This window comes from Andrographis paniculata, unplaced genomic scaffold (genome assembly GCF_009805555.1).
Source record: "Andrographis paniculata isolate CXL003 unplaced genomic scaffold, ASM980555v1 Contig78END, whole genome shotgun sequence".
NCBI classification, from domain to species: Eukaryota; Viridiplantae; Streptophyta; class Magnoliopsida; order Lamiales; family Acanthaceae; genus Andrographis; species Andrographis paniculata.
This window is the reverse complement of record NW_026137615.1, coordinates 2,524,492-2,648,002: the sequence shown is the minus strand read 5'-3', so window position 1 is coordinate 2,648,002 and position 123,511 is coordinate 2,524,492. Positions and strand designations below refer to the sequence as shown.

Genomic DNA, 123,511 nt, shown 5'->3' with positions numbered 1-123,511 from the left:
TATTTATATCACATCATACATCTATTCAAATTTTTCATTATTATGATAGATAAAAATGAAAAATATGCCTATCAAGACGGGATAATTATATTTTTTTTATAAAATATCAAATTAAATATTATTTAAATATAAATCTCAAATCAAGGTTTTTTTTTTTAAAATCCACATCCAAAAAAAATATACCTTTTTTTTGTTAGGAGTGTATTTTCAATAGATTTGATTAGACATGTGAAAATTGGTTAGTAGGGCGGATTGACCTACAACCCACTATAATTCACAAATAAGCGGGTTGTTTGCGGGCCAACCCGCGGCGGGTGGATCAAAATTTTATCAACTCAACCCAACTCACCGGCGGGTGACGAGCTAAGAGAGCTAGCTCACGTGCTTTTTAAAAATATTAAAAGAATATTAATTTTATAAATATTTTCGTAATTAATATTTAAAAATAGCTAAAAATAGTTTTATTGTAGAATTTAAATAATAAATATTTTAAAATAAATATATAAAATTTCTCAATTCTAAATATTATTAATTGGTGTATTTAAAAAAATTAATAATAAGAAATATTTCATTTTAAAAATAAATCATAATTAATTTTATGAATTTGTAAAATTAATAATAAAATGAAAGACGAACAAAACAAATGATGAAAAATTGAAACAAATAACAATATTATGAATAACATAGTTAGAGAAGAAAAACAACAACACGCAGATAATATTGATAATTTATTTAAGCTAATGATAATATAAATTTTATTTTATTCGTTTTTAACTTATTTATAATGGTATGTGTTACGTACGAAATTTAGAATTAGGTTAAAAGCCCAAGGTAAAAAGAAGAATGGGCCTGGCAATAGGGTTGATTGAACTGGCTGAAGGACACCGTGAGGAAATCAAGGAAAATAAATTTATTTATTTATTTCTAAGGAAAATATAGGTCGGTAGGTCCTCAGGACGGAAAGACCTCAGGACGGAAGGTTCTTAGGTCGGTAGGACCTCAGGACGGAAGGTTCTTAGGTCGGTAGGTCCTCAGGACGGAAAGACCTCAGGTCGGAAGGTCTTCAGGTCGGGAGGCTCTCAAGATGGAAAGACCTCAAGTCGGAAGGTCTTCAGGTCGGAAGGTCCGCAAGACGGAAAGACCTCAAGTCGGAAGGTCTTCAGGTCGGGAGGTCCGCAAGACGGAAAGACCTCAAGTCGGAAGGTCTTCAGGTCGGGAGGTCCGCAAGACGGAAAAACCTCAAGTCGGAAGGTCTTCAGGTCGGGAGGTCCGCAAGACGGAAAGACGATGAGTCGGAAGGTTTTCAAGTCGGGAGGTCCTCGAGACGGAAAGTCGTCGAGATGGGATATCCGCAGGTCGGGTAAACTGTAGGTCGGATAGAAGGAGGAGTCGGACAAACGCGGAGGCCTTTGATCAAAGACAGGGGGCGGTTGATATGGAGGTCGGCCCAAGTGGGGTCGGGCGAAGAAGTAGGTCGGACGAAGGACGAAGTCGGGCCAAAAGAGCGGAAGGTCTGTGGTCGGCTCAATGAGTGAAATATAGGGAATTTTGGTCTGCTGGGGACACGTGTCAGCATGAGAAAGGTTGGAAGACGGTTGAGAAGGAGACGTTGTAACCGTTCGGGTGACGGTTTTCAGTACGGTTTCCCAGGGAATATTTAAGGATTTGGATCATCATTTAGCAAGGCATCTTCAATCAACTTCAACAAAGCAAAGTCAGATTTGGGGATCACCACTTTAAATTTCAGTCTTTTATTTTCCAGTTTATTTTTTGTACTTCAGTGTTTAGAGATTCCTAATCTCAGGCACTAATTAATCAAGTTTAAGGATATTTTTTATATCTTTGAATTTTACTTTATTTTTGTTGAAAAAATACATCAACAAATTGGCGACCACAGTGGGAGCAAGACAAAATTGCTCATTCCAATTCCGGCGATAATTTCATACGTCTTAGATCCGGCCGAATCATCGGAAGGGTTATGGCAGGTTCACAACCGCAATCATCTTCGACACCGGTGGGAGAATCCGTTCCACCACCCATTGTGCCAAATGCCGGGGAAATCCCACAACCACCAACTGATTGGTGGTCTTATGTTCAACAAATGAACAACCAGCATACCTTGGTTGTGCAGAATATGTTGCGTGAGCAACAAACGAACATGTTGCGTGAGCAACAGAGTCAGTTGCAGAACATGATAGATCAGGCACTGTCAAGGGTTAGTCTTCAACCCACTCAAACGCCACCAGGAGTGTCACCGTCCAGACCACAGGCAAATTTCGCAGGGCCATCATTCGTGGATAGTACATTCCCAAGTGCCACAAATCCCAACCGAATGGATAGGGGAAAATCTCCTTTGACTTTTCCCAACAATGTTCCACTGGGACCAAGGGTTACCAATCCGCAGCCGAGCAATACAAGGGAGGACAGGCCTGAAGGATATATACATGATCCTATTCATATTCCTGTGCAGGATCCGTTCCAAGTTCCTGATCATCAACGCTTTCATGTAGATCCTGACGAGATTGCACATATATTAAGGGATCAGTATGGATTAACTCCTCAGATGGCTAACCGCCCTGCATATCAGAGACCTTTCCCAGAAAGGATCATTAATGAACACCCTCTCCCAAGGAATTTTCGACCACCCGACTTTCATGCATTCTCAGGGGAGGACGGATCTTCCACCATAGAACATGTTGGTCGGTTCACAGCACAATTAGGAGAAGTTGGCAATAACCCTTTTTATAAGTTACAGCTGTTTGGTTTATCTCTTACTAGAACGGCGTTTTCGTGGTTTGTAAGTTTGCCTCCAAGACAAATTCAGACATGGGAAGGACTGGAGATGGCATTTCACGCTAGATTCTTTAATCCTTTACCAGTTGTTTCTTTAACTGATTTACTTGAATTGAGACAGTATCCAGAAGAAACTGCTTCACAGTTTATAGAAAGGGTGCGATTGATGAAGGGACGATGTCCTACGGTAATCAGTGAGAAAGAGATGACCAATTTAGTGGTCCGGAATATGCATAATCGTTTAAGAAAGGCACTCACTGCCCTGGATGTTGAGGATTTGGCAAGTCTTGCATCCAAGGCAGGACGTCTAGAGTCTTTGTTCAGAGAGGAAGATCAGCATAACAGGCGTAATAGAGGCCAACATATGGCGAGTATGGGAACAGAAACATGCGATTTTGATTTTAATCAGTCAGAAGAGATGGCAGCCGAAATCCTTTCTGGAAAACCGTATGTATGTCCTAAATCTTTGATATCCTACTGACTGATGGGCAGATCCGTATTCCAAAGGGCCAAAGACTTGCCACTAAAGAAGAAATCAAAGGGAGACCATATTGTAAGTGGCATAATTCTTTCACACACACTACAAGTCAGTGTACTCATTTTAGGAAGGAAATTCAAAAGGCCATCAAGACAGGTCGGCTCAAATACATCACTCTAGGTGTAGACCAGCAACCGTTTCCGAATGTAACAACGGCAATGGTTGACATCCAACCAAGTTCGGAAACAAGGAAAAGTTCGGCCAACGATGGACAAAAAGGGGAACGAAACCAGCCAAGCCCCGAAACAAAAAAAGGAAGTCGGCCAAACAGCAGCCGACCGGAAGAACGACTCAAAATTTGTGAGAAGCCAGTTGCTGAAAAGTGGGACCATCCAGATGGTTCTTTTAATGTGGAGGTGAAAGAAAAGGTTTTGATACGTGATCACCCGACCAGAAAAACAGGGTCGGTCGGGAGCAATTGGGCTCGAAATAAAAAGCCTTTACCAGTTGATATAGACCCTCGTTTCCCGGGTATGAATCGTACACAGATTCGCAATGCCAAACGCAGGTATGCTGCAAAGTATGGGAAAAGAGGTCCTTCAGCAAAACAACTAACCGACGAACAAAAAGCAGCCGACCACTTGGCAGGAGATCAGTCCATTCGGATCTTTACAGAACAAACGACCAACGAGCAGGGAATAACCATTCAGTCTCCAGTTGGTCGGTCCAGTCGGGTCTGGTCAGGAAAGCAACCGAATGACGGATTAGGCGCTTCCGACCATACCAAAAGAGGTTCGTCGGGACTGGGGAAAGGTAAAGGTGTGGAAGATGAAATAATTAAAGGTTTTAGATGCCAACATTGTGAACGAATCAACATCAATCCATCTCTTGAAGAATTCCGTATCGAATCTTTGACGGTTCAATCTCGATCTCGGGATAAGACAAAGGAAGAAGTGGTACCTACAGAGGAAAATTCAAGATCTGTTAAATCTCGTCTGGGACCACGAATCCCTTGTCGAATGACAGAGATTAACCAGATGAGTGATGAACCGACGTGGGCGAGTCTGGTAGATGATACTATGGACGAACCTTTATGGGCATTCTTGGCAGATGACGAATTAGAGGAAACAGAGTGGGCAAAGATTACAGATTCTGAGCCTCAGTCGGAAGCACCTTCAATTGTGTTTCCTCCTATTCCAGAGGGTGCGAACTCCCATTTGAAACCTCTGTATGTTAATGCTCACATTTGTGGGAAACCAATCACAAAGGTTTTCGTGGATAATGGAGCAGTCTTTAATGTTATGCCATTGAAGACTCTCAAGAAGCTAGGGAAAGGAATTCATGATCTGTCCCCTGTGGAGTTCGAAATGACAAGTTTTACAGGGCAGCCGACCAAGCCTGAAGGTATGATGGTTGCCACAATTGAGGTCGGACCAAAGAAAATTTCCACTGTTTTCTTTATTGTGGACGCAGATACTACATACTCTCTTTTGTTGGGACGAGATTGGATTCATGCCTCTCAATGTGTGCCATCAACCTTGCACCAACAGTTAATGTTCTGGGAAGGAAATCAGGTCTTTAAAATGGAAGCGAATGACAACCCATTCGACATAACAGAACAAGTGGAAGAGTCAGTGTTTTATTCTAGTCATTTGGCTCCGATGTCTCAGTTGTATATGGCCAAGGAATACCCAAACAAGGGTTATAAAGTCACTGGCCAGAACTCGATGTTCTATTAAAAGAACACCTTTATTGTATGGCTCATGATAAAGCCACACCCATTTCCGTATAAGTTGTTTGTTATGGAAGATACAACTTTAGAAGTATGTAGTTCTCTTATTAATAAGTTCTATTTAAAACAGTTATTACATAAAGTAGAAAATAATAAAGAGATTCTGGATGTTCACCTCCAAGAAGATGAACTATTTCGTTGGCCCGACTTATTAGAAAAAACAGAACCAACAGCTTCATCACAAGACCCGTTATTGGAGTTTAATTTAGGAACCGAATTGGTTCCAAAAGTGATCAGGTTAAGTGGTTATTTGTCTAAAGAGCAACAAAAAATGATGCTTGAAGTTATTAGAAACAACATTGATTGTTTAGCGTGGGATTATTCAGAGATGCCTGGTTTGACAAGAAGTCTAATAGAGCATCGATTGCCTATCAAAGAAGGTTGTAAACCTTACAAACAACCTCCAAGGCGAATGAGCCCGGACCTAATGCCTCAAATCAAGGAAGAAATCCAAAAACTTCTCAAAGTGGGGTTTATTCAGCCTTGCCGTTATGCGGAGTGGCTGGCTAATATTGTGCCAGTGGTCAAGAAAAATGGTAAGATTAGGATATGCATCGATTTCAGGGATTTGAATCTAGCTACCCCTAAGGATGAATATGTGATGCCTATGGCCGACATGTTGATAGATGCAGCAGCAGGGCATAAAATCCTTAGTCTGATGGATGGTTATGCAGGTTATAACCAAATATTCTTGGCAGAAGAAGACATTCCTAAGACAGCATTCAGATGCCCAGGAGCTTTGGGTATTTATGAATGGACAGTCATGCCATTCGGGTTAAAGAATGCAGGGGCAACTTACCAAAGAGCCATGAATTCAATCTTTCATGATTTAATTGGCAGATCTATGGAAGTGTATATTGATGATGTTATAGTTAAATCTGCCAGTTTTGACGAACATTTGAGAGATCTTGAAGAGGCATTTGAAAGAATAAAGAAGTACAAGTTGAAGATGAATCCAACCAAATGTGCTTTTGGAATATCAGCCGGGAGCTTTCTAGGATTCTTAGTTCATGAGAGAGGAATTGAAATTGATGCCAATAAGGCTAAAGCCATTCTTGATAGTCGGCCACCCAAGACGGTTAAAGAAATCCAAAGTTTGTTGGGTAAGGTGAATTATTTGAGGCGTTTCATTTCTAATGCTGCTGGCAAGGTCAGACCCATTACTAAATTGTTGAAAGCTGGAAAAATTGCCTTTGAATGGGGTCCCGACCAACAAACGGCTTTAGATGCTATCAAGCAGGCATTGGTTCACCCTCCAGTCTTGATGCCTCCTAAACAAGGTCGGCCACTCAAACTTTATTTGGCAAATACATATGAAGTGGTTAGTTGTTTATTGGCGCAGGATGGTGATGACGGGAAGGAAAGGGCAATTTACTATCTCAGTAAAACCCTTACAGGACCAGAACTGAATTACACTATGCCAGAAAAAATGTGTTATTCATTGGTCTTCGCTTGCACTAAACTCGAGCATTATTTGCTGCCCAGAAGAGTTGAGGTCATATCAAAGGTGGATCTCATCAAATTGATTTTACAGAGACCTACTATGAAGGGCAGACTCATGAAATGGGCCATCAAATTGGCCCCTTTCGATCTTCAACATTCCCCGCTGAGGGCAATTAAGGGACAAGCAGTAGCCGACTTCTTGGCAGAATTCTCACAAGTCGGGTATTCTCTTTGTGATAGTGTCCGACCACTTGGTCGTTCATCATATTTGGATAATCTTCAGGTCGGATGTATGCCATATATAAGTACCAGAACATGGTTGATGTTCTTTGATGGTTCTACCTCTGGAAACAAATCAGGGGCAGGGGTCTTTTTGCAAGGACCTGATGGTCAAAAGATCAACTTACAATTACGATTGGAAGCCATGACCCATAATTCGGCAGAATATGAGGCTTTAATTTTGGGTCTGGAGGCTTTAATAGCCAGGAAGGTCCAGTCTGTAATCATAAGGGGGGATTCTCAATTAGTAGTCAACCAGGTAAACAATCAATATGTTTGTAATTACCCTCATCTTCGCAGATACAGGGACATTGTGGGTCGGTTACTGACGAAAATCTCAGAAGTAATAATTGAGTTCATTCCGAGGAAAGAAAACCAACGTGCCGATGAGTTGGCTCAAAGGGCCTGTAAAGGAATTCTGGAGGATATGTGGTCGGAGGTCAAGTCGGGCATAGAAGAAAAGACAGACCCAATATGTGACCGAATGGTCGGGCAAGAGGATATTGGACAGGAGCCCGACTGCGAAGTTACGGTCGAGCAAGAGGATATTGGACAGGAGCCCGACTGCGAAGTTACGGTCGGGCAAGAGGATATTGGACAGGAGCCCGACTGCGAAGTTATGGTCGGGCAAGAGGATATCGGTCAGGAGTCCGACTGCGAAGTTACGGTCGGGCAAGAGGATATCGGTCAGGAGTCCGACTGCGAAGTTACGGTCGGGCAAGAGGATATCGGTCAGGAGTCCGACTGCGAAGTTACGGTCGGGCAAGAGGATATCGGTCAGGAGTCCGACTGCGAAGTTACGGTCGGGCAAGAGGATATTGGACAGGAGCCCGACTGCGAAGTTACGGTCGGGCAAGAGGATATTGGACAGGAGCCCGACTGCGAAGTTATGGTCGGGCAAGAGGATATTGGACAGGAGCCCGACTGCGAAGTTACGGTCGAGCAAGAGGCTGTCGGTCAGGAGCCCGATTGTGAAGTTATGTTCGGGCAGGAGACGGTCGGTCAGGAACCCGATTGCGAAGTTATTATCGGACAGAAGTCCGATGGCGAAACAGTGCCCGATTGGAGAACAGAGCTTATCCTGTATTTACAGAATCCTGGTGCGAGTGTTTCAATTGCGATACGATTGAAGGCTTTACGTTTTCAATTGATAAATGGAATTTTGTACAAGAGATCATTTGAAGGTTTACTTTTGAAATGCTTGGGATCTAAAGAAGCTCTAAAAGTGATGACAGAAGTACATGGTGGGATATGTGGAGCTCATCGAGCAGGTCTGAATATGAGATGGGCCATTCATCGTTTGGGGTTTTTCTGGCCAAAGATTTTTGAAGATTGCATACAATTTGCCAAGGGCTGTCAGGAATGTCAAAGACATGGAAACTTAAATCATTTGCCAGTAACCGAATTGCAATTTTTGGCAAAACCATGGCCTTTTAAATCATGGGCTATGGATATTATTGGTAAGATACATCCTGCTTCATCGAAACATCATTGTTTCATATTGGTCGCGACTGATTACTTTACCAAATGGGTAGAAGCAGTTGCTTTGAAAAATGTGGATCAGAAAGAAGTGATAGACTTCGTTTTGAACCAAATTATTTACAGATATGGTATTCCTCAGTCTATAACAACCGACCAAGGCTTGGTCTTTACAGGGGAAAAGTTTTCTAATTTCTTGGCAGAATTCGGTGTTCGGTTACATCATTCTTCACCTTATTATCCCCAAGCCAATGGACAGGCGGAAGCAGCAAATAAGATTATCATTGGGATTATAAAGAAGATGATTGAAGGGAACCCAAGAAAGTGGCATTTGTTATTGTCTCAGGCTTTATGGGCACATAGAAATACCAGAAATACGGCCACAGGGTTCTCACCTTACCAACTTACGTTTGGTCAAGATGCTGTTTTACCAGCCGAAATTCGAGTATCATCTGGCCGAACAGAATTTACTGATAGTGATCTTACAAAGGAATACCAACAACTTATGTTGCAGCAGTTAGAAGATTTGGATGTTAACCGTCTCCATGCAATAGATCGAAGTGTGAAACAGAGTGAAATCAGAGCAAGGAGTTACGGAAAGAAAGTTCTTCACAGGACATTCCAAAAAGGAGACCTAGTCTGGAAGACCATTCTTCCTACATATAAGAAAACTGATCAATTGGGAAAGTGGTCACCGAATTGGGAAGGACCATACATTGTTCAAAAAGATATTGGAAATGGCGCGTTCATTATTGTAAATCATGAAGGTAGGAGAGTACATGATTGTATTAATGCTAAATATCTGAAGAGGTATTATCCTGCCTTTTCAGATAATAAGACTGCCTGAAACAAAATATTATTCAGAACCCATTGGTGGGGTTCGAACCTACGGAAAGGTTCATTTCTGTTAGTCATCGTGTAGTTGTGAGAAATTTTCTGCCTCTGAATCAGACTTTTCATCCCAGTGAGTGGATATTAGCTCTGGTTCTTCTTCAATAAGATCTTCCAAATCTGGTCGATACCTTTCCCATTGGCTTTGCATTTCATCTAAATCTTGATGGGTACGTGCTTGCATGTCTGTTATGGCTTGATGTTCACGATCAACAATGGTCCGTAATCTTGAGAAGACTTTTCGTTGATTGGAAAATATGTTATCCCAACCAAGGTCTGGAAGTATGGTTGCTGCATGATTTTCAATCATTTCCATGTGATGATGGAGATCAGGAATGCGGCTGAGGATGTCACGAAGAGGTTCATATCCCTCAATGATTTTTTCCATTAGGCGGATGACGCGATGAATGGTTCTTCTTCCTCGTTGGGAGAATCGGAATTTGAAGTCTAGTTGCTTGAGTATATGTAACAAGTCTTCTGCATGGCCTCCAATAGGGTGATTACCCACAAAGAAGGGTTGAAGAACACCCTGCCAATTGTTTGATGGAACATAAGGTCGGTCATTCGCCATGTTCGTTAACACTTTAAGTGTTGTGATTTTCAAAATATGCCTTGGAATGTGTTTCTTAAAATGTGAGAAACAATGTTCTTTTAAAGAAGGAGTTTGTTTCTATTCCTACAAAGTTGGAAATTGAAAGGTGATCCTTGTTTTGTGAGATGAAAGAAAAAATGGATTACTAAGTCAATTGTTGTTACAAAGGGGGAAGTATTACAACAATGCCCCTAGGGCAGTTTTTATATGGGTCCATTTGATTTCATCCCTGGATAGCCTTCTGGTATTGGCAGCCGTCTGATATCTTATGATGAATTGGGATCGGGCTTGGGTTTTCAGCTCTTGATCCAATTCAGCTTCATTCTTGGTGTACTGCTCAATCAGGCGCTGCTCATTGATAATTTGCTTATCCAGGGTAGACTGTTCTTTCCTCAGCTCCCGCAATTCTGCCTCCTTTTTCTGAATAGCTTCATCAACTTGAGCTTTCGTGTTAAGGAGACCACCCAGCCTTCCAGTAGTCTGCTTGAGGGATTCTCGGGTCTTAGCCAAAGAATTCTCCAGCGCTGTTTGATCGAAGTCGGGCTGGGGGGTTTCAGCTGACAGGAGTCCAATGACTAATACTTCAGTCTTGAGCTCTGTAAGTCTTTCCATCAGCCGATGCAGAATGGGGACGGCTGGTGATTCCGTTGGAGTGTAATAAAGAAGGCCACCAACCGTCTGAATGAGCTTGTCCAATAAGTCGGACCTTAATTCGGACAGGGGACGGTTAATGGCCTCAGTGAACACAGTCTGGGCCTCCGCTGGAACCGGAACAGTCGATAGGACAGCTAAGTCCGAAGGCCCCTGCAAGTCCTACAATGTCAATAAATATTCCAAGGGAGTTGCAAATTTGTTCGGAGAAAATATGTGGTACCTCTGGGCGGACTGCTGTCAGTGAGGGGGGCAGCAATGAGGTCGGTCGAGTTGGGCAGACAGCTGGTATAACAGCAGCCGACTCGTCGGCTGCTGCGAATGGTCGCTGAGGTGCCGACCTGGGTCCCTATGGAAAGTAGTATTTGAAACAGTTAGTGTTTTTCGAAAGAAAAGTTATGGCATGGATTGGTCTAATCTTACCAAATTCACAGAAGTCTCCGAATCGGATGAAGACATTTCTTCCATTTCTGGAGGTTGGGCTGCCACAGGTGGTTCTTCTGCCTGCCATTCGATAGCTAGAGGGAGCGCCGCTGCTGGTAGGGCGGCTGCAGGTTGGACGGCTACCTCTAGAGCCACTGCAGCCAGGATCTCTGGGGCACCTTCGATTGCGGGATCAGCAGCATCAGGGATGTCGTTTTGAGGGTCAGCTTCGGCGAGGGCGGCTGGTTCTTCCTTTGACATAGATGAGTCTGATGCCATGTATGGCGGCCGACCCATCTGGGAAGTAGTCCCCTCGCTGTCAGAAGAGACCCCTGCTGCTGATGGGATGGGTGAAGGTGTCTGTGGAAAAATCATGAAGATGTTTGTTGTTCAATATATTAAGGTTGATCATCCGAATCCTAAGTCTTGCTGATAAAGGAACTTACTGGTTCTATAGGCACTGCTGGTAAAGATTGTCTCCTGGTCGGGGGCCTGGCCCGACCACTCCTCGGTGCGGGAGGAAGAGTTTGCCTCCGCGTCGGGTCCTCCGCCCGACTGCTCATTGGCAAATTGGTCTGGACCAAAGGCCCGATTGAATGGTCGGTTGGTGCTGGCGTCGGTTGCATGGTCGATGTCACCAAGGTCGGTTCTGGAGAATGAAATGAGTAAAATCAAAGTTACGATATAGTGAATCGGTTCACGGTGTTAAGAAACATTACCAATTCGGGGTCGGGTCCTTGCTGACGTCCTATTTATTCCAAGGTCTGCTAGTGTTTGCTGGTCGGTCTCCGAGGTCGGGGGTGTTTGCAGCTGGGAAGTTTTTCTTTTGCGCGTGGGACCACCAGATCCGATTCCCGGGGCGGTTGTTTGTTGTTGGGTGCTAGTATGTCTCGCCGCCCCTAGAACCAGTCCTTGGGGAGGAAGGAGTATGTTCAGCAACCGACCCTCATCAGGGGATATCAGGGACCATACAACCGACCACCATTCATTGAAAGTATCTACGATCTCAGGGTTGGAGCGGAAAGGAATATAAGAATTGGAAATTATATACGTGGTGAGCTGGGAGATATAAGAAGGGATTGAATTAGGAAGGACTCGTCGGTCGGGACTTTGAAAAATTATTTGGGGACACGCGACGGGTCCAGGGATACCTTGGCAACAGCCGAACTGGCGCGCCATGAATTGAGGTTCATAGTTAAAAGTGTAAAAAGTTTTCTGCCCTTTTTTATCAAGTTTCTTGCTACTAAAAAGAGACCTGGGTTTGAGAGCGACGTCCCAGGCGAAAGGATAGGTGGGATGAGGACAAGGCTCAGGAGTCGGAAGCGGGTTTGGTACTGGAAAGGGCCAAAAATGGTCGGGAGCATAACCCGCATACTTTTTATACATAGAAAATCGAGAGTTACTGCGGGTATCTGTTAAAATGGCGGTTATTATGAGATCGGAAGATTGGAGTTTATTGCGTCCTGAGCAGAGTCGGTTGAGGACTAATCCTAAATGTTTTTCAGATGTTGGCATAGTGGGCGGAGATCCTAAGTTAAACGCGTTGGGGAAGTAAAGACGGAACCAAAGTTCTAAAAACCAAAAAGGACCCGACGCGGCAGTGTCTAATTTCCTATTATCGTTATCTGTTAAACGAAGGCTAACCCTGGTGAGTCCTTCAAACAGATTGGCCAAAAATAGAGTACCAAGGGAGAAGAACCGACCTGACGCAATATGAATGGCCAGGTCGAGGTGAGAAGGAAGAACACTTTTGGAAGGGGAAACAATGACGTACCTACAAAGCCAGAACAGGATAAAGGCAGTATGCTCCCGGTCGGTTACAGGAGTCCCTGGAGCCCCTTGCTGGTCGGTTGCGAACTTTGTCCAACCCCATTCCTTCACACCTTGTAAAGACCATCCCGGATGGTCTTCTGATGGCTCCTGCCCATCTAGGGCTCCCATTACAGGGTCTTCACCCACGACTGGGAGATGTGCGATCATGGCCACGTCCATAAGAGTTGGGCCAAAGGGGGCCGATGGCAAAAGGAAAGTCCCATTTTCCGCATTCCAGAAGGCGGACATGGCCAACAGCACATTCTCATGCAGGTTGATAGGCATGGTGGACAGTAGTATTGCTTGGTCGATCTTTTGGGATCGCCATTGGGTCTGGAAGTGTTCTGCTACTCGTCGATACCAAGCACGATACAGATCTTTTGGGTCTGTGAGATGGGTCTTGATGCTGTCTCGGATGCGAACTGCTTGGTAGTTGGGATTGTTGATAGCCAAGGAGTTGCGAGATTCCAAAACTTCCCTCATCCGATTTGAATCTTCAGGAGTAGTGCAATATGGACGGATCGTCGAAGTTAGTACTTTCGAGGCTGAAAATGGACCTTCTGGAAGGGTTCCGTCGAAAGGAAGGGCAGGAATGAATTGATTCGCCATAGTTAGAATGTTTTGGGGTTGTGATTCACACAGGCTTGTATTGCGAAGAAGGAAGTTAACCAGGAGTGTTGCAGTAACTGGTGTAGTTTCTAAGGAGGTAGTGCTTTATGAACTTCCAAACATTGATTGTTAAATGGCGTTTGAAAGTCCCTTGGCGGCGGGCAAGTTGTTACGTACGAAATTTAGAATTAGGTTAAAAGCCCAAGGTAAAAAGAAGAATGGGCCTGGCAATAGGGTTGATTGAACTGGCTGAAGGACACCGTGAGGAAATCAAGGAAAATAAATTTATTTATTTATTTCTAAGGAAAATATAGGTCGGTAGGTCCTCAGGACGGAAAGACCTCAGGACGGAAGGTTCTTAGGTCGGTAGGACCTCAGGACGGAAGGTTCTTAGGTCGGTAGGTCCTCAGGACGGAAAGACCTCAGGTCGGAAGGTCTTCAGGTCGGGAGGCTCTCAAGATGGAAAGACCTCAAGTCGGAAGGTCTTCAGGTCGGAAGGTCCGCAAGACGGAAAGACCTCAAGTCGGAAGGTCTTCAGGTCGGGAGGTCCGCAAGACGGAAAGACCTCAAGTCGGAAGGTCTTCAGGTCGGGAGGTCCGCAAGACGGAAAAACCTCAAGTCGGAAGGTCTTCAGGTCGGGAGGTCCGCAAGACGGAAAGACGATGAGTCGGAAGGTTTTCAAGTCGGGAGGTCCTCGAGACGGAAAGTCGTCGAGATGGGATATCCGCAGGTCGGGTAAACTGTAGGTCGGATAGAAGGAGGAGTCGGACAAACGCGGAGGCCTTTGATCAAAGACAGGGGGCGGTTGATATGGAGGTCGGCCCAAGTGGGGTCGGGCGAAGAAGTAGGTTTGACGAAGGACGAAGTCGGGCCAAAAGAGCGGAAGGTCTGTGGTCGGCTCAAGGAGTGAAATATAGGGAATTTTGGTCTGCTGGGGACACGTGTCAGCATGAGAAAGGTTGGAAGACGGTTGAGAAGGAGACGTTGTAACCGTTCGGGTGACGGTTTTCAGTACGGTTTCCCAGGGAATATTTAAGGATTTGGATCATCATTTAGCAAGGCATCTTCAATCAACTTCAACAAAGCAAAGTCAGATTTGGGGATCACCACTTTAAATTTCAGTCTTTTATTTTCCAGTTTATTTTCTGTACTTCAGTGTTTAGAGATTCCTAATCTCAGGCACTAATTAATCAAGTTTAAGGATATTTTCTATATCTTTGAATTTTACTTTATTTTTGTTGAAAAAATACATCAACAGTATGTTTTGTAATTTATAAAAAATTAAAATATATTATTATATTAATATTTGATTAGTTTTATTATAATTTTTTAATATGACAGTAAAAGTGGTAAAAAAATACATTTAGTTAGACGAGTGAGTACTAATTATTATATTTACTTGACCCGCGGGCTAACCCGTCCCACTGCGAGCTAACCCACCCTCAACCCGCGGTCCATGCCGGTTGGCTCATTTAGGCCCGCATTTTAACGGGCTTAAAAAATCACAACCCAACCCTCCTTAAAAATAAGGCGGGGCGGGCTAACCCGACGGACTCAACCCATTTTGACGGCTGTAGATTTTATTGGGTTTTAAATTTTTTATAAATTTCCAATTATTTTAAAAAATCTATATAGTTCATGCATAATTTGTTGAATTTTATTAATTGCTTTAAACAGATTTTCATAAATTCAATTGAGTTATTATAAATTTGTATGAATTTCATGGAATTGTAAAATATTTTTTCATTAATTTATATTTTATTTGTCTCACATAATTTGTTTGCTTTAGCTAGACAGAGTTTTAATAGTGTGTAATTAGTAAATAATTAATAAATTTAAGTAAAAAAAATTATGATTTAATATAAATAATTATAAATTAAAATCAAGATAAGTAAATAGTTTAATGTAATAAAAATAAAATAAAAAAATATAAATTTTAAATTTTAAATATAATAAAAATGTATAATTATATTTTTAAAAACAAAGACAAAGTGGCACAGACTAAGTAGCAATAGTGAACAAGTGAAACAGAGTGGAGTAATATTTGTCATTCAAATTTATTTCTATTTTTATTGTCATCAAATATATTTTTGCTTTTTATTTTAGCATATTTTTTTAATATAAAAGAATAATTATTATTTTTATTAAAACTTGTATTCAACTATAAATAGATATGGTATTAAACATATGACTATAAGAGCATTTGTTAATGAAAGTGTGTTTGTTGGATTACCTTTTTATTTCCCTCATTCACATTATATTTACATTAAAATTCAAATTACTTGTTTTAACACCCATTACAGCATCATCACTTTTACCTATTACTTTTATATTTTTATAAAATTCATCATAATTATTTATTTTTATATATTTAATTATCTAATAATATTTATTATGTAATACTCTATATGTCCTTTATCTATATATCAATTTGTTTTTTGTACGGAATTTTAGAAATATTAATATTATATTGAGATAAAGTAAAAATGAAGATAAAAAGACTAAATTACCCCTATTAGTATTGTATGATATAAAGACAATGACATTTGTGTAATATATTGTAAATTGGAAGGGTATTTGTAACGTTAGGTAGATTGTACAATTAAAAAAAAATAATAAAAAATAGATACTTTGTTATGGGACGGATCAAAATAGAAAAATGGATATTTTTAAAATATTAATTTATATAAACTATAATAATATTATATAAATTTTTATATTATAAAATATTAAAATTATTCGAATTTATAAAATTAGTTGCATTTTAAAATCTGAATGATTGAAATAAACTCGAATTAATATATTATCGGAATAATTCTTCGTTTCCGATAATTTTTTTAAAGAACTAGTTGAAAATAGATTGAATATAAAATTTTAAATGTTAAAATTAGACATATAAAAAAAATAGAAAAACATATAGGCTAGTCATGATTTTAATTTTTATAAAGTTAATTTTTAAAAATCTTAAATTTTAAGTTAAAATTAATTAAATCATTATTTATTTATTATTTTTATAAAGGTAATGAATTTTTCATAAAAGTAATAAACGAGTATTAACTGTATTTCCATAAAAGTAACAGACGTGATGACGATAGAGACAATGAAGAAAGTAATTGCAATGGGTGCTTTAAGTAATTGCAATGAGTATTAATTGTATTTCCACAGAGGTCATCAGATTTTATTATTATTACCACTCCTTCCGTCTCAATACAATAATCTTATTTACTATTTTTGTCTGTCCCAAAACAATAGTTTTATTTTCATAAATAATCATATCACTGCATAATTATCATTACTTTTTCATTATTATTACACAATTATCACTACTTTTCACACTAATACACTCACAAAAGGCAAAAATATCTTTTACCTATACTATTTACCCACTATCAATATAATATAAATATTCCTTTAATCTCGTGTCCAACACAACCAAGACTATAGTTCCGGGACAGAGGGAGTATTATTTATGTGAAGTGGTCGGTTGCATCGAAATTTAAAGTTTTCATATAATAATATTTGATTGTATTTTTAATATTAAAAAAAAGAAGCAAACTGTTCTTTTTAATCCGTATCATTTATCATTTAAATATTTTTAATGGATGCGTGTGAAATATTCTGATAAGTAAATTTTTTTTACTAGAATTCGCTAAAATAGTCATATGATGTATGACATCTAGATGGTGACCGCATCAATAACTTGTGTGGGCAGCATGACAAGTTCAGCACCGAAGAACTAAACTATTTTTAATATAATTAATTTAAAGTTCTAAAATAATAAAAAAAATAAAATAATTTCGCATAGACATAAAAGTGAAACACAAAAAATAAAGATTAAACACTGAATTCAAACAACTCATATTTATAGGACTTCTACAAAAGATTAGTCATTAATACATAATATGATTATAAATTAGGATGACACCTACTCATGTAATAACATGAGTCATAACATTATAGATAAATTTTTATTAAATTTAAAATTTTGGATTTTGAGATTTCATTTCTAATAATTAATTAATTTGTTTTTTCTTGGGAGGTAATAACTAATATTCCCTCCGTTCCAAATAAGGTGCAATATTTGTTTTTGGCATGGATTTTTAGGTTGATAGTATTAAGTAGGATAATTTAGAAATTAGGTGATGTGATGGTGAGAGAAATATATATTTTATTTTTTTATTTGGATGATGTGAGAGGATAAAGAGTGGGGTTGAAGATTAAGTATAATTAATTATTTCATATTTTAAAAATATTGCAGGATGTTTGAGATATACCAAAAAAAAAATAAAAATAAAAAATGTCAGATTGTTTGGGACGGACGGAGTAAGTTTCTTAAAAAGGTAATGACTGTCTGTGTGTGATCTTGGCAACAAGTCCCGTTAATATAAATACAACAGTATTTACTTTACATATCAGTCCTCAATATTCTACATAATTTTATTTCGTGTTTATTCCATATATATGCCCAACAGTTCATAAAAATTTCACATTAGTCCATCTCTGTGTAGTTTTACTCTCTCCCGCTCTGCTAGGGTTTTACTTCCACCGAACCTTCTCGAAATCATGAAGCTTGCGCCGTTGAACACCGTACAGAACGCCCACGACGACTCCGTCTGGACGGCGGCGTGGGTTCCGGCGACGGAGGCTTCGGCGCCGCTGCTCCTTACAGGCTCACTTGACGAAACGGTGCGCCTGTGGAATCCGGAGGGTCCTCAGAAGGTCCAGACGAACACCGGCCACCAACTCGGCGTTGTGTCGATCGCTGCCCACCCATCCGGGAGAATCGCGGCGTCGTCTTCCATTGACAGCTACATACGCGTGTTTGACGTCGCCACCAACAACACCATTGCGACTCTGGAGGCGCCACCGTCTGAAGTGTGGCAAGTGCAGTTCAATCCTCAGGTGATGATCGGTATTAGAGATTTCAATTATTACTCGTGGGTTTTTCTGCTTTCTTTGTTGTGTCGATTTATGTAATCGCAAATATAAAACACTATGATCTAGTAATGTGGTGGCAGGAATTTCGTCTTGTAGTTTAGCTATGAAGGACTAACATTTCTTCTTAAAGGTCTGTTTTGTGGGAAAATTTGATGAATTTAGAGCTTCTAGGAGTGAGGAAATTCACCAGTGTATGGAATTAATTAGGAAAACTGTTCAAATGGCAGAAATTTTGAAGATGACAATGTTTATGGCTAATTGCTACCTCATATCTTCAGAAGTAGTAATCTCTTGTTCTTAATTCATTTGAGTTCAAAAGTGATCGAATGTGCCATAGTGTTAGGTAGAATGTAGCAGTAATGAAATGCATATCCTGTTTGATTATGGAAAAAAATATTAATTGATGTTGTCCAATTGGAAGATTCGATTGCCAGTTGTAGTATATGCTATAATGCTATGGGGTTATGTATGTCTTTTAACATCCTTTATCCTTGTCAGAAAATTCGGAATGTAATGTGTTGGCTTGCCTTAACTAATGAAAAGATATTCTGAGTAATGGTGCCGTGATACTTCTGCCCGCAGTAATCATTAATGTCAATCATTTTCTCGTAACTGTAAAACCATGGGATTTCAGTTCGATTGAGTTTGAAAGTTGTTTAAATTTTCAATGCTCCGCTATGATGCTTCCTTTGTATCTCCTTTAAGTGTTTTGTTTTTTCATCTCGAAAATAATTATATTACAATTTCCTCTGCCTTTTGTAATAAGAAAACGATTTAGCTTTATGTTGTTGAACAAATATATATATGTATATATATATATTTGCGTTGTGATTCAATGCAAATGCATGATCACTACCAATTGTAGAGTATGAAAGCTGCATTTTCTGGTGTCTAGAAGTCTTTTATGTGTCCACCCTTCTAACTGGAATTCTTTACTTTCCTTGTTCGGTTCCATTTCTATCAGAAGTTAATGCTTAAAGTTCCCGTGGAATTATTTATCTTGGTTGGCTGTGTTTTTTGGATCAATGACATCATAAATGCAAACCTTATCTTGTCATTATGAGAAGCATTTCTGCAAGATCATTCGAAAATGGTATTCTTAACGGTGCACGTCATAGATTTCGCACAATCTTCCTCCTTTCCATTGACGTTTTTGAAAACTCATACTTGTTCTGGTCAAATCTAATTTTAGTTTCTTGAGTATGTGAGAGCACACTTAGGTTATATGCATATTTGAATAAGAACAAATAGGGCAATTTTTCTGAACCTACATTTGATTTTAAATAAGTTGTTATAGAACGTCTAAGTGATTTCATTAGATATAAGATTGATTGGTCATTTAAGGGATATGCTATAGGGTTTTTTGTATATGATTTGTTTGAATCTGAATAGGGTAACAACACATAAATAATTATTTTGAATAGTTTATATTTATATTTATAAATTATAGGGTAAACTGATTTTTTAGTTCCGTATCTGGACCCTTTTATCGTTATAGTCTCGTAAATAGTGTCTGTCGCAAATTAGTCCCGTAAGTTGAAATTTTTTGCGCTTTTAGTCCTCCGACGCCGGAGATGCCTATGCGTCACCTGCGCGACTCGCCGGAGAATACATATTCGCCAAGTCAGCTACATCCGGAGGACATGTGGATTTTTATTTTTTTAAATTTATAAAACTTTTTGATTTATTTATTGTCTTCTGTGTAAAAATTAAAAATTTTCAAAAGAAAATTGAAATTAAAAAATAAAAATCCACGTGTTTGACACGTGTCTTCCGGCAAGCCACATGGGTGCCACATAGGCATCTATGGTGCCGGAGAACTAAAATCTCTAAATTTTTCTACTCTAAGAACTAGCTTGCAACAACTTCAGTTACGGGACTAAAATGATAAAAAGATTAGTTACATAACTAAAGGATCAGTTTATCCTAAATTATATTAAGAACTTTGTCTTAAAAGGAAGACATTTAAAAATAGTAACTAAATCATTTGCACTTTGGTAACACAGGGCACAACATTGGCTGCAGCCGGCGGCGGAAGTGCTTCAGTGAAGCTATGGGACACTGCCGAATGGAAACTAGTAGCTTCCTTAGAAGCTCCTCGGCTGGAAGGCTCGAGGCCATCGGATAAAAGTCGCAACAAGAAATTCGCCCTCTCGGTAGCATGGAGCCCCGACGGAAAACAAATAGCTTGCGGTGCAATGGACGGCACCATCTCGATCTTCGACGTGGTGCGCGCGAAATTCATGCACCACTTAGAAGGCCACTCCAAGCCCGTCCGGAGTCTCGTCTACTCGCCGACGTCACTCGATTCCCGAGTGCTCTTCTCCGCCTCGGATGACGGCCAAGTCCACATGTACGACGCCGAGAGGAAAACCTTGATTACTTCCCTTTCCGGGCACTCTAGCTGGGTGCTGAGCGTCGACATCACTCCCGACGGGTTGGCAATCGCGACGGGATCGAGCGACAAGACGGTTAGGCTGTGGGATCTTAAGATGAGGGCCGCGACCCAGATTTTGACGAGCCACGAGGACCAGGTTTGGACAGTGGCTTTCGGGCCTCCGTTGCAGACGGACGTGCGATCTTGTCTGCTCGCCAGCGTGTCTGACGACAAGAGCGTCGCGTTCTATCGATATTCTTGAACCTCTGGAGAAAAAAAAAGGTACACATGGCTGATCCCTGACCCCTATTTGGTTTTTGAATATATGGTTTCTTTGCTGCTATGATAAAAATTATGTGCAAAAATTTGGCTGTGGTTTTAGGGCTTGTGTTTGTGCTATTATAATTGTGTGCATTGTTGATGTTGGTTTAGAAAATTGAAATTCATGTTTGTGTTTCGTAGTTAATTTTATTTATTTATTTGTTTATTTATTACTTCTCCCGTTGCTTAATTATGTGCTCATTTCTTTGTCAGATATAAAAGAAATGAGTGACGGAGGGAGTATTACTTTTAGCGTAATAGAAAGTATCGAAAATCATTCTTGGTTTTTATTCTTTTTTATTTTTTTATTTTTTTTAAGATGGTGTGTAATATATATATTTTTGGAAATGTGTGTTGTCAAATTGCTTATTACTCCCTCTCCGTCCCAGGTATCGTTGTTTATAATACTTTTTCAAAAAAAAAAAAAGTGACAGAGGGAGAATTATTTTTGAGAATAAACTTCATCGGATAATTTAAAATTAATTAATTCACACCAATTAGCCCTAATCATGCATGATCCCAAATGTCCATAAATCCATATTTACACAATAATTTCGACCAAATATTGTCGAAAAAAATTCAATGTTACAAGAATAGTAGACTTCATGTTTTCTTGAACTTCCTATTTGATTTCAAATCCACAACAATTACTGAAATATTATCTTGGCTTCCCCTTTGGAAAGCAACTTGCGACAGAAAGTCTGCGGCATCTTGAGCCGCAGGGTCGGCGCCATTTCCTCGTTCTTTCGAGAGAGTGGCGCCGTACATTTTGTGCCACAATAAGATTCGTTTTCGCGCCATATCGCAAGCCTCTTTGTTGCTTAGTACGTCCCATAGGCCATCGCTCGCAAGTATAAGGCACTCATCTTCTTTTGTTCGGGGGACAAGCATTACTTCTGGATCGGATATAACATACGGCCTCAAGTATCTATCACCTATGCAAAAGAAAATCTCGCTTTTGTTAGATTTTTATTCGATTAACATAATTTATTTTCAAATATTACGAGTATGTTCTTTTTAAAGTTAGTTATATATATTTATTGTTATTATACTATCATTGTGATTTCTTTTATATATATATATATTATTTTTTCACACAATATTATATATTCAAATAAAAAACTAAACTAAAAAAAATACAATTGTATACATATTTCAAAATAAATGTTTGTTTATATCCTAAAATTTATATATTAATATAACACTAGGACGATGCTGAAGAAACTAAAGTTGTGTTTAGTTACCTGTCACATCCAAAGTTATTATCATAGTCTCAAATTTCATTTTTATTTTTTATGGCAACTATTTTTCTTTTCTATTTTCTAAGAAAAATAATAAAACCTACTTATAAATTTTAAATTTTATCTCTTACTAAATAAAAAAAAATATATCATAATAGTAAAATCAAACTTCCAACTAAACCTTCTACCTTTCAACCACCTTACGAAATCTTCAATTTTATGTAATTATAATTTTCTTAACTTTTTGGTATTTTCTTTCTAATATAGATATTCATATTCCGAAATAAAAATTCAAAAAACACAAGTAAAAGATGGATGTACATACCAATAGATCTCGACATCGCGAGAACACCCGATACCCGATATCCGTCCCAATTAATGACTTTGCCTCCGGAGGCTTCAATCCTCGCGCATTCATCCTCTCGACTCGGCTATAATAAAAACTCGATACCTTAGGCTATTATTCACAATAGTCATGAATAAAAATGCGACATTCAAAACCAAACCTTACTTTATGGTCTACGGACAACGGCACGGGCACTTTCCCCCGGCAAAGGATCGCTCTCGAGTCTCCACAATTTGCGACAATTATGTGTGTCGAACAAAGAATTGCCACCACCGCCGTCGATCCACAGGATTCGGGGGCAATAGGTTGATAGGAAAGATTCGAGACAATGCTCTTATCGACTAGACGAAATCCTCCAACTTCGTCGTCAATTCTACGGAAGCATTTTTTAAAGATCTTTAGCCATTGGTCTTTCAAGTTACCGTCTCCGGTCTCAACATGTAAGCGATCGTTGGCAACGTTGTTGATATCCTCGGGTAAAGATAAATGCAAGCGCTCCCGGCAATAGTTAGCGACCTGTACGATGAGAATTTAATCGTTATATAAAATTTCCAGTGTAAAAATATAATGGGTGTGTTTACTTGTAACATTATGATTTTTTGTTTTGGTTTTAAATAGTTAAATTTTGAATTGAAATAGTTATTTTATGTGATTAAATATATATTAATGTAATATTTTGAATATAAAATTAAATTTTAGTGTAATAAAATAAATAAAATAATAGGTATTTGATTTGATGTTTGATTAAATATATATGTTTTTTCTCGTAAAGATCACATCAAATATTATTTTAATAAAAAAAAAAAAAAACTCAAACTTTCAAATTTAATCCTAACCTAAAAGGAACTCAGTCTTATAGTTTGTAGGTACTTCATACTTAGTTAACATACTATTAGGCTAATTAAAATTATCGATTGATATTATTCCTTAAACTAAAACATGTCTAAACCATTCAATCGAAAGATATGCAAAAAAAAACTAAATCGAAGAAAAAAAATGACCGTTTTTACCTGGCAACCTCCGTGGCCGTCATAAACTCCGAACACATGCCCCGTTGAGTCGGGACATATTTGACTAGATTTCACGGTATTACGCAACATCCAAAAAGGAATATCGAGGAAATGTGGTAGAGCTACGGCGAAGTCTTCCATTTCCGACCTTCTTCCTCGAATAGATGTCGAGCCCCAAAGAGGTTGGAAATTTTTACGAAAAATTTCTTTATCGACCTTTGATTCTTTGGAGGCTTCAAGAAGGAGAGTTGAGGGTGTGTTTTTAGGTTCGTTTTCGGTAACAATCTTATCCGTTAACCTTGTCGAGGCAAGATCATCGACTATCTCAAGAGCTATCTTTTGCGCCCGTGAGCTGGATAACACTTGTTCGGGATTTCTCTCCAAAACTACATTCTCGACACAAAATCCATTTCTAGTATGTCTAGCGCTCTCGCAACGAGAAATTGTCGTTGGACCACAATCTCCCTCGACTTTTCCTTCGATAGTACCGGAAAACATCATGCGACTTTCGCATTTTCTACTCCTCATCGCTAAAACATCGTCTTCACGAACACTAGATTTGTCTCGACTATGTTCGACTTTGACAACACCACATTTTCGACTTGGACCCGAAGGCAATTTGGGCGTGGATTGTTCGCGAAACAACCTCCTTGTGTTCATTATAAGCTCCATTCCGGTGTCGACGCACGTCGAGAACCCCGACCCGACGTCGATCGAATTCGCAACCTTAAATTGAAGAGCTATCAATGGAGCAATCTCATCCATGTCAATGCTCATGTTGTAAATACTCTCTTCCTCTCAATCGAAACTTTGGATTTAGGCCTGAAATTTTAGGTTAACTTAAAAGATGAACATATTGATGCAAAGACAATCGAACTAAATTATTGAAGCTTGTAATATAATCATGAGAGGAATGTCAAGGTGTGTTTGGTTGGTAACTATTTTTAAAATTTCTGCTGTTCAATCATCACTATTTTTTTTTAAAAAAAAATATATTATTTTCTCTACCAAAATATCATATCTAAATCTATTCAAATAGAAATCCAAAATCAAGATCCAAACAGCTCAAAAGAACACACTGCAAAAATCAAATTTCTATTTTTATATTCTTGCTTAACTACAAGAGAATCAATATCAGCTCATAAGCAGTTACACACATTTTTATTTGATGTTAAATCGAATTAGCACAAAAAAATTAGAACTTAAAATTGTATCTTTTGTTTTGTAATAAAGGATCTTGTCACATCCATTGTGTAATTCTAACCAACAAACAACAAAATTATTTACATATTTTCAAATTATTTTGACACTATATGTAATTTTTTTATAATATTTATGGAGAATTGTTCAATTGAGAAATATTGACTAAACAGATTGATTGTTTCTTTGGAATATGTTTTTAACTATAAAATTTATAATATATATAAATATATTTTTAGTAAAATTATCAAATTTAATAATTCTTTTATTTAAATAGAGATACTATTTCTAATTTTTATTTAATATGCTATGAAATATAATAATCTACTTTCATTAATTTTTTATTTAAAACATTTAACAACAAGACAATTACCTTCGGAACCTCTTTTCCATTCCAAAATTTTCAAATTAGAAAATAAAAAAAATAAAAAAAAATCATAAAAAACCAACCCAAAACACAGATAAAAGAAACATGCAAAACTAACATAACCAAATTACATACAGCCTAAAATTAAAGCACACGAGCTGAGGTTCTTGATAGAAGATTTTTAACCAAATAAAATCTATCTTAGACATAAGCAGCAGCTAACAACAACAACAATAATAATTATAATAATAAGACGTGAATATTTTAAATTGACAAAAAATTAAAAATCCCAAAGAATTCAATTTGTTTTCTTTACGATCTTTTCTATTTTTTACTATTCATTTATGTGCTCCAAAAAGAAAAAATATACAATAGTGTTTTTCTTACAAAATATTATATGAAATCACTATTCAAACAAAAAAACACACACGACAAAAAATCACAACGAATATTTCTAATCGACAAAAACCCAAGAATCCCAAATGAATCCTTCCAATGAATCACAATTTCTTCTCTTTACAACTATTTTCTATTTTTCTTACTATTCATTCTCTTCGTTCATCAATAAACTATACTATTTTCTAACGAAATATTACATCAAATCATTATTTAAACAAAAACAAAAAATACAAATTAAACATAAAAGCTTTGTTTACATACTAAATTTTTTGAAAATTTTAAAGCTACTTATTAACAATATGTTTTCAAAAATTATCAAAACAAATACTTATTTTCTCTCGTAAACCATCATACCAAATACCAAAAATTTCCAGAACTCAAAAAACTTCAACATAAACGAAACTAAATTCTTTTAAAACTAGAAACTAAAAATAACCTGGGAATCAGAAACACAGAAAAATGATCCTTTTGATGTCATCCACAACACAGAAAGTTCTGCCTATGCTTTGAAGTTTGATGATAAAAGATTATCCCTCAGCCACAAAGAAACTGAGATCAGAACCGAAGAAATCAATAAATGGGGAGTCTCTGCTTGAAAGAATGAATATCAATCATGCAATGAAATTACACATATATATATATATATTTATATAAACAATGAATTGTGGAAAATTAAAAGAATGTTTAAATAAAAAATTCTCAAGTAAAGTCTAGGTTGCTTAGCGTCATGAAACACAACACAACACAACAGCAGAGCCCCAATTAGTGACAACAACTCATTCTACCAATTCAAAAATTCAAAAAGAATGTGGACTCTTCCTTTTCCTTTTCATTTTCAAAACCAACAAAGAAAACACATGTAGTACAAATTATGTGACATGTGTCCACTTATCAGGGGAGCCCCAACTCTCAATCCCTCCCTACAAATAATAATTAAATAATAATAATAATATAATTCTTCCGTCCCACTTTTCTATTCATATTGATATTTCTGTCCGTCTTATATTTCTAGTCTTACTTTTTAATTAGATTGATTAATTGTCTTAATTTATAAGTATTTATATAATTATCTTTACTAATATATTTCTTAATTATTTAATAATTATACTATTCTAAAATCTCATATCTACGGAATACATAACATAATATGTGGGTAGGGGAGTAATAACTAATGTGTGTTGTTTGGCTTCAGCTCATTATATATATATATATATATATATTACTATTCAGTAAGTTTTCAATAAAAATACTTTTTTCATCTGAAATCAATATATTCATTTTTGTTCAAAATTAATCTATTTGCTTTGCTTAGTAAATGTATTTTCACATGATTTAAAAAAATTCACATAATTAAAAAAAAAAAAAAAAAAAAAACCGTTACAACTTACATATTATTACAAAAGTATATTTAATTAATTTGTCTTTTTTTCAAAAGATGAATTTGACTATTTTTACCTCCTTTGTATTACATGCATCTACCAAATTAACATACTTTATTTTGATTTGTTTCTTCATTTTTGTACAATACAAAATACTATTTTCACAAAAATATTTTAAATTTTCATATAAAATATTATATCCAGCAATTATTTCACCTCATAATCAAAATGCAAAAACCATCGAAATGCAAAAACCAATGTACGTTTACTAAGAATTTGACTTTAATTATTTTCAATATGGAACCAATTATATATCAAATAAATTATTTCTTCATACTATACATTTAAATAAACACATAATATCAAACCCAAGGGTGGGCTTGCTTTTCATTTTAAATAAAAATCATCACCATTCATTTTAAATAAAATATAATATATCATTCAATTCTATTCTCATTCCCTTTTCTAAAGGATGTGTTTGTTTGAGGATTTGGATTTTGAATTGGGATTTGAATAGTAAAATATTTGAATTTGAATAGTTGTATGATATTTTGAATGTAAAATTAATTTTTAATCTAATATAAAAAATAAAGAAATAAATATTTGATTTGATATTTTTTGGTGGAAAAATCATGTGGGAATAGTAGAAATCCCATAAAATCCCTCCAACAAACACACCAATATATAATTTTATATCACATAACATCTTATACAAGTACTATTTAAATAAAAAAATTAACATATCATTTCAAATCAAAATCTCAACAAGACACATTCTCATATAAACCATATATATATATATATATATATATAACCTGCTAAATATGATAAAAACACAACCAAACAGCAATATTCCAAACAAAAATCACCACATCGGAAATCAATACAAATACATGTAAATATCTGCGCGCAATCAAATAAAATAGCGATGTGAGGTGTCGAGAAGTAATTACCTGCCGATGGGGCCGCGGCCGATGTGGTCGATCCACGCCGTCGATATTCCGCCGCCCAACGAATAAGTTGTCCGTAGCTTAAATACTCTATTGAGGTTAATGGAATAGAATTGAATAGTGCGTTTCGGATTTCTTCCATTGAAAGCTCGACACCTCTTCTCTCTCTCTCTCTCTCTCTCAAAAGCTCTGCCTGTAACTGTTTATCTAATAATAATAATGAATAAATAAATGGTGGGTTTGATTTGGGTGCGTGGGTCAAATCGGTAGGGCCGTTTTTGTAATTTCACTTTTGTTTTTCCAATACGTGTCTTTCAACGTGGAGCGTTGTCGAATAGATTTGAATTTTTTTCTGGATATTAAATAAATAATTTTTTATCGTGTATTTTTTTAATATAAATAAAAAATGTGGTAAAATACACCAATTGTTTTTCGAATATAATTTATGCCAAAATAGATATATTTTAGAAAAAGAAAAAGAGATAATTAAAATAGTGCTTAATACTGTTGAGAAATATTTTTGTTTTACTTTCCAATTTATCATATTTTATGTTGTAAATTAATTTAAAATAAATTGAAGTTTCTTAGGTAACTTTGGATTTGAAAATTGATTTAAAATAAATCAATTTGAAATTTACTGAAATTTTGTTTGGTTGGTTTGGGTTTAAATTGAAATTTTGATTTAAATTTTGGTTTAAATACTCCCTCCCTCCCTCCCTCCCAGCTATCTAGGGATGAAAATAATTATTATATAATATAAATAATTATAAATTAAAATTAAGATAACTAATAAATTTAATTAAAATTTAAAAAAATAAAATTTAAAAATTTAAAATGAGATTAAAGTGTGTAATCATTTTTTTTTAAAAAAAAGAAAGTGACATGGTACGTAGGACGGATAAAAACGGCAACGTGGATATAGTATTTGGAACGGAGGGAGTAATATTTTTGATATAATATTTTAATAATAGTAATTTTGGTTTGGAATATAAACCAAACACAATCAAATCCTTTATTTTGATACTATTAGATATTAAAATAGTTTAGAATTTTATTGGGCTTGTAGATGAATTCAAACACCTGGAGCATCAACAGATACGTTAAAATTTGTAAAGATATTTGAAATATATTTTCAAAATATTCCATTGTTTGTCTTCGTATTATATTGGTAGAAAATTAGTATCTAAAGAAGGGGTACAAATCTCAAGGTGCGGTCAAATTAGTATATTATACAGTTAATTAGTATTTTTTATATAATATATACTGCAACATATTTATCATAAATCTTTATTATATATTTATGAAAAATTACAGTTGGTAATATAAAAATATAATATTTTATGTTGAATTATTAGTTTTTTTCAAGTGAATGAAATATATAGTATATATATTGTATTTTTTAATAATAATATTATGAATTATCATTAAAAACTCTAAATTTCTAATAATATTCAACAGTTTGAAATTGATTTAAAATAAGATATTGATTTGAATTTTGGTTGAAATAGTATTTTTATATAAGATTTGTAAGATAAAATAATATGTATTTATTTGGACATGTGTAAATTTCAATTTAAATTTTTAACAAAACACATATTTTAACCAAGATCTTGTTAGATTTAATTATCATAGTTAAAGATATCATCATTTTGATAACATTAATATTAAGTATAATACACAAGTGTTGATAGCAGTGCAACTTTATTATGCTAGTTTTGTGTATATATTACTCCCACAGTCTCACATACCGTGTCTGCTATACTATAGACACGGTATTTTATGAGAGGTGTAACTAGTAGATAATTAAAAATGTATTAATGAAAATAATTATTCGATAATATAAATAATTATAAATTAAAATTAAGATAACTAATTAGTTAAATTAAAATTTAAAAAAAATAAAATTAAAAAGTTTAAAATGAGATTAAAGTGTGTAATCATTTTTCAAAAAAAGGAAAGTAACATAGTATGTCGGACGGATGAAACGGCAACGTGGACATGGTAGGTGGGACGGAGAGAGTAATAAAGATATTTACAATCATAAAATATAACTACTATTTTAGACTCAAATAACTAATAATTCAATAACTGTATCATTTTAGTCTCGTATTTGAAAATTATTTAAAAATAATTTCGTAAGTAATTTTTTTTTTCATATTTAATCATTCGACGGCGAAGATGTATGCATAATGTGTATTCTCAGTGCCACGTAACAGACATACGGATAGGTTTTAATTTTTTTTCATTTTATTTTTAAAAATAAAATTGCAAATTAATTATTTATACAATTTCTTTGGCTAAATTGCTGAACAAAATTGAATCTAAATCTCACCTTATTTTTTTTTCCGGTGTTTCAACACATTATGACTATTTTCTTTTTATTTTTTTAAAGTTCTTTTCGGTTATACATAATTTGATTGCTCTCAATAAAAAATATATCTAACAACTATTTTATCTAAAAACAACATAACAGAAACTGTGTATTTAAAAAAAATAAAATCTTTATAAATAATCTTTCATCTTTCCTATAATAACTCTATATATTTAAAAAATCGAGATTTCCGGTGTAGGTTGCCTACGAAAACACAAGCCTACCATCGAATATTTGACATTATTAGTAGCCAAAAACACGAGCTGGGGAAGGTATGTAATAGTTACCCTGCAGATTATGCCTTCAAACCATCTCAATGAGAGCATCAACCGAAGGCGTCCGGTGAAGGACTTCCTCGTTGTCAGAGGGAGTCGATTCTGAGTAATCTAAAACCGAGTCGCCTGGAGTAAAAAAAAATGTTAAGATAGTGAGATATCAATCGATCTAAAGTTGTATTGTAATGAAAAATGGTTGAATAGAAGCCTACTCTGGGTGGAATCTGTCGATAAGCGATCCCTGGATTTGTTCTTTTTCTTTTCTGCATGGGTTGAAGAAATATAGAAATTTTTGTTAGGTGAAAAGAATGGATTCGAGTAGCGAAAAAATTATTAACATGACCAATGGTGTGTAAAATAATGGTCAGAAAAAAATAGTAGCATCATACTTAGGCCTTTGACGCCCTCGAAGTTTCTGTAAGTGTAACCAACAAAACTCGCGTCTTTTGGAGTGCGCACCTGCCAGTGATGGAAATGAGGGGAAAATACTAATTACATACATGGAATACCAAAGATTTGGCTCTGTTTACATAGACACTTTTGAAACATTTTTGCACTATTCATCAACAGTAATGTGTTTTACGAAGAAAATATAATATTACATTCGTCAACTAACAAGTAACCAGTTCAAAAATATCTCACTTTTTTTACAAATACCCATAATTTACCATTATATCTTTACTTTTAGACAAAAAAACCAAGGGCAAAATTGTCATTACGCTACTTTTAACGGCCTATTACCATTAAAATATTACTATTTCTATTATTTCTTAAACTTTGAGCCAAAATTAAATATATATTTTTTAGCCGGAATAAATATCAAATATATATATTTTTCCTATCACAATATGTCACATCAAATACTCACTTTTCTACTATTCCAAAATTTCTCCAAAACTTCTATCTATGAGAGGAAAAAATCATGCTACAGAAGTTTATCTAGTTTACCTATTGTTTCTCTACGTTAGCTATAAGTTCTACACGTTTGTGCACATAAATTAATTTCTCAATAGATGTCGAATATTATTTTCCGAATCATGTGTATTCTATCCAAAACATCACATCAAATATTTGATTTTTTGTTGTTCCAAAAAATTTCCAAAACTTCTATCTATGAGAGGACATAATCATGCAACGGGAGTTTATCTAGCTTAGCCATTGTTCTCTACGTTACTATAAGTTCTACAAACTTGTGCGCATAAAATTGATTTCTCAATAGATGCCGAATATTATTACTCAATTGAGATCAGATAGCCATCTTCCTAATTATTTGCATTCTATAAAAAAAATAATTGTATTTCAGTTTAACCGCCGTTTTGAAATATAATAATTCCACCAATGAGTCCATTAGGAGACGGCAGGTTTAGGACAAACAAGCATCAAAAGAAAAATTCACAGTTCATTAAGTTAATCCGATGTCGAAACCCTTACTAAATCTCAAGTAAATCATAAATCTAATATTTGGCCGATAAATATGATATAGCATACCTTCCTCCAAACCCCAAAACTCGATTTTGATGGCGGGGGATCCACCTATCATTTAGATGCAAAAGACATGCAGAGGTTAAATTTAATAATATCAAAAATGATGTAGATAAACTTTTAGCAAGGATAACACAGTTCAAAACACGTCATAACATAGTTGTTAATCTTGGATAGCGTTACATAATGACCAACCTCTAAAATGCTATAGTGGATAGCGGGATGATTACTATTTTAAAATTTAAGAATATACATATTAAAATTATTATATATAAAAAATTACAATAAAAATGTACAAGAAAATTCTAAATTAATCTCATAATTATCATTCACATCTGTCAAATTACAAAAAATATATAATCAAAGTTCATATATAGTTATATAAGCGAAAACAATTAGATTACAACTACTTTGATAAATAATTTTCTTCTCCGTTTTCACCATCATCACTGCTACTCTTGCATAAATATTCTTCATCTTCTTCTTTATTTTCGTTCATTTTTTAATTCCATGTTCGTCACATTGTACAATATCTTTTTCTCCTTTTAGAACTACAAGTAGCTATAGTATACTATAACACAATAGTATTGAATCTAAATTTACTAAATAATAAATATATTTATATATATACATAATCTAAACCTACTTATAATCAAGATTATAAATTTTCAATTTTGAAGGTGCTATGCTATAACCCGCTAAACCGTTATTGTGTAAAAGCGGCATTGCAAAGCTGCAGTAGTGGCAATATGTAGTTCCGTTTCGCTACACCGCTATTAGCGCCCTATTGACAAATATGCATAATAAATAGCGAAAGTCACATTAATCGTCTCGATGCAACAAAGCCACTAATCTCTTAGATGGATATAATATAGGTTCACTTGCACAGCATGAAGTGTAACCAAGCGATTGTATTAAATCAAACAAGCAAAAATTCATCAAAATGTTTACATTGAATTTAGAAAAGATTTCGTCATGGTCATGTAATCTCTTTCTAAAGTAGTTGTTGACACTTGTGTAAGGTGGAAATCTGTACAATTCTCTATTAAACATTCATATCCAGTTTTTACCGGTATGATTCATTTCAACATTTAATTATCGAGGGAAGGTATTGCCAGTTTTATTCACTTATTTCAACTATTTTTAGAAGTAATCAAATAGATTCTAAAGGTAATAATAGATTATGGATTAGACATTACCTCGTCATACTTCATAAAATTCTGAGTATCAAGCTCATCGGTGACCAGTGGTTTATATGCAGCTTCCCTGTCATAAAGTGCGTCCCAATTGATACCCTTGAACCATGGATGAGCCTGATGGCAACAAAACGAATTTATCAATTGTTTATTGTGGTTTGAAATTGATTTCAAATGAAGCGTTAATTTGAAATTTTGTTTAAAAGTACTTTATGTGATATTTTCTGACAAAAATAGCATATTTTTATAAGGAATCACAATCAAACAGAACATTTTAGGGAAAAAAAACAAAGAAAGAGAAAAATCTACATTCTGGCAAGAAACACACCTTTATTTCATCTGCACCAAGAGAACCTAGCCTTGTGTTAGCATCTCGAAGCAAACGATGTATCAAGTCCTTTGCCTCAGGAGAGATCCTTGCTTGAGGTGGAAATCTCAGATATTTTCTCCATTGCACAATCTGTTGTACAATGAACGGCACATTATCCACATGACAGGGGATGAAGCACATAGTAACAGTGACCAAATGTAAAATCAATACAGCGCAACAGGAAAAATGAAATGAAATATTAAGGTCATTAGCAGCTTTCTCGACTATGAGTGATCGTGAAATATATCAGAAGGTTTCAGCATATTGTTACAGATTAGTATTTCCTAAGAATGTATCGTCTTATATTATTTTTACACATATCTTATTGTTGGATCATGAATTGAACTGAAAGCCTTTTTGCAATTGAATGAAAGATATTGAGTTATAGGAAGAAATTGATCGATGCATACCTTTTTGCAAGTTGTTATTGGTTCATCAGAATAGAATGGTGGATAACCGACAAGCATTTCGTACATAATAGCACCTAGTGACCACCTGAAAGCAGGATCTCAACAGGAATTCAAAATTCCGGCCAATGTTCATGCTCAAGATGCAGGTTCTAACTCACTTTATGGCAAAACTACAGCCAATAGTTTACCGCTTTAAGTAAAAAGTGAAGCTTCAGACTCAAGTTTACAGTCACTAGGTGAAAGGAGTTAATATTCAACTGCTAAAAAATGACGGTACTTTAATGATAAGACACTTACCAATCACACTCAACGCCATAGCCTTTCTTCAATAGTACTTCTGGCGCGATGTAATCTGGTGTGCCAACAGTCGAAAATGCCTGTGATTATAGAAGTAATACGACAAAAAAAATTCCATCTCAGTAAAGTGTCAATCAATGTTTCATCAGCTTCCTTCATCAACAACTGAATATGTTTCCTCCAATTTTGATCATCGTTTTTATACGTATGAGTAGGCTAGTTTTTACCAAAATACCAATTTCATTACCTGTGTTCTCCTGTTCATTTGCCAATGTTGCATCTGTTCAAGAGGACTCTTCCATTGGCTTCCATCCCCCTTGTCAGGGAGACATCCATTAGCAACAGCTGATCGATTTAAGTTCTCTTCTGTCATTTGTTCATTTCTCAGAGGAGAGAAATTCGAACAGTCAAGAGGCTTGCAGAGGCCAAAATCAGAGAGCTTCATGTGCCCGTGTTTATCAAGGAGAAGGTTGTCAGGTTTAATATCCCTGTCAACAAGTTGAACAGATCTGTCATAATTGCAACCTTCTAAAATGGCACAGCTACCTTTCTTAATCTATCAGAATGTACATAATTGAAATACTGACCTGTGAATGTAATTGTGCTTGTGGATCGATTCTATTGCTAGAACACTTTGTGCGATATAAAATCTAGCTACAGTTTCAGTTAGAGTCTCTTCTCTCATTAGTAAGGTCATTATATCGCCACCAGGTAGGTACTCCATTACTAGATACAAGTATTCTGCATCTTGAAATGAACAATAAAGTTTGACGATGTAGTTGCTGGCAACTTCTGCAAGCAGATTCCTCTCTGCTCTGACATGTTCAACCTATAAGAAAGATACAATCCCCCAATAACTGCATTTCTCCATGCTAGTAATTAAAGACAAAAATCACCAATCAGGGCTTCGAAAGAAGTTTTTACTAGGAAATATAGAATGTTACTTTTAAAGATATGATATGTTGCAATGTTCATTGTCAATATCTTTATCATCTAATTTATATATTTGTCACCTATCTTAAAACTTTATAATTTTCATAGAATCAAAACTGCTTTCAAGAATTAATTATATTTCCTAGTTTACTAAAGCAATGCCCTGTTTGGCACTATACTAGTAGATTCAACCAGAAATTTCAATTGTTCTTTCCAGGTGCATCGAAATGGCACATGATGTTTTTCTAGTTTTATAGCCCAATGCAGCCAATTGATTGCCAAACCACTGTTTTACTGTTGTATGTGTTTCTAATATGAACTGATCCATGGCACCAATGACATTAATGACTAAGAACTTCTCCATGGGGGTAATTGAGGGTAACAAATTATATGATGCACACGTGGAGTTTATTTAACCTTTCTTCGTCATACTAGAATCTTCAAGGACATTTGTCGATCCAATTCACACTTACAACAACTTTATAATCACAGTTTAGGAAATTATAAGGAAAAGAAAGGAATATGTACCACACAAGATGACAAGTTACAGAAACCAACTAAATTACTAGATTCTACAAAACCTTCAGCAACGACTGATGTATGGCAATGCAATTTTTTAGCAAAAAGTATGCAAGAGCATAATAGTTTAACCTGACCTGTCCTCTGCTAAGCATTTCTGACTTTTTCAACTTTTTCATCGCATAAATATCGCCAGTTATCTTCTCCCGGCATAGTCTAACCTGAGATGGTGTTTCTTTAACTATCAATGCATCAAGACAAATAAAAATGCAATCTGATCTTCACATCACCAAACTTAGTAAGCTTAGAAAACATAAATGTATTACTTGAATTACAAAAGACTGGTCTAAAAAGCAGAATATTAAGTATCTCAATTGTTATGGAGAAAGTTTATAAGAAATACAGATTAACAAGAGAATCTTGCAAATGCAAACCATCAATGAAAGAAATGTAAAGAGCTTAAACCTCTCCAAAGGCTCCTCTCCCAATAATGATTAAGAGCTCAAAATCATCCACAGAAATCTTGTGCCTCTTAAGCCGCATATACTCAGTTTCTTTTCTCTCCAACTCCTTCAAAAGATCTATCCGCTCTTCTTCTGGCACACCTGAATTAGCTAATTCCCTTTCAAGCTCTTCGCGTCTGCAATTTTCCCAAACACATATCTTAACGAGACGTCTCAATTACATCATGAACTAACACATAGACAAGACATATCTGATCAATAAAAAGCAAACACATACTAATCATCTTTGTATATAAATCACAAAAGTAAATAACCATTTAGGTTTTGTTCTTTTGTAATTTGAAATTAACTTCGGCTGTTTAATACCATTCACTCTTGACAGTTTTTAATAAAAATATCACATCAAAATACTATTTAAACAAAAACTCAAAACAACACTCATTTCAAATCAATTTAAAACCGCAACCAAACAAACTATACAAACTATAATGTCACAAATTGACAAATGTTTAAGAACCAAAAAATATAATTACTTCTCAAAGCATGAAACAAACTACATATAAACACATTCTCATGAAATATGATAAACATCTAACATCATACAATGTACCAATATGTTTCATACTTCTGTAATCACCCATATTCCTTCTAGCACATAGAGATAATGATCATGACAAGAAATTTTGTAGTCAAATAATTACTTTTAAGGTTTGAAGTAGGCAAACTAAGTGCCATAGGCACATACACAAACACAACCACAAACACAAATTTACATATAAATTGAGAAAACATACATACATACATTGAATAGTGGGTTTTGTCTCACTTCAATAAAAATGAAAACAAATCTCAAAAGTTCTTCTAGCTATTTCAAATATACGTTTACCGGAATTCATTCTGCAGAACAGTGCAAAAGGCCAATTCAAAACCACAAAGGCAATCCGTACAACTGAAATTTAACCACAATAGCATTGAATTAACAGAGAGGCTAATCAATCGCTCGAATCCACATTCAATTTGAAAATTATAGAAATACATACGCTCCTTCGCAGAGAATCACACACGAATAACAATCTAGGGCATTCAAACATGGAAGAACCAAAAAAAAAAGACAGCATATACATATATACATATATATATATATGTGTGTTTGTGTGTGGTCCGGTGCATGCATGTTGAATTGCACGCACCTAATTCTGCGCTGCTCCATGTCTTTCATATGGGTTTTGTAATGGTTCTCGATGAATTTCTTCGCAGCGGCGACTCGTTCGAGAGTCGAGCTCGATCCTGGCTGCTCTTCTTCCATTTCTTCTTCCGCTTCCGCCGCCTCCTCCTCCGCCGCCGCCCACAACCTTTCCTCCGCCATAATTATTAATTTCAAAAAAAATGTCAGGGGGAGAATTGGGAATAACGCAGAGAGGGAAGCGAACTGAATTGAATTGAATGGAAGAAGATGGCGGTGTGTGGGGTTGGGAGCGACCGGAGGGATCACGCACAATTTTTTTGTTCCGTCCTCTTCAACTTTTTTCCAACTCAAATCACGTAGATATATATATGTATACATACATATACACATACACGCTTAAAATTACGTAAGGACGTGTTTGTTTTGTTGTGTTTTTGTCTACTTATTTGGGGGATTTGGATTTTGAATATTAAAAATTTTAAATTTGAATAGTTGTACGATGTGATATAAATAGGTGTTCATGCGATGTTTTTAGTTTTTGTTATAACTAAATTTGTTACCTTAATTTATGATAACCTAAAATTGGGAATTTAAATTTTTAAAAATTTAAATTTATCAATAATTTATCTCTACAAATAAAAACACAAATGTATTTCAAAAGATCACCATTTACCTATAATATTTTTAAATAATTTTTTTATATATCTAATTTTAATATTTAATTTTTTTAATTTTTTTTATAAAATTATAGAAAATTAAAAATTATTTCGGTAATATATTAATTAAAATTTATTTTAATCATTTAAATTTTCAAATATTTTTCTCAAAAACACGTCAAATTCAAATAGTAAAAACTGTAATTTGGAGTTAAAAAAACAAATTCTCTCTTTTCAATTAATATAGGTTCATTTTCTATTTTCGTTCCTAAGAGTATCATTTCCTGTAGTAATTGTACTACATACCTAATACTCCCTCCGTCCACTTACAAGGTTTACATTTATTTTTGACCGCGGTGTTTAAGAATTAATAGTATTTTAATTATGGTGAATAGTTAAAAGTAGTATAATGACATTTTTGTCCTTATTTTTTTTTTTTTAAAGTAATGATGTGATGTAAATGAAAAATATTGGTAATAAAAAATATGATATTTAATGAAATGTTAACTTTGTAATTGGACGTCCCAAAATAAAAATATATAAATATTGTAAGTGGACGAAGGGAGTATAATTTTGGAATAGTAAAACATACCGTTGGTTTTTTTTGTTTTTTTTAATCTATAATAAAAAAAATAGTGACGAGTAATACTTCGTTTATTTATAACGTTGTATTTTATACTATATTATTTTTAACAAATATATATATATATATATAATTATTGTCATAAATATGAAAGTTTATGGCGTGTTTGACTATAAGTTCAAACTCAATTTAATACTATTCAATAAGTACGATTTTTGATAATATATCGTTTTTTTAATTAAATATTATATTAAAATATTATTTAAATTAAAATTTTAAATCAAACCTAAGAAGAAAAAATGTAAAATAAGTATAACAATCTATATATATAAAGTAGTGTCAAATTAACAAGTTTGTGTAATATTTTAGTTTGAATTTTTTCTTTGTGTATGCTTAGTATGAAAAATCATACAAGTAATATAAAAAATAATAGTAATTTATATTAAATTATATATTACATTTTTATAATAAAAAAATAATTTTAAAAAATATTAAGAATAATACATCATATATATTAATAATATATTTTTATTAGTACTAAAGATTGAATAGCAGAAGAAAACCAAAAATTTAAGACGGATTCAATTTTAGTTTATTTATATATCTTTGTCCTAAATTAATAATTATATATATATATATATCCCAAATTAATACTCATTTATCTTAGAAAAATTGATTTTTTTTTATTTTATATTTAAGATAATAATATTTAATTAATTAATTAATAATAATATGTTATAATATATTTTTATTATTTTTTATGTGATTGATAATATTGATAGGTTTAAAATAAATATAATTTTATATGGATAAAAATTATAAAATATTTACGTAAATATTTTAAAAATTATATCGCTATAAAAAAATTATATGCAATATGAATATCATTTTGTAGAGAATAAGAGTTTGTTTGTTTAGTGTTTTTCTATTTGAAGAATTTTTTGATGTTAAATATAATCGTGTCGGTAATATAAAAAATAATATTTTATGTTGAATGTTAAGTTTTTGCGAGAGGATAATATATATATATAATATTGAGAATCGTATCAATAAAAAGGATTGTACAGTCAAACCTCAAATTTTCATATAATACTAATAAATAGAAAAGGTTTATTTATTTATAATTAACATAAAATAATTTTATAAAAGATAAGAAATTTTTAGTTTAGATAAAAAAAATTTGTTGTTTGAAAAAATATAAATAAAATAGTTTTTAATGGATTCTGTATTGTGTATATATTATATGTTATATAATTAATTAAATTAATTTATATTTGTCATGTTTTGATTTAATGGATTTTACCAAAAACAAAGATGTGCACATTATAATGGGATACACAAATTTTTATGGGATGAATGGAGTACATATCAGTTGATTGAAGTTTTAAGTATTACTCCTTCCGTCCCATATACCGCTAGGAGGGATGTAATTAGTAAATAATTAATAATGTATAAGTGAAAATAATTATTCTATAATATAAATAATTATAAATTAAGATTAAGATGACTAATTAGTTTAATTAAAATTTAAAAAGAAAATAAATTTAAAAGTTTAAAATGAGATTAAAGTGTGTAATCATTTTCCAAAAAAGGAAAGTGACATGGTATGCGGGACGGACAGAAACGGCAACGTGGTCATGGTATATGGGACGGACAGAAACGGCAACGTGGTCATGGTATATGGGACGGAGGGAGTATATAATTACTAAGCAATTAAGAAATGTATTAGTAAAAAAAATTATGATTAAATAAAAATAATTATATATAAAAATTAAGATATTAAATATTTTAATTAAAATAAAAAATTATAAATTAAGAATTTAAAAATGTAATTAAAGTGTATAATTATATTTAAAAAAAAGAATAAATCATGTCAAACATATGAAAGAATTGACGGATTAAGTAAAATATAGAAAAAATAAAAAAATATATTTTATTGAAATTTATATATAATAAATATTGATTTTAGTTACACTACAAACCAAAGTCACCATATATATATATATATATATTTACATAACTTTCCGTAACGATCTTATGAATTTACGTGATATTATAAAAATATCATTATTATTACTTTACTAAATTATAAAATAGATAAAAGTGAAATTATTAAATTCTTCTTTCTACATTTATATATAAATATAATATTAATATTAAATTTTTTTTACTTAGGATCTTAAAAAAATACAGGATTGAATTAATAAAATATATATATTTTTTAATGATTTAATATATAAATATTAATCACACATATAAATAAATAAAATATTGAAAATATAAATTTAAAAATATATAAAATTATTTTCTATAAATAAAAAGTAACATAGCATTTTTTTATGAAAAAGAAAAAGAAAAAGAGATATAGACTATATCAAAATCTAAGTATGTTTTAGTATAAAAAATAAAAAATAAAAAAATTATATTTTATTTATTGCGTAAAATTCTTATGCTAAATTAAATGTTGCATAGAATATCATTTTTGTCTGAACTTATATAAATTACATAGATAAGTATATTTATTTATTTCATTAAAAAAATATTTAAAATATTTTATCATTTTTTTTCGTATAAAATTTACATAAATTTTTAGATCCATATTTACAACAGATTTTAAGTAATAAGTAAAATATGAAATCTTTTGTACATAAAATATGATATTATAGTCCCTCCATCACGGATTGAATGATCCCTTTAATTATGACACAATATTTTAGGTATGATAAATTAGTAAGTTATTATTAATAACGAACGATATTATACTCTCTTCGTCCAGTTAGAAAGTATACATGTTTCTATTTTGGGACGTTCAATTACAAAGTAAACATTTCATTAAATATCCTACTTTTTTTCACAAATACCCCTATTTTACATCACATCATTACTTTTACACCAAAAAGTAAGGGCAAAAATGTCATTACACTACTTTTAACTACCCACTATAATTAAAATATTATTATTTCTTAAACACCGTCCCAAAAGTAATTGTATACTTTTTTGTGGACGGAGGAAGTATTATTTTTTATATGAGTAATATTGTTGATATTTTAGATATTTTAGAGAATAAAATTTTATATAATTATTATTTATTATTATCATAAATTAATTTTATAAAAATAATATGCTGAAGTTTTAAAGGTAAATAAAATTATTTTTTAATTGAAGAGAGATGAAAATAAAAATATTTTGAGTTCTCAATTGAAAAAATATATAATAAAGGTAGAAAATTAATTAAATTAATTTATAGTATTTGTTAAACATATTTAAAATTATAAATTTACTAAAAATAAAAATATGACAAAAAATGAAAGTTAGGTCTTTTGTAAGATTTTAGGTCTGATTTTACTATTCTAATTTTCATTTCCCTAAAAAAATATCAAATCAAAACACTCAATTCTTATTTATTTTATTACATTAAAATCTAATTTTACATTCAAATCATTACATCAACACAAATTTATATCGCATCAAACAATTATTTCAATTCAAAATTTTATTATTTAAAATCAAAATCCAAAAACAAAACTTCACAAGTAAACACACCAAATAAGTTATCATTCTATAAAAAATATAAAAAAAGAAAGGAGATTAAAAAAAAAAAAAGAAAAAAAAAAGAGAGATAAAAATAAAAGTAAAAATTTAATTTAATTAATTTATATTTATTAAATATTTTTAATATGGAAAAATCTACACAAAAATTAAATGGAGATAAAAAAAAACAAAAAAAATATACCATTTTATTAAAATATAGGGTAACGGATCCTTTACCGTTTTAGTCCGGCAATTGAAGACTGTTTTACAATAGTTCTCAATGCCTACATGACAGGCTGATGGACACGTGTCGGCCAAATCAACGTCACGTGATTGACATGTGTCCACGTGGATAATTTTATTTTTTAAAACATTTTATTCTTTTAATAAAAAAATTAATAAAAATAAAATATAAAATATAAAATACATAAAAAAATAAATTTAAAAAATATAAAAATAAAATTTAAAAATAAATATTATCCATGTGCTCGTCAAGTCAGCGCCCCATAGCCGTGGATAATTTATATTTTTTATATTAAAAATAAAATATATAGTTAAATAATATACTAATATATAAATTATGGGTGTGTTTGTTTGGGAGATTGGATTAGATTTTCACTGTTCATCCCATTTCCCTCCCCCAAAAACATCAAATCAAACACTTATTTTTCATTTTTTTATGTTATACTAAAAATTAATTTTACATTCAAAACATCACATCAACATCTGTTTATATCACATCATACAACTATTCAAATTCAAAATTTTTACTATTCAAATCCCAACTCAAAATCCAAACCTTCAAATAAACGCATTCTAAATGTCACGTGGCGCTTGACGGACATATGACTAATATTAACTTTTTATTTTATTTATTTTAAATTTTATTTTTATTTTTATTTTTATTTTTAAATTTTAATTTTATTTTTATATTTGTAGTTTTTTTATATTTAAAGAAAAATAAAAATAAAAATAATTCAGCTGACGGATACGTGTCAGACACATGACGATACTTAGCCGACACTTGTCTGTCGGCATGCCATGCAGGTGCCATATAGACATCGAAGAATAAATTGCAAAAATTTTTCATTTATGAAATTATTTTAAAACAATTTTTAGTTACTAAACTAAAATAATAAAGGGATCAACTACTAGACTATCAAGTTACCCTAAAATATATCTATATTTATATATATATATATATATATATTCCCTCCATCTAATAGGGTTGTCTTGTTTTCCGTCACGAAAAATTACATTGTTTTGTAGTCTCCAATTTGTAATAAAATTATTCCATGCTTTTTCAAACTCTCCTTAATTATTATTCCAACATTAAAAAAAATAAAAATAAAAAAATAAAAAATAAAAAATTCAAACTACCTTTAATTATATTTCTCTTATGAAAAATTTAGAGAAGTTCGTGTTTGGGCCCGAGCCAGAGTCTTATTTATATTTGTGTTCTTCCCCAATTTCGATTTCAACTTCCCATCGAATCGATTCCGAAGGCCCTTCATAGACTTTCCTATAATTATCCAAATCCACGACACCGCCCCAAAATCCCGCCGCTATTCCCATAATAAGAGATCCTTTTGCAGTCCCATCCAATCCTCGGCGGAGCGGCAGCAAATCCTCGTTTAGTCCGTCTGCGGCGGAGGAGAAGATTTGGGGTTAAGATGGGGAATCCGAAGCAGAAGTGGACCTCCGAGGAGGAGGAGGCGCTGCGGGCCGGCGTCGCGAAGCACGGCGCCGGAAAGTGGAAGAATATCCAGAGAGACCCCGAGTTCAACCACCTCTTGTTTGCTCGCTCCAACATTGATCTCAAGGTATGCCTCTGTTGGTTGTTTATTGTGATTTTATGGTGGTTATATTCTATTGTATGCACAGGACTTGATTGTGAGGGTATGGACTATGAATTGAGTTGCTTGTAACCCTGTTTTGTTGTTGACAGTCTAATTTGGAGATTTCGTGAGTTAATTTGATGAATTTTCTGATTAGTTTATATACCTATTGCTGTATTGTTAATGTGGATGAATGGATGAAGTAAGGGCACCAAAATTATAGACTAGTGCGCCCAGAGCTACGGATTTATGCACTTTTCTTTTTAAGAGATCCTCTGTTCGAGTGTAATATGTAAGCAATTTGGTGAGTGGAATCTTTCAAATCCAGATTTGGCTCTGGTGATAGTGTGAAGTGCGTTAGTACAATGTCCATGACATAGTAGTCGGTTGGGACACTAATAGCTTCTTGTTCGGAGTAGGGCTAACCCGACATTTAAAAGATTTAGGTTGGACGAGGAAGTGTAACACTTGTTTGGGTAAGGTCCAGCTCTTAGTTTGTAAAACATGCTGTCATTAGTTTGTTAGCAAATCTTTCGACTCTTGCTTGGTAAATTAGACCTAGCTTGAAGTTCTTGAAGCATCTCAGCAAGAGCCCAATCGATGGTCGTGTTAAACCTACCTTGGGTTTATTTAAACCACCAAAGATGTCTTCATTGTTGAAAGCAATACCACTTTGGACTTACCAGATCTCCCAAAGAGTGGGTTTTCGCACTCTCTCAAAAGTATGGATATCGTTAAGGAATGGAGGGAGGACTAATTGGTTAATGAGATTGTCAACCGATGAAGCTAAACCTAAGAAATCTCCCACTTCATAATGAAATAATCCAAATATGGGATATTGTGGGGCAAATGAGAAAAAGGTGATCAACCAATTCATGATGGGTGGCAAAGAAGGCAAACTACATCCGGAATGCAACAGCCTCAATTAGAGAGAACATCTCTTAATGCAAGGTCACCAGGAAGATCTTCCAAACAAAGGTAGCTTGTCACTGAGGCCAAGTTTAATGTAGGTTTTGATTCTAGAATCCTACATAAAGAGCAAGGGGAAAAGATTCCATCTGAACAGGCTTCCAAATGAGTTTATTTGACTTGTCGCGGGATCAAAGGGTGGATTGAATTGTCTCAATGAAAGATTCCTAAACCTAAACCTTCTAGTTGAAGAATGCGTGTGAAGTTTAATATTCTATTTCCATACTCTGTTCTCCCATAACCCATAGCCCTTAATGAAACCTGGCCTTGAGCAAGTGATTGCATAAATCCAACCAAATAAAGATTGCGGAGGAATTTGCATTGGTGCCTAATGCTCTTCCTAGAACATTGTTTCACCACCACTTCAAATTCCACAATTACTGTATAGATCCCATGCTTTATTCATAAGACTAAGGAACATAGCTTGAACTACCCAAAGTAAGTGAGGCCAATTGAATTGAGAGCAATGTCATATAACCTGTAAATAACCTCATCCAGAGGATATTGTTATCTTGGAAGAGCCAAACCCACTTGGTACGGAAACCTTTGTTTAAGGAATCCAGGGAAATCATCCCAAGGCCACTACATTTTCTTCTAAGACAGATATAACTCAAGCTATTGAGTCGCATCTTTTTTATTAATTTTCTTTATTGACCATTCAGCCCTTACATATAAATCCGTTGTTTCTTCCATCTTTTTTCACTTTTGTATTTTGACTATATCCTACATTCCTACTAGATTTGCTTCTTTCTTGCTCTTCATCCTCTTCTCCATTTCTAGGTAATATCTTTATTATTCATTTTCCCTTGTATTCTTTTCCATGTAGAAATATAAATATGTTGTCAAAGTTTGAAACTATCTTGCGTGTATATATCTTTGGAATATATAAAGTTTTATGTAGGTTGTAAATTCTTTGGCTTTGTAAAATTGGTTAGATTTCATTTTTGCAGTTTTTTTTTGGGTGTAAAATATACATATCTGTGTGTGTGGATTGTGCTTCTTTATAAGGTGATTATGTGGTATGGTTACAATGCCTTGATAAGTATATATGTTGACTCTTTAAAGCTTTATAGTAGATGTATATTGGTTGTGATTTATGCAAACGCTGACTTGAGCGCTGGTTTGTTTACTCAGGATAAATGGCGGAATTTGAGTGTAGCAAATGGACAAGGATCTAGAGATAAAGCAAAGATACAAAAAGTGAAGACTGATGGGCCAGCTACCCCATTGCCTGTTGCGCAGGTCACTACTCCTGTTGCTTCTTCATCACAAACTACACCAGTAGATGTAGTAATGTCAGATTCTTCAAAGAGCCTGCCTGAAGGAAATAATGCGGCCAAGTAAGTTCTACTTCTATTTTTATGTTCTAGATTACAGTTGCCTTGTTGATTTGTGGTAAATGTTGTGCCTAGTGGAACTATGATAAATATCATTTGGTAATATTGCTAATCTTTTAGAACAATCAGATGTGATCAACAACAATAACACTAAACTAGAATAAAAACATAGAAGTAATCAGCACATAACTAATGATAAACCTTGATCAGATGAGAATTGAGGTGAAACTAAGGTGACCAAGACCTAACATCTCTATACCAATGGAATCTTAGTTATTGAGTTACAGTCCATTACCTGTGATCTGGAAGTCACAAACAAATGAAACCACTATGTAATGATGATGGTATTACCTTGAGAGGTGCTTGAGAGCAACCAAGAGCATTTCACAATCACGAGAAGTTTCGCAACTAAGGAGTTTGTTGGAAGGAGCAATTGATGAAGAAGGTTGAAATTTCTCCAAGTGAAATAAGATGGAAAATGTCTCTGGTAGTTGCAGGGAAGTAATATGTGAGAATAAAATATTTCTTATTGGCGCAAGTGAAGTTATATGTATATAGATACAAAAAGTCTATCCAAAAGGATTGATAAGCTCTAATACTTCTCTAATATAACTCTATCTAAACTATAAACTGTATAGCCAAGTATTCCCCCTCTAAGTCTCCAAGTTGAACTTCAGACTTGACATATTGAGTAGGGATGAATCCTTCTTGGACCTTGTCGACACAGTGACAGTTGACTTCAATATGATTTATGTGGTTATGTAATATTGGATTAAATGCTATATGTATGGCAACATGGTTGGAACTTGGCGCACCTTGGTTTTCCAAGGAACAAGTTTGTGGCCAATTTCTCTTACTAATTGTTGTGTTCATGTCATCTCACAGGTAGTGTCTGCCGCAACTCTACATTTTTGCATTATTTATAAAAAAAACTACAAAAAGACATTACATCCAACACTTATTTTTTCATTTAAAATAATACATCCAAACCTATTTTTTATTTACAATTTTACTATTCCCAAAACATCAAAATACCCAAGACAACTAAACAAACATTCTTGAAAAACATTGGAAATGAATTCTTGTTGCCAATTGAATTATGGCAATGTATTCTTGCCTGCCTGTTATTTTCCATTATATCATTGCTTGAAATCATTGTTCTGTTGGCAGGTACAATTCCATGATATATGAAGCATTGTCGACACTAAAAGAACCAAATGGATCAGATGCTAGTGCAATAGCTACTTATATTGAGGTATGTCTTTAAAGTTGATCGATAAAATGATCAGTTTTGTATGTATTGCGTAAACTGATTAATTTGAGAACACTTTCAGCCGAGGATAATATACATCTGTGTTCTGAAGATAGTGATTACAATTAATATGGATAGATTTGTTAATGTTTGTTTAACTATTCTCTCTCTCTCTCTCTCTCTCTCTCTCTCTCTCTCTCTCTCTCTCAGGCACTGTACATATGATCATTTAGAAAACCTACTATAAATAGAAGAACACATGTCAACTTCTACATTTTGCTTGTATCTGCAGTCTGCAGTGTTATATCCTTTAAAGAATTAGGATTAACATTTCAATCACATGTTTTGGTCTCTCTTTGAATCTGTGATGACCTTTGCTTTTAATTCAAACTAATTGATGTTTCTCTTTTGTAAGGAAGAACCGTAGTCATTGTGATTAACCATTTTACTAAATTGATCAACCACTTTTGGCCTGTATTATACTAATAAACTGTAAATTTAATTCGAAAGGTTGAAGTCTAGTCTTTTCGAAGTTATTCTCTCACACTAAGCAGCACTTAAGTAGGAAGAATAAAGAAAAAAGAAAAACTCAGGATGTGTTTTGGATGTTACTGAATTGAAATTTGATTGTAGGAAAAATATGTATTGCATGGCTAGGTTTTGAAAACGGTATTTTGGATGAGAATTTTTTATTTTTTATCTTTATAGTAAATTGCATAGTGCAAAAATATAAAAAAAAAATGAAAAAATAAAACGAGTACGCTTTGATTATCTAGCTACTGATGCCCTGCAGACTCCAGAATCGTATGCATTTCTTCCTCTTCATTTTTATTTTTTATTTCATTCTTTTGTAATTTCAATTTTAATCAGCTGAATACCAACCTTCATGTCTGAATGAATGTTTTGTATGCATACCATCTCCTTTTTTCCTTTTTATTTTTTGGGTAAGTTCCTGTCCTTCGTAAAAGAGGCACATAAAAGGGGTGCATTTTTCTTTGTATTGGATGTTTTTGTTTTTATTGTTTTTTAGGTGAAATAGTGTTGGATATAATGTTCTGTACAGAAAATAGGTATGCTTTTATTGGGAACTGTGAAAATGAATAGTAAAACAAATTGAGAAGAACTCGGTTAACATAGCATTGTCTTGTATTATAAAAACTGAGTTGAACTAATCCAAACCATTATACAAGAAGCTCATGAGAAGTTTTTAATTTAATTAAGGGTTTAAGCTTTCTGTATATTATTTATATTCCTTGAGTGCATCAGGCTTGGAAATTTTATATGTTTTACTTCATTGCTGTTAATATATTATTGACTATAGTTTTAGACATTTTTAGCTCTCGAGATTAGGATATAGGAATAGTGCATTCGTTGTTATTTATATAAATTTGTTGCCAAGGATGTATTGTGCCAAGTATCTTGATGTGATTAATTTTGAATTTGTACTGATATCCATAGGCAATCCTATTTCCAATAGGAATTGGTTGATTCCAAAACTAAGTATTTCTCGCTTTTTTTTTTCTTTTAACATATATGAAACAGCAAAGGCAAGACGTTCCACCTAATTTCAAAAGGTTATTGAGTTCCAGATTAAGAAGACTGGTGCAACAAGAAAAACTTGAAAAGGTAAATTCCATTACCATTGAGTGTCGATTTTCGATGGTATTTGCTTGTAACATTGCCGTATTTATATAAAAAGTTGAGTGGAATTTTGCTAGGAAATTTAAAACCTCAGCTTTAATTTTTTCATAATTTATCAAGAAAAAGATCTTAATTATCAGAGCTTGATATATTACTAGAAAAGCATGACATTTGTTAACACCCAATTTTAGGCATGACTCTCTACCCGAATATACAATACCTGCATTGACTTGTATCAGGACACATGAACGGCTCCCAAGCTCAATTTTTTTTATCATATTCTAGTGTTAAAATATTAACTTTTTTTTTTTTTTAATTATTTATATACGGTTGCCCCCTCCCCCAAATTGTATAAATTCATATGTAGCGATGGCAATGGCTCCGGGTAGACCCGAGTCCGACCCGGGCTTGATCCATTTATTTGAGATCGGATCAAATTATTCGGGTCTGGGTCCGGGTTGGGTATTGTATACTCTTATTGGGTCTGCACCAGGTCTCGGGTCCAAGTGTGGATCCGGACCGGATCCGATTAATATATTACTAATATATTAATTATATATATGAAAAAAATTGATTTTTAATATAAGTCGGATCCGGATTCGGGTCCAATTTTAAGTTAAATATTAAGCATTGTAAAAAAAGTTTTGGGTCCGTCGGTTCCATTGGGCATTGTTCGGGTCGGGTCCGGGTATGATTTGGTCCGATTGGGATCCTAGGTCCAACCATGTGTGTTCGGGTCGGGTCTCTGGTCCGGATGGACCCGACCCATACCTGACCCATTGCCATCTCTATTCATATGTGACCCTGTCATTATTTTATAATTTTCATTTATATGAATTTTGCCGGTTAATCAACCCGAAAATGAATTTGCAGGTTCATAACTGCTACAAGATCAAAAGAGATAATCCGCATATAGACCCGAGAAGTCTCCCTACAAGACAGAAAGACACCAGGCCCAGGCAAGTCCAAGGAATCGGGTCTCTGGGAGACACGCTCGAAGATGCAGCGGTGGCTGCTGCCTACCGGATCGCGGAAGCCGAGAATAAGTCGTTTGTGGCTGCAGAAGCCGTAAAAGAAGTGGAAAGAGTTTCCAAACTGGCTGAAGACATGGAGGCCCTCCTCCAATTCGCTACCTACTGTCACGAGCAATGTAAACTCTCTCCATCTCTTCTATTTTTATCTTTTTCTATATTCTCTCTTTTGATTTATCGGCATTCATATTTTTTTTGTTCCTTGTCGACAGGTGCGTCTGGTGAAAAAATACTGTTGAGAATGTAGGGTGCATCCTGGTGCGTCGCCCCCCTGGTTGGTCTCCCGCCTTTTTTTTTTCTTTGAATGTGTATATAGGTAGGAATTTGAAGCTATGTAGGGCTGGATAATTGCAAGATTTTTGAACCATTTTTATTTAATGTTTGATGTAGAAATTTGTCTAAAAGTTTTGGAATGAATGTGGTTAAGATGTGGTGATGTTAAATGATAACTGTAGTATCTCTGAGATTGATTTGGTTGTCTTTGTCTTTGTTTTCTATTTTTATTATTTATTGAATTGATGTTAGTGAGTGATTTTAGTTTGATGTGTCATTTAAATTTAAGAAAGGGCTAGGTCCAAATATTTTTGCCTTGGGGCACGAGTAGTTCAATTGAGCTCGTTAATGATAATATATTTATATTATTTATATATTAAGATAATATATCTATTATTTTTTATATCAAAATTTACATTTATTATTAAAAAATGAATATTTTATTACAAAAAATTATGAATTAAATTAAGTACATTTAAATTATATATTAAAAATATATAGAATATATATATAATTCAAGTCGAGCTTATATTTGAGCAACCAATATTTTGACTCGAATTCTTAACGAGTCGAACCTATATATATTAGTACTAAAAATTACCTATATATATTAGTACTAAAAATTAATTGTAAATTAAAGTATCATATCAATACATATTTATATCACAATAACTAATCCAATTCAATTTTTCTTATTCAAAATCCAAACCCGCAACCAAACACACCCAATAAACTTCACCAAAATAAATTTAACAAAAAAACATCCTATATAATGCACACATAAAGCCTCAGAAATTACTACATGCAAAAGAAGCACTCAAATTAAATCCATAGAGAGACCCACATAATTCAATTGAACAATTTTTACCTCATATGTAGAACTACGTACCTGCAAAATACTCTTCATATCCAGCCGCCGAGCTCTCGAACCGCTCGGCAGAACAAATCGAACGGGAGAGCCGTTGAATGATTCGCCGCAAAAAGCTATTCCTTCAAAAGATGTTTGCTCACCAGTTTCTTCCGAAGGTCCACAGCTTCAACGATCATACCTGCAGCGTGTATTCCATGAACGATATTCGAACACAGAGAAGGATCGTACCTGCTTCGACTCGACGCCAGCATTTCGACGACTTGAGCGGCGGTGTCGACCTCCTTCTTCTGGCACAGCCTGTGGATTATAAATCTGTAGCAGTTTTCCCTAATCCTGCGCCGGGTGGCTTTCCCGATCTTTCTCAGGAGCTCGACGGCGGGTTCGACGAGATCGACTCGGCAGAACCCCCACAGAAGGCAACGGTACGTTATATTATCGGGTGCCGGCCCGAATTCCACCATGTGCTCAAAAACGTCCATTGCTCGATCCATGAAACCCTGCTTGGCGAACCCGTCAATCACAATGTTGTAAGTGATTACCGTCGGGGAGCACCTCGTTTCGCCGATCCCGCGAAGGATTTGAACGACGTGATCGATCATCGTCTCCTTCGAAATCGCCCGTAGGAGCGTGTTGTACGTGATTATATCCGGAGACAGGCCTCGATCGACCATCTGGGCGAGGAAATCGACGGCGCGATCGAGACGGCCGTGCTTGCACAGGCCGTTGATCAATATGTTGTAAGTGATCACCGTCGGTGGGTTCGACGTTTCGTTCATGAGTAAAAGGGCCTCGTCGACGTCGTCCCAGTACCCGAACAAGCAAAACGAGTGGATCAGAGTGTTGTACGTCACGATGTTCGGCGTCATCCCGCGGGAGAACAGATTCTCGATGATCATCATCACGTCTTCGTAGTTCCCCTGTTTCCCCGACAGATTGATCATCGAATTGTACGTTATGAGATCCGGGTAACATCCCTCGGCCGTCAAATCCTTCATCATTTCCAGGGCGCGACTCACTCCGATATGTTTACAAACTAACTCGACGAGGATCGTGTACGTGACGACGTACGGCGGGCATCCTCCCTGCAGCTGATGTTTCCAAAATTCGATCGCCTCGTCGTATCTACCGTGATCGAACATCGCACGGATTATCGTGTTGTAAGTGATTATATCCGGAGGGCAACCGCTCGAGCTCATGCTTTCCAAGACATCGACGGCAGCACCGAGATTCTCGTTCCGACACAAACCACCGATCAACATGTTGTAGGTAATAATGTCGGGAACCTCACCGGTTAGGACCATTAGATCGAGAACCTTAGCGGCTTTGTCTGTCCGGTCGAGATTGACGAGCCCTCGGATCAGCTTTATGCAGCATTCAGAATCCGGGATTTGGCTTATACGAGTCATGGAATTTACTACCTTCACGGCATCGAACAGCTTCCCTCGGTGACATAAACCTTGGAGAATCTCATTGTTAGCCTTCTCACCGTTTTCGACGAACGGCCGACCCAAAGAGGACTGTTGGCGACGAGAGTAGGACTTCTTGTATCCTTCTGATTTCGACTCTTTTTTACTGCCCTCGGAAATCCTATCGAGATAAACACCTGCTTGCTGCGATGCACACCTCAATGAAGGAATCGTTCCTCTGCCATTGATTTTGCTCAAGGGTAGACCTGATTGAATCTTGCAGCTACCCGCTCGGAATGGTACGAGAGCTCTTTTATGCTGATAATGGAAGAAATCGTGATTCGGATTGACTTGGTAGGCGATACAGTTCACGTCATGGATATTATGAACCTCGGCTGTTGATTTCAGTGGTATACACTTAAAGGCCATTCCGTTCCTCAATTAAACGAATACCAATTTCTTCAGAAGCAACTATTCAACCTCATGCGGAATCATCCAAAGGATCGAAAAGCCAATTTCTTCATATAAAGCCCGTTTATTGATTCAAACTGCAGAAAAAATTCGAAGGAGCAATTTTCAGATAGCATTATATACAAGGCCATCAAAACATAATTTCATACACATTTGTTCGTATTATTTCTACAACGAAAATAAAGCAAGAAGTCAATATAATTTATTCGTTCGCTAAAATTATAATCTCTCCGTCCAGCCAAAGTATACATATTTCTATTTTGGGTTGTTAAATTACAAAGTAACAATTTCATTACTTACCCCATTTTTTCCCACAAATACCTCTACTTTACCGTCACATTATTACTCTTACACAAAAAAGCAAGGACAAAATTATACTAACACTACTTTTATCTACCCAACTACAATTAAAATAATATTATTTTTTAAACTCCACGCTAAAAGTAAATGTATACTTATTAGCCGGACGGATGGAGTATCTTTTACTTTTATTTTTTATTGTCCGTTAAACTTATACATAAGTATATTTATAGTAAAACACTTTAACCCCTCACAATGTAATTACCTCTACTTTTACAATAATTAACAATTTTGCCACTACTTTTTTTTTTACGTACTTATTACTTTTTTATAACTCCTTAATAAATTTCTCATAAAACCCTTAGTTTACTTTTTACTTACCACGCGTTAACATTAAAATACCATTATTTCTTAGTCTCTATACTCACATAAAAGTATTCAAACAGAGGGAGTATTTAACACTTCATCAGTATTCAGAGAAAATATAATTTCTATATAGTTTAAATTTATCGATCTAGCATCTTTATCACATCCATACACGTGCTCTTATGACTTATTACATATCCGAAAGACTTGTAAGATTATCGGTGAGATACTTATAAGACAAGATGAAGAAATGGAAATTATAAAACTACGACTATGATTGAAGTATTGCAGAATTAGATCAACCCTTGCTCCCAGTATCATCTAACAATCACTATACATATATTGAGTATAAATTTGTAAAGCCCATTTTCAGTGCTCACATTCACCAGATACCAAACATGCTCCAATTTTTTATGCCAAATCTAAATTTGATGCCAGTCATTCAGCCAGGTTTCCAAATGAACAACTAATATGCATAGTTGTCAATCTCGGATATTGTTACGTAGCAGTCAACCTCTAAAATACTATAGCATGATGATTGCTATTTAAAAATGTAACAATATATCTATATAAATTATTATATACTTTAAAAAAAAAAAGGTTTGAGAAAAGATGGTTCCTCTTCTTCATTTCATTCATTTTTTTCATTATATGTTCGTCATATGCCGTAATGTTTTTTCTCTTTCTATAACTAGAAGTAACTACAGTATACTATACTATAATAGTATAAAATCTACATTAACCAAATAACAAATATAATATTATATCGTAAAATCAAAACCTACTTATAATAATAAAGATTATAATACACTCCATCTATCCACTTGCAAGAGACACATTATACATTTTTGGTTATACACTTGCAAGAATTACATTTTCTTATTTAATAAACGTGTACTCCATTACATGTTATAAATACCTTTCCAATCACATTTATTTACCCAAATATCATTCCATAATAAATAAACCCTCATTCCTCGTCTAATTACACAAAATATCATTAAAATGCTAATATATATCCGAGCAAATGTAACTCTTTCAAGTGGACGAAAATAGTATTATTTAATTTAAAAGGCGCCCGCTTAAGCCCTAAATGCCATACGGCGTCACAGAGCTACATTAGCGGCGGCGGCGTTCCACTACACAACTATTACCGCCTTATCGAGTGCTATTGACAACTATTCTAATACGTTCTACACATAACAACACTATCTTTCCAACCACTTAAACAAATTTCCTCTGTAACATAAGCCATTTCAAATTCACCATGAACCCTACCTAAACTATGGCCAGTTACATAATTCAAAATTGCTCTAAAATTAACAAACGAAATGCGACAAGAACATCGAAAAATGCTTCAATTCCAGACTTGAACATCACTATCAGCATAAACATACCGCAAATCAACAATAAACGTCCGCATAAAGCTCAACAAGGATAAGATAACAAGTTTATTCTATCGTCCTCACTGCGCCTCAAAGCTCCTCAACGCAATAACAACGACACAGGTAATTGAGGTGAAGCGAAAAAACACACATCGAACAACATAAAAAATTAACCCTCCGAATTACATACATACCTTCGCATAATCGGACCTTGAACGACTGAACAGTGGCCAGAGGCGACGGCGGCCGGCGGGCGGATGGGGTTAGGGTTTATGCGCCGGAATTAGGGCAGGTGATCGTATTTGTTGAACCTAACAATTCAGTACCGTACAAAAGTTTATTTAGGCATGTATTCGCCTAGTAGATATCGAACTCAAATAATTATTTGAAGAACTTTCACGGGATTACTATTAACTTTTTATTTTTATTTTTTGAGAATTTTGAAATTTATATATATATACATATTTTTCAATTACTCTGAGTTTTTTAAAATTTTACAATTGAATATTGTAATTCCCATAATTTTTTATAATTATTAATGATTTATAATAAAAATTTATGTTTTTAAAAATATTAAAATTTTAATATTTATTTTGTGACTAAAATAAATACTCCCTCCGTCCCATGTATTATGGGTTTATTACTGTATATACTGGAATTTAGATGAGGTGTGATTAGTAAATAATTAAGAAGTGTATTAGTAAAAATAATTATCCGTATAATAAAAATAATTGTGGATTAAGAGTGAGATAACTAAATAGTTTAATTAAATTAAAAAAAATGATAAAATTTAAAATTTAAAATGAGATTAAAGTGTATAATTATATTTTCAAAAAAAGAATGGACAAATTATGTGGGACATACGAAAATATAAAATATGAACAAATTATGTGGGACGGAGAGAGTATATAATATTCACTCCGACAATTTGGGCCGGTTGATTTTTTTTTTTTTTTTTGTATAAGATGAGCCGAAGTAATCCTAAACCGTGTTGGGCTGACGACCAATTCATAGCCATGTTTGAAATTTTACGATTATGGTTCATCTTCACACCAATGAGTTATTTTTACTGATTATAACTTATACTTCAGTGTTATTAACTAATTAAATATTATTACTTAATGACTAATTTTATTTTTTATTTTTTGGATGAAGTGAACATTACTTTAATAATGTGTATTTTAAAATAATACTCCATCTGTTGCAGATATCATATCCACGTTGCCGTTTCTGTCTTTCCCATATACTATACCATGTTACTTTCCTTTTTGAAAAATGATTACACACTTTAATCTCATTTTAAATTTTTAAATTTTATTTTTTTTAAATTTTAATTAAACGAATTAGTTATCTTAATCTTATCTTATAATGATTTATATTATAGGATAATTATTTTCACTAATACATTCTTAATTATCTACTAATTACACCCCTCCTAAAATACCATGTTAAACACGGTATCTGGGACGGAGGGAGTATATTATTATTAACTATATTATTGTATTAAGTAATAAAGATTGTAAATTTATGGGTTTGTTTAGCAGATTTGAAAAAATAAGAATTTAGTACTCTTCTAATACAATATTGTTTACCATTTTTGTGTTTCTTAAAACAAATCAATAGTTTCATTTTCATAAATAACTATATCATTATAAAAATTATTCATACTTTTTTATTATTGTTACAGAATTGCTACAACTTTTTACACGAATATACTAACGAGGGTAAGGGCAAAAAACTCATTTATTCTTACATGTTACCAACTACAAATATAATATCAATATTTTTTAAATTTCGTGCCCAACACATGACTATACTTTTGGGACGGAAGGAGTATTTGATTTGATATTTTGTGAAAAAAAAAATGTATTTAATGTAATTTTTTTAAAAAATAAATAGTATCAAATGAGTGAAAGTATGTTGTGTAAACAAAACAATCCGGCTATTTCGTGTCACATTTCGTTGATTTTTTAATAGAACAAGTCAATAAAAAATAAAAAAAGTGTATATTTATGCTAAATTTAATTTTTTTAAAAAAATCTTTTCTAAATATCAAAATAATAAAATTAGAAATTTAGGCACCTTAGCTTAATGTATTTAAAAAATTAAGATACAATTATCTAATTAATATAAAAATAATAAATATGTATACTATATTAATATTTTATTATTTTTTTTTAAGAAGATTTATTGATTCGTGAAAACAAATCGAATAAAACTTTACACTATCCGAAATTTTTAATACCAACCCCATCTACAAATAACCGATTCGATGCCCATTTCTAGTAAAAAAAAAAAAAAAGGAAAAGAAAAATGCCAGATGGAAAATGGGGTCACGTGACAGGTCCACGGTGCCCAGGTTGGACAAAAAGGGACGTCACGTGGTCACGGTCTGCGTACGCTACTCAATCCATTCAACCGTTCTTTTCTTTGTCTTCCAGAATTCACAACTTTCCTCCACGCGCCATGTCCGCGCGTGTACTCACTCCCCCATTCACCCTTTTTCTCCAACTCTGTATATTTTTATATATCTATGTGCTGTCAAACACTGTAGCGGATTTCTTACCATTTTCTCTGCTGTTAATGGAAGCCAAACCCTAGCGTCTGTCATGCAGTTTGAACAGAGAATAAATCCTCATTAAATCACTCAATTTAATTCGATTCTACCTAGTTAAGGAGTGTAGATCTCGAATTTGTGGTTGATTGCGGATGGATTTGGTGTGCTGAGTGTGTTGGATTAGTTGAAGCTTTGGTTCTGCGTCGATGGAGCCTCGCGTTGGGAGCAAGTACCGATTAGGTCGGAAAATAGGCAGCGGATCCTTTGGTGAGATCTATCTTGGTAAGGTTTTTGGAATTTTTTTATTCTTAATTTTTTAATTTTTTTTCTGGTTTCGTTTATGCTTTTGGTGTATAGTGTTTGCTGGTGGAGAGTTCATTTTTGGTGTTTTTGTTTGGTGCAGGAACAAATGTTCAAACTAATGAGGAGGTGGCAATCAAGCTGGTGAGTTTGTGTGGTCTTCTGTTCAATTTCCCTCTTTTTCTTTTTTTTTTTTTGCCATTTTTTGTTTGGTTGGTGGATTTGTTTTTGTCGTTTTGTATGTATGAAGTTATTGCTCTTGTCTTGAAGTTGTCGTTCGTGGTTCTGTTGTTTACTGGCTGAGTTGTGAAGTCGAGCTTAAATGTGCAGTTTAATGAAGTTAATCAGCTTGCTTTTTGTGTATGTGGGATTACTGTTTTGTTTTTTGGATGGATTAGCAATATTTTAGTTTCTGTTTTGTTGGAGCCTCGGAATTGGTGTTTATTAGTATCTATTGTATTAGTTTCTGTAATCCTTCGACGAGCTTATACTTTTATCATTTGATTGTCAACACAAAAGGACCACTTGTATATGTAGTTAGATATGAAACTTTTGTTTACCTTAGTTAATCAGGAAGTTATGCCGTTTGTTATGAGCTATTTGTTCTCACTCATGGACGGCTTAGTGGAACCCAACCATGCTCATTGCTGCAGTGTTTGATTATGCTTTGAATCGCTCTCGAAAGCCATAGTATGGTTGCTCTTGGTCACGAATCTGTTGCACGTTTGCATAAACTGTGGTGGGCGGTCTAAGAAATAAGTAACTCTAATAGGTACAACCTGCTGGAAAATGTTTGGTTGACAAATTGAATTTATAAAAGAATTTTTTTTGTTTGTTTATTTCGTACTATTATTATTTTTAAAACATAAACCTGTTTTCTGTTTGGAGAAACCAGGGCTGCATATCAATATCTAGTCCTCATAACATACACTGTTGTATGCTAGTTTTATGGCCTGACATGTATTGAATATGACTGGCTTGGACAATCTTCTTATTCCAAGCAAATTAAACTCGATCATGGTTTTAGATGGATGCAGTTGGAAGCCAGATGCCGTTTTAAATTGTTTTGTAAATGTTCTTCAACTTCAATATATGACTATATAAATAGCATAATATCTTATTTAAATTGATGAATTGTTTTTTTGTTGTTGTTGTGGTTGTTGTTTCTTTTCTGTATGTATGCTTTAAATAAAAGTATCTCAAAAAGCTCTCCATGTATGAAGATTATTGCTCATATTAACATAGAGTCTGGATGGATATGAATAGAAATGGAGTCAGAATCAAATGATTACTGAGTTACAAGACTTAGAAAAAAAATTCACCGACTTCATAAACCTCACCTGCTGTGTATGCAGGTTACATCATGTTTTGATATAAATTTGGTGCTAATATATTTGATGGTTTGGTGGGTCGTTGGTCTGTGTGCAACTTAATGTAAATTTCTTGTGAATTTTTGTTGCTTGTGTTCATTTTCACATAATACTAATGCTTTCAGGAAAATGTGAAGACAAAGCATCCTCAGTTGCTGTACGAGTCAAAACTGTACAGAATTTTGCAGGGAGGAAGTAATGATTTTTCAGTTCTTTTCATTTTTTACTTAGCAACACTCATTCCAATTTATCTGGGCACTAAGATTAGAAATACTAATTGCAGCCGGGATACCAAATGTGAGATGGTTTGGTGTTGAATTAGACTATAATGTTCTAGTTATGGACTTGCTTGGACCCAGCCTTGAAGATTTATTCAATTTTTGCAGTAGGAAATTTTCCCTGAAGACAGTTCTCATGCTCGCTGATCAAATGGTTAATACTGTTCTCGTCTTCTACTATAGATTCGAATTCGATCCAATGGGGTTACTAAAAGAGACGTTTTTTTTTTTTTTTTTTCTTGACATTTAATTATATGATAATTTCTCTCTAATTGTTCAGATCAATAGGGTTGAATTTGTACATTCAAAATCATTTTTACATCGAGATATCAAGCCTGATAATTTCCTCATGGGCTTGAGTCGTCGTGCAAACCAGGTCCTTGTCTAATTCATCTTTGTTCTATTAGAGAATGAATTGAATTTGTATTTAAAATTTATGTTTTATCTGACCACCAATATTAGGTTTATATCATTGACTTTGGTCTTGCAAAGAAATTTAGGGACAGTTCGACACACCAACACATCCCTTATAGGTGAGGTTAATGTGACTTGATTATTTTATTTGTTGCGTTTCATTAACATTTCAATTTTTCTTATGATTGTAAATCCACATTCGTTTTTGCGAAACTGCAGGGAGAACAAAAACTTGACTGGAACAGCTCGATATGCCAGTATGAATACTCATCTCGGAATAGGTAGAGGTTTATTTTTGTTTTTCTTCATTATCCTACACTTTTATTTGCTAATGTTCTTCCATTTTTGAAATTTTTTCTCATTCTTTTATATAGAACAAAGTAGGAGAGATGATTTGGAATCGCTTGGATTTGTATTGATGTATTTCTTAAGAGGAAGGTAACCACTATATCCATTTTATTCCTTACAGTTTATTGAGGTTCGTAGTTTGACATGTGCTCGATTCAGCCTTCCTTGGCAGGGACTAAAAGCGGGAACTAAAAAACAGAAATATGAGAGGATAAGTGAGAAAAAAGTTCAAACTTCCATTGAGGTAACTTTATTCTCGAATATTATATTAGGAAGTGTGTGTGGTTTGTGTGGGTGTATGACTGCTGACTTTCTTTCTAGGCATTATGTCGGGGTTATCCAACTGAATTTGCATCTTATTTTCATTACTGCCGCTCACTGCGATTTGAAGACAAGCCTGAATATTCTTATCTCAAGAGAATTTTCCGTGATCTCTTCATTCGTGAAGGTAAAATGTTGGTTTTACTAGGAGAGACTATGTTTCGTTGGGGTTTTGGATTTTGGATTTTGGATTTGAGTTTGAGTTTTGAACAGTAAAATTTTGAATTTGAATAGTTATATGGTGTGATATAAATAGGTGCTAATGTGATATTTTGAATATAAAATTTTACTGTAACCTAAAAATAATAAATAGGTGTTTTATTTGGTGTTTTTTGAATAAAATTTTTTTAGCGAATAGTAAAATTTTGCCAAAATCCTTAAACCAGGCTGTGTTATTTTGTGGGTTTCACCGCAGGTTTTTACTATTTAAATTCTTTTTTCTCACAAAAAATATCAAATCGAACAGTTGTTTTTCTTTTCTATATTATACTACAAATTTATTTTACATTCAAAACATCACATCAATGTCTATTTATATCAAATCAAACAACTATTCAAATTCAATTTTTTACTATTCAAAAATCCAAACCCACAAACACACCCGAGTGTTTATAGTTTTAAATATCTCTGTTGTGATGTAAGGTGAATTGTGAAAATTTTCTGGTGGTAGAAAAAGTTCTCCAAAACATCAAAATTTTTATCAAATTACTATTTTAATTTAAAATTTTATTATTCAAAACTCAAACCCCATAAACAAATACACCCTGTAAGAATGATGCTTTGTATATTTTTGGTGGCTTTTATTGTTATATATATATATTGATTATTATACATTGTATCTTTTACATAATATCTTTTGGTAATCGCGTATCTTTAACACTAAAATGAACACATTCGACATGTTTCCCCAAGCCGAAGAAGTTGACTAAAAACGAGATCTATTTATATGTATATTATTATTCTTGCAGGTTTCCAATTCGACTACGTTTTCGATTGGACCATTTTAAAGTACCAGCAGTCTCAAATGGCGGCTCCTCCTCCTCGCGCACTTGTAAGTGATTTAACAAGCAACAAATTTCAAAGCGCAATCCCATTATATTGCATTCGATGATCCGTGTATCTTTTAGGGTCCCAATGCAGGGACAAGCTCGGGACTACCCCCTGCAGTTCCCAGCGGCGAACGTCTGCCGGGTATTTTCATCAGAGCTGTCTCCATGATATCTTATTTAGGTCACGGCTGTTCCTTAAAAACCCTGTTTTGAGACACTCTCAGCCTTTTTTGCCGCAGGTGAAGAAGAGGGGATTCAAGTTGGACCTTCTTCGGCGGATCCTTCCAGAAGAAGTTCTGTACAGCTCATTAATCCTGCTAGCATAGCCAGGCAGAAAAGTCCTGCAAATGATTCGACTAGCAAGGATGCTGTGGTAAGCTGAGAATTTCTATTATCATTGTCGTTTTACTTTTACCTGTCTCATTTTTTATTTTTAAGGTTTGAATTTGGTCTCGTACTATTCATTCTATATTTTTTCAAAAATCATTAAATCAAATATACTCCTTCCGTTGGGTACGGAGATTAAGAAAATGAATATTTTATTGGAAAAATGATAAAAGTAAGATGGTAGTTAGGGGTATTTTTGGAAATTTAGTTAAAAATTAAAGAAAAGAAGAAAATAACGTAATAAATGTAGTGACATTTGGAGGGTGTTTGGCTTTTTCTAGAGCTTTAGCTTATTTAAGAGCTTTTAACTGTTTTGAATAGCTTATTGGCCCCCAAAAAACTAATTTCTAAAAAGCTATATAACCCGAGTTTTGAAAGAGGTTTTTCATTTTAATTTTATTTATTCCTTATTTGTCCTTAAAATGTTATTATTTATTTCACATACATATAAATATATTTTATACTGCAGTAATTATAAATGATTTTAATATATTATTTATTAAATTATAATTTTATTTTTATAAATTTAAATTAATTAATTTTTATATATAATTAATTTTATTTGTAAACTATAATTATGTTTTTATTATTATTTTATTTTTATAGTATTAAAATTAAATAAAATAGAATAAATTTATTAAAAAATATAAATATAATAAATTAATCAATAATTAATATAATAAATATATATACCAAAATTTTATTATTTTATAGTTTACATCATTCTTAATAAAAAATACATATTTCTTAATAAAAATATATACTATTATTTTTTTCAATCTAAAATTAATTAAACAATATTTTATAACACATTCGTAATTTCAAATAACTAATAATAAAAACAGCTAATAGTCAAATCTAACTGCTGATTCATGTCAAACACACCCTTGATATAAATAAGTGTTGAATGAAAAATAACAGTTAAATATCAGTGGTTGACTTTATCAAAATTAGTAATAGGGTAAATTTAAAAGTCGGACTAAAAAAAGTGAGTAAATTTGATGGATGGAGAGAGCACGTGTCTTTTATTTCTTTTATCTTAGTTAATTTATTTTTAGAAATTCAAATATTACTTCCTCATCGTCAAACTTATACTTGCTTAATTTTGGCCGACAAATGGAATACATCAAATACCTATTTATACCGGGAACTAAAACCCGGACACTTTTAAACACAAATCATGATTTGTGGGTTTATGTGCACCTAGTTCATCTATCTTGTGTGTTTGTGGAGTTTGAATTTTGTATTTAGTTTTTGAATAGTAAAAATTTTTAGTTAAAATAATTGATTGATCTAATATAAATAGGTATTGTTGTGATATTTTGAATGTAAAATTAATTTTTAATATAATATAAAAAACTACAATAATAGATGTCTGATTTGATATTTTATTGAGAAACTTTAAACTCCACGGCGCACATGCATTTCACGACTTTTGCGCACTTTATCTTGTGGCAGCTCTCGAGCTCGACTTTCTTCGGGAGGTCAAGCGGAGCGCAAAGACGAACTGCTGTTTCCGGAAACGATTCGGACCCGACTCGCTCCCGCACGCCCGAGACGAGTCCCGCGACGGGAAACCGAGTATCGAGCAGCCAAAGAGCCTCCGACCCCCCGAAGCACAATGGCCCTTCAAGTAGGAACAGTTCGAGCACCAAGAACTACGATGCTGCCGTTAAGGGCATCGAGAATCTGCATTTTGACGACGACGAAAGGTATCATTAAAGACGTAATATATTCCTGTAAATCGGCATTAATTAGTAGCGTTCGACAAACATCGACGACGACGACGATAACGACGCAGAAGAATTGGTGTGGTTTGTGGTGGGTAAGGTTGGTTGTTGGTGTGGTTTGTGGGTCTTTTAATTCCATGTGCTATTCCTCCTCCTCGGCCTCCTGTCTTTACATCTTCTCTTATTGTCTGCTTGGGATTCGTTCATCGTTTCTAAGTTCTAACCCACCCTTTGTTTGTTTGTTTGGTTTCTGAATTGTAAAATTGCCCACTCCTACTTCTTCTTACTGCTACTGCTAATATTGGTGTTTTTATTTTCTTTTGATAACATAGAAATTTGGGCTATTTTTACAAGTTTTAGCATTTTATATATATAAAATATTACATAAATAATTAACTTTAAATGCATTTAAAAGAATTTCAATACTAATTTTTAACACGGCCGTGTTGTATTTTAACATCGCCGTGTTTGTTGGACTTATTTTTTTTATAGCACCCCGTGATGTGAACGTGATTTGTTGGGATATTTTTTTAATCAAATATATATAGGATAAAAGTGAATTAGTAAAAATTTTGAATTCGAATAGTTGTATGATGTGATATAAATAGGTGTTGATGTAATGTTTTGAATGTAAAATTGTTTTTTTAGTATAATATAAAAAATGAAAATAGTTGTTTGATTTGATATTTTTTGGGAAAAAAAATTGGATGAATAGTGTAAATCCAATTCAATCCTCCAAACAAACACACCCTTGGTTTACATAATTGAAAATGGAATTAAAATTGATTGTTTTTGTTTTTATTGGGACTGATTATTAAATTTTTCACTGTAATTTCTAACAAACAAAGAGAGCAAAGGTGTGTTTGTCGGTGGATTTTAGTTTTTGGGTTAATTTTGAATAATAAATATTTAAATTGAAATAATTATTTGATGCAATGTTTTGTATATAAAATAAATTTATAGAATAATATAAAAAAAATAAAATAATTGTTTCATGTAATATTAAGGGGGTGTTTGGCAAATGGTTTTTTTTAAGAGTTTTAGCTATTTGACCAGTCAAAAAGCTAATTTAGGTGTTTGGTAAATTAGCTTTATGGAATAGCTTTTTAGACCCAAAAGCTAATTTCTGAAAAACTAACTTACTCAGCGTTTTGAAATAGCTTTTTCTGTAAAAAAAAAATAAAAAATAAAAATTTATTCCTTGTATGCTCTTAAAAATTTATTATACATTTCACACAAATAAATATATTTTTATTATTTATTAATTATATTAGAATATTTTATTATATTATAGTTTTACTTTTATAAATTTAAAATAATTAATTTTTATATAAAAATTATTTTAATTGTAAAAATATATAAATTTATTAAAATCAACATAAAATAAAAAAAAATATAAATATTAATAATTTATTTTTTTATTAAAATTACATTATACGAATTTTATACTAAAAATAAATTAAATTTATTGAAAATTATAATTATAATGAACTAATCGATAACTAACATAATAAATATATATAAGAAAAATTTATTATTTTATATTTTACATCATTTTCAATAAAAAAAATTATTTATATATTTTAATAAAAATATATTATTTCTTAAATCTAACTGTAATAAAAATTAATAGTTTTATAACACTTTTACAATTTTTAATAACTAATAACAAAAAATTTTAAACATTCTAAATTCAAAAGAACGTAATTGAATATATTAGAAAGAAGAATAAAATAGAAATGTCCTCGATTGTCATTTTACGTATAAACAGCTAATATCAAACAGTTATTTTACCAAACATTTTAATACAGTTAATCGAATCAGTTAATCAACTAATTAATAAAAAAAAAAAAAAAAAAAAACAATGCACTGAATGACACAATCTAACTTTCTCATGCAATTACTGAGCACACTTATAAGTCGTTCCGGCACTGCCGCGTTGACCGTCCCGTTTGCCGGCCCCGGCGCCGGCGACGGTGAGAATTCTCCGACTATATATATATATATATACGTACACGCCGAACAGAACTTCAAAGAGCAACGAATAAAGCACGCTACCTCAAAACGACAGCGTTCCACTCCGCCAGACTGCCTCGTGTTTGTGTGGCTATAACAAAATCACAGCAGAAAAAGATAAGCTACAAATACATTCCAAGGGGGAGGTCCATCGTTGTTCGCTTTCTGAGTCTCGAGCTCCATGGCAAGTCGCATTACGGTGTACGGTGGCGCCGCCGCCGCGATGTTCGTCCGCTGGAATCGCAAAGTCGTGAGTGAATTAGGAGCTTCTTCGGGCGGCGGCGGCGGCAGAGAGAGGTTGCAGATTCTGGAGCAAATCGACGAGGAATTGAGCAAAGGAAACGATAGAGCTGCTTTGAATCTCGCCAGAAATTTGCAAGGCAAACCTGGAGGTCTCTCCTGCTTCGGCGCTGCTCGCCAGGTTTCGCCGCGTTTGTTTTTCCCCAATTCAATTCAATTCAATTCATCTCAGTTATTTATTCATCAATTGGTCAATTTATCTATGCTGTTACTAATTGATATTTACATACGTTGCATCATAGCTGATGATGCAACATAAATAAATAACGACTGATATTTTGAATATAAGATTGAATTTTGTAGTAAATTAAGAAATAAAAGTATTTTATTAATTATTGGAATGTGTAAATTAATTGTATGTGTAATGATATATTTATAATTTAAATGTGTTTGTTTGGAGATTTGGATTTTTGTTTGAGATTTGAATAATAAATTTTTTTAATTTGAATAGTTGTATGATGTAATATAAATATGTATTTGATGTGATATTTTGAATGTAAAATTAATTTTTTACTATAATAAAAAAATTGAAAATAGACGTTTGATTTGATGTTTTTGGGAAATTTTGGATGAATGGTAGAAGTTTGATAAAAATGTACAACAAACACACTCTAAGTAAAAGTTAAAAGGTATTTTAATATTAATGTATGATTATTTTTTTTTTAAATAAGAAAATAATACGAGACAAACAAAAATGATAGAAAAAGTACTTTGAATTGGAACGGATGGAGCATAATATAAAAAAAAATAAAAAATAAGTAGCTGACTTGTATTTTTCGAAAAAAAATAAAATTAGATGAATAATAAAAATTTAGTGAAATTTGATATAAGAACACAATTTATTGTTTATATTAGAGTTGTATACTTTGGATGTTTTTAGACGAATGTGGTTTTTTATACTTACTCTTCCATCCAATTGTGTACTCAAATATTTGCTTATGATCTTAATAAAAGTGAATAATAATTATTATTTTTAGTCTTCTATAGTAAAAATATTCCAAATTAGTGATGTACTTTTTTACTAAAAAGGAAATCTGTTTCGAACTCTAACTTCATTGTATGCTGTCATGTTTATTTTATTTGATTCTATTGAATCTGTATTATGTCTAAACCCATAATTTCATTATTAATAACATGCAATTCTGGAGCTCTCATGTGAAGATATGGCTTTTGTTAAATATGAAATTTGAATAAGCTTTAGATATGATTTGGATATTATTGGCTAGTTTATAAATAGACATGTATTTTCACTTTTAACGTATGTTTGCATATTCTATAGTAAAATTTCTGGCTTGGCAGCACCGTAGATCATTTTGATCGAACTGGATTACCAAGCTGTTGTGTTATTGTATCTTTGTTTATTTCTTCTTGATTTCCTGAGTTTTCTCATAACAGCTTTGATTCGCAAATTCGTAGATTGATTGCAGATTCCACAAAGGCTATACACTTTGGATGAGCTAAGATTGAATGGGATAGAAACTACATCTCTTCTGTCGCCTGTGGATTCAACTCTGGGCGCTATAGAGAGGACTCTTCAGGCTGCTGCTCTGGTGGGAGGAATTTCTGCGTGGAATGTGCTCGAATTGAACCCTCAAGAAATCCTCTTTTTGTCTCTCGGTTTGTTGTTCCTCTGGACATTGGATGCGGTAAGCCATTCTATCTGTACATCTGCAATGCTGGTTGTGCCATTTTTTTATGTCATGTTATGGTTGTGGTTTAATTTTAACTTGTGAAGTTGCATTTTCGAACTATTTGGCTTGCGAGTAGATATGCTTCGGAAATGTTCTAGTTGTTTGGCAATAGTAAAATTTTTAATGAAAAACAAGTAATTTGTATAATAGTATTTTGGAAATATTCTAGTTGATATTTTGTGCTTGATGGTTTTGATTTAAGTTAGAGTTTTATTTGGATTTTAGTTTAAATGACATTTCCGTGTGATTTTTTATGAAAGAAAACAATCTATTTTATTGAAAATCGAGCAAGCTGAAGTGGTAGTTTTGATTTAAAATCAAAACCAGGACACATCTTTTTTAATGTAATGTTATTATTGCAAATTAGGGGTTGGATGCAATCATTTTAGGAAATAAATTTTATAGGTTAGTTGTGGCTTATTCAGAACCACTATTACAATCACATCCTCTGTGCCTGTATTAGTTTGCAATATTATTTGAATGTCCATTTTAACTCCTACTATTTTTATTTTAATGTTGGCATTGATTAAATTTTTATAAATTGAAGGTGCAATTTTTATTTTGAAAGATTTGGTTCAAATAATGTCACAAAAAACAGTTACTGTAGCGCCAAATTTAAAGGTACACTATTAAAGTTGGAGCAGAAAAATAGAGTTGGATAAAAAGATTGAGTGAAAACTCACTTTCTGCTCAAGCCTCCAAATTTGAATTTTATTCTATATGCCTTAATATACGTTATGTAATAGTTGAGCAGATGAGATAACGTACATAATATATCTATATATATGTTTTGAATAAACAATATACATCCAATGCAATTTTTGTTTTGAAAATAGTATTTGGATGTTGTGTTTTTAATAAAAAGTAAGTATGAATATGTGTTTTTTCAAGGGCAAAAATATTTAGATTGCTGTGAACAAGATAAAAAATAGATACCAGCACACCCTTTGTGGATGTAGGAATTTAAAGATGCTTGTATCTACCTTATATAATCGGCTATTGCTCACTCAGCTGTTTACATACGTCTGTTTTACTCGACTATACACTGCATCAATTATTGTTTACAGGTTTCTTTCAATGGTGGCATCAGTTTCTTAGTTCTTGATACACTTGGCCACACATTCAGCCAGAAGTACCATAACAGGGTTGTTCAAGTAAGATTTCATCTATCTCTGACTGTGCCCATCCATCCCTAGTATGGTGCAAGGTGTGTTTTGGTTTAAAGAATTGGTAGCAGAAAAGGAAATAAGCATATTTCTTTTGTTTGTTTGGACCTAAGTTTTCAAGATTAAGAAATAAATTATTTTTCATTCTATACTTTCAGTTCTCTCTTATATATGGAGAAATAGAGAGAATTATAGTTGAAAAAAAAAAAAAAAAGAGAAAAAGAGGTAAATATAAAAAGTTCTCTTTAATTATTTCTTCACCTGAAACTCTCATCTCTCACTATTGTTGTCATCACACCGCCCGTTGTGATTGAAGAATTATGCAAACTGATGGTAGAATTTTATTGGATGACTTGTTTTTTCATAATCATATTTTTATTAATTATTAATTTTTGTATTATATATATTTAATAAATAACAATTGATATTCTATTATACTTTTCTATTGAATTATCTGTTATATTAGATAAAAGAATCAGTTTCATTCTCAAAACTAATTCTCTTTCTAAGCAATTTTATTTCTATACAATTCTCTTCTATGTACGAAACCCACTCTAATAAACTTGTTCTTCTTGTATCTACTTATTTGTTAACCATGAAGATCACCGAAACCATTTTTTGATCACTGTTCTTTTTTTTCTTTCTTTTTTAATTTTATGTAGCACGAGGCAGGCCATTTCTTGATTGCTTATTTAATTGGAATCCTTCCCAAGGGATACACAATAACCAGCTTGGATGCTTTCAAGAAGGAAGGATCTCTCAATGTTCAAGCCGGTACTGCATTTGTCGACTTTGAATTTCTTGAGGAAGTAAGTTTACTTATTGTGAACGTACGGTATGATTATTAGATTAATTTCTAAGTGGTTGAAAGCTTTGAGTCGTTGCACTAAGTTGAAGGAGATGCTCTAAATGCTTTGTTTTTAAATAAGTTTCGAAAGACTCAGCTTACAATTTGTAACACAAGCAATACATTTAAATGGCTTAAGGATCATTAGTCTAACTGAGATTTGATTCTAACATGATGGTAGTGCTTGCCTTTGATATTGCGTTTTTAAATTTGTTTTATGATTGAATGCGTTCGAAGATGAACAAAGATTTAGCATAAGAATATTTGATGAATGCTAAAATAGGCATTATTTGATTATATGTAATTTACATGCTTTGAAATGTTAATTTCCATCAGTTGTGCATGTACTTTTGTCGTGTTTATAATATGCTTGGCTTGGGAAATGTTTTGGAACTTTGAAGAGTTTTGAAAATATTAACAAAATTTGAATAAAAACTACATATTTGATGGAATTTAAATAGGTGTTAAATATATATATTTTTATGTAATATCTTAAATGAAATATATTTAATGTGTTTTTCATTTTTTAAATGACATTATTGATTACCATCAAAAGTTATTTGGGAAATGTTTTGGAATTTGAAAGAGTTTTGGGTATATTAAAAAATTTGAAATATCAATGTGATATATATAGGTATTAGATGTAATGTTTTGTGTGAAAATATAGTAATATTCTATATGCAAAATAGGTATTTGATGTGATTTTATCTTAAAAAATTATGTTGTTAATGAACAATATAAAAAATTATTCGAAAATATATGTAAACAAAGCCCTGATGCCCGAGTTTATATATATATATATATGTTTCAGGTGAGTAGAGGACAAGTATCAGCCTCTGTAGGTTCCTTCTTTACATTACTTCTTATAACAAGTAGTCGTTTATTTATTTATTTTATATATATATATATATTTTTAAATATTGGTTAATAAGAATAGGAAAACTAATGAAGAGCCATGTAAGTTCTCTTGCTAAATTTCTTCAGACACTGAACAAGTTCACTTGCATTGCGCTGGCCGGTGTGGCGACTGAGTATCTTCTCTTCGGAGCTGCAGAAGGAGGTCTTGCGGATATCAATACGGTCATCTTCCTTTCCTCTATGCTCTTTATTTATCACACGCTTCCTGATTCATAATGCAACTAGTCGATTATCTGTTGAGGCATGTGAATCTTTGTTATGTGAGGAATCTTGCGATGCCGGTTACTTGCCAATTTAAACGCTTAAGAATAGTTTGGTGTGTTTATATGTGTTTTAGATGTTTTGAGTCGGAAAACTTTTAATCGAGAATAGTTTTTTAATGTAATGTTTTGAATAAAAAGAATAATTGATGTTGTGTTTGGAATGAAAAATACTTGTCTGATTTGATATTTTTTATGGGTTAGAATAAATTCAACTGTAGATTATAAAAGCAAGTCCAATGCTGATAAGAAAAAAATCAACATCTCACTTGGTAACACAATATCCCTTTTAGTTTAATATGTTGAATTCATATATTCGATATATATAGGTTTTACTGAGAGTGTATTCTTATTTTAAAGTAATAGAAGATTGCGTATTTTGTGAGAAAAAAGAGACATTTTAAAAAAATTATTATTGATGAATAATATCAAAATTTTCAAATGTTTGTAAATAGAGGTTTATTGTACATTTGGCTTGTGTTTGTAATAGTTGTTTAATGTAATATTTTATAAGCGAAAATAATATATATATATATATATATGCATCCGTTTGTTGATTGTAACTATAAGATAATTTAATACTTATATATGAGATGCTGACTTATATATATAGATAAAAAATGAAATAATTATTTGATGTGATACTTTAAATGTAAAATTATATTTTAATGTAATATAATAAATAAAAATAAATATTTAATTCGATTTTTTAAAAATATAAATAAAATATAGAATATTAAAATCATACCAAAATCTCACAAGTAAACAGAAGTAAATTTTATTATAAATTTATTCAATGATAAAACTTCGAACTGTTATTCACATGTTATATTTTTATCATTGAACGCAAATGTTTGTAGATAATACTCTCTCCGTTTCTATTCAAAATACTATTTTTGTTATTTTGTCTCATTATTTCATATTTTAAAAAAAGTAATCATACACCAATTCTAAAATATCATTACTTTATACATAAAATTAAAAGACACTTTCACTGACTAATAAAATACTATTATTTCTTAATCTACTACAAAAATTCGAATGGCTCCTTTGGATTGCCACAGAGGGAGTATATCTTTTCAAAAACGAACCTTTCTTGCTCGCATCTTTTCACTTACTACATACAAATTCTTGAATTGAAATCTTGTTTGACAGTTGGACAGATTACTTAAAAGCTTGGGATTTACTCAGAAGAAGGCAGATGGTCAAGTGAGATGGGCTGTTCTCAATACAGTCCTAACATTGCGTCGCCACGAGAGAGCTCGAGCAGTAGTAGCCGACGCCATGTCCAATGGACAATCTGTCGGCTATTGCATCGATGCCATAGAGAAGACTATTAATGTAGCCGAGTTGTAGTTTCGCATCCGGGTTTTCACCTTCCAGGTAACAGAAAGTCTCTCTACTTTCCGGTGCTTTGATTGTCATATAATCTTGTGTAGTATTCGAATGCGTCTACATATGTTTTGGACGAGTTTTGAAATTTTGGATATTTTTATTGTAATATTTTTTAGTTAAAAAAATTATATTTTGAAGATATTTATATACTACCTCCGTCATGCAAATGTGTGTTCATTTGACCGGACACGAGTTTTAATAAAAGTGTGTAATAATTACTAGTTTTTCCTTTTTATAGTAAAAAATACAAAAATGTAATGACTTTTTAATTAAAAAAAAACGAGAATATATTTTGACAACAATCCAAAAAGAAAAGTGAGATAAATTTGAATGACGGGGAATATTAAATAGTGTAAAAATAAGTATTAAGACATCAATTGTAATAGTTGAGATTTGGATAGTAAATTACTTGTGTGTTTGTTTGAGAGTTTGGATTTTGAGTTGGAATTTGAATAGTAAAAATTTTAAATTGTAATATCTGTATGATGTGATATAAATAGGTGTTAATGTGATGTTTTGAATGTAAAATTAATTTTTAGTATAATATAAAAAAATAAAAGGTAGATGTTTGATTTGATTTTTTTGAAAAAAAAATTGGATAAATAGTAGAAATCTCCCCAAAAAAACACACCTTTAGATTTTTTCAATTTGCACATTTAAAACAATAAAATAGCACAAATTGTGTTAAATAAAAGCATTTAGGTGTGTTGTATTGATATACTTCTTTGTGCTGAAATCAATTGTAACACGTGTTATTTTTGTACTATGTTAATATAATTGATGGTGTTTTTACTTGTGATGTTTTGGTTTTGGGTTTTGATTTTGAATAATAAAATTTTAGAATTGAAATAGATGTTTGATGTGATATAAATATGTAATGATGTTTTGAATGTTTTGAATGTAAAATTAGATTTAATTTTTTTAAAATAAATAAATATTGATTTGATGTTTTTTAGGAAAAATAAAGTTGAAATAGTAAAATCATGTGAAAAATCTTACAAAGTAAACAGCAAAGTAGGTCCAACAAGACAAGTCACACTAGACGAATCATGTATGGCACGTAAGACCCGGAGACGTTGAGGTTCGAACTCATGAACTCACGGTCACGAGTTCATCCCCATACCACCAAGTCATCTCTTACAAGGACAATTCATGTGTTTGTCTTTCTCTATATCGTGTGTTGTTTGTCTATATATCATGTGTTGTGTTGAACTATATCACACGTTTTATTTGTATTATGTTAGTATAATTCGTATTTGTCTGACTTTATGTAAGGTGGTGTGTGTTTTTATATGGTGTGCTATTGTTCCTATATCGTGTGATATTCGTTTGTATGTTGTGTTTGTATTATGTTAACATAATTTATTTATTGTTTGTTAACTTGTTGAATCATTTGTCACTATAGAAATCGGCACGACACAACCTGAACCGTCACCTTCGTCCCTTACCCGTGTTGTGTGATCTCTGTGCTTATATTGTGTGTTGTCGGGGCTTTGTTTAATTTTATATCTCAACACAGTAACTGCCGCCAATAAATAGAGTTAAAATAAATATAATAGTTGAATAATGCATTAGTTTGAGCTCGACTCGTTTATCTTATTAATGAGTTGGCTTGTTTGAAGTACCTATTAATTTTTAGTATATAAGACTGAAACTCAAGCTGTGTTTTTTAAGTATTTAAAATTATTTGTTTGGTTATATTTTGAAATATGACATTAATTTGAATTTTTTTTAAAAAATAGTATTGCAATGTGATGTTTTACTTGAGAAAATAATATATTTTTATTGAAACTTGTGTTAAATAAATAATATTGATTTGATTTAAGATAATAAAAGAACAAATAGTTAATTTATAGGTATTTTTTATAGTTAATTATTGAGAAATGTGAAAATATATATTTTCTTTTTTTAAAAAAAAAATTGATATTCAAGTAAATTACTTTTTATATTTTTCAAATATTTTCTTAAAGATATGTATATTTCATTTGAAAAAATATAAAAAAAGTTTTTATTGAAAGTGATCGAGAAGACAAAATAACAAACTCATATAATCGTAACTTTGAATTAAAATTTATTTGTCTCAAGATTTGTTAAGATTTGTTTATCAGTTATCACATTAAAATATTATTTAAACAAAAATTTAAATCTAATATTTTGTTTCAAATCAATTTCAAAATACAATCAAACAATGTATAAATAGATAGCTTTGGTTTAGGATAATTCAATTCACAATTTAAAAGTAACTATACTAGTAAATTTTGAAAGGATATTTAGTACATAAAAATAAGAATAGAGAAATAAAAATAACAATTTTTTTTTTGGTTTGATTGAGAAAACATCTAACAAATAAAAAGAAGTCCATAAAGTTGTAAGGGATGATAATGAGTTAGAATAGATGAAATCCGACCCGGATTCATTTATTTGGGATTTGATACTATTTTTTGGATATCAGATAATATTATTTTTTTTTATTAAGTCTAAGTTAAATATCAAATTTAAGATAGACTATTTGAATATGAATATGACCCGGACCTGATTTATATTTTAATAATATATCAGTTATATATATATAAGAATTTCTAATCATATAAATTATATCAAAAATATTTTTAAATTTATTTATTATTTTATTATACTGATATTTTTGGATAAAATATAATGTTGAGTCCGAATTCGGATCCAGATCCAATTTTAAATCAAAATTTATAATCCAATATTTGGGTCGGGTCTCAGGCCCATAGCCTAAAATGGACGGCCCCGATTGAGTCTCAGCCTCAGATGAAAGATGCACACATCGTGGACGAACTCCAAACGCGTGCAACCACGCGACTATAAATAGTGACGTTTAATTTTCCCTTCTTTGTTTATTTGTCAATCGGTTGCTGAGCTCATCAGTGACTTGACTTGTCCCCTCCGAATCAAATTTCTTCTCCCACCTCCATATGTCTCTGCAACTCTCTCCGGTCATCGGAATCCATCCTTCCCGTCATCGGAGGAACCATCCGCCGTTACCAATCGAAAACGGAAGATAGCCGATCCAATTCCGCGTCGTTTCGAATGTAGATTCGCTCAAAATGGACACTCGAATCGCCTTCTCGGATTCCAACGACGTCGCCGGCGGAGGAAGCAGCAGCGGAAGCGAATTGACGCTGTCCTTATCGACGGATCAGTTGCCGCCGGACGTGGCGGCGCTCAAACGCTTATCGGAAACTCTGGAATCGATCTTCTTCGACGGCTCTTCTCCGCCGGCTTTTGACTTCTTTTCCGACGCGCGGATGGTTGTGGAATCCGGAAGAGAGATTCCGGTGCACCGGTGCGTATTGTCGGCGAGGAGTCCTTTTTTTAAGAACTTGTTTTTGGACAGAGAGAGTGATGCGAAGGTGGAGATGAAGGAGGTGCTGAAGGAGTATGAGGTCGGGTTCGATGCGTTGTCGACGGTGCTGGCGTATGCTTATAGTGGAAAAGTTAGGGTTTCCGGCAAGGGTGTGTGCGAGTGTGTTGATGAAGACTGCTCGCATTTGGCGTGCAGGCCGGCGGTAGGGTTTATGGTGGAAGTTCTGTACGCCTCTTTTGTGTTCCAGATCAATGAATTGGTGTCAAGGTTTCAGGTATTGATAGCTGTTTCGTCAATTTACTTAGTTTTTGTGTTAATGCGTTTGGTTCATTTCATATGTATTTATCGTTCTTCGTTAAAGCTTCAAATTAATTAGGGGTGGGTTTGCAGGAGAGAATTGAATGGAAGAAAAATTGTAAGAGTAGAAAATAGAATTACCAAAATAGAGGAAGTTAACCGAGAAATGAGGATTGATTCTTGTAAAAAGAAAAAACTACAACTATTGGATTAATAGATTTAGATGTGACTATATATTATATATTGGGAGTGGAAGCTGATTCTGTCTGCTTTTGAAGTGTTTGGTAAAACAATGGTTCGTTTGACATTAGCGCGTTTATAGATAAAATGACTAATAAGACTATGGTAGGTTATTTTTTAAAATATTTAATTTTGTTTATTTTGATTTGAAATTTATAAAAAAATTTGTTATTAATTATTAAAAATTAATATTATCAAATATTTATTTTTATTTTTATTATTTAGATTGAGAAAACTTTTTACTAAAAAGTAATAAGTTTTTATTGAAATTATGTAAAATATAAAATAATAAATCTTTCGTATATATTTTTTTATTATGTTAATTATTGTTTTAATATATATAAATAAATTGATAACCTTTGTTTTTTTATTTGATTTAGTTTTAAAAATTTATATATTTTACAAATAAAATAATTTATCTGTAAGAATTAATAATAGTAATTATTTTAAATTTACAAAAATAAAAATATAATTTAATAAATTAAATATATTAAAAATAATTAAATATACTGCTATAAAAATATATTTATATGTATAAAATAAATAATTAAATTTTAAGGGTAAATAAGGAATAATCAAAATTAAAATGAAAACGCTAGCAGATGAGCTTTTCCAAAAAAACTCTTTCAAAAAGTTAATTTACCAAACGCCTAAATTAGCTAAAACTATTCAATAAGTTAAAAGCTCTTCAAAAAACTGTTTCCCAAACACCTCTAAATCGATTATGAGAAAAGGATGGATCATATGGTTTCAACAAGGTCAAAATACGTGAAAAAATATTATCATATGTAGTGAGTTTTTTTTTTTATTATTATTTTAATAATAATTTAAATGTGAGAATTGGAAGTAGAGAAATAGAAATAAAGTTATTTCTCTTTATGGTATGGCTAAGAGAAAAAAACTCTCTTGGGTGTGTTTGTTTGGGATTTGGATTTTGAATTGGGATTTGAATAGTAAAAATTTTGAATTTGAATAGTAAAAATTTTGAATTTGAATAATTGTATGATGTGATATAAATAGGTGTTGATGTGATGTTTTAAATGTAAAATTGATTTTTAGTATAATATAAAAAATGAAAAATAGGTGTTTGATTTGATATTTTTGGGGGAAAATTTTGGATGAATAGTGGAAATCTAATCCAATCTCCCAAACAAACACACCCTTGGATTATTTCTTTTGCCAAACTAATGGTAGAGACATTGTGCATATTGATGGTATAGTTTTACTTGCATATCTTATTTTATTTGTTATAGATCATCATATTTTAAAATTGTTAATTTGTGCATTTATTTTTGTCTATATATGCATATACATTTTAAAATAAATAATAATTAATTTTATGTTATATCTCTAGGTTGAATTCTATGCTATATCAATTCTCATTATGCAACGAATTCTCTTTCTCTTTAATTCTATTTTGACTAATTATTTTTTCTGTACCAAACACACAGTAACAATAGATCATTTGGTTGAAGTGTAAATTCCATTTTTGGAGCGAAAGAAAAATACAGAACACAACCTAATAGACTCTGTGCTAGACTAGCCAGCACTTATAACACAGTAACTGCAGACTATTCTACGGTAGGCAATTTCTTGCAGAAGATATGGGTGTAGTTTTAGGGCCATAGAAGTGATGATATAGAAATGTTTAAGACTTAAGAAACCCTTCTGGAAAATTGAATGAAGTTGAGCAAAAGTTAGAAGTTATTGGCTGATGGTGGGGTAGAGTATTATTGCCAAGAATTTGATCCTTACTGTGTTGAAAATGTAATTACTATGGACAAGATTGTGGCACCGCACCTCGACATAATGGAGTCCCTGAAAGGTTGTATAGGGCTCTTCTTGAGTAGGCACGGTGTATTTGCCCAATATAGGGCTATTGGATAGGTAGCATTTGTGTCCACAAGTTTGTTTTTATCGTAATTGCTCACCCATTCTGCATTAAATTTTGAAGTGCTAAAGGTTGGTCAGGTAGGGCCATATATTGTTTGAAATTATGAGTTTTATAATGTCCAGCATATTAGAAAGCTTGGATACTGAATCTATTCCCAGAGCTGAAAACGGTAATTTTCCTGCATATTTGTTGGAATCGAAACTTATTGGCTTTGTCCTGTGATGGAAGATGTTGAATTGTTGTAATTTGGTGAGATGTGTCATTCAATGGGAAATCATTGATAGAAATCATTTTGAGTCATCGCTCTGAACACTTGAGCAAGTTCACCAATGTGTAGGCAAGAAGGTGGAGCTCTTAAGTTGTTCACGTAAATCACCAAATCTAAGAAGAAGAAAATTGTAGTGGTTTTGCGAGAAAACGAACTTAGGAATGCATGCAATAAGGTGGAGGTCCATCTCAATCCAAGCTAGTTTACTTCAACCAAGATACTCATACTTGAGCCATCCATCCAAGTCAAGCAAGAAAGATGAAGCAAGCCAGATTCCAGTAGAGTCAAAAAATGTGGTTATTCAAAATCAAGCTGATCGTCTCGCAAGCAAATTTCTCCTCAAGCCAAGTATACGCAAGATTTTGTATCCACTTATGCAAGAACTTTTATTTATTAAATTGTAGATAATGATGAAGCATCTAATTTTTAGAGGCCATTTTTTGTAGTGAGTCTGCTATTTGAAGAGTTGCTATGATGGACAACCTAGTAAGGAATAATATTTGGCATTTGATCGAGTGACCAAAGGGATGTCGATCACTTCGCGATGCTTAAAAGATATTGCTCGGTTGACATTCTTGGATTGAAGGTTTGCCTAGTTGTCAAGTGGCTCAGTCAACAAGGTGTTATCTAGTGCTGTTGGGTATTGTTGCTCAATTTGGTTTGGAGATTGCTAATGGATGTCAAAACAATTTTTTTACTTAGTGAACTGGAAGAGGAAATTTACATAGAACAACTTAAAGGATTTGTGTTCCTGGGTTGAGATTCCTAGCTAAGTTTTGAGGGATTGGTTTGGCTCACTAAAGAGAGTCCTTTCTTTCCAACACCATCCCTGTGATGAGCTTTTCCGTATTCAGATTTTTCCACAAGATCATTCATATGGCTAAGAAGCTGAAAAGGAGGGTCAGAGAAAGATAGGATATTGATTTCACAGGCGATCTAGATAGGCTAAGTTCAGTTTCAGGCTACCTGCTTACTGTCAGAAGTTGCACGATTAGTGGGAAGGCTTCGATCCAATGTATTTTGCTTTATTTGTGATTCAATCAGAGGATGTGGCTGCAATTGAAAGGATGAACGACTTTGTCATCTAAGAATGCCACTTTGATTGTCATTGACAGTATCCTTGATACAAATTCTAGGCCAGTTAACAAGTTTCCAACTTAAGATTTTCGACTGGATTAGGTCCCAATCCATCAATTTTGTTTAGGTCATCTAATCTCTCCATGATACAGTTAAATAATAAAGTTAACTCTGTCTTTTATATTCTGCTCTGCTTGTCAGTGTGCTTTTTGCCCCATTATAACTAACCTTCCGGCCAACTTAGTATTCCTAATTTTGATTTTATCATACAAATTATAGTGTCAGGTTTTTCTTTAGTGTTCTTTACCTCATTTAGTGTTTTATTGGCATTGTTCTGAAGATCTAGAGTATCTAGTTTTTAAGAATATTCACTGTATTTTTAGGTTCCGCATCAAACAGTATTTCTGGGTTTAGTGCCTATTTTACTAACATGAATGCCTCACCCTCATGATATGGATAAGATAATAAGGAACATGCTTGATTTGGTTCGGTTTGACATTGCTTTACTTAGTAGTGCTATTCTCCATTCTATTTGTATCTGGAAATTCCAGTTTATGATTTAGCTCTAGGACCAAAGGAATACTATTGCATTGTACTCCAAATGAAGTTATGACAGCAGGTGTTGATGCTGCAAGAAGTTTACTGAGTTCATGAGGTGTGAGTGTGACTTTGAATTTATAAATCCTACCAAATAGTTTACATAATATTGATTAATAAGTTGTCCCAAATTCAATTTCAATTTGAAAATTTCATTCAGGAGATGCATCTTGAATTTAGTTGAATGAATCCTGATGTACTAATTTTATTTTTTTATTTTTCTTATTTTATATGCTTTGACATTTTTATGTCCTCGTAGAAAAATCTGATGGACGTCCTTGACAAGGCGACAGCCGATGATGTATTGATGGTTTTATCTGTCGCAAGCATGTGTGGCACACTTTGCCAAAGTTTGGTTTGCAAGTCTATCAATATTGTTGCAAAGTCTGACCTTGATATTATTACTCTTGATAAAGCATTGCCTCCTCCTCTTGTGAAACAAATAAACGAATTACGGTTATCACTTGGCATACAATCACATGAAAGCAACACTTTTCCTGATAAACATATTAAGAGGATACACCGAGCTTTGGAGTCTGATGATGTTGAGTTAGTCAGAATGCTACTCAAAGAAGACAATACCAATTTAGACGACGCATGTGCACTGCACTATGCGGTCGCTTACTGTGATGCAAAGACCACCACTGAGCTTCTTGACCTGGCAATTGCTGACATAAATCTCAGGAATCTGAGAGGATATACTGTGCTTCATGTAGCTGCAATGAGAAAAGACCCGAAAATAATAGTCTCTCTGTTGACTAAAGGAGCTAGGCCATCTGATCTCACTGCAGATGGCAGGAAAGCCCTTCAGATCTCCAAGAGACTTACAAGAGCTATTGATTATTATAAAAATGCAGAAGGGAAATCTACTCCTTCGGATCGGCTTTGCATAGAGATTTTGGAACAAGCGGAGAGACGGGATCCATTATTAGGAGAGGCTTCAATGTCTCTTGCTATGGCTGGTGATGATTTCCGCAAGAACCTGCTTTATCTTGAAAATAGAGGTAATTTTCTTGTGATATTCCAGTTGGCCTCTTTTAAAACAACGTATGTGTGTGTGCCTTAGAAGATTACATGATTGCATTGTTAAGTGAATTGCCTAAAATCTGGAGGTTTATTAAGGGCATCTCATGAATATGGCCGAAAACATTTTAGGAGTTTAAAGGATGGATTAGAGATTAGGTGGTTAGTTGCTGACCTCAACTTGAGCAAGTAAAGAGAAGATCTTATGAGATGGATTTGAGTTGTGGATTGTAACTTTGAGCTTAAGAAGAGAACCTATAATTAAAGTTCCCCTATGAGTTTACAAATTATTTGAACCGAAAATGTCATCGAAGTGTTTTGTTCCAATCAATGTAGTGACATGTGATTATCATCTTGACTTCACAACCTCTTTTTATTTTTTTTTTATTGGTGCAAATATCATTAAGTTTGTGTTTCAAGTACACCTCCCACTTGTTCATGGGTACATTTAGTTTCAGTGTGCCCAAAATTCTTTTCTAGATTATAAAATATTTCTTAGAGCAGACTAAATGTTCAAGCCAATTCCATGACTTGATATTTTGTAGTCTATTAATTAGTGTTGAGATAGTTTAATTGGTAACACAATTAAATAAACAAGCTAAAAGATGCTGTTTTTAATGTACTGAATAATTCTGTAGTGATCATCTTGGAATTCATTATGTTTCTCAAGTCACATACTTTCCCTGTATGATTCTTCGTCAAAATAAGCATGACCTCTGTTTTAAAAGACCAAGCTCCTAATGTTATGAACCTTCCATCTTTCAATTTCATAATAAAGCATACGCGACACTGTTTTTTTATTTATTCTGTGTATATTGTGTCATATTTACTTGTTTACCTCCAGTGAAGTTTGTGTATGATTCTGCAAATTTGAGCATATTGAATGTAGCCTGAGCTTCCTTTTATGATTAATTGGTAAGGATTTACATGATTGCTTTACATGCTACCTTTGAATATAGAAATTGGATATTTGTACTTTGTACTGACAGATGATAATGGTTTTGTAACAACTTCGTCTCACGGAAGCTTATCACTTACCTTTCAGTTGCATTAGCCCAAGTTCTATTCCCCATGGAAGCTAAAGTGGCCATGGATATTGCTCGGGTTGATGGAACTTCCGAATTTCCATTGAACGGAACCAACAAAAATATGTCTGTTTCTCAGAGGACTGGGGTGGACTTGAACGAAGCACCTTTCAAGATCAAAGAAGAGCATCTGAATAGGCTAAAAGCCCTCTCCAAAACCGGTATATATGTTCCTCAGATTTATTTACATTCGATACTTTTGGGTTTATTCTGCATTAGCATTACTGAAAACTGCATATTTCTGGGAAAAGATTGAAGTTCATGCTGGTACCTAATAACACTAATGATAAAAAGAAAGAAAAAGATGAACCACACTTTCTGGGCTTCAAGAAATAATCAGTCATGAAGAACATTCTTATATGTAACTAATCTTTAGTACTCTATCAGCTTTCTCCACTACACAGTCGATTTGCCTGAATATTATTACTAGCACATTGATTTTTCTCATGGTACTATGATCCTCATAGATAAGCTCGACTAGAAGCAGTCACTTTCCTTCTTGGGCACATCATCCATTCCCAGGAAATTAGTGCTTAAAACATAGAAAAGTAGCGTAATATATTGATTGACTCCATAATATATAAATAAATAAATGATGCGTATCTCTTTAAATTTAAACTTTTTAGGTTAGATAATTATTTAGCATGGTATCAAAGTCGGAACGTCTGTGTTCAGGTCCCACGTGCAAAATTCGTATGTGGTGTAAATCTACCTTGCGTGGAGGTTCATAATATATAAATAAATGGTATGTATTCTTTTAATCTTAAGCTTTTAGTTGAAACTCGGTACACTTTTAGGGCCATCACATGAAAGCAACTTCTAATCCTTGAAATTCAGCTTCAATTGAAGCAATATCACAATTTGAATTATGTATATATATCTTTTCAAATGATCTAATATAAAACCTGGTGACCTGCAATAGAAACCATGTAAAAGATTTATTTGGAACCAAATATTGTCGGTGTCGCATTAACAGGTGATGGTCTAAACTCTTTAAATGATCTCCGTACATGTTCGACTCAATATTCAACCATCTGATTTATGATGCTAAATAAAGTGAATCTCAAAACATTGCGAAATCCATCTACTTTCATGCATAATATGTCGCCTGCCCGTCATTTAACATAAACTTTTGACACAATTACCAATCTTAAAAACTTATGTTTTCTATGGATGTAGTGGAACTTGGGAAGCGCTTCTTCCCACGTTGCTCGGCTGTATTAAACAAGATCATGGACAGGGAAGATTACACCGAGATAGCTCAGCAGGGGAATGGCTCTGTCAACGATTGCCCTTTGAAAAGGCAACGGAGACAGGAGCTCGAAGAAGTTCTGAGCAAGGCGTATACAGAGGACAAAGAAGAATTAGACCGCGCAACAAACCTTACATCCTCGTCATCTTCGTCTGCGCCGATAATAAAATCAAACGGTAAGTTCACATTCGGTAAGTAACTTATATGCATACTCAATAGTTTACAATGACATCTATTTGCCTGTTCTTCAATTAGACTTGTTTTTTGCTGTTACACTATTTCTTGTATTTGTACCATAGCTCTTTGAAACCATAGTTGATAAGACTACGTAGGAGTCCCGACTATAGGAAACATGACAGTTTCTATTTACCTTGAACCAAAAATAAAAAATAAAATGTGTCATATCTTTTAACACTAGTGAACTATTGAATTTAATATTAATTGTTAATGTTAATTTTATTTATTTTATTTTATTTTGATAACATGGGAAGTACTCTTCGAATGCGCTTTGGGTAAACCTCTTGCAAAATCTAATACCTTGCAAATTAGGTCTGACAATACGAGTCACATTAGGCGAACTATGTGTAGCATGAAAGACCCAGAGACATCAGGGGTTTGAAACCGTGACCGTCAGGCCATCTGTTACAAGTTACAAGACAAATTAGATAATGTAGTTTTAGAGTTGCAATATTAAACCATAAAATAAAAAAATAATAATATTAAAAAAAATTAAAAAAATTGTTGAATTACTTAAGAAATATGTTGAACAGTGTTATGTTATATGTCCACTTATTGAGTAATACAAAACAAAAATATGGGTCATGGCGGGGGTTAGAGTTCTGATTTAATATAATTAGCATATATACTAATGTTTTATACCTGTGTTGTGTGTTATATGTTCATATGCTATCTATAGTATTTTCATGTGCTGGTTGGGACAATCAACATGCAACATGCAAAATTTGTTGAACCATATGTAAAATATGTTAAAATCAAGTCATATTAATAGTTTATGTGTTGAATAATATATCTTATAAACAAAGTATAAAATCAAGTAGAATTATGTTATATTGAGAGCGCTAACGAAATATAAATTGGCATCCTATGGCTTGAACTAAATCAGCGTGTGCCGTGTAGATTGTTATCGTCTATTGTCAGTATATATTATACATATGTGTTGCGTTAACATGCACCTTATGACTACCGCTATCATTTCATACACTGTATTCATTATATGTTAAGATGCACTTTGTACAGTCAGTTTACATTTCATATGATGATTATGACTAATTAGTACTCTAATATTCACCATGCTATCCTAGACATGAATATGAATATATATATATATATATAGAACCACATATACAAAATTTGAATCAAATAATGCATGTGCCTTCACTCTCAAAACTTCAATAGTCTCTGTCTTAACGGAAGACTTCGGCGAATGGGGAAAAATAGTCATGTTGAGAATAGTAATGCATTTAGTTTGTTTGATATAGAGCTATTAAACGAATTGATCAAGCTCGAATATCTGTTGTTACAGCTTGCTTTGAACGCGCTATCAGTACATACTCAGCTTTACTCATTTGAGATTCGAACTAAAATGATGGCTCGAGCTTAATTTGCAAAGCTCAAACTTGAGCTTGAGCTCGGCTCACAAAGTTCGAACTCGAGCTCGGATACATAGTATATATTTTTTAATATATAAAGTAAATAGATATAATCTTATTCACAATTATTATAATGAAATATTAAAATTTCATAAATAAATGTAAGTTTTGATATAAAATTTTATATATTACTCCCTCTGTCCCGGGTCAGATAACCTTTTTACTTAGGGACATTTTTAGGTAGTGTAAATTAGTAAGTTATTAGTAATAAATTATGATATTTTTTTATTATTATTATACGAATAGTGTTGTTGTTATTCTAAATATTTTTAACATTATATATCAATAAAATATATACAATATATATAATTTGGTAGAGAATAAAAGTCTGCATAATATAAATAAATAAAAATATATATTTATATATTTATTCATTACCATAAATTAGTTTTATGAAAAATGGAACAATTTTAGCACTAAATAAAAATATTTGTTGAAGTAATAAGAGATATAGAAATAAAGAAGTTTTGAGTGGTCCTACACGTAAGAGGTTGATATTTTAATTAAATTGATTTATATTTGTTAAGTGTATTTAAGATTGATAAATTTACAAAAAAAAATCAAAAGAAATCATCTTTTGAGGACGAACAAAAAAAAAAGATCATTTGTGGTGAGACAGGTGGAGTAGTATAAAATATTACAAATATATCATTACTAATGAGTTGAATCGAGCTATCTGCAAGCTGTACTCGAGCTCTGTTCGTTTATCTCTATAAACAAGTCAATCTATTAACAAATCAAATCGAACTTGCCTAAGGAGCTACTTTATTCGTTTAACAATTCTAGACTGTTAGTTCAGTTGATGATAATTGTTTTATTTTTTCACAGAAAACTACTTTTTTTATCATTTTTTAGTATGACGTGGGAATCCGCAGTCGTTTCTATCGAAAGTGCGCACTGGATAAACCTACGACCGAATCTAATACCCTGCAAACTAGGCCCGACAAACACAGAAAGCCACTTATTATTTAATGGAGTATTGATCACTTTAAGAGTGCTTTTGACTTGCTAAATGAGATGACATGAGATTATAGTGATGGATCTCGCCCATAGCTCTTTTCCTATTTGTGTTTTTGACTAACTTTAGAGAGAAAGAGATTCTTGAACCACGTCATTGATTTATTGCTGCCCCCCACCCCCACCCCCACCCCCCCAAAAGTCCATCCCCACTTTATTAAGCTTGTGAGGTCGATAGCCTCTCACCCGTGGCACTTCTTGAGTGATTTATTATTATTATTATTATTATTATATAATTTGAAGTTTCTAGGTAGCTAGTGTCGTGTGTATATTGTCATGATATGTGATGTGATAAAATTGACCAATGAGCTTCTTTTGTATTGATATGCAATCTTTTTTTTTCTTCTATGTGAGAGTGACATTTTTGGATTGTTGGCTATGTCACTTGTTATAGGAACATAGACAGTCTTGTTGGGGCTTTTATGGAAGGGGTTCATGTGTGTATGTTAATAGGAAACTTCTTATTTAATTAGTATTTTAAATATATATATATATATATAGAGAGAGAGAGAGAGAGAGAGAGAGAGGGTAAAATATGATGAATATTGTGAAATATGATGAATAGTGTGAAATATGATGGATTGTGGCTTGGATTTGAAAATTTTGTTGAATGAAAATTAGGGATGTGTTTTTCTATGTTATGAATTGAAATTTATTTGAAATATAATGTTTATATGAGTTTTTGTTTAAAAAGTATTTTAATATGATATTTTTTTTGTTTGAAATAATTGTATGTGTAATGGTATATTTTTAATTTAAGTAAAAAATAAGGGTATTTTGATAGAAGTACACGATTGTTTTTTAAAAAATAGATAAATGACTTTGAAATGAGACAAATAAAAATTGTAAAAATGGTATTTTAAATTGGTACGGAGGGAGTATATATTTTTATTAAAAATTGTACTAGGTTAATAATTTATTTCAGTTTAAAATAAAAAAAAACACTTATTTTGAATTTGAAAGTATTAAAAATGTTTTATGAAAAATATATATACACATGTATGTTTCGTGTAGTGTAAAATATGATCTACACACATTAGGGGTGTATTTGATTTTGTATTTAAAGTTTGATGTGATTTTTGTAGAAATAAATAATCTATTTTTATATAAAATTGTAGTATAAAAACTAGAGATAATAGAGTTTAGGTATTATATATTCTTTTTATATTCCCTCTATTAGAGAGAAATATAATTATTTGCTTTCTACATAAATATAAAAAAAAATATAATATTAATTAGTAAGTAATTAAGAAGTGTATTAGTAAAAATAATTATAGATTAAGATTAAGATAAGTAAATAGTTTAATTAAAATTAAAAAAATTATAAAATTTAAAATTTAAAATGCGATTAAAGTGCATAATTATATTTCCAAAAATAGAAAGGACAAGTTATGTGAGACGAACGAAAATAGAAAATAAAGACAAATTATGTGTGACGGAAGGGAGTATAAAAAATAGATGTGGTAAATAGAAAGGTAAAATTATTTTTATTCCTTAGGTTTTTTAAAATATATAAAGTGATTATAAATATATTGAATTGTAAGAATATTATTTTTTAAAATAAAAATAAAAAGAAAATATATATATATATATATATATTTATTGTAGTTGACAAATAAAATAAAACGAACACTTTTTGTGGTAGAGTATATTGATAACATCATTATAGTGGAGAACAAAATATAGATAAGTGAACGTGCAAGGGGTATGGACTAAAGAAGGTAGAAGTCCGTCCGTGCACGTGCGCGTCGCGTGAAAATGTGAGCCCGATGGTAGGGGCGGTAACTGTTCGGATATTAGCAAATATGCAGGTATTTGATATTCAAACTGAACAAATATCCAAAATTGCTAACGGTGTCCGAACCGAAAATTTTGATTAATCGAAAATATTTGCAATATTTGAAAATAATTAGAATCGAACCGAAATTAAAAAATAATATATTAAAAAATAATTTAAATTCTAATTAAATCAAAATATTTGCAAATATTTCAAACATTTGAACCGAAATCGAACCGTAATCGAAACGAATATAATTATTAATATAAATTTTAAAATATAATAATATAAATATATTCGGTTCGGTTAACCAAACCGAAAAAATATCAAAAATTAAAATCAAATCGAACAAATAGCAAATATACAATATTTATATTCGAATCGAATTTACTCGATTAACCAAAAATTCGATTCCGTTTAATTCAATTAGACGGTTCGAGAGCTCGATTCCATTTTTTTTTTGCCTACCCCTACGGCCCTACTCGAGGGAGGGCCTGGGCAACTGTATCTTCCATCTACCTCATAATTTTTTTTATTATTATTTTTTATTTTTTATACATCTACTTCATAATTGCGACACAGATGGCGGGGGGAAGTCCTGACACGTGTCGATATATTGACTCTCCACGTTGTTCCTTAATACGTTTGCTTTGTTATTCAGCCTTCACTGTGGTAGAGTGATAGTAGGTCAGTTTGTCTCTGCTTTATACGGGATTTTGAAAATAATACTCTCTTCATTTCAATTTTTTTTTAATATTTTTAGTTAAAGGTATTCTAAAATTTTTACAATTTTTGATTATTTGTACTATTTGTTTTTTTTAATTTTTTCTACTGTTTTAATTATAATAGTCAAAATTTTATAAACAAAAACCAAGAATAAAATGGTTAAAAAAATAATAAATAGTAGTACTTATATTATCTAAAATATTATGTAAAAATAAAAATAGGAATCAAAATAAGAAAAAGGGAATATAAATTTATATAGAAGTAACCATTTCTTTTTATTATTATATTGGATATCCATTTTACATTACATAATATTATAATTATTCGAACTTAAAATTATTGTTGTTATAAAATAAATAAAGAAATAAAATTATAATCAATATAAATTTTAAGTTTTTTATGTAATTAATATTCTTAATAGAAATATATAGTTATTCGTTTGTCAATTTACAATGTACATATTTATTTGTCGCGATATTTAAGATATAAAGTAGTGTAATGATATTTTTTTTCCACCAATTATGTGATGTAAAGTAAAAATATTTGTGAAAAAAAATAAAAATATTTAATAAAATATTTACTTTATAACTTTTATGTTGGATATAAAAAATTTATGTCACAATATAAAATAATAATATTTTATATTGAATGTTAATTTTTTTTTAATAAATAAAATACTCTATATAGTGTATGTAAATAATATTTATAAAATATGGTGTTATTAAAAAAAATACTGAGTGAACCAACTCAATATATTATATAAACATATACATATTATATATTTTTTTATAATACTACTTTCGTCCGGCTCTAAAGATCTCATTGTGTTAATTTTTTAATATTAATTATTATATCAAAACTTAGTACAAACAAATTAAAAAAAAAATTACAAAATATTTTTAGTAAAACAATAAATTATACAAATATATGATATTTTTAGTATTAACGCAAAAGATAAATATGACCGTTAGAGACCGACTATTAATCATAAAAGTATATACAATTATTGTTGTTGAATGAATACTACACTCCAATGTAAATTTACAGCATATTTAAAAATCACATATCCACATTATTTACCATGCATATATTACTACTACTCATTTCAAACTACATTAAGACTTAACTTCACATTCGTACTTCTAAAAACTACATAAAATCCCCAAAACCAGCATAAAACAAGAACAAATATTTATATGCAAAGCACCCTTTAAAATCGTAAAAACTTACTTATAATTCCTAAGCCGTCGACGCCGGAAAACTGATCGGTTCAACCACCGCCGCCATCCCGACGCCCCATTCCATCGGTTTCGCGATCAAATCCTCGAGCTCGGAGGCAATCATCTCCGATTTCTGTTTCGTCGATTCTCCCTGTTCTTCGTCGTAAATCAAGTCGTCTTCCATTAGTTTCTCCCACAGAATGAAGTTCTCCGAGGAGTAGACGTTGGTGTTCGAGCTGCTCGGTGGATCGGGTGTTCTTGTGGCGCTGGATTCGACAGATCTTCCGTCGAACAATCGTCGTCTCTTTGAGATTCCGTTCGACACAACTGAATTTCTTCGTCTCAACCTGTTGATGACATGCTGCAAGAACAGAGGATTTTTGAGAGATTTGATCAGGAATATGATCATGTTCTTTTGCTTGGTTTCGGTTAGAGTTAGGCGATCGCTGGCGGAGTTGAGGTAATGCATCGCGTCGTCGTGTTGCTGCCGGAGCTTATTGAGTTCCCGGTGCAGCAGGCGGTGATCGCTCTTCAGTTTCTCGAGATCGGTTTCCGACGAGCATTTGGCGGTGAGTGAAGAGGAGTTGTGGAGGATTTGTGGACTCTGTTTTCTCCTTTTGATGTGCTTTAGTAAGTGTTTCTTCCCCTTTTGAAATCCTTCGTTTGCGAATTCCCATCTATCTGCATCGATCTTCTTAAATCGCTGCCAGTAATGGTTGAACATCAGTTGCAGGATATTAATCGATTTGTGATATTCAGATTTCAGCAACCGTTATGGATAAACAGATTCAAATGTTTTTGGATCAACTTCAGCGATTTTACTTTCTTTTTTGAGAAACAGTAAGATCAGAATCGAAAACAGCACAGATCTACTGGAAGCATAACAAAGCATAGTAAATCATCATGTAGAAGCTTGAATTAAACTGAAGCTACTAAAAAGTGATGATCGTTTGTGATATTCAGGTTTCAGCAAATTGTATAGCTAAACAGATTTAACCTCATCAAAACTTTTGGATATGTTTTTTCCCGAGAAACAGTAAGAACAGAATAGATAACAGTACAAATCCACCGGAAGCATGACAAAGCGGTGTAAATCATCACGTAGAAGCTTGAATTAAACTGAATCTACAGAAAAGTTAGAAACGAGAAACAGAGGAATTGGATGAATTCACATCTGCGATCAATGATTAAGATGATGATAATGCTTACATAGGTGTTCAATTGGCGAACGAAGCTGGAGAAATTGTTGTGTTTGAAGTGTCTAGGTAGTAAATCGGACGAGAACTTGTGAATATCCCAAACAACGAAGCTCTTCCCCGACGAACTCCACGAGATAATGGAATCGGCGGTCGGATCATCCACCATCTCGAACGTCTTCTTCAGGAACGGCGGCGGTCCTACCTCTCTCAGGCCTTGTATCGGCTTCGTCTGCTCCTCCGCCGCCCACGCATCGTCAAAACCACTTCCGAAATACTCTTCGTCTTCCTCCAGAACTACCAATGGCTCCTCCTTCACAGTAGTGAGAAACACTTCATCGGCGCTGATTTCAGCCATTTCAGGCTCCAATCTCTCTGCGCTGCGACGATCAAACATTAATCGCTCTCCTCTGCCGGAATTGTTAGGGTTTGTTGGGGAGCAGAATCTGTACATTCGTGCGCCTCTGTATGACTTATGAGTGTGTATGGAGAGAGTGAAATGGGGATTGGAGAAGACGATGCCACGTATTTATAGTGCCCGATGAATTAGGGCCTTGTTAGGGAAATGTTTTTGTTTAATAAGACTTCTTTAGGGGTTGTTTGTTTGTGTTTTGTTTCATTGTAAGTTTTATTTTATTTTATTTTATTTTATTTTATTTTTTTCCATTTATATTGTAGTTATACGTTGAAACATTTTTTACACACAAATCCTTATGTCTAGTGCTTTTTTTTTTTTTTTTCTTAAAGTATGAAAAGATTCGATTTAAATTTAATAATAATAATAATAATAATAGTTAAGTAAAATATTTTGTAAGAAAATATATATTTTTTATTTTTTTCTAAATTTGTAACATTCAAATAATAAAATTTGAATTTTTTTTTTTGCCACAAAAATAGGTTTGAATTTGAGATTTTGATTTCAAATTTGATTTAATATGCTATTTTAGTAAAATAAAAAATATATTTATTAAAAATAACGTGAATCGAATAATATAATTTTTTTTGTTTCGAAATAAAAAATAAATAAATTTATATATATTTTTTTTGTGAACGGTTGATTTTTTATTGCATATATATACACATGCAAAGACAATAATTTTTATTGAGACAAAAAGTACTCCCTCCGTCTGAACTATAGTTTTAATTAGATTGTGTACAAGATTTAAAGAATATTGATAGTTGGTAAAAGATTTTTTTGTCCTTATGAATATATTAATGTAAAAAGTAGTGACAATTGTGTAATAAAAATGAAAAAATATAGGTAATTTTACAGTAATATAGTTATTTATGAAAATAAAACTATTATTTTAAAATGGATAAAAATGATAAACAAAACTATTCTATTTGAAGCGGAGGGAGTATTAGTTTTTAAAATACAAACAAAACAAATGGGATCACAATATAAATACAGAATAATACATCCAAACACGGCCTTGAAGTGTTTCAAAAGCATGCGCTGTGCAAAACGACAAAACCAAAAGAGTAAAGTGGGGCACAGCAAAACCGCTCCTGATAATTTGCCATTTGTAGCAATTCTCAGCACGGACTTAAACCACATCTTCCCATGTGTTTACATCAGGTACCCTTACTTTCTTAATTTCCACTTTGCCCCCGAATCCCACAACTTATTCTAAATTCCTCCGTTCAATGTCTCGTTATTTGCTTCAATGACACTGCTGGTTTTGAAAATTTGAATTTTGGTGGAAAGTTAACTGATGAATAATAAAATATTGTTTTGTTGTAAATTTAATTATGATTTAATATATAATTAATTAAGATAAATTCAAATATATATTTTAATAAATATATTTAAAATTGATGTCATGTGTAAAAGAAATAAAAATAATAAGAATTTGATTGGTCGTGTTCTTAGGTTTTTTGAAATAATAATAAAAAATATTTAAAGTGCTATAAATAGATTGATAATAGATTATTTAAATAATAATAAAAAAAAGAAAATGTATATGTATTTTTTAGGAACAAATAAAATAGATTTATATATACATGTAGTAAAAAATGAGACGATGAAAACACAATCACACAAACCTTAACTTTTAAAAAAATTATAAATAAATTATATATATACATAATTGTTGGACATGAGTCCAAAAGCATCCGAACTTGAAGCAGACTCAAAGATGAAAGGGGAGCCACAACTCTTTAGCTACGGAGCCGCTAAACAGCAATTGAACTTCATGTCTTGGAGCCAAAGACTGCAGCCTCCACAGAACCGAAGACAACAACTTCTATTGGATTGTGGTGCTTCCACATGATCGAAAACAGCAGCCTCAATGGACCTTAGGGCAGCAACTCCTTAGACTATCGCACTTCCATCCCAGAACAATGTTTCCATAAGGTCATAAATTTGATATCTCCATTGGGTTGAAAACAACTATCTCTATTGGACTGCGGTGCTTCCACAAAGTAAAGGAAGGTTGCCTCCACAAGATAGAAAGCAACAACTTTCACAGATCATAAGATAATTACCTTCATTGGCTATGAGTTAATAATTTCATACTGAACATTAGTGGAGAGCCTATGCACTTTCATACTTTATTCAAAAAGCTCTATGGAACAAGCCAACAAGAGGAAAACCAAAGATTCAATCTAACTCGAGGCTGTTGGGGACACATTACCGTGGAGCGGTTAGGAGTACGATGGAAACAAACCGGAGTAAGCGACAGATCTGGTCTAGAGGCAATTGAAGAAGTTCGGAGCAAGTGAAACAAGGTTCAAAGACAATGGAAGTGATTGAGAGCTGATGGAAGGAGGTTACTACGTGGTTGATGGAATGAGGTTGCCATGTGGTTGATGGAAGAAGGTTAGTAGGTGGTTGACGGAAGGAGGTTACCAGGTGGTTGAGAGATGATGAAAGGAGGTTACTAGGCGGTTGAGAGTGGTGGAGGAATAATTGGAAATGCTTATTTTTAGTGGGAAGATGCGGTATTCTATCTTAGGATTAAAATTAGGAAAAAACACATCACACACACAATAAGATGAACTCGCATATTTATCTATTTCATTTTCGTAGTTTTTAGTTTCCATTTATGCATTTTAATTCGAATTACTTGTCTTTATGTTTCTAGTATATTTTTATCAATTTTCCAGTAGATTTATCCGAGTTTTAGTAGATATTAGTTTAAGGGGGTGTTTGGCAAATAGCTTTTTGAAGAGCTTTTAGCTTATTGAACAGGTTGTAGCTGTTTGACCAGTCAAAAAGCTAATTTAGGTGTTTGGTAAATTAGCTTTTTGGAATAGCTTTTTGGACCCAAAAAGCTAATTTCTGAAAAGCTAACTTACCCAGCGTTTTGAAATAGCTTTTTCTGTAAATTTTTTTTTTATTCCTTATATGCCCTTAAAAATTTATTATACATTTTACACAAATAAATATATTTTGATTATTTAATAATTATATTATAATATTTTATTATATTATAGTTTTACTTTTATAAATTTAAAATAATTAATTTTTATATAAAAATTATTTTAATTGTAAAATATATAAATTTATTAAAATCAACATAAAATAAAAAATATAAATATTAATAATTTATTTTTTTTATTAAAATTACATTATATAAATTTTATACTAAAAATAAATTAAATAAATTAAATTTATTGAAAATTATAAATATAATGAACTAATCGATAACTAACATAATAAATATATATACGAAAAATTTATTATTTTATATTTTACATCATTTTCAATAAAAAAAACCATTTATATATTTTAATAAAAATATACTTATTATTTTTTAAATATAATTGTAATAAAAATAAATACTTTTATAACACTTTTACAATTTTCAATAACTAATAACAAAAAAATTTAAACATTCTAAACTCAAAAGACCATAATTGAATATATTAGAAATAAAAATAAAATAGAAATGTCCTCAATTGTCATTTTACGTATAAACAGCTAATATCAAACAGTTGTTTTACCAAACATTTTAATACAAACAGCTAATTGAATCAGCTAATCAAACCAGCTAATTGAATAAGCTAACAGCTATCAGCTAATTAAATAAGCTAACAGCTAACAGCTATGAGCTAATTGCCAAACACGCTCTAAATCCATCGAAATCGGTCGTCTAGGCTCGAAACCCCGTTTAAGATTGAAGCCGTGCAGGCTCCACCTAGAGAGCCGCCCCAAATCCGACGACGGACAGGCTCTTTGGAGTACTTCTGGAACCCACACCGGAAAACTATTTTGGAACTTTCGAATTTTATGATCCAACAATAATTAATACTTTATTTATTCATTTTAAAAATATATATTTATTTTCGACGTAAAATTTAAAAAATAATAATATTAAATTACAGTGAATAATTAAAAATAACGTAAAAATAATTATATTTTTACTTTTTTATAGTATAAAAATAATAATATAATATAAACTATTTTTTTATAATAAAAATAGAGTTTATAATTACTTAAAAAAGATAATTATTTTGTAATTTGTAAATAAGAAAAAAAAAAGTAATCCAACTCAAAATACTACATCCTCCAGTTAATTGACCCGTTACTCTCCACCCCGCCCCAATTGATGAGGATGGCCCGGCCCATTAATAACAGCCACGGCTGGGCCCATGCAATATTTATCCATCTTTTTTCTAGTTATTATTTGAAAAATAAAAAAGAAAAAATCTCAAAATTTTAATAACTTTTTCTTTTTTTTTTTATATTTACATTTATATTATTTTATATAATAATTTTGAACAAAAGTAAGAACAAAATAGTTAAAATTATACCATTTAAAAATTATATTAGATATCAATATAATAAAAATATTAATACGAAGTAAATATTATTTGTAAATAAGTAGGGGTATAATAATGTATATTTTTTTTATAAAGCTGAAAATTCATGGGTGCTATTCGAAAGTTTTAGGTATAATAATTTTTTCTCTGTTTTAAATATAAAATGATATTTTTAGTAAAAAAATAAAAAATAAGCATTTTATTTAGTACTCCTTATATCCCTTAACAATATATTCATGTCATTACATTTATATCATACAATACTATAGGATTGATTTAGTCTTTTTACATTTATTTCTACTTTATTCTAATATAATACTAATATTTCTAAAATTTCGTACAAAAAAACAAATAAATATATAGATATACTATTTTAGAGGAAATTCTTTTGTATGAATAGATCAAAATATTTCAGACAAACACATCCTATAAAAACTCTAAAAATCAAACAAATACACCCCACGCGGAATCCAACGTGGAGGCGTTTGATTGGCTGTCTCCAAACGGGCCGAACCGCCGTAAATTTATACTCGGCCCAGTTTTAGCCAAAAAATGGATCCATAGCCTAACACGTCTTTAAGAGTCCACTATAAATACTGCGGAAACGATAGGTTATGCTTCGGCTGCCTTTTCCTTTTTCATCCCTCTTTCAATTCCCCCTTTCGTCACTCTTCTCTCTATAGCCTACTCCGTTAGGGTTTTGTGCTTTTGAATCCATCTGTTAGGGTTCTTTTTGGTCGGCGGACGAGAGAATGGGCAGCAACAAGGACAACTTCGACGTTTCCGATCTCACCGCTGGTAACTGGAGTTCTTTTTTTTTATTTTTTTTGTGGAGTTTTGATTACGGACGGTTTTGATTTGGTTGAAACGAATTGCAGCCTTGAATGCGGGGGACAGAGCCGAGCTTGTTAATGCTCTCAAGGTTCGTTAGTAATTTTGCTTTGTTCCGACGGTTGCGATTTGTTTTGGTGCGGTTTGTGGTGATATGTGTGGTTAGTGATTGTTGGATTGTGGTTTGCGCTTTTGTTGAACAGGATAAGCTTCAGGATCTCGCTGGTAAGCACTCGGATGTGCTCGAGCATCTGTCTCCCACTGTCAGGAAGAGAGTTGATGTGCTGAGGGAAGTTCAGGTTTGTGTTCTTGCGTTTTTTTTTTTTTTTTTTTGGTCTCGTTTTGGATTCGTTTTTTGAAAATGATTTTACTATACTTTTATGGATAGTCGGCTTTGTAAGATTTTGATTGGTTTGCAGTAGCTCTTATATAATTTGTAGAAATGCTGTACTAAATCCGTATAATGCTGCCTGATATGAACAGTTACTGTTTATAAGATCTGTTTATGTGTGTGTGTGTTTTTTGTTTTTTTTTTCCCCTTAATGTGAGAGGAAGGAATTAAGATTATGTGGTTGTGATGTAACTTTGTTAATATTTTAGCTATTGATAGTGTAATCAAATTGGCTCATAAATGTGTTTTTAGTTGATTTAGTGCATGGTTTATATGTTTTCTGGCACAGTGTCTTATTGATTTATGTGCTTAACATTTACAGTCTCAACATGATGATTTGGAGGCAAAGTTTTTCGAGGAGAGAGCAGCTCTTGAGGCTAAATACCAGAAATTGTATCAACCTCTTTACGTGAAGGTGACAATTGGTTATTGCTTCTCTTTTTCATTTGTTGAGAAGGATTAACCCTCTTTGTTAGTTCTTATATCCAATTATTGTTTTCTAACTTGGCAGAGATATGAGATTGTGAATGGTGTGGCCGAGGTGGAAGGAGCTGCTCCAACAAGTGATGAAGACAAAGATGGTAAGGGTCTACTTTGGTACCACTTCAGAGCTTTGTATTATGTTACCCTGTGTTTGATTAATTACGAATTAAACAGAGAAGGGTGTGCCTGATTTTTGGCTCATTGCAATGAAGAATAATGAGGTGCTTGCTGAGGAGGTGCGTTGATCGTGAAATATATTTGCATTTTCCTTCTGATTTTGTTTTGGATGATCTTCTGCCATTTGAATCTGACTTGCTTTTTGTGTTGATATCGACATTAGATATCCGAGCGTGATGAAGCAGCCTTGAAGTTCCTCAAAGATATAAAGTGGTCCAGAATTGATAACCCCAAAGGATTCAAGCTTGATTTTTACTTCGAAACTAATCCATTCTTTAAAAACACCGTTCTCACCAAAACTTATCACATGATTGATGAAGATGAACCCATCCTGGAGAAAGCAATCGGGTAATACTTTTTATTGAAGTTATCTTAATTTTATAGTGCACATAATTGTTGCAAATCAATGATGAGAAGTTTCTTGCTGTTTATATTTCAGGACTGAGATCGAGTGGTATCCTGGAAAATGTTTGACCCAAAAGATTCTTAAGAAGAAGCCAAAAAAGGGGTCGAAAAATGCTAAGCCGATTACCAAGACTGAACAGTGTGAAAGCTTCTTCAATTTCTTCAGTCCTCCTCAAGTTCCAGATGAGGAAGAGGATATTGATGAGGATGCCGTAAGTATTAGCTGTTTTATATTAAGTTTTAATAATATATATTTTTCGTATTATTTCATATGTTTAGAATATCACCTCTTTATTCTTTTTCAGGCCGAAGAACTCCAAAATTTGATGGAACAAGATTATGATGTTGGGTGAGCCAATAGCTTCGTGTAACCATCTGTTCATGAGATAAAAAATATTAAAATTTTTCTTTATTGTTTTATATGAGGATGAAATAGTTGTGATATAACTTAGGAAAAATTAACCTTTGTTTAATTTTTATAACCAAGGCTTATTGAGTCGTCGCCATGTTTCGTACTGCTATTAAATGGCTTTTGGAGAATCTAAACTTGTTTTCTACAGGTCGACCATAAGAGACAAAATCATCCCTCATGCAGTTTCATGGTTTACTGGTGAGGCTGCTCAAGACGAGTATGGTGATGTGGGCGATGACGAAGACGATGAACTCGATGAAGACGACGATGAAGATGAGGATGATGAGGAAGAAGATGAGGAGGATGATGAAGATGACGACGATCAGGAAGAAGTTGTGACGAAATCCAAAAAGAAGGTTTAAAATTATATATATATATTTTTCTTCGTCGTTAGTATTTTTTCTGAACACTAACCATGAATTCTGTCCTTTTTCATAAACCCTTATCATCCGACAGCCATCAGTCGTGCGCAAGGTACAATCACATCCCTAAACTATTCAAATTTCTCTTCAATGTTCCTTTATAAAACAACAATACTGATTATGTTCGATGACATTGCTTGCAGAAAACTGCAAACGCACCTTCCGGCGACGGACAGCAGGGCGAGAGGCCTCCGGAGTGCAAGCAACAGTGAAAACGTGGATTGATCATCAGGTATTCTATGATTGGAAATCGTCATTAAAAAGTCCATCCGTGTATCTAGAGACGGTGTTTTGAAGTCTTTTGTCGCTCTCCTTAAGTTGATTTGTTCTCGGTAAAAAAAAAGGATTATTAAAATAGATTGTTGCCATTGCTGTGTTAATTTTCGTGCTTGCTGGTTGGGTCTTCTTCTGTTGTTTATTGGAGAGAGTATGCCTATAAATTTTGTCCATTTATGATTTTGCTGTTTCTATTTCCAGCCTTCGTTATTTGAACATGTTACTGTCGAGTTCTTATTGAAAATTCTTTGGTTTGGTTCTTGCTTCGGCTCCGATTCTACAGTAATATTATCTGTGTGTGTGTATATATATATATGATTTTAGTGAGTTGTTAGGGTGTGCGGTATGGGATGAGTTAATTGAAATAATGTGCCGACAGTTCGTGCTTTACATCTTTGATCAATAGTAGTGCGCGTTGATCTCTTTTATTGTTTTAGGACTTTAGACCTTGTTTGAAAATAGTTCTGCAATTAAAAATTTTTTGAAGTGGTTGCCTGATTCTCCATGGTGACATGTGATCATCGCCACATAGATGCCATGTTTCACTGGAAATTTTTTTATCTTGGTAAAATGTTATTTTAGCCTCATGTTTGACCTCTTTTATCAGTTTAGTACTTTAACTAGACTATGTTTGAAAATATTTCAGCTAAAATGGTCCACTGTGTCACTGATGTGGTGATGACATGTCAGCTGCTTTAGCTGCTTTATTGCCACATCAGCAACGGTGGACTAGCGTAGCAAATTCGGCACTAAAGGACTATTTTAGCGAATTTTTTTACTTAGGGGACTATTTTCAAATATAGTCTATTTAAGTTCTGAAATGATAAAGTTAGCTAGGGTCTAAATAAATCCACAGTTTACCCATATTTTATTTGTATTAAAGTCAAGTCTCTCTATTTTCAATTTTTTCTTTAATCCTGATCTTCAATATTTCTGTATAATAATGACATTTAGTTCAGTAGTTGTTATATGACAATGATTTTTTAGCGTCGAATATTTGTCCAATGATGGGATTTGTGCTGCAATTGTATCCTTTACTTGTTAATATTATTATTTTATTTTCGTGACAGCTATAACCAAATGTCAAAGGGCATATGTCATATGTGTATGTTTTGTATTAAACAATATGTATATTTTTTTAGAAAAACCAAAATTTGTGTTTTCTATGTGATGAATTAATTTGAGTAAATAGACATATTTTGGTATTATTTTTCATAATTAATAGGTTCGAATTATTATTATTTTAGTCTTTAAGATCTCACCGGTATCTCGTGATGAAGAACCGGTCCAGGTATATTGCTGATTTTATTAATCTATTTCATGTTTTTTTTTCATTTAATTTTACAACTTAGTCCATTCAAAGCTCTCCTCCCAATTCTCTTTGGACATGCACTTGCACATAGAATTGTCAATTGGTCTATTCGTGTCGGATTGAATACTTTAAACGGGTTAAATTTATTTATTCTAATTCGATCCGTTTATTATCGTATTGGGTTCAGGTTGATTTGTGGTAACCCGTATATATAATTAAGTCAATTTTTTATTGAAATTAAATAAATTTCTGTCTTATTAGTTTTTATTGGTTTTAGTCTAAAGTAGGTTGAATTATTTAAAATTGAATTTAGTTTAAATTAATTTATGAAACAATTATTGAATTATGATTATTTTACATATATAATAAATATATTAATCAATATTAATATATTATAATTGGGTTGTTATGTCGGGTTCGAGAGAGCTTCAACTCTAATTTGAGCCGTTCATTATAGTGTCGGGTTCGTGTCTATTCGTATACATAATTGAGTTGAAATTTTTGATCCAAATTCAATTATTTTGTGTCGGGTTAGTTTTGCCGGCTCTATTTGCACATGCTATATTATTTTATGTCATTCAATTTTATTGGATATGTTCTTATTTTTTTTTAGTAAAAGATTATACTCCATCCGTGTCTTATTGAAAGGTTACTATTTTTTATTTTTGTCCAATTGAAAGGTTATTATTTTTTATTTTCGTCCGTCCCAAAACAAAATTAACATTTTCAAATTTAGTAATTGTATTACCTATTTAACATAATAAATATCTTTTCAACTTACAATATATTATACAAATGCTATTATTTTTATATTACACCATACACTAATAGGTGTATTTTTGTTTTTTTTTTATTATAATTCAATATAATATTAATATTTAAAAATCTACGTGTGCTACGGAGAGAGTATTATATATTTATAATTTTTTATTATAAAAAATAAAAAAAGTTTACATTCAAATTAAAATGAGTTTGAGAATTATGCAACACAATTAAATAATGGAAGGAGAATTATGTCTTCTACATAGATTACGGGTATTATTGATTTTATTTATTTATTTTTGCTTATATAAATATATTATTTTACCTACATTATTTCTTTTAATACTATTTATGTGAGATTAAGATAATAATATTTTATTAATTGTATATGTTTAAGACGACTGTTAGCCTGTTCTTATAAATATGTGCTATTCATATAAATGATTTTTTGTGAGAGAAGATAAAAAGTACTTCTTCCGTCCCACAACAAAGTATTCATTTCATACAATATAATAACTAGGGTTAATTTAGTCTTTTTATTTTTATTTCTACTTTATCTTAATATAATATTAATATTTTTAAAATTTCATGCAAAAAGCAAATGAATATATAAATATGGGACGAAAGGAGTATAATATTATTTGATTTATTTTTTTATTTTTTATATTGTGCATAAAAAATTATTTGAATGAACAAAACCAATATTAGCCAATTTGTATTACCATATGATGCTTCAAACATTTTTGTCCCTAAGATTAAGTGCGCTGAGAATAATAAGATTTAAAACTGAAACCATATGTAATGTAATGTTAAGAGGACATCTAAACAAATTCAAAGGCTGTGTTTGATTGAAAAGTTTATTTATTATCCCAAAAATATTAAAATAAATATTTATTTTTTATTTATTACTCCTATTACACTAAAATATACTCATTTGGTACGAATCAAAGTTATTCATTATGTTATTTTTGTTTATCAAAAGTATAAATTAAGTATCTCTTAATTAAATATCAAAATACTTTTACTTATTAATATCACATTACACTAAAATATTAGTTGAAATTTACAAATATCATTTAATATATATTTATATTTTATTAAACAATTATTTTGATTTAAATTTTTAATATTCAAAATTCAAATTCATTCAACCGATAGAATTTTATATTTAAAAATATCACATAATATATATTTAGATTATATTAAATAATTATTTTAATTAAATTTTTATATTCAAAATTTAAACTCTAAACTTAAATTTACAACAAAATATTTCTTGTATTTGATGTAATATTTTCAAATATATATATATAGATATATATTGTGTTATTAATCAAAACTTGTAAAATTCTTTAATTACTTACAACAAAAATATTATACATATTTGTTAATTTATACCTAAATTAACAAAAATATTCCCATTTATTTTTTTAGTTTATCATTTTTAAAAATAAAATATTTATTTTTTCTTAATTAAGGTGCTTAGACTCAAATCTTTTAAGTTTACAAGTAATATATTATACATATTTGTTATTTATACATTACTTAGGCTATCTTAGCCTTTAAAAAATAAAAAATAAAAAATAAAAAATCTTAAAATTATTTAACTAAATAAACAAACCTTCAAAATATTTTCAATTCAACCTAAATAAAGCCTAAAAATGGAACCATTGCCAACATAAAAGACAGCACCCAAAACCGGAGGGAAAAATTGGTATGCACAAAGAACAACAAACCAAAGCAATAACATAACAGGTAAACCCTCATAAAACCCTAGAATTTCGCTGCCTCTTTGTCTCCTTCCCCAAATCAATTCCACTTCAACAGCATCAAATTCACCATGTTCCCTCCCAACCCCGCTCTTCTCTGGCCCCTCCGCATCGAAGCCTCTCAAAATTTCAGCTCATGCGACCGCTGATACAGATTGAAGCAATCGAAGCACCGGAAAAAAAAGGCGCGGCATTGGTTTCCGGTTTTTGGGTTTTTGGTTATTGTTTGTTTGAATTTTCAGTCCCTGTTCTAAGTCGGGGATTGGAAATGGCGCGGGTTCTTCGAAATGCCTCCGTTTTGAGACGCTCCCTGTTTTCTCAGTTGCAGGTATTCTTTTTGGTGTTCTTTAATGTCGTTGTTATGCGTGCTGTGTTCTTATTTATTTTTGTTCTTGAGCTCATTAGCTATCTCCTTGTGTTTATTGTATTTTGAATTTATTTTTGGGTATTGTGCAGAAATGTTGGGATATTATATCAATTTGGAGTGAATAATACACTGTTTATAATGTTTCTAAACTTTGATTTGATGTGATTATATTGTTGTTACTGCAGTTGCATAATTCGATGAGTGAATTATTTGGATCATCTGTGCAGATGAGGGGTTTTGCAGCCAAAGGTACTTGAAAGTTTCAGTGTATGTTCGTTTTCTGCGTTGGTTTATGTTTTATTATCTCGTTGGATTGATTCCACAGCAATATAGTGCTCGATAACACCGGAATCGGCTCCTTTTTTCTTTGGATTTTTGATTCAGGTGTAACAAAAGATGATAACAATTTAAAATTGGATTCGATTGAGTTGCTTTTCATCTTTAAATGCCGACCAAGTAGAGGGTTTAGGGTTAGATTTGGCGTGACAGTGGGGCTGGGGCGTCATTGGTATTCGTATGCACAATTATATATGGAGCGCAATGTGTAGTATAGATTACGTGTTATTTGATTTGGTTTTTTTTTTTTTTTTGTGTGTGTGTGTGTGTAATATATTAAATGAAAAGTAACGTTTGATTTGATGATTTTGGGGGAAGACAAGTGATGAATAGGGTTGGACCATATTCAAACCTTAAAAACGAAAAAAATACAGGTGTGTTCTTTAAGGTTGGATTTGGGTTTTGGAATAATATACATTTGAATTGAAATAGTATCTTATATGATGTAAATAGGTGCTTTTTGTGATGTTTCGAAGGGAAAATATTTTATTTGCGTAATTTATTAAATGGAAAATAGGTATTTGATTTTTTGGTCTTGAAAAATAGGTATTTGATATTTTGTTCTCTCTGTTGCTTTCTTTTCCATTTTTTGTTTTTGTTTTTGTTTTTGTTTTTATTTTTTGTTTTGTGGCGATTGAGTTGTAGTTGAGGACGAATTCCTAAGTCATGCATTCACTATGATCATTCAGAAGCTTTTATGTGTTATCAGAAAGTATTGCCTTGAATTATAGGATCATTTTAGTATTTTCTTTATTCTAATTATAGGGAAGAAGTCGAAGTCAGATGCTAGTGATTCAGGTGAAGAGAATTTGTCCAAGAAAGATTTAGCATTGAAGCTAGCTATGGATCAGATCGTCTCATCATTCGGAAAAGGGTCCATTATGTGGCTTGGTCGGTCGGATGCTCCTAAAAACACTCCTGTGGTGTCTACAGGGTCATTTTCTTTGGATCTTGCATTAGGGATAGGAGGGCTACCTAAGGTATCGTACAACTTTTAAGGGAGTAGGTGGTATTTTTGTTGAAATGTAATTTTGCAATTCAGATGCGGCATTTGGATATTTTCGTTAAAGAATTACCACTTCTGAGTCGAATTATATGATGCAACATTTAGTGATTCTTTGTTAATTTTTTTTTTAATGTTCAATGGTGCACCAATATTACATTGTTGATTCTCTTTTTCATTAGCGATCGCATATCTTGAAAGTACATGTTACCATAGTCAGAAAGTGTATTTTGTAACATATGTAGTTATTTAGCATACTAATAGGTTGTGTTTGTTTGGAAGTTTGGATTTTGAGTTGGGATTTGAATAGTAAAAATGATGACTTGTAATAATTGCATGATGTGATATAAATAAGTGTTGATGTGATATTTTGAATATATAATTAATTCTTAGTATAATATAAAAAATAAAAATAGGTGTTTGATTCAATATTTTTTTTTGGGGGAAAAATTTGAGAAAATAGTAGAATTTTGACAAAATCTCATCAACGAATAGACCCATAATATATATTAAAGTGTACGAGGCTTTTTGTGTATGTATGGTTTCAAAGTTTTGAAATTTTAACTCTTATTAGGGACGCGTAGTGGAGATTTACGGCCCCGAAGCTTCTGGGAAAACAACCCTTGCTTTGCATGTGATTGCAGAGGCTCAAAAACAGGGAGGTTAGTTATTTGCTCTTACTAGAAATCATCGTTGAAATTTTTTGTTATGCAATAGTTCGTGTTCATGCTCAATAATATCGGATTTAGTGTAATAGATAGAACTTATTTTTCTTCTTGCCCTTGTCGCGTACAGGTTATTGTGTCTTTGTAGATGCAGAGCATGCTCTCGATCCAACTCTAGCCGAGGCTATAGGAGTCAACACACAAAATTTACTTCTTTCACAACCAGACTGTGGCGAGCAAGCCCTCAGTCTTGTTGATACATTGATACGAAGTGGTTCTGTTGATGTTGTCGTCGTAGATAGTGTAAGTTAGATTGCATGATCTCTTACAAGGATTCCTTAATTTTTCTTGGTATAATCTTTTCTTTTTTTTTTTCGTATCTTGCAGGTCGCTGCTCTCGTCCCTAAAGGCGAGCTCGATGGTGAAATGGGCGACGCACATATGGCGATGCAAGCAAGACTCATGAGTCAGGCGCTTCGCAAATTGAGCCACTCGTTATCTCTTTCTCAGACAATATTAATTTTTACTAATCAGGTATGGACATGAACTCTTGTATAAACTTGACATCATTTTTTTTTATCGAATTCTTTTAAATTTAGCTTTAACATTGTCTCATCTCTAAGCTTCTTTCTATTACGTGAGATTTTAGGTTCGAGCAAAGCTGAGTACTTTTCCGGGATTCGGTGGCCCCACAGAAGTTACTTGCGGTGGAAACGCCCTGAAGTTTTATGCCTCCGTGCGTCTCCATATTAAGAGAGTTGGGCTCGTTATGAGTGGGCGAGAGGTATACTTTCTCTACTTTCTTCCGGTTTTTTCAAAGTGCATAAATATATTTCTGAGTATGTTCTCTTCCTTAAAACCGTAATTGTTTTTACTTATACTCCCTCCGTCGTTATAATGCATGCTCAAGTATTTGAGCGCGAGTTTTATCGAGAGTAGGTAATAATTGTTACTTTTTATCTTTTATAATAAAAAAAGTGCAAGATGTAAATACTTTCTCTGTCCATGAAAAATATGCTCGGATTGGTTGAACACGGGATTTGGATGAACATAGTATTATTTTGGTCGATTGTGATATAAAGTAAATATAGTTTGGAAAGTATACAAGTGAGTTAATAAAGTGAAACATGTTTTGATAAATTGAGTATAAATAATTGCGGACATATTTGTAAATAAGTGTAATTTTTGTTTTTTGTTATAAATAGCATTGTTTCTTACTAAAAAGAGATGAAAACAATTTTTTATAACAACTTAAAAAAAATGAATATAGATTTGAACGACGGAGCGGAGTAGTTTAAATAAATTGATTTTGCAAATAAGAGTTTTTATGATGTGTGTTTACTTTTTATTTTGCTTTTCGAGTGAATAATTATTGTACGTGACGTTGTGCACGGAAAATTGGATATTTTCATATGAAATCTCTACGATAAGAGTCTTAGGATAGACGAGAAACCTGGTGTAATAACTGTCTCTTCGACTTTTTACATTCTGTTTTCTACAGACCATAGGAAGCCAAGTCAGCGTCAAGATCGTAAAGAACAAGCACGCGCCGCCATTCAAAACCGTAAAATTCGAGCTTCAGTTCGGCAAAGGGATTTCCCGGGAAGCTGAGCTCATCGAATTGGGAACCAAACACAAGCTCATCACCAAGGCCGGCGCATTTTTCTACATGAATGGTTTACATTTTCAGGGCGCGGAGAAGCTCAAGAAGTACTTAGCTGAAGAAACGAGCGCCAGAGAAGAGCTAATCGCCAATTTAAGACAAAAACTTGTAGGCGAACCGAACTTAATCCAAGAAGTAGAAGAAGAAGAAGAAGAAGAAACTGTTGTTACCACTGACGAGGTTGTTGAATCCAACATTACAGACGAGGAATCCGCTGCTGTCGAGGCGTTGTAATGATTCGTCATTTTCATCGAGGTGAATCTTAAACATTTTGGTAAAAAGAAGGAAGTGATCGATGCTCGATCTACTGCTTTGCTCGGAAATCTCTCCTCGGCGGAGGTTAGTTTTATTTTATTTTTTTAACTTGCTGCATTGTGTATGCTTTTAAAGATTTTTATTTTGGTGTATATTCGGCGAGGCGTAATATCTTCGGATTTGTTCGAAAAAATCTATCTTTCATGTGTCTTTTTTTTATAAAATTTGTTCGGACACAATGTGCACTTCTCTAAGGTTAGGTCTCCCCCTTTTTTTTAGCATTGGTAAATTTTGGATTTTGGGCGTTTTTTTTTTTTTTTAAATATGAAAACTAGTATTTTTTTCGTCCGGCTTTAAGGGTCTCATTTATTTATTTTTTTGTCATTGTACTTAATATTAAAAATATTTTTATATTTATATAAGTTTTTACACAAATGCGATTATAATAGTATAATAAGATACTAACAAAAGTATTTTATTTTATTTTTTTTTAAATTTGTACTACGTTTTTATATGATAATTAATATTCAAAGATCAATACGTAAAAAGTAAATGAGATCATTAGAAACGAACGGAAGTAATATTATTTGATAATATTTATAAAAACTAGTGTTATTAAAAAATTATTAGGTGAATAGGTTTTTTTTTATAACGTGGCAATCCGCAGTCGTTATACGTCGTAAATTCTGATCGGACTTAATATTCTGTAAATTAGGTCCGACAAGGCAAATCACTTTAGGCGAATTATGGTAAAGTAGATGTATTTGTAAAAAGAAATGAAGTTCATAGTTGTTATGATCCAAAATAGAAATGCGAGTGTAATATAAATATTTAATAAAAAGAATAAATATTTGATATTATGTTATTTTTAAAAAAGTTAGCGTTAAAAGATAATGTGTATGTAAATTTGGAGATTTGTATGGAGTTGTTTTTGTTGTATGGATAATTTTGTTGTGATCTAAAAATGATTTGAGTTGGAATTGAAATTATGTGCCTCTAAAATGTTATTATACTTAAAAAATCAAGTAATATACTCTCTCCGTTTCATAAGAAAATATTTATTTGTTTTTTGCACTTAATTTTAAAAATATTAGTATTATACTAGAATATAGTAGGAATAAAGTAGAAATGACTAAAATAACCTTATTAGTACGTGATATAAAGGTAATGACATGTGTGTAATATATTAGGGTATTTGTAATGTTAGGTAGATAATACAGTTACTAAGGAAATGAATACTTTGTTAGGGGACGGACTAAAATGAAAAAATAAATACTTTATTATGGGACGGAGGGAGTAATTTGAATGTTTATTTATTGATAATTTTATTTTAGTAAATAGTAATTAATTTTTATATTAAAAAATATTCTTATTTTTTAATTTAGTACAATGTAACGTGAACAACATGAGATGTGTTAATTTATTTTTTAAATTTCTAATACATATTAGGTTTTGTGCAAATAATTTAATGAAATCTTCTTACCTTTTTTATTTAAATTACATTCAAAGGCATCATCATTTTATTTTACAATTTATTCATTAGGGAGCGTTTTTAATATATGCTTATTTGTTTAGGCCCATATATACAATTATATTATTTTAATATAAAAATAAAATATAGGTATTTTGATAATTTTATTAAAAAATTGATAAAAAAAAAATTATTTATCAATAATGTAATTTATAATTTCGTATCAAAGCATTACTATTATTTATCAACAACCTTCAACAAGACACGCCCTTAGAATTTATTCTTTTAATATTTATAAATTATTTGAAATTTTATTTTAATTATTAAAAATTATAAAAATATTTTGAAAATTATTATTTTCTCCGCTCGTCTCTAAGGATTATATTTACCTTTTGCGTAATTGTACTTAACATTACAAATATTTTTATATTTGTATAATTTTTTTGTAAAAATATTATATATTAGTATTATAAGACATTAATACAATTATTTTTGTCATTTTTTTTTTATTTATATTACATTTTGATATAATGATGAATAGTATTAAAAAATTAATACGACAAAAAATAAATATAGCCTTTAGAGTCTGGCGAAAATAGTATTAAGATGAAATAATTATATTATTTTTAGATTTTTGAAAAAATAAATAATGATTTTTCTTTTTTCATTATTTTCAGAAATAATGTTAAAAAAAAGTATAAAGCAGTCAATTGAAACCAACAATTATTTATTCTAAGTCAATATATATAGTTGTTCTTTGAATTAATTTTCAGTCAAACATTGCCATTTTCAAGATTCCATTAGTTGTATTTGTTTTTCTGTGTACTACTGTTGAGAAATTTTGATTAATTACTGAGAATGGTAAAACTATTATAGAAATTGTGGAAGGTATATATTTTTTATTTTGAGATGTTTTGCGTGAAAAAAAAAATACTATTTTTATTATGCCATTTTATATTTTCTTTGTCCAAGAACTATATTCCGGCTTGTATTTGGCATCGGATTTAAGGAATATTGATATTATATTGGTAGTGAATAAAAAGTATGGGTAAAATATATTTTTGTCTTTGTGAGTGTATTAGTATAAATTATAGTAGCAATTGTGTAATAATAATGAAAAAGTAAAAGGTAGTTTTATAGTAATATGATTATTTATAAAAAATGAGACTATTCTTTTAGAACGGACAAAAATAGTAAACAGAACTATTGTATTGGGATGGAAGGAGTAATTGATTTTTCGTAGGGGTGTCAAAAGTAAACCCGACCCGAAAAATCGAACCCGTTCGACCTGAAATTTTTCAGGTTCAGGTTTGGATATTTCGGGTTTGAAAAAAATCGGATCGACCCGAACCTTCGTGTTCGGGTCGTGTTTCGGGTTGACCTAATAACTTGAAATATAAAAATCATGTTAGATTTTGGGTTTCGTGTTTCGGGTTGACCTGAAATTTTTATTATTATTATTTTAATTTATAATATTTATATTATTTTAAATATAAAATAATATAAAAATTTTAATAAAAATGATATCTTTAGGCCAATTTAATTCTTTTTAAATTTTCGAGTCTGTTTCGTGTCGGGTTCGTGTTGTGTTTGTTCGGATTTCGGGTGACCTGAAACTAATTCAGGTCAACCTGAATCCGACCTGAAGGAATTCGTGTCGTATTCGGGTCTAGAGTTTCAAGTCAGATTTCGGGTTCGGGTTGATAATTTTTTTGTTATCCCCATGGCTCAATCCGACACGAACACAACCAAAATATACGAATTGACACTCCTAATTTTTCGATAGTTTTTGTATTTATCCATAATTTTTTTTTCTATTTACTCTATTATTTTTATTATTGATTATTTGATAATTTTTATATGAGTATATTATGTTTTAGTTTCATATCTCACACTTTCTATCATTTTTGTAAAATGTATTGTATATTTATTATATTAATATAATTTATATGTTAGTATTTATTTTTCTATCATGTATATATATATATATATTATCTTTATATTTGGACTATCAACGCTAATTGAATTTTAAAATACTAATATTTTTTAATTTATGTACAAAAAAGTAAATAAATATATGGCAGGTGGTAAGGTCTTATGCATCATTTAATCAGTTTCATTGTTAATCAAACCATTCATATTAATTGAAGATAGTTTAGGTATTTAAAAAATAAGTAAATGGCATTTCAATTAAGAAAAAACTTATTATATTAAGGATAAATTATATAACACACCCTATATTTTATTTATTGCATAAAATTGAAAGTTTGCATAGAACACCCTGATTGTCCAAAATTGATGTTTGGTTCAAAATAAAGCATAAAGTATTTTGTGCATTTTTAGTAAAATACAAGGGAGTTTCATATAATTTACCCTTATATAATTAGTTACGCTAAATTTGGAAATATAAATATACTCAAATTTACACATTCCAAATAAAATAATATTTGGCGTTGTCAAGTATACTGACGTTACAACAATAATATTTTGATGGTTAAGGTAAACTTCCTCCGATACATATTTTATTGAAATATTTTTTTGCATAATTTATAGCAATATAATTAACAATGAAACCGATCGAATAATGCGTAATAATTCAAAATAATATATTCCCTCACTTTTAATACAATAGTTTTGTTTATCATTTTTGTTCGTCACAAAACAATAGTCTCATTTCCATAAATAACCATATCACCGTAAAATTATTCATATTTTTTCATTATTATTACATAATTATCACAACTTTTTACACTAATATACACATGAGGGCAAAAAAATTATTCATCTTTACTTTTTACCAACTACCAATATAATATCAATATTTTTTAAATTCCATACCTAATACAATAAGACTATACTTTTGGAACGGACGGTGTATCATGTATTTTTTATAAAAATATTAGGACCTTATTGAATCAATCAATCATTAAGTCCATTAAAAATGATGTAAGACTTTAAGTACGTGATAATAGTTTGGGTAAACTGTTTTTTTAGTCCCGTAGCTGGACCCCATTATCATTTTAGTCTCGTAAGTGGAGCCTGTCGCAAACTAGTTCCATAAGTGAAAAATTTTCGTTGTTTTAGTCCTTCGGCGCCGGAGACGCCCGCGTGGCTCACCGGAGGTGACGTGTCCGCCAGGTCAGCGACACCTGGCGGACACGTGGATTTATTTATTTTTTAAATTTTTTTTAATTGGACAAAATAAAAAAATACAAATAAAATTAAAAATAAATTAAAAATAAGTTTTAAAAAAATTTAGAAAAATGAAGACCTGGCGGACACGTCACCTCCGGCGAGCCACGCGGGCGTCTCCGGCGCCGGAGGACTAAAACAGCGAAAATTCTTCACTTATGGAACTAGTTTGCGACAGGCTCCACCTATGGAACTAAAATGATAAGGGGTCCAATTACATGACTAAAAAAACAGTTTATCCTAATAGTTTTAAAAAATTATAGAGTTTATTCTTCTAGTCTTTTAAATCAAAATTAATATTACTTTCGTTCGGCTCTAAGGGTCCTATTTACTTTTTGCATATTGATATTTGAATATTAATTATTATATCAAAACATAGTACAAATTAAGAAAAAAATTGCAAAAATACTTTCATTAATGTCTTATAAAACTAATATAATGACGTTTATATATTAATATTAAATACCATGACGCAAAAGATAAATGAAACTGACGGACGGAGGGAGTACTATTCACTGCGTACAATTTTTAATAAAAATATATTATTTTTTCTCGTAAAATATCATATCAAAAATATTATTTAAACAAAAATTCAAATTTACACTCTATTTCAAATCAAATTCAAACTACAAGCACACAAACCCTATGTATTCATGAAATAAGTATTGTACATGGTGTGTTTGATTTGTCTACAAATCCCTTAATTGTTGTATAATTCTTATTTAATACCCGAGTTAGATGATGCATTCTCTTTGTACAGTAGTATGATTTTTAAATTGGAAATTTAATTTAAATAATATCTTAATATAATAATTTATGTGAAAAATAAATATTACTATTAAAAATATAAGAACTGTACAAAAAAAATTAAAATAGCGTGCAAAGACACAAATCCATGTCCTTTCATTATTATTATTATTAGGGTAAACTATTTTTTTAGTCTAGTAACTGACTTCCTTATCATTTTTGTCCCATAGGTGAAGTCTGTCGCAAATTAGTCTCATAAGTGAAATTTTCGCTGTTTTAGTTCTCTGGTGCTGGAGACGCCCGCATGGCTCGCCGGAGGCTATGTGTCAGCCAGGTCAGCGGCATCGAGCGGACACGTAGATTTTAATTTTTTTTTTCATTTTTTAAATCTATTTCTAATTTTATTTTCCTTTTTTAATTTTTTTTATTTAGTCCAATTGAAATTTTTTTAAAAAATAATAAAAAAAATCCACGTGTCCGCCAGGTGTCGCTGACCTGACGGGACACCTGGCGGACTCGTGGCTTCCGGCAAGCTACGCGGGCGTCTCCGACACCAGAGGACTAAAACAACAAAAAAATTTCACTTATGAGACTAGTTTTCGACATGCTCCACTTACGAGACTAAAATAATAAGGGGGTCCAACTGCGAGACTAAAAAAAATAATTTATCATCATTATTATTATTATTATTATTATTATTATTCACAAATGGAGAATTTCACCAAGTAGCAATGCCAAAGCATATTTCTAAAAGAAATATTACTACATCTACTATATATTGTTTGATTATTTGCTTTTAATAGCATTTCTATAATATAATTATGAGTTTTTGGATTATATTGTTATTATTTTATAAATTATATTAAAAAACAATATATAAATAAAAAAGTATTTTTATTTTTTGAAACATTTCTAATTAAACCTAATAATAAAATATTTAAAACATGTAGAGAGTTTTGTTTTGTATTTTTAATTTGATGCATGTTTTATATTAGATATAAAAAAAATATAGGATAAATAGTTCTTTTAGTTCCGTAATTGGACCTTTGTCATTTTAGTTCTGTAAGTGAAGTCTGTCGCAAACTAGTCCCATAAGTGAAAATTTTTCGCTGTTTTAGTCCTCCGGCGCCGGAGACGCCTGCGTGGCTCGCCGGAGGTGACGTGTCCACCAGGTCAGTGGCAAACACGTGGATTATTTATTTATTTTTTAATTTATTTTTAATTTTATTTGTATTTTTTTATTTGGTCCAATTAAAAAAAAATTAAAAAAATGAAAAAATAAATAAATCCACGTGTCCGCCCGGTGTCGCTGACCTGGCGGGACACCTGGCGGACATGTCACTTCCGGCGAGCCACGCGGGCGTCTTCGGCGCCGGAGGACTAAAACAGCAAAAAATTTTCAATTATGAGACTAGTTTGCGACAGCTCCATTTACGGAACTAAAATGATAAGAGGGTTCACTGACGGGACTAAAAAAACGGTTTACCCAAAAATATATGAATAATATAGAAAATAATATTTTATTTTGGATTGTTGAATTTTTATGAATTAATTGAGTATATATATTATATTTTTTTATAATATTAATTAAAAATATTATTGAAAAAAAATTATATATATATATATATAATAGATAGATTTATAGATATGCATCATTGTGGATTTATACTTTATTTATTTATTTTTGCAACAAATAATCTGTCAATCAATAAATTCAAATTGGAAGACTTTGACTGGGAATATTTTTCATCACCTGCTCAAACTTTTCAATAATAATAATAATAATAATAATAATAATAATAATAATGATTAAGCAAATTAACAGTGTTAAATTTTTCTGTAAGCACATAAAACAATTAAACAATGTGTTTTTATTTGACAAAATATTTATATATATATATTATGTTAAATAAAAATGTATTAATGTATTCAATGATGAACTAGCTTGCGAATGTTTGGGGAGGACAATTATAAAATAATTACCAAAAATAAAAATAAAAATAAAAAATTTCACTCTGAAAAAAATATGTCAATATAACTATAACATGAGTTAGTGAAATTATATCATATGTTCTACTATCTAAATAATTAATTTATATTACTTAAATTTTTATACTCAAACAAAAGACTTCATATTTACCGGGACGAAAAAAGGTATACTATAATTCTAGCCAACAAAAATAAATTTGCCATATATATATATATCATACAATATGTTTTGACTGATGCAAACCTGCTGAATTTTTATGCTGAATAGTACATCGTGTGCTATTAGACAATACATAATATTATTACAAACAACACACTATATAGGTTAATACGATACAAATACAACACATGCTATAGTTTCAACAACCACTACAAGAAAAAATCATTTTTGTAACAAAACTTTTTTGTCTCTAAATCTACTTTTTCCGTTACCAATGACATTAGAGACGGAATTATGAATGAAATTACGTTAGCTACGTGAACTTTAGGGACGGAATTCCGTTACAAATATATTATTTTTTTGTAGTGAGCACACAATATTACTACAAACAACAACCAGTATTACTACAGACAACACATTGTATATATTAATATAATACAAGTACAACACATGAACTAGCAACATATACTATAGTTTCATACAACACACAGCAGTTGATTTTAGCACACGACATACTTGTATACAACACACTTGTTATTATTAAAAAAATAACACATACCTTTATTATACGCCGCATATGCTGTGTGTAATACTAATGAATGTTGTTTGCATATATGAGATGTGGTGATATGAAAAATCAGCACCGTAATCATTTATATATATATATATATGTTAGAGAGAGAAAAAGAAGAGAGAGACTTGCTTCTCACGTGTATATAGAAAGAGAAGTAGTTGAATGATCACTCGATCATATATACATATATATATATATTATTGAGAAGCAAATCACCATCAAATTAGCTAATTAGCATAAATCAAGAGAGGGAGGGGGAGAGAGAGGAGAGAGAAAATTAGGGTTTAGGGTTATATATAGAAGTGGATGAAGATATGGAATTAATGGAGTCTATGTTTGTAGCAGAAGAAGATCATGCCAATATTAATCGAACAGCCTTCTTTCAACACTTTATCCACTCTTTCCCTGGCTGTTCTTACATTTCTCTTTGGTCTCATCATCACCACCATCATTACAAGTATATACCTACCCTCTTTAATTTAATTTAATTTAATTATTTCTTCGTCAAATTATTTATATATATATATATTCAACTATTCGATTATTCGTCATTAATTTTATTTCCATTTTTTGCAGCACCAGCTGCTTGATATACCTTGATGGAGTCTACACACACCCGGCCCGAGCCCGAGCCCGAGCCCGATTCGACGCCTATCGTGAATCCATCCACTACGTCGATCACGGGTATGTATACACACATAACTCGTACATGAAATCCCTTATCATTTTTTGTATTTTATTTCAACCATATTTGAAAATAATCATATATTTCATTCTTCCTCGATATTTCAATCCTCTGACGAGACTTTGAAAAAGCTAGCATTTATGTTGTAAGAGAATCAAGACATCGACTTAGAATGAAGTATTTCGTCTATCCAAAATTAATCTATCTATTTTTATTTATTTTTTTATTTTTTTGATTTTTTTCAAAATCAATCTATGTATGCTTTTTCTTTTTAATAATTACAGTCTTCACAAATATTTTATCCATCATCCAAATTTATTTTCACTTTTTTTTTTGTCATCCAAATTAATTCTATACCACATTTTCTATTTTCTTTTACCCAAAAAAGTAAGTTTCTATTTTTACCTATTTTTTTAAAACTCGTGCCCGATCAAATGAGCACACAATTGATGATGGATTGAGTATTACTTTTTTAAAAAATCTTGCATCTTATATATATACTATACAACAATATCGCCAACATAATTAAATTAAATTTATAAAAATACCCACATAGATAAAATTGTACATTTATTAATCTATTGTATTATAAATAAAATATTAATATTCTAAAATCTCCATATAAGATTTATATAATTACGATTTCGATCGGTAGACGATTCCCGGGGTTCGCCTTCAAGAACAACCTTCCTTATATAGAGTTCAAGGTGGATTGTCTCCTTAGGTTTGCTTCTTCTCAACTTCAACTACAATTCTACAAGGTAATAAAAGACATACATACAATCATATATATATATATATATATGTAAGAACTTTACAATATTTATGCAAGATTTTTACAAGACATGTGTATAATTTGTGTTCATTTCCTCCATCTTTGTTGATCATTTCAGGAAGCTGGGATTAAGGTTTGATTTCTATCTTAAAATTCTTGATTCTCATTTTCTATTTTCATTTCGGAATATTCGAAGAAATTAATGCACCATCTTCTCTCACGCAAAAGTTTTACTATTTAGATTGTCGTGTTTATGGGCTGCTCCGGAGGGGAGATTGAGTTAGGCCTTTCGACCGAGTCTCAGGTAATAGTACGCACGATATATAAATATAGTCTCAGGTAATAGTACGCCCGATATATAAATATATACTCCTCCTGTCTCATTTTAATTGACAATTTTATTTTTTTTCCTATAACGATGGATATCTTTCTATTTTGGATAAAATTTATTAGATTAAAACATAATTAATAATTATAAATCAATATAATTAACTAAATAACATATAACCATCCATTTAAAATCTTTTTATTTCTATCTATTCCTTAAACATATTTTACAAAATTAGTTTATATTAATTATAAATAAATAAATATATATATTTTTTATTATAGATAATTTTATTCTCTATACATATTGCATATATTTTTCTATTGCAATATAAATTTTAAAATATGTAAATACATATTTAAAATTTATAATAATATACATTAAATTTATTTTAAAACTACTAATATTATTAATTATATAAAAAATAATAAAATAATATCATAACTGACTATTATTAGCTAATTAAACACAATTACCTTAAATACCGTATCACTAATGAAATAGGCCAATTCTTCCAGAGAGATGAAGTATATCATTACAATGCTCGTATGTATATGTTTGTCGCATTTTTTCCTTTTTTAGGTAGATCTTCGAATGGAAATCGAAAAATGGTTCCCTCTTGATTTTTCAAGAGGATCCACGCATCTCGACGCTAATCATAATTCCCACACGGCATCCTCATCGTTGTCCTTGTCGGGGGACACGACGAGCAACTATTCTTATTCGTACCCATACAACAATGTCGACTCGAATCATGCTTATGTTATCGGGGAGCCTATAAAAGAAGCATTTCTCGTGCAACAAAGTGTTGAACCGAGTTTTCGTCCGGCCGCTTTTACAATTTATCGGAAGGAAAATTCTACGGCATTCAATGACAAAAAATATAGTCCGCAAAGACAACATTATAGCATGTTCAAGAGATCGGTTTTGTTCTTTAGAAAATTGAGCGTAACGAGCATCACGAAGCAAGGAAATCGACCTATGCCTACGCAGGTAATTTATTTATCGAATAAGGATATTGTAACGATCATCATATAGTTCGGGGACAAATTGCAAAAAGTATTTCGTACATATGTTTAATTATCACTCTTTTCTTTTAATTGTCACCATAACGAAATATATCCTGCAAGTTCACAAATTTGTTATTTCAGTACATTGACCGCGCATAAATTTCACAACCCGTCAAATCCGCGTGTTGCTGCTATTGATTGACACGTGACTTAATATTGGATAATATAAAATATTTACAAAATATTTTTAGCAAAATTGTGACATGTACATGATATTTTTAGTGAAACTGTGAGATGTACATAATATATTTTGCTAGGGTGTCCATAAAATGTAAGTCACAGCAAGTGTAATAGATATATGCGGTCAATGTACTGAAATAACAAAATTGTGACACTTGTAGAATATATTTTTCTACAATGACAATTAAAAGACAAAAGTAATAATTATGTATATCTACGTGGTATTTTTTTGCAATTTTTCTTATAATTCAAATATGTTTTACAAGTGCTTTGAGAATAGTAATAAATTGAATATACAATAAACAGTTGATGCGACATAAATAGACGTTTGTATTTGATATGATATATATATATATTTTTTTTAAAAAAAAAAATAGAACAATTGATGAATACATCTAATATTAGAATTTATTTTATAAATTGCGCAATTAGGTGCATCACATGATATCCGAGAGGAGGCGAAGGGAAAAGTTGAACGAGAGTTTCCAAGTGTTGAGATCATTGCTTCCCCCGGGATCGAAGGTTTGTTTTTCTTACAATCCTATCTAAAATTTGTCGATCTTCAATTACAACGCTCTATAGTTTAAAAAAATAACAATAAAATTAAAATCAAATATATTTTTTCTCCACGGATGTAGAAGGATAAGGCGTCGGTTCTTTCCACCATCACGAATCACTTGTCTTCGTTGAAGTCTCAAGTGGATGAGCTTCAGAAAAAGAATCAAGAATTGGAATTGCTACTTTCGAGCGCTAATGTCAAAGTAGCATCGACTTCTTTTTCCCCTCTATCCTCTTTCCCAATGAATCAAACGACGAGCATCAAGATCTCAAATGATTTAGGGGTACGAGTGATGAATTTGATCGTGGATTTGAGATCGAGAGAATGTGGAATGCTCGATTTGACCAGTAAAATTTTGAACTTGTTGAAAGAGCGAAGAAATGTGAGTTTGATCTCCATCAAATCTATCACAACTACCAGCGAAGCGAATCTTATACGCGGCTTAGAATTGAGATTCAAAGTCGAGGTATGTATATATGCTCTTATTTATTTTTTTATTTTTCTCACATTTTCACCAAGGAATAATATATACATTCTAAACTCAAAAGTTTAAAAATATTAGGAAAAAACAAAAACTAATTTCTCTATCCATTAATTTTCATTATTTTTAGTCTTTTAAATATATTTTATTAATAATTTTGACAAAATCAACAAATCTTACCTTTAACTATTGTCATTTATTCAATATTTATTTAGAACAAATATCATTAACTATCTTTTTATTTTATTTTTTAATAAGTGTACATATCACATCGTAATATTAATAAAACATTATACTCTTCCCGTCCCAATACAATAGTCTTATTTATCATTTTTGTACATCCCAAAATAATAGTCTCATTTCCATAAAAATCATATCACTATAAATCTATCCTTACTTTTTCATTATTATTACACAATTGTCACTACTTTTTACACTAATACACTCACAATGGCAAAAAAGTCTTTTATTCGTATTTTTTACTCACTACCAATATAATATCAATATTTTTTAAATCTTGTGTCAAACCCAACCCAAACTATAATTTTGGGACGGATGGAATATCATTTCATGTAAAATTATCTAAATATCTATTTTTTATGATATTAATTACAAATCTATGGCTCTTTACACATTTAAACAAATTAGATCATATAAATGATATTTGTGATATATATATAATTTTATAGAGAATAAATTTTTTTATAATACATATAAATAAAAATTTAGAAATATATATGTAGATATAATATAAATTTATAATTAAATTATACAAATTAATACACATTTATATTATTATATTCATAACCATCGAATCAATACACATCAAAACTTTCAAAATCAACCAAAACCTAAACACAAAAGAAACACATAAATTAAAAATCACTTTAAAATTCAAATAAAAACCAAATTCAAACCCAAATTTTCCCAAAACTCTCGTAAAGAAACTCACCCTAAGTATAAACTCAGCTCCGTTGACGTAATGACATGTATAAAAGTTACTCATTTCGTTCCAGATTTTTGGTCAAAGCTACTGTAAATACATAAATTTAAATAAAATATAATTATTAATTAATTAAAAAGTGTATCAATAAAATAATTATTATATAAAAAATAATTATAAATTAAAATTAAAATAATTAAATAATTTAATTATAAATTATAAATTATAAAATTTAAAAATATAATTAAAATGTATAATTATATTCTTAAAAAAAATATAGAATAAATTGAAATAAAAAATAGGGAGGAGTATAATTTAAGTGTTTTATAGTGAAATTTTTTATAACAGTTATTGTTGACTATGATATGTTAAATATTTTATAGTAATATATTAATTGAAAAATAAATTTCTTAAATGATATAGTAGAAATTATAATTATAATTGAATAGTATAAATAAACAGAAAAAAAATATATTCTAAATTTAAATATTGACTATTTAATTTAATCACAAGTGTAGGGGAGGGAGTAGCGCTCCCGGGACTGCAACGCCAGAGTGGCACTATTGACTATACAAAGTGCTAAAACGTGTGGTGTTGCACTCCCGGGAGATACTCGATTGGTGAATGTTTTTACAAATTAAATATATGTAGGAAAAAAAATTCAATTTTACTTCTTTTTTTCAAGAGAATTTTATTTGAATAATCTTTTCATATTTTATTCATTAGTAATTTGAAGGATTTCTATTATTCATATATATTTTTTTAAGAAAATATTAAATTAAATATTTATTTTTCTTTTATATATTATATTAAAAATTAATTTTACATTCAAAATAATATATCAAAATATATATTTATATTATATTATATAATTATTTTAATTTAAAATTATTTACTATTCAAATCGTAATTATTAAAAATTTTGAAAAAATACTTCAAATAAACAGTGTAATATTTTTTCAAAATTATATACTCTCTCCGTCCTATTGAAAGGTTACCATTTTTTATTTTCGTCCGTCCCAAAACAAAGTTACTATTTCCTAATTTAGTAATTGTACTATCTACTTAACATAATAAATATCCTTTCAACTTATATTACATCATACTAATATGGGTATTTTAGTCTTTTTTAACTATAATATAATATAATATTAATATTAAAAAATCTATATGAAAAAACAAACGTCACCCTTCCACTAGGACGAAGAACGGAGGAAAGTATATGCAAACAAACATAAATAACACAACTACAAAACTAGAATTATATATACAAATTCTTAAATTTTATTGCATGCACCTCGTTAATAGATAATTATCTGATTTATTTTATTCCATTTTATTTTATTTATAGGGTGTTGACGATGATAGGTTTGATGATGGTGAATTCGAAGAAGCAGTAAGAAGAGTTCTTATTATTACATAACAAATAGATACAGACATGTGTATGTATATATATATAAATATGTACGTATATCTGTATTTCTTATATAATATTTTCGTGAAATATTACTCTCTCCGTCCCATATCTATATATCTATTTACTTTTTACACAAAGTTTTAGAAATATTAGTATTATATTGGTATAAAGTAGAAATAAAAGTAAAAAGACTAAATTAACCTTATTAGTATTGTATGATATAAAGATAATGTCATTTGTGTAATATATTGTAAATTGGAAGGGTATTTGTAATGTTAGGTAGATAGTACAATTACTAAAAAAAATAAAATGAATATTTTGTTATGAGACGGACCAAAATGAAAAAATGAATAGATTGTTAAAGGACAGACGAAGTATCAAAATACGCAATTTACTTGCGTTGGATTTTATATATATATATAATGTGGAAATTATAGGTCGTTATTCATCGAGTGCGTTTTGTGTAAACCCTCAGTCAAATTTAATTTGCTTTTGATTTTCATTTTATGATTTATGTTTCAATAAATGTTAATTTTTTGAAAAATAAAATGGGTAAACTTCTTTTTTAGTCCAGTAACTGGACCCCTTTATCATTTTAGTCCTGTAAGTGGAGCTTGTCGCAAACTAATCCCATAAGTGAAAAATTTTCGCTGTTTTAGTCCTCCGGCGCCGGAGACGCCTACGTGGCTCGCCGGAGGTGACGTGTCCGCCAGGTGTCCCGCCAAGTCAGCGACACCGGGCGGACACGTGGATTTATTTATTTTTTTCATTTTTTTATTTTTTTTAATTGGACCAAATAAAAAAATACAAATAAAATTTAAAATAAATTAAAAATAAGTTTTAAAAAAAAATTTAAAAAATGAAAAAATAAATAAAAAAAATTCACGTGTCCGCTACGTCAGCGACACTTGGCGGACACGTCACCTCCGGCGAGCCACGCGGGCATCTCCGGCGCCGGAGGACTAAAACAGCGAAAATTTTTCACTTATAGGACTAGTTTGCGACAGGCTCCACTTACAGGACTAAAATGATAAGGAAGTCCAGTTACGGGACTAAAAAAAACAGTTTACCCAAATAAAATTGATATTACTCATCAACATAATTTTTTAAAAGTATATTATATCAATATATATTTTCTCTTGCAATATATCACATAAGTAAAATAAATATTCCTTCCGTCCCAATACAATAGTCTTGTTTACCATTTTTTGTCCGTCCCAAAACAATAGTCTTGTTTCCATAAATAACCATATCACCGTAAAACTATTCATACTTTTTCATTTTTATTACACAATTGTCACTACTTTTTACACTAATATATTTACAAGGACAAAAAAAATTTATCTCTATTTTTTTACCGACTATCAATATAATATTTATATTCTTTGAATCACATGTCCAACCCAATTAATACTATATTTATGAGACGGAAGGATTATTA

The 123,511-nt window shown here is 31.8% G+C and overlaps 12 protein-coding genes and 1 long non-coding RNA gene across 24 annotated transcripts; 9 read left to right on the top strand and 4 right to left on the bottom strand.

Annotated features, from left to right (window-relative positions):
- The first annotated feature begins 13,615 nt into the window (after positions 1–13,615).
- Positions 13,616–13,989, top strand: LOC127239609 (uncharacterized). The gene is made up of 3 exons (XR_007836161.1): positions 13,616–13,676; positions 13,741–13,836; positions 13,885–13,989. It is a non-coding gene; the product is annotated as an uncharacterized LOC127239609 (long non-coding RNA).
- Positions 13,990–17,725: 3,736 nt separating this feature from the next.
- LOC127239782 (WD repeat-containing protein VIP3) lies at positions 17,726–21,044 on the top strand. The gene is made up of 2 exons (XM_051258099.1): positions 17,726–18,144; positions 20,187–21,044. Exons 1-2 carry the CDS (start codon positions 17,806–17,808, stop codon positions 20,817–20,819), a joined length of 972 nt encoding a protein of 323 aa, XP_051114056.1. The 5' UTR covers positions 17,726–17,805; the 3' UTR covers positions 20,820–21,044.
- A 284-nt stretch (positions 21,045–21,328) lies between these two features.
- LOC127239781 (protein phosphatase 2C 50-like) lies at positions 21,329–27,962 on the bottom strand. The gene is made up of 5 exons (XM_051258098.1): positions 27,774–27,962; positions 23,476–24,297; positions 22,631–22,981; positions 22,445–22,550; positions 21,329–21,813 (listed from the first exon to the last, which is right to left on the bottom strand). The coding sequence occupies exons 2-5, from the start codon at positions 24,250–24,252 to the stop codon at positions 21,482–21,484; spliced, it is 1,566 nt and encodes a 521-aa protein (XP_051114055.1). The 5' UTR covers positions 24,253–24,297; positions 27,774–27,962; the 3' UTR covers positions 21,329–21,481.
- Positions 27,963–30,344: 2,382 nt separating this feature from the next.
- LOC127239779 (uncharacterized) lies at positions 30,345–37,453 on the bottom strand. The gene is made up of 13 exons (XM_051258097.1): positions 37,278–37,453; positions 36,089–36,263; positions 35,761–35,844; positions 34,759–35,000; positions 34,419–34,659; positions 34,172–34,251; positions 33,875–33,959; positions 33,423–33,554; positions 33,098–33,211; positions 31,905–31,949; positions 30,806–30,875; positions 30,629–30,679; positions 30,345–30,542 (listed from the first exon to the last, which is right to left on the bottom strand). The coding sequence occupies exons 1-13, from the start codon at positions 37,451–37,453 to the stop codon at positions 30,445–30,447; spliced, it is 1,593 nt and encodes a 530-aa protein (XP_051114054.1). The 3' UTR covers positions 30,345–30,444.
- A 6,076-nt stretch (positions 37,454–43,529) lies between these two features.
- Positions 43,530–50,648, top strand: LOC127239923 (telomere repeat-binding factor 4-like). The gene is made up of 6 exons (XM_051258307.1): positions 43,530–43,866; positions 45,985–46,190; positions 47,358–47,442; positions 48,982–49,065; positions 49,954–50,230; positions 50,324–50,648. The coding sequence occupies exons 1-6, from the start codon at positions 43,717–43,719 to the stop codon at positions 50,356–50,358; spliced, it is 837 nt and encodes a 278-aa protein (XP_051114264.1). The 5' UTR covers positions 43,530–43,716; the 3' UTR covers positions 50,359–50,648.
- A 448-nt stretch (positions 50,649–51,096) lies between these two features.
- Positions 51,097–55,551, bottom strand: LOC127239866 (pentatricopeptide repeat-containing protein At1g08610). The gene is made up of 2 exons (XM_051258214.1): positions 55,378–55,551; positions 51,097–53,209 (listed from the first exon to the last, which is right to left on the bottom strand). The coding sequence occupies exon 2, from the start codon at positions 53,088–53,090 to the stop codon at positions 51,369–51,371; it is 1,722 nt and encodes a 573-aa protein (XP_051114171.1). The 5' UTR covers positions 53,091–53,209; positions 55,378–55,551; the 3' UTR covers positions 51,097–51,368.
- A 2,176-nt stretch (positions 55,552–57,727) lies between these two features.
- Positions 57,728–64,281, top strand: LOC127239674 (casein kinase 1-like protein 1). Of its 2 annotated transcripts, none has more exons than XM_051257932.1 (14): positions 57,728–58,022; positions 58,144–58,184; positions 59,536–59,605; positions 59,694–59,842; positions 59,969–60,064; positions 60,151–60,221; positions 60,322–60,383; positions 60,477–60,540; positions 60,610–60,694; positions 60,772–60,898; positions 61,740–61,822; positions 61,899–61,962; positions 62,060–62,193; positions 63,666–64,281. In XM_051257932.1, the coding sequence occupies exons 1-14, from the start codon at positions 57,947–57,949 to the stop codon at positions 63,927–63,929; spliced, it is 1,386 nt and encodes a 461-aa protein (XP_051113889.1). In that variant the 5' UTR covers positions 57,728–57,946; the 3' UTR covers positions 63,930–64,281. The 2 variants fall into 2 exon arrangements, with proteins under 2 accessions (XP_051113889.1, XP_051113888.1); XM_051257931.1 differs by having other exon boundaries at positions 62,045–62,193.
- A 1,553-nt stretch (positions 64,282–65,834) lies between these two features.
- On the top strand, positions 65,835–73,865 carry LOC127239675 (uncharacterized). 5 transcript variants are annotated; one of them, XM_051257934.1, is made up of 8 exons: positions 65,836–66,374; positions 67,681–67,899; positions 69,012–69,098; positions 69,773–69,919; positions 70,769–70,795; positions 70,942–71,037; positions 72,291–72,518; positions 73,541–73,865. In XM_051257934.1, exons 1-7 carry the CDS (start codon positions 66,135–66,137, stop codon positions 72,489–72,491), a joined length of 1,017 nt encoding a protein of 338 aa, XP_051113891.1. In that variant the 5' UTR covers positions 65,836–66,134; the 3' UTR covers positions 72,492–72,518; positions 73,541–73,865. The 5 variants fall into 5 exon arrangements, with proteins under 5 accessions (XP_051113894.1, XP_051113891.1, XP_051113892.1 ...); XM_051257935.1 differs by lacking the exon at positions 73,541–73,865 and adding an exon at positions 73,487–73,504; XM_051257937.1 differs by lacking the exon at positions 73,541–73,865 and having other exon boundaries at positions 65,835–66,374; positions 72,299–72,434.
- A 1,511-nt stretch (positions 73,866–75,376) lies between these two features.
- On the top strand, positions 75,377–88,678 carry LOC127239871 (BTB/POZ domain and ankyrin repeat-containing protein NPR1-like). 6 transcript variants are annotated; one of them, XM_051258226.1, is made up of 5 exons: positions 75,377–76,138; positions 80,497–81,241; positions 82,306–82,506; positions 83,021–83,090; positions 83,525–83,654. In XM_051258226.1, the coding sequence occupies exons 1-4, from the start codon at positions 75,605–75,607 to the stop codon at positions 83,074–83,076; spliced, it is 1,536 nt and encodes a 511-aa protein (XP_051114183.1). In that variant the 5' UTR covers positions 75,377–75,604; the 3' UTR covers positions 83,077–83,090; positions 83,525–83,654. The 6 variants fall into 6 exon arrangements, with proteins under 6 accessions (XP_051114183.1, XP_051114180.1, XP_051114178.1 ...); XM_051258223.1 differs by lacking the exon at positions 83,021–83,090 and adding an exon at positions 88,644–88,678 and having other exon boundaries at positions 75,383–76,138; positions 83,525–83,773; XM_051258221.1 differs by lacking the exon at positions 83,021–83,090 and adding an exon at positions 86,096–86,431 and having other exon boundaries at positions 75,383–76,138; positions 83,525–83,773.
- Positions 88,679–89,729: 1,051 nt separating this feature from the next.
- LOC127239588 (heat stress transcription factor A-7a-like) lies at positions 89,730–91,742 on the bottom strand. The gene is made up of 2 exons (XM_051257802.1): positions 91,217–91,742; positions 89,730–90,710 (listed from the first exon to the last, which is right to left on the bottom strand). Exons 1-2 carry the CDS (start codon positions 91,655–91,657, stop codon positions 90,027–90,029), a joined length of 1,125 nt encoding a protein of 374 aa, XP_051113759.1. The 5' UTR covers positions 91,658–91,742; the 3' UTR covers positions 89,730–90,026.
- Positions 91,743–96,585: 4,843 nt separating this feature from the next.
- LOC127239851 (nucleosome assembly protein 1;2) lies at positions 96,586–99,628 on the top strand. The gene is made up of 12 exons (XM_051258193.1): positions 96,586–96,768; positions 96,849–96,892; positions 97,005–97,100; positions 97,515–97,607; positions 97,704–97,773; positions 97,850–97,911; positions 98,016–98,200; positions 98,292–98,469; positions 98,563–98,606; positions 98,818–99,025; positions 99,126–99,143; positions 99,235–99,628. The coding sequence occupies exons 1-12, from the start codon at positions 96,723–96,725 to the stop codon at positions 99,301–99,303; spliced, it is 1,113 nt and encodes a 370-aa protein (XP_051114150.1). The 5' UTR covers positions 96,586–96,722; the 3' UTR covers positions 99,304–99,628.
- Positions 99,629–103,089: 3,461 nt separating this feature from the next.
- Positions 103,090–107,777, top strand: LOC127240009 (DNA repair protein recA homolog 3, mitochondrial-like). The gene is made up of 8 exons (XM_051258431.1): positions 103,090–103,538; positions 103,763–103,826; positions 104,679–104,893; positions 105,491–105,578; positions 105,712–105,884; positions 105,969–106,115; positions 106,231–106,365; positions 107,083–107,777. The coding sequence occupies exons 1-8, from the start codon at positions 103,347–103,349 to the stop codon at positions 107,476–107,478; spliced, it is 1,410 nt and encodes a 469-aa protein (XP_051114388.1). The 5' UTR covers positions 103,090–103,346; the 3' UTR covers positions 107,479–107,777.
- Positions 107,778–115,867: 8,090 nt separating this feature from the next.
- LOC127239858 (putative transcription factor bHLH041) lies at positions 115,868–122,165 on the top strand. 2 transcript variants are annotated; one of them, XM_051258203.1, is made up of 9 exons: positions 115,868–116,089; positions 116,209–116,316; positions 116,973–117,078; positions 117,211–117,225; positions 117,334–117,396; positions 118,003–118,413; positions 119,103–119,192; positions 119,309–119,695; positions 122,005–122,165. In XM_051258203.1, the coding sequence occupies exons 1-9, from the start codon at positions 115,947–115,949 to the stop codon at positions 122,074–122,076; spliced, it is 1,395 nt and encodes a 464-aa protein (XP_051114160.1). In that variant the 5' UTR covers positions 115,868–115,946; the 3' UTR covers positions 122,077–122,165. The 2 variants fall into 2 exon arrangements, with proteins under 2 accessions (XP_051114160.1, XP_051114162.1); XM_051258205.1 differs by having other exon boundaries at positions 122,022–122,047.
- Positions 122,166–123,511: the final 1,346 nt, after the last annotated feature.

What these genes read in the sequence shown, in the direction of transcription:
- LOC127239782 (XM_051258099.1), top strand. Translation starts at nt 17,806, where the DNA reads ATGAAGCTTGCGCCGTTGAACACCGTACAGAACGCCCACGACGACTCC. An exon ending in AAGTGCAGTTCAATCCTCAG is followed by an intron (nt 18,145 to 20,186) that starts GTGATGATCGGT and finishes TTGGTAACACAG; the next exon opens with GGCACAACATTGGCTGCAGC.
- LOC127239781 (XM_051258098.1), bottom strand. Translation starts at nt 24,252, where the DNA reads ATGAGCATTGACATGGATGAGATTGCTCCATTGATAGCTCTTCAATTT. An exon ending in ACGGCCACGGAGGTTGCCAG is followed by an intron (nt 22,982 to 23,475) that starts GTAAAAACGGTC and finishes CTCATCGTACAG; the next exon opens with GTCGCTAACTATTGCCGGGA. An exon ending in CGCGATGTCGAGATCTATTG is followed by an intron (nt 21,814 to 22,444) that starts GTATGTACATCC and finishes TCTTTTGCATAG; the next exon opens with GTGATAGATACTTGAGGCCG.
- LOC127239779 (XM_051258097.1), bottom strand. Translation starts at nt 37,453, where the DNA reads ATGGCGGAGGAAAGGTTGTGGGCGGCGGCGGAGGAGGAGGCGGCGGAA. An exon ending in TATGGCGTTGAGTGTGATTG is followed by an intron (nt 33,960 to 34,171) that starts GTAAGTGTCTTA and finishes TCCTGCTTTCAG; the next exon opens with GTGGTCACTAGGTGCTATTA. An exon ending in ATTTTATGAAGTATGACGAG is followed by an intron (nt 31,950 to 33,097) that starts GTAATGTCTAAT and finishes TCTAAATGATAG; the next exon opens with GTGGATCCCCCGCCATCAAA.
- LOC127239923 (XM_051258307.1), top strand. Translation starts at nt 43,717, where the DNA reads ATGGGGAATCCGAAGCAGAAGTGGACCTCCGAGGAGGAGGAGGCGCTG. An exon ending in GCTCCAACATTGATCTCAAG is followed by an intron (nt 43,867 to 45,984) that starts GTATGCCTCTGT and finishes TTGTTTACTCAG; the next exon opens with GATAAATGGCGGAATTTGAG. An exon ending in GAAGGAAATAATGCGGCCAA is followed by an intron (nt 46,191 to 47,357) that starts GTAAGTTCTACT and finishes TTCTGTTGGCAG; the next exon opens with GTACAATTCCATGATATATG.
- LOC127239866 (XM_051258214.1), bottom strand. Translation starts at nt 53,090, where the DNA reads ATGGCCTTTAAGTGTATACCACTGAAATCAACAGCCGAGGTTCATAAT.
- LOC127239674 (XM_051257931.1), top strand. Translation starts at nt 57,947, where the DNA reads ATGGAGCCTCGCGTTGGGAGCAAGTACCGATTAGGTCGGAAAATAGGC. An exon ending in AAGTTCAAACTTCCATTGAG is followed by an intron (nt 60,695 to 60,771) that starts GTAACTTTATTC and finishes CTTTCTTTCTAG; the next exon opens with GCATTATGTCGGGGTTATCC. An exon ending in CGACTAGCAAGGATGCTGTG is followed by an intron (nt 62,194 to 63,665) that starts GTAAGCTGAGAA and finishes ATCTTGTGGCAG; the next exon opens with CTCTCGAGCTCGACTTTCTT.
- LOC127239675 (XM_051257934.1), top strand. Translation starts at nt 66,135, where the DNA reads ATGGCAAGTCGCATTACGGTGTACGGTGGCGCCGCCGCCGCGATGTTC. An exon ending in GCTTCGGCGCTGCTCGCCAG is followed by an intron (nt 66,375 to 67,680) that starts GTTTCGCCGCGT and finishes GATTGATTGCAG; the next exon opens with ATTCCACAAAGGCTATACAC. An exon ending in GAGGACAAGTATCAGCCTCT is followed by an intron (nt 70,796 to 70,941) that starts GTAGGTTCCTTC and finishes AAATTTCTTCAG; the next exon opens with ACACTGAACAAGTTCACTTG.
- LOC127239871 (XM_051258220.1), top strand. Translation starts at nt 75,605, where the DNA reads ATGGACACTCGAATCGCCTTCTCGGATTCCAACGACGTCGCCGGCGGA. An exon ending in AATTGGTGTCAAGGTTTCAG is followed by an intron (nt 76,139 to 80,496) that starts GTATTGATAGCT and finishes ATGTCCTCGTAG; the next exon opens with AAAAATCTGATGGACGTCCT. An exon ending in GCTTTATCTTGAAAATAGAG is followed by an intron (nt 81,242 to 82,305) that starts GTAATTTTCTTG and finishes CTTACCTTTCAG; the next exon opens with TTGCATTAGCCCAAGTTCTA.
- LOC127239588 (XM_051257802.1), bottom strand. Translation starts at nt 91,657, where the DNA reads ATGTACAGATTCTGCTCCCCAACAAACCCTAACAATTCCGGCAGAGGA. An exon ending in TTCGCCAATTGAACACCTAT is followed by an intron (nt 90,711 to 91,216) that starts GTAAGCATTATC and finishes CATTACTGGCAG; the next exon opens with CGATTTAAGAAGATCGATGC.
- LOC127239851 (XM_051258193.1), top strand. Translation starts at nt 96,723, where the DNA reads ATGGGCAGCAACAAGGACAACTTCGACGTTTCCGATCTCACCGCTG. An exon ending in ATGAGGTGCTTGCTGAGGAG is followed by an intron (nt 97,912 to 98,015) that starts GTGCGTTGATCG and finishes TATCGACATTAG; the next exon opens with ATATCCGAGCGTGATGAAGC. An exon ending in ATCCTGGAGAAAGCAATCGG is followed by an intron (nt 98,201 to 98,291) that starts GTAATACTTTTT and finishes TTTATATTTCAG; the next exon opens with GACTGAGATCGAGTGGTATC.
- LOC127240009 (XM_051258431.1), top strand. Translation starts at nt 103,347, where the DNA reads ATGCGACCGCTGATACAGATTGAAGCAATCGAAGCACCGGAAAAAAAA. An exon ending in GGATAGGAGGGCTACCTAAG is followed by an intron (nt 104,894 to 105,490) that starts GTATCGTACAAC and finishes AACTCTTATTAG; the next exon opens with GGACGCGTAGTGGAGATTTA. An exon ending in TATTAATTTTTACTAATCAG is followed by an intron (nt 106,116 to 106,230) that starts GTATGGACATGA and finishes GTGAGATTTTAG; the next exon opens with GTTCGAGCAAAGCTGAGTAC.
- LOC127239858 (XM_051258203.1), top strand. Translation starts at nt 115,947, where the DNA reads ATGGAATTAATGGAGTCTATGTTTGTAGCAGAAGAAGATCATGCCAAT. An exon ending in TGCTTCCCCCGGGATCGAAG is followed by an intron (nt 119,193 to 119,308) that starts GTTTGTTTTTCT and finishes CCACGGATGTAG; the next exon opens with AAGGATAAGGCGTCGGTTCT. An exon ending in AATTGAGATTCAAAGTCGAG is followed by an intron (nt 119,696 to 122,004) that starts GTATGTATATAT and finishes TTTTATTTATAG; the next exon opens with GGTGTTGACGATGATAGGTT.